The sequence below is a fragment of the Danio rerio genome, chromosome 8 (assembly GCF_049306965.1).
Source record: "Danio rerio strain Tuebingen ecotype United States chromosome 8, GRCz12tu, whole genome shotgun sequence".
Classification (NCBI taxonomy): domain Eukaryota; kingdom Metazoa; phylum Chordata; class Actinopteri; order Cypriniformes; family Danionidae; genus Danio; species Danio rerio.
The window spans coordinates 49,703,783-49,847,961 of NC_133183.1; the positions used below are offsets into that span (position 1 = coordinate 49,703,783).

General features: G+C 35.8%; 3 protein-coding genes and 1 long non-coding RNA gene across 7 annotated transcripts; 1 reads left to right on the plus strand and 3 right to left on the minus strand.

Moving 5' to 3' along the window:
• Nucleotides 1-768: 768 nt before the first annotated feature.
• On the minus strand, nucleotides 769-14,151 carry rnf10 (ring finger protein 10). Of its 2 annotated transcripts, none has more exons than NM_001123255.1 (17): nucleotides 13,604-14,151; nucleotides 10,815-11,005; nucleotides 9,899-10,104; nucleotides 8,989-9,079; nucleotides 8,717-8,901; nucleotides 8,230-8,366; nucleotides 7,789-7,946; nucleotides 6,816-6,953; nucleotides 5,818-6,016; nucleotides 5,543-5,676; nucleotides 5,250-5,367; nucleotides 5,067-5,168; nucleotides 4,797-4,934; nucleotides 4,633-4,724; nucleotides 3,568-3,625; nucleotides 3,304-3,471; nucleotides 769-1,776 (listed from the first exon to the last, which is right to left on the minus strand). In NM_001123255.1, the coding sequence occupies exons 1-17, from the start codon at nucleotides 13,749-13,751 to the stop codon at nucleotides 1,703-1,705; spliced, it is 2,337 nt and encodes a 778-aa protein (NP_001116727.1). In that variant the 5' UTR covers nucleotides 13,752-14,151; the 3' UTR covers nucleotides 769-1,702. The 2 variants fall into 2 exon arrangements, with proteins under 2 accessions (NP_001116727.1, XP_005169141.1); XM_005169084.2 differs by having other exon boundaries at nucleotides 3,304-3,468; nucleotides 13,604-14,113.
• Nucleotides 14,152-14,560: 409 nt separating this feature from the next.
• pop5 (POP5 homolog, ribonuclease P/MRP subunit) lies at nucleotides 14,561-19,693 on the minus strand. 3 transcript variants are annotated; one of them, XM_073909392.1, is made up of 6 exons: nucleotides 19,641-19,689; nucleotides 19,377-19,525; nucleotides 19,103-19,252; nucleotides 17,100-17,183; nucleotides 14,859-15,011; nucleotides 14,561-14,647 (listed from the first exon to the last, which is right to left on the minus strand). In XM_073909392.1, exons 1-5 carry the CDS (start codon nucleotides 19,658-19,660, stop codon nucleotides 14,905-14,907), a joined length of 510 nt encoding a protein of 169 aa, XP_073765493.1. In that variant the 5' UTR covers nucleotides 19,661-19,689; the 3' UTR covers nucleotides 14,561-14,647; nucleotides 14,859-14,904. The 3 variants fall into 3 exon arrangements, with proteins under 3 accessions (XP_073765493.1, XP_073765492.1, NP_001013566.1); XM_073909391.1 differs by having other exon boundaries at nucleotides 14,561-14,698; NM_001013548.1 differs by having other exon boundaries at nucleotides 14,561-15,011; nucleotides 19,641-19,693.
• A 2,506-nt stretch (nucleotides 19,694-22,199) lies between these two features.
• olfml2a (olfactomedin-like 2A) lies at nucleotides 22,200-83,364 on the plus strand. The gene is made up of 8 exons (NM_001126472.1): nucleotides 22,200-22,438; nucleotides 62,543-62,806; nucleotides 65,366-65,473; nucleotides 65,838-66,017; nucleotides 69,251-69,518; nucleotides 78,394-78,642; nucleotides 80,105-80,290; nucleotides 82,760-83,364. Exons 1-8 carry the CDS (start codon nucleotides 22,361-22,363, stop codon nucleotides 83,362-83,364), a joined length of 1,938 nt encoding a protein of 645 aa, NP_001119944.1. The 5' UTR covers nucleotides 22,200-22,360.
• A 27,924-nt stretch (nucleotides 83,365-111,288) lies between these two features.
• LOC137496379 (uncharacterized) lies at nucleotides 111,289-114,840 on the minus strand. Its single transcript, XR_011016683.2, has 5 exons — nucleotides 114,699-114,840; nucleotides 113,958-114,148; nucleotides 113,579-113,736; nucleotides 112,971-113,066; nucleotides 111,289-112,236 (listed from the first exon to the last, which is right to left on the minus strand). It is a non-coding gene; the product is annotated as an uncharacterized lncRNA (long non-coding RNA).
• Nucleotides 114,841-144,179: the final 29,339 nt, after the last annotated feature.

Below are 144,179 nucleotides of genomic sequence, written 5' to 3' on the forward strand. Positions count from 1 at the left end.
TAAAAATTCTTATTTCCAAACTTCTGTATTTCCCCAAAAATTGTATTCTTTGGTTACTCTCTGAGTGAAGTTCCTTCTCATTGTAAATTTATTATTGATTTATTGCTTTTTTTTTTTTTTTAACAAAATTTTACATCCATAAATGTAAATTTTCAAAGAAACACCCTTACTTTTTTATTTTCAGAAAAGACTTTGGAAATTTATGTGAACTCTTTAAAAGACTAACAATTACACTGCATTTAAAACACTTTCTTGGTGTAAATCATTTAAACTGGTTTAATTTGCTGGAATTCTATTTATGTAACCCTCTTTGTGTCTTTGTTCATATTATATGTTTGTGATGTTCTTTCTTGCATTAAAAAAAAAATGAAAAAGTAGATGAGAAGATTCCCCCTATGTGTAAAGCGCTTTGAGTGCCAAGAAAAGTGCTATAGAAATGCAAGGAATTATTATTGTTATTATAAAGCACTGTTCATCATGATGTAGCCACTCTCATAATTCAATTGCTATGTCATACATTTAAAAATATTTAATTGTGTGTTCTGAAGGTTGGAACGACGGGGGTGTTAATAATTAATGACAGTAAGAATTTTCAGTTTGAGTGAACAATACTTTATAAAAACTGGGGGGGCACAAAATCTTTCTGAGGGGGCAATGCCCCCTTTATAAAATTACTTCAATACTAAATAAAAGCAAACATATTCCTATGTACATTTTCACAAAATATAAACATTTTAAACAATGGCGTTTTTAATGAAGACAAGCAAATTGCCAGTGCATAATAATCCTTTATTCATTCCAACTTACTCTAAATGCAAGAACTTTTTACCACATGAGGGAAAATAATGAAATATAGAGAAAGAAAAGAAAATCAAACCCTCTAGAACATTTCATAAAGCCTCTCTGTGCCTTTACATATCATCCTCACTCAACACAGAAGCTCTTCTCTGAACACTATTGAACATGAGCAGCTCTCAATCTGTCTAACAGTTGAATAAATGAATCAATAAAGGTTCCAATAGTCAAGTGCTTAAGACCCACTATGCTATTCCAGCAGAAATATGACTTCTTGTTTGTGAATTATGAACATCTCTGATTGTGAAAGGCAGTTCTCAGGCTGGCCAGATGATGACAGCTGAACACAGACTGACTGAAGTTCACAATAATCAGAAAATAAAAGGAAGAAAAAGAAGAAGTGTTGGTGTGTGCGTGTACAAGCAAGCAGAAATGTGTTCAAATCAGCATAGTTTTAAGTGTCTGTGCATCACAGGAAGAACTCAAATGCATACAATCCTCATCACGTTCTTCCTCTTTTGCAATTTTCAATGTTTTGTTTTAATTCATTTTTGTTTGATTTGAGTTCAGAATGAAGCATCACGGTTGAAGTAAAATGTTGTCTGATAAATGGGGACGGGACGTGTCTGCAGCTGGCTGACCGAGACCTCAAGACTCCCAAAATCTATCAGTGCAACCCTTAACCAGCAACCATGATATTTAACTTGAGCAATTTAGAATCTGCACAGAACTACAGTGAAAAGTCATATGAATCTGATCTAAAGAGAGTAATCCAGAACCCTATGAACTTCCTGTGGAGAAAAATCTCATTGAACAGGGAAATGAAGGAGGAGAGGGAAGGGAGATGATGAAAGCCAAGCGAAAGGGAGGAATAAGGCAGGAGGAGTGACAGGGTGAACTTCAGTGTTTACTTGGTGTGAACCATAGAGGTGCTGAACAGAAGCTTCTGCTTTTTCTTTTTCTTCTTCCCGCCTTTATCATCTACAGAGAGAGAGAGAGTAAGAGAGAGAGAGAGAGTAAGAGAGAGAGAGAGAGAAACACTTAAAATAAAAGAGTAAAACTTTTGTTCATCCCACAATGAATTTTGGGTCAAACTGACTCTTTTTGACATTAAAACAGAACTGCCTATATTTACCAAACACATGCAGAGAAGAACAGCGCTGAAAAGGCATGGACAATGCTATTTTTGCACGGTGCTTATTGAATACACATTCATAGGAATTTCATAGTCAGATGCAAATTATAGAAAGTATTTCATTGAATCATGAAATGTGATTTACTAACATTTGTGCCCCTCAAATTACAGGTATTTGTGCCATTATTTAACTCCTTAAAAGCATGTCTTTAAAGTTGTGCTTGAAATGGCTGCAGTTGTTCATTTAATATGTGCACCTTAGCTGCTTTCAATAAATACATACATTTATGAAGCCAACTTGGATGTCATGAATATGGTTTATGAACCACTTACTCTAAACAGAAATAGCCGCCTGGGTTCATCAATTTTAGGGGTCCCCAGATGGATTCCGTTGTGGTCTGAACTATTTGCAGCATGTTTTTGTTTATTTGCATGTGTGGTGAGAATGTTCATGTGCACGTCTTGTCAAATTGATGAAGATGTTTCCTCAGTTTGTAAGTGTTTTTTATATGCATGCGCTTTCTTAACTAGCAGCACATTTGAGCTCTTTTGGTCACAGTACTATCCCCATATGGAACACACTTACAGGTAGGTTTTCCAAATTGTATTGCACAGGACAGTGGTTACATAAGAATGCAACTATGTATGAATGCTGTGCACTATTAATATATTAGCATGTTAAGAATATTCATAGCAGTTTGGATGGTTTAATCATATAATGTGATGGTTATGTCTATACATATATTAGGATGTAGTGTTTGTGCATTTACTACAAACATGTGCTTCAGATGATAACACAATCAATGTTAGGGGAATGCTTTAGAATAATGGTCCATTTGTTAATGTGTTTACTAACATTGCAAGATTATTTAGAGTTAAACAATTTAATCAGTTCAACGTTTATTAATGCATTATTAAATTCTAAACCTGAGCTTAATTGAGTTAACATAAACAAACATGAACTAATGTTATTTAACTTTAAGAACATTAACCAACATTACTAAAGGTTAATAAACCATTAATAACTGTTTGTTTATGTTAGTAAATACATTAAGTAATGGACCGATATTCTAACGCGTTACCAATGTTACAGACGCAAATCACATTGTTAAAATTGCAATATCTTGAAAATGATGCACCAGTACATCCCTAACTTTTACCTAAAAAAAGTTTAAATACCAAATGCACAAATAAAAATGACTTCTGAAGGTTCATCTGACACTGAAATCCATAATGGCTGCTAAAAATGTAGCTTTATGTGTAAATGTATTGTCTTTTTTTTTTTTTGAAGTACCAATTATGCATAATTGGCTTAATTTCAAAACATTCAACCCAGACATTTGAACTTCAGTTTATTGCAGTCTATTTCTCACCAGAAATGGGTAAAGCTGGGGCTGGGGTTTGATTTCCATTGTCCAGCTTTGATAGAGCCTGTCCCAGAGCCTGACTAAAGGAGTTCTGGAAACTGGGTACAGGGACCCGATCAGAGTTATCACTCTCTCCATCACTGTCTGCTGCAGGAGGAGCCAGAAACATGTCTGCTGTGGAAGAAAACACACAAATCGCCACTAAATAACATACAGTACATAAACCGTGAACCAACAAGAGACAAAATGTAACAAAGTCAAGCAATTCACCTTTCTTTGGGGTAGTTTTAGGCCCCGTATCCACACGTGCTTTGCCACCTTTCAGCATCTACAGAATAATCAGCACACATATTCACACTCAAGTCTTAAAATTCCATAGCTGTCTCTGCTATATACAAATTTAGTTTCGCTTCCTACTCAGCAATTATTTTTACACTAATAGTCTCATTCATAAAACATTTGTAAATACAGAAAGAACTTCTCAAAAACTCTTCCTCAGTTCTACAAAACATTTCACAATCATCAGATTGGATTGTTAAAACATTTGTATGATAATCAATTCCAAGCTTTCATAAATAGAGCGTGAGCAATCTCATTTTCGGGTTCAAGAATGCAGTGGATTGTTCTGGGTTGCATTCAAAGGATTGATTCCAGCATATAAAAAAAAATGTCCAGCTGGTAGGGCTTGAAAACTTTAGAGGGACACTGTTTTTCCAGCTGTGATGCTATGGTTGTTATTTATTTAGAATCCTAGCAAGTAACATACTACTAATAAATCACTTAGAAGAATACTACTAAATGTAAAAATGTAGGAACAAGTAATAATTTTTTTGTAGTTCAGTCTTTGTAAAAGTACAGTAGGGAGATTAGTTGATGTATCTGTCCCACCCCTCTTTCACTGATTGGTCAGCTAAATAAAATAAAAAAACACTGTTTACCTATAGCCAAACTGTAAAAGGGATAGTTCACCCAAAAACATAAACTTACTATTTACGCCGCCTCAACTGTTTTCAAACCTTTATTAGTTTCCCCCTTCTATTGAACAAGACATTTTGAAGAAAGCTGAAAACTTGCAACCCCTGACATCCATACTAGCAAAAACAAATAGTATGGAGTTACAGATTTGCAACATTTTTTACATTATCTTCGTGTTCAACAGAAAGACAAATCACTAATTAATTTGAAATTTTACATCAGATCATATTTTAACAATTTACAAACAATTAGATCTGCTAGTTTGATGAATGAGGCTCATTGTGAAGAAACTGCAATGGTTCTGAAACCGGCCCTAGTTTTCATAAACTAATAAATAAGTTATTTAAAAATAAGTCAAACCTGAGCGAATGACATGCAGTGAGAGTCTTCTTCCACACCGACAACACTCAGAGAAGGACTGTGCTCACTGAGATTAGGGAACATCACTCCATCTGAAATAAAGACAGGACTTTAGCACAGAACACAAGGCACTGAAGGCCCAGGAACAAAAGAGTGAGTGTCACCTGAAGACGGGCTGCTGCTCAGTGGAGAAGGGGGTCCCAGCAGAACCTCTGGAAGATGCAGCTGTGGACCGTTCTGAGGAGGAGAACCAAAAGCTGGAAAATGATGGAGGTTTTCCAGCCCAATGTGCACCTCTGGGTCTGAAAAACAGAGACGCATTCAATAATCCAACATTATCAGTCGAGGACCAATGTTATGTGTTCACTCATCTAATTTCATATAGAAGAGGGCATTGTTTTCATTGTAATAAGCAACATGGAATCAAATCTCACATTTGCCCTGTTTCCTATTTTCCTCCATCTCAATCCTCTTCTCCCTTCTCTTCTCATCCCTCACTTTCTTCTGCCTTAAGCGCTTCCTTTTCTCAATATCATCTGCCAAAAAGACAAGAATGTTACAAATGTGTCATGTATCTTATGGTGCATAATACAGCAGATGCTTTTACACTGATGTACCTGCAAAACTGTCCAATGTTTCTTTCGAGAGAATGGGTGGCTGAAGATCAAGCTCACAGAGGCTGAACTCACAGGTGAGGGGCAGGTGAGATAGGTAACGGTGCCGACGACGAATATCCTAAATATGAGCGGATGTTAATTACTTATTCAGGAAGGATATAACTTAACACATAATATTTAAAAAGTGGTTTAATTTTGCTAATTTTTACACACAAAGAGCTGCTAAATAGGTTTTTTAAGCCATGTAAAACAGTATTGTTTAAAACTCAAACTTTCTTTGAGGATGAGAATACCTCAGTGACCGTTTGTCCATCAATCTCCACAACATTAGCAGTGATGGTCTGAGGGCTGTTCTCCAAGCTCCCGTACTGCCTCTGAAGACAGCGCACGTTCACTGGGTGAAGAAACATCTGCTGACCGTCCTCAGCTACACAGGTGAAAAAAATATATAAATAAAGTTGTAGTTATACTTATATTCCTCCTCCTCCTCCTCCTCCTCTTCCTCTATTGTTTCCTCGGAGATGCAATGAACAAAACATTTCATCATTACAAAGAAAGCAACACTCACCCTGATAGAAGTAGTAATATGGGCCATGATGAGCGGTCTGACTGGATTGAGGAGTCTCTTCTACAGGAAGGTCCTCCACGTCTCCATCAGGTATCTCTTCAGGCGCTTCATGAACACTGGGATTGGTCATTTCCTCCAGCACCTCTTCTTGAGCATCCTGTACCTCATCGTCAAATGCTGAAGCATACTGCAGAATGGGCTAAGATAGTAAACACTACATTAAAGCAGGGTAGGTGACCTCGTTCAAAAAACAAAACAAAAAACATTTGTTTTGCTGTTTGAAAGACTCTTCAGATCTATAAAGGATTTAAGTTGTAAGTGATCTAAACGCACGCATTTATATTGTTGGTGGAATGCATAGGGATGCCCAAAAAACAGATATATTTATTTATATTATTACTTTACTACTGCAATATGATTTGTACTGTAATGTTTTCTCACTGATGTATGAGACGGAGGCTTTCAAATCTAGCTGGCAATTGTTAAGATTGTCTAAATTTTTCTACATTTCCTTTAAGATCAATAAAAATATTAAGCAGCCGACACAATTACAACATGTTAAAAACATTTACAGATAAGTCAAGAAACTTTATTAATAAGAAGACATTAAAATAAAGCACCTGAGGGACTGTGGACTTTAAATATCTTTCCAAAACAAAAACGTGAAGTAAATGATTTACTGACTCACTCAAATTTGTGAAAACAAGAAAGTGACTGTGTTAATAAATAGATCACTGAATCACTAGCTTACTTTACCTTCCTGAATGAAACTTTTGAATGATTAAAGTTGTACTGATGCACTGAGACACAAATGTTCCTCTTTTGCTTTTTTAGAATCACTTTTCATTTGCAAAACAAAAGAAAAACAATACCTTATCTAAAATGTAAAAAAAATAAAAATATAAAAAAAGATGATCTGAACAATGACAACTGATTGAATTATGGTTATCATCAACTGAAGTTTAGAGCATGCTGAAAGGTAACCAGTCTCCACTGACCTTCGAGTTTGTGAGGTTATTGACCACAGTCACCTCTGGAGAGGATTGTTCAGACAGAGAGAGTTTCCTCATGTCCACCCCATCAACAGAACCTGCAGTCTTACGACGACGACGTTTCAAAAGACTTTCCTCACGCTCCTGGTTAATCCCAGAGAAAATAGGAGGATTAATTATGTGAATGCAAATACTTATAAAAATCTGGGTGGCAGTATTAGAACAAAAATAAACAAAAATGTAAAATTGACTGACTTCTTAAAGAGATTTACCCAAAAAAAAAATAAAAAAATCATCTTAATTTACTCTTCCTTGATGAGTTAATTCCCTCTGTTGACCACAAAAGGATATTTTGAAGAAAACTGGACACCTGTAACTATTAATCTCCATAGTATTTGTTTTGCATACAGCTTTCTTTAAAACATCTTTTGTGTTCAATAGAACTCATAAATGTTTATATCCACTTGAGCACGTGTAAATGGTAATTTTTCATTTTGTGTGAACTATCACATAAATCTAAAAGATATTAATAAAATAGTAGCTTAAAATACATTTGTGCATTTAGCAGACACTTCTTTAAAGCAAACCTACATCATTTAGCTCTCCCAGTTAATTTAGCTATTTTAAAACAGTCACTTATATTCTGAAACGGTTTAAGGCCGATGTTTATTTACTATATGATATTTCAATTTACATGTACGAAATGAAGTTTGATAGGGTCAGCCTAAATAGTATAATAAATTACTCAAATTACCCAAAATACAAGATACAATCAAAACTATTAAGTAACCATAACCAAGTTTTTTGTCCATTTAAACAGCTTTAAAAGTCAAGATTTAAACATTTTTTCGGTGTAACAAACATGCCCTTTTTTCAAAACAGAAGTATTACTTGTTAAACTAGTTTGATGACTGTGCCTTAAAGTGACAGACAACTTGCCCAACCCAACATTCATCTCGAAGCATGAAAGCATGTGTACCTGCAGCTGCAGTAAAGCGCTCTGTATGAAACAGGCCTGTGGGTCATCTTTCTCCTGGCTGAGCTGGGTTTGGAGAGCCATCCTCTCTTCAGCCAGCAGACCCAAAACCTGCTGCCGAGATGCCAGCAGCAGCTTGGAGTATGAACAAAATTGCACATCTGCAAAAAATAAGGGAAAGGACGGCAATTTAGAATTTTTTTTAAAAAGCGCACACAAGCACGCACATAAATGTTAAATGTGTACTCAGTCAAACAACTAGTACAAAAATATACATAAAGACAACACCAAAACTCCAAAAATATAAACGTATTAAGTTAAAATTGCTATCAAAAGCGAGTGACATTTCGAGAGCACCGGCTTCTCATCAGATGAAATTGTGAAATTTAAGACATGCTCAATAGAACACCACAAACGTCACAGGCAAACAGCAGAATATCTGACCTCCAAACTGAATGGGCTCCTCCACTTTAACCCACTGAGAGCTGGGAAGAGCAACCAGAGATCCTTTCTCTCTTCGCATCAGACACATCGTGATGGAGTTACCAGACACATACTGACGGGTCTCCATTGCAACCACACTAGAAATATAAAAAGATAAGTCAGGGTTAAAAGCAAAAGTGTCTTTTCAAAAATACATGCCGCATGTTCATTTTAATCAAAATTAAACCTTTTTTATTTGTCTTTTACGACTTTCCCATTAGGGATGTGTGGGTTTAGACCGAGTTAACATGTTAATTTACATGAACAAAAGAAAAAGTACATTGTTGTTTTTAGATGATATTTCCCACATTATTAATATTTTAAAGGTGTTAATAATGCTTTTTATTTATAAACTTTCCTATGGCTTTTGACTTTATGTTGGCTAACGCTATATGAAGATGGCAATTTCTGTCAGGTTATTGAATGATACAGAAGTAATTGAGCAAACCTCTTGAGATCAGCGCTGTGCACGGCCTCATAGCAAATGGGGCACTTAGACCAACTCTTCTCGCTCAGAGAGAGGTAGTGCAGCATGCATGGCCAGCAGTAGATGTGGCCGCAGCGCGTCATGTGGGCCGCCACTGGGGGATACAGGCAGATCGGACAAGACGGCACCTCATGACTGTAGATACGCTGTGTGGAATGAGGAAAAGAGCAAAGACCGGTTAAAACATTTGACAGGCAACCAACAGGATAAAAAGTATGAAGTCTGAAACTAACCACTTGCTGCACGCAGTCCCAGTCCACCAAAGTGTCTGGATCAGTGAAATGGGCTTGATAGTCCTGATCATCACTTACCACAAACTGGCAGCTGGTGAAGATAAGGAGGGTGTAATGATTAGCGATTCAATTTTTATTCTGCGTACATTGGATGGAGACATATGTATGGCAAAGTAAATCAGGCAAGCACACTGATAAGTTAATTTGTTTGTTTGTTTATTTATTTATTGCCACATCAGCAACTTATGGCTTATTCAAGGCAAGCTCAATGGCAAGAGGATACCTTTTTAAAAGCATCCAATGCGTTTTCATTATTTAAAAAAATCTTGTCTAATTGTAATTAAAACGTTCACATTATAATTAGGTTTATTTAGATCTAGGTTTTATGGTGAGAGCAGCTTGACAGTAATTACATGTTTGGTGATGCACAATAATTCAATAAATACAAATGAGTCAACCAACAGTGAGCAATTCGTCATCTGAAATAAACAGTCTGTTCAATCCTGGTCGCAAAAGCAAAATCTGAAAATTGTCTTTCATGTGTATTGATAAAGGTTTTACCTGGCACCAAAAGCTTTACCAGCAATATTATCGTTAACTAAACCATTAATGTTAATTAACCATTAGCATTCATAATAATAATTTAATAATTTAAATGTTAAATAAATATAGCACAAACTAAATAAACATTAAGTTTTCAGATAATTTCAATTAAGTTATATAAAAAAATATTGTTTGATTTAGTTTGCAACATTTGTTCACAATTGAAGTACTAAAATGAAAAAAAAAATTAATTAAAGAAGATATTAAACAAATAAAAAACTGCACTATTGCACAATGCAGCATTGTTACGTGTGATGTAATACCAAATTATTATATACACATGCACAACATATACTGCTTTACTTACTTAGCCTGTAGGAAAAGCTCCTTGTTGAAGGGCTTGTGTTTGTGACCCCACTTGTTGCGGCGACCCCAGCAGGAATGGCCATCTCCTCCGGAGCCAAAATGGCCTCCTCTTGGCTCAAATGTAAAGTTGAGCAGGTGGTTCAGACTTATCTTTTTGGGTCCAGCAAACTGAGCCGGGCTAAACTCTGCCCGGCGGTTTTCTGCTACCTAATTAAAAAATAAAAATCCAACATTTTAAAAAATGGGTTTAACAAAGAAATTAAGAGAGAGAGAGAGAGAGAGAGAGAGAGAGAGAGAGAGAGAGAGAGAGAGAGAGAGAGAGAGAGAGAGAGAGAGAGAGAGAGAGAGAGAGAGAGAGAGAGAGAGAGAGAGAGAGAGAGAGAGAGAGAGAGAGAGAGAGAGAGAGAGAGAGAGAGAGAGAGAGAGAGAGATACCTATTGCAAAGAATAATCTCTTGAAACAGAACTCGAAAAAATAAAGCAATTTGTTAAACTATGTTGAACTCAATAAACTGACATTTACATGCATAAGTTCAAGATTAGAATTCAATGAACTTGAATTTTGATTACTACATTTCAATCATTAAAATAAAAAAACAACTAATTTAAAAGTTTAGCAAAATTAAAAACGAGAGAAAAGAGAAAAACATTCCAAAATAAGGGGAAATAGTAAAAACTGAAATTTGCCAAATAAATAAAATAATAATAACAACAATGTAATTGATTCAAACAGAATTATTCTGACATAATAGAAAATCATAGGGTCTAACTACATATCTGTTAGTTTACCTTGCATTATAGCCTACTTCATTGCAGTTCATTAACCAGCATGATTACTGCAATTTTCACATTAACATGCAATAAGGAAGTGTAACTAACAACAGTTTTACAAGCAAGCGCAAATGAATCCTAACTCACCTCTTCTCTTCTCCCACCACCAGCGAGTCCATACTGTCGCACCCCTGCGCCACCTCTCTGAGGGGGTCTCTTGTCAAAATTCTTATTTTTTTGTGGCTGTGAGCGGCGTGGGCCTGGAAAGCTCTCAGCCTTGGCAAAAGTGGGCTCCCGCTTACGGCTGTAGCGCTTAGAGCCCCCATTATTTTTACCATCTAAAAAAAAAAAAAAACAGGAGGGGGGGGAATAAATATAATATTCCAACTTGAAAAGGTCAGCGTCTGCAACAACTTTGGGATTTTTGTTTGTTTGTTTTATTGCTTGTAGCATTGACAACTGGATGTTGCCATTCTACTGCAAACTTAAATGTTGACGACTTAAAATAAAAGGCCAGTGCATTTTCATTCTTCGGACCACATTCACACAGGCCCCAGCTAATCAATCCAGTCACATGTTGTGCTCAAGTGCTTCAGAAAGTGCCACATGATAAGAGCTGGAGGTTGTAAACACACAGCTTATCATTGGGCAGCAGAGACGGCCGTCCCGTACGCTTCACAAGCAAACATCAAAACATTATCAAAACTAAAACACTGACAATACTGTAAAGCCATTATTAGCTACAGTGATTTGATTCTGATATGCTGGAGGGAGTGATGTAATGTGACAGTTACAGTACACATGTAATGTAATGATGTAATGTGACAGTTATTTTTTAAAAGCATCTATATTTTTACTTGAGTTTTATTGTTCTGGCAACTTTCACCCTTACTATGTTTTCAATAAATTCTACTTTTACTCCGGTACATTTCTCTAAAGAACATGCATTACTTACTACAAAATGAAACCAACGGAACCAAGATGAAAGTCAGTTTGAGAAACTGGTGGTCTGCCGCATTCCCCAAATTGACATTTCCATTTACTATTATTATTCCTAATACTATTATTATTGATTTACCTGAACATTTAGCCTTTAAAAAGAAACAAAATCTATGAAACGGAGTTAAAACTGATCCCAATCATGCTGCTCAAACAGTGTACAGAGCAAATTTTGTTATATATTGGCTGTTGACATTTATTTATAGCATTTACTTTTACTTGACAACATAAGCACATTATTGAATAATAAACAAATAACACTTTTCATACTTAAGTACAATAAATGTCAGCTACTTTAAAACTTTACTCAAGCAAAATTCTACACAAAGTTTTTCTATTTTAACTTTTACCAAAGTCATTTTCTAGTAAGGTATCTGTACTTTCTCAAGTATGGCTTTCAAGCACTTTATACACCACTGGCTGGAGGATAGCATCCGAAAACTAGAGGGCAGTAGCTTTTGGCACAGATTTGCTTTTGGTCACATGGTGGACTACTGACAAGAATAGACCCTGGCCATGATCCCCATTCATCTGATCTGCTGCTAAGAGGAGCAGCAGACAAAATAACCCTGAATATTAATTTCCCCACGGGAATCGGTCAGTTTTTAAGAAAACATTAGGTTAGTTGAGGAGAAATCCATTTATCTATTTGAGAGCGTGACACACAGACACCACCCATGTAGTGTTATCTGAATATCAGTTTATTGCAAGTGGACATGAATATAAATTATACAAACATGTCTGATCAAGTTGGTAAAATATGTAATTTATTTAACTGGCATAATAAGTACTGTTGAATAGTATTTTATAAACAGAATCTCAAAATATATTCTCATTGAGGGTTAAGAAGGGCATAAAATTATGTTTAATAATAACATTAACTTAAAATCAAATAAATGGAGTCTCGTTGATGTTAACTCTAACAGGATCTATGCACCTTCTGGATGCTCTTTGTATTAATTATTTACTGAGTGAACAATTTACATTGATTAAACCTTTTACAGCTTTCAGCCATATTATGCAAATTATTAATTTATGTCAGTAAATTACAAGCACCTGGAATTTTACTATTTTTGTTATTTTTATTATTAATTATGAATTTATTTTATACTTATTTGTTTAAATACACTTTCCCAAATTATTTACAAAAAAATAAACAAAAACATCTTAAAGGCCGTTTATAATATTTGAAGAAAATTGCGAGCTAATTTCTACCTTATACTGAATATAGTTACATTTGTGACAATATATAATACATTTAGTAATTACTTTCGACAGATCAACCAAAGTTAAATTTATTTAAAAAACAACAGACATCAGCTCCTTTTTTTAAGAAATACTATTTTGGTACCGTCCCAACACCCAGTAAAACTAGTATTAGTTACTGAATGAAGTATAACGTCTATCTAATAAGCACATTGTTGTGTTTTCTATTAATAACGACAATATACTCAACACGAGTTGTGTAAAAAAATACCTCAGTTCACTGACAAACTTTACATAGATACATGTAAATAAGATACAAAATTAAGTTAGCCCTCACACTGTCGTTATTATTTATTTATTTGTTTAAATAATTTACCTCGCTTTAACTTTAAACAGATCTATTAAAAGTAAATAGACAACTTACATAAGAACCGTCTTTCTTAACATGCTTTACAATTATTTATTCTCTCATTTTAGGTATATGTTTTCAAGCATAGATCGATTAATATAACATTAGTGCTTATTAAGGACACTACATTAACGTTAGCTTCCTTTCTTCTATGTAATTTATGCACATTTATTAAACAAAGCTGCGGGACGATCGCTAGCCGCGGCTACGTCATCTCGACAGACAAACAAAAACATGTCGTTGCAAAACCGCAAACAAGCAATAAAACCCGTTTTGATCATGACAGTCGTGTGTTTATCTGTACAAGGCCCTGATTCTGTACCTGTTTTGGCTTTAGAGTCTGTCGGGTTGAGGCCTGTAGAGCTGGAACGGGGCGGGATCTTCGTGCTGCTGCTGTTGTTGTTGGCGTTTGGATTTTTCTCCATGTTGAGGCCGAACTCCGGGGTGAGAGCCTCCGAGCTCTCTAGCATTAAACGGGGTAAACGAGTTGTTGCGGCTGCGGGTCAGGCAACGAAGGCCCTTATTCATTTCTGACAAACACGGAGACCCCATTACGGCGACATCTTGACCACAAACAAACCAAGAGAAAAACAGAGACACAATCCAAATGTCTCAGTTAAAAAAGCCTGTGTGCTAACACAAAAAACAAGTGCCCAAAAAGCGGGGCCTCGCCCCTTGAAAAGCGCAGTTTCTCCTCGGCGTGGGAAGTGTTACGCCCCACAAGGCGTTAGCCGTTTTCCAAAAGAGGAAAACGGTTAAATAAATGGGTTTTAACCCAAATCTTACTCCAGCTAAGGAAATACAGACATATGGCGACGGGTCGCCAATCGGGAACCGTAAACACCCGGATGAGGGTTATAAGCCTCGGAGAGGTCAGAAAGTGCGCACGCGCAGGTTCGCCGATTCTGATTGGCGCATTTGACTACACGACATGGTTCTCGCATGCTTTGGTTGTTACCTAATACATTTCTCATGTAAAATTATTGGAAATTCATAAAAGATTGAAAACCTGATATATATATATATATATATATATATATATATATATATATATATATATATATATATATATATATATATAGTCTGTTTAATAGACTTTAAAGAGAAAGTTTACCAAAAAAAAAAAAAAAAAATGAAAATGTACTATTTATTTGCTATGTTAAACACAAAGGAAAGAAAATCATAAATGTTTAAAAGCAAGTCATAAATGTTTAAAACAGGTAAACACTGAGAAAATGACCTAGAATAGCTGATTTGATGTCAAAGCAATGAGTATTGATTGAGTTATTCATATTTACTTTATTTGAAACAAATGCTTACAAATCTATAGTGAACAGCAAGAAGCACCAGAAGTTGTTTCAGCTTTCTGAGGTGAAAAAAAAATCACTGCACATGGCATTCATACAACTAAACAGTCCTGTAAACATAAACCACATTCATAATTGATGTATAAAATAAAAAAGCATCAAATCAATTATTATTACAGTTCGGGAACCACATAACAATTCACTATTCAACTGCATTATGTATAAACAACATCACCATGTCATCCAAACCACTGCATGGTTGCATCTTGCCTTAATGAAGTACACATCCCGTATGTGCTTTTTTATATGGGGAATTTTAGGTGTCTTCTTCATCACCATCATCATCACTTCCATCAGTTTCCTCTCCTTTGATCAGATTCAGAGAACAGCTCAGGATGGCTTTCCTGACATCTTGTTTTTCAGCTGTGTTGTGGAGAAAAAGAGTGATGGTATGATGAGTGAATCTTTGAGTGGTTCTCAAACAAATAATTTTAACGTTTTAAATAAATTGTGAATTATAAAAAGAACGCTGCACTTAAAATAAATAAATATATATAAATAAATAAATGAAATAAATAAATACTGCATTTTAATGTATTTTTGGAATGTCATCAGCAACCACTCTTAAAAAACTAAATAATAAATACATACAGTAAACTGATTTAGTGCTTAAAATTATAAAAATCCTTAATTAGAGGCTATTCACTGTATATTTCTTGCAATATTAAAATGATGTTAATTGTTTTATGTTATGTTGTAGTATGTTATGTTATGTTATGTTATGCTATTATGTGTATAATTTTTATGTTTAGACTTATTTGTTGTGTTAAGATAGTAACATAATATACAATTTTTCAGGATCTCAACTTATGTTCCTTGTGATCTTAACCTAAGTTGAAACAGGTTGTGATGCATTTGTTTGTCAAGTTGTCATAACAAACAATGTCATCTTTGCATTTAAAATGACATAACTGAGAAAATTAAACTTAGTGACAGTTGTCATAAGCATGTTTAAAGTCTCATTTACATTCTTGACATGAGCCTTTTCATGATTATAAAGGCTTAATGACAGTCTTATGACCACCCATTCAAGTAAAGTGTTCCCATATAGGGTAATAAATAACACTGAATCAGTAAAGAACGGCACTTTTAATTAATTCTATTTTTTCGAGATACAAGCATTATTAATATTAACTGACATCGAGACATACTCGTAAGTCTTATTTGTCATGTAGGATAGGCGCTGACCATTAAAGATCTAGCAATTTGATGACATTAGCAACCATCTAACTTCATAATGTTCTTGTAGATTTACTTTTAATGTATATAATGGAGCTGCACAATAATGAAAAACATCTAACACAGCAATATTTTGTTATTCTGCAATCTATATTGCGATGTGAATACAATTTCACTAGGTGACAATAAAATCTCTATTTGTAAAGTATTAATCATTTTAGATTGATTTGGATGATTCAATAGTGGCAGTGCATCTGCAAAAGAATAGATATACTGTAACTGAAATAAACAGTGTTTTATATATATATATATATATATATATATATATATATATATATATATATATATATATATATATATATATATATATATATATAACTAATAGTCTAATAGTGTTCGGGCACAGTAATGGGCTTTATGCACAGCTAGTGTTTTTCAGCCAATGATCAACTTCCGGTGAGAGCCTTGTGTGACTATTTTCAATTTCATAAGGTTCCTTTTACAGCATTAAAATTTTAATGTAATCAAAATACATTTAGTTAAAAAGACTTAAGCATTTGGTGGTTAAATCGTAAACAGAGGCAAAAGACTGTTTAAAGGGAGGCACCGTTGTTAGCCACAGGCCAGCGCAGAAATTCCATTGTAAATGCTGGGGTAAAATTAATTTCCATATTTTAAAAATATGGATGGAAAAATATAATTTAATGCAGTGCTTCTTGTTCAGTCTGAGATCCACTTTATATTGTATCTTAGCCAGGCAGTGAAGATTGCTGTTTTTAAAGAAATCAGATATTAAACGCAGTAATTTTCTATGGGATGGCAATTAACGGAAGCCCTGGGGCTGGCTGGCTGAAAATAAAAGTTGGTATGCATATACCCCATGGAACAATAAAAATAATTCAATAAAATGAATCATTATTAAAGTTACAAATGGTAATTTTTTTTATTCCTGAATGCTTTTAAAACCATTATACATTCACAGTCCACAAAAACACATGCAAATGCTTAATTATAATATTAACTCAACACTGCAGATCCTGCGATGTGACTGCAAATGATCACATTGCAATATGGATAGTAAAATGATATAATGTGCAGCCCTAGTAAATAATCTAGAAGGAAACAACAAGCTACGTACAGAAAACATTTAGTGCTGCTCAAATATAAATGTTAATGCTTAGATCGTGAGAAAACAAGCAAGTAAAACTACTGCTAATAATTTATGGACTCTTTAGCGTTCATACATTATATAAATGTAACAACAGAACTTACCATCTGTCTTGCAATCTAGGAGCATTCGTTGGAGCTGTTGTCTGTTGTACTTAATAAGAAACTTCTGACTCGTTCTAATGGTTCCTGTGGAAAAGATCAGAGAGGAACTGATGTAAAATTGTGTGCTTATTGTTGTCAACCATGTAAAGCTCTGACAGAAAAATGTTCACTATGCAATAATATACTGCAGCCTGCACGTGCACAGGGGTAAACATTTCTTCTGAACATCTTCTGTGCATGACATTTAATCAACATGAAGTCATCAAGGTTTCACATATCCTTTTTCGGGTAGAGGGTGAGTAAACTGTGACTTTCTTTTTAGGTTAATCCCGGTTAAATGAGTAATCAAAAGAGTAAGCATCAAATGAGGAACTGGCAAGAAAACATGTTACAATTGCGACTAAAAAAAGGAGCAATGATATCCAGTAATCTTGAGTTTATACGCAATCTCAAAGTTCAAAATGTATTCCTTTTAATTCTCATATTTCTGAGGATGCACTGTACTCACTGTAAGAATACTGTACAACAAATGAAAAAGTTGCCCTTTTTATGTTTATAATTTTATGTTTAAAATAGCATCGCTTGTGTTAAGAGATTAAATTAATGAACACTTTCACAGGATCTTAACTTCAGTTACTTTTGATTTTGATAGAAGATGTTTTCTCATTATCATGACAAAATGTTTTTTTTAATTATCTCAACACATAGTTCTATACAGTGGAAGTCAGAATTACTAGCCCCCCTGTTTATTGTTCCCCCAATTTTTGTTTAATTGAGAGAAGAATTTTTCAACACATTTCTAAGCTTAATAATTAATTTCTAATTACTGATTTATTTTATCTTTGCCATGATTACAGTACATAATATTTTTCAAGGCACTTCTATACAACAGTGACATTTAAATGCTTAACTAGGTTAATTAGGTTAACTAGGCAGGTTAGGGTAATTAGGCTAACTATTGTATAACGATGGTTTGTTCTATCTAGACTATCTAAACAAAATATAGCTTAAAGGGGCTAATAATTTTGACTTCAAAATGTTTCTTCAAAAAATGAAAACTGCTTTTGTTCTAACTGAAATAAAACAAATAAGACTTTCTCCAGAAGAAAAAAATATTATCAGACATACTGTGAAAATTGCTCTGCTAAACATCAGTTGGGAAATATTTAAAAAAAGAAAAATTAATAATAATTCTGACCTTAATTCAGTTTCATTAAAGTTGTAACATAACTATTAATGTTTAGATTATAAGAAAAACAAGAAAGCAAAAATACTACTACTGCTATTTTATTTATTAGATTATTTATTTAAAAAAAAACTAATAAAATAAAATAAACACTGTACAACAGTCCGCATTATCAGGTTCTCAGAATAATGATCTACTAGTGCAAATAAGTTGTCTAAATGAATAAGGTTTCTATTTTAATTGAAACTTATGTGTAAACATTCTGTCTTGCTTTGATTCAGAACTGAGTTTGTATCTTAATCATTGCAAGAAATGAAATTAGAATAGTGTGTTGTCAGCTTGAAACAAGAACAGTCAGACCCAAAGTCTGACACCAAAAAAAAAAAAGTCACTGCAACTTTTATTTCACATTTAAAGGGTTTTCACTGCATACTCTTGAGTTTGTATCTCATAATATTCTTCCCTTCTATTGACTCACAATTGTGAATAAATATAACAAAATTCTGGCCAAAAATATTTAAACTGTCAGGTATAAAACTTTTTCAATTTATCAAATGCAAACTTTGGATTAACATTGCATAAATAATCTACAATCTGGATAAACGAAAAACAGTGCCATACAAACTGACTTTTTTCCTTACAAATTAAAATATACACCTTTTAAGATTTTCATTTTATATCTGTTTAATGTAGAACTGCAGGTACGAAAAGAAAAGGAGGTAAGATTTGTCAAAAACAAAGTATCACAATTTTAAAACAAGTGTGACTAGCAATAACCTTTATTAAATTTTAATTCTAGCTTCCGATTAATACTTGCCTCCGACATGAATGCAGTTGAAGAAGCACCGCACTTTCTGTCCTCTGTTCTCCAGGAAAGTAATGAAGGGAAGAGAGGACCACACAAGCCGATAATGCGCTTTCCTGCAGCGGATCAGCACCACCCCAGTGTGGGCATTCAGATATTTCACTGCACAACATTAAGGAAGATATTAAATAAACTGAGCTAAACAAATTAAGTATCAACATCACAAAAAGTGATTACTATTTCTAATAGGTTATGTTAAAAATCTTAACAACATCTCATTGTTTACCTAATACGCCTAACGTTATATTAAAAATCGCCGCTCCGTAGTCGCCGTGAGCTCGGTTCACAGCCCCTCTGAGTGCCTGATACACGACTTTATCCTCGAAAAGATGAAGACTGCTGGGTTCAGAGACACACAGCTCGCACAGCAAATACCTGGTAAAACAGTAACATGTTTAAACTGTTAAGCATCTAAAGGTTACGTTTAAATTTAGCTATTTTATGCATTTAAAACCGGGACCCGGAAAAATAAGTTATTTTTCTTCATTACCTTGACTTGAATCTGACCATATTCTCAACATGTGGTTAAATATCTTTGTAAACACTTTACTTCCGGGTTTCATTTGACCAATGGTGCTAGAGGAGGCGGGGTTATTATATGGTAACGTAAATGTTCTTTTAGACACACAAAAAATGCAAAATGCAAAAAAAATTAGATCATAAATGGGATTAAAATATTATTTAGAAAATATTACGTTTCACAAAGTTGCATTATTATTATTTCCAAATGTGTATGTTATAAATAGCATTTTGGGTCTAATTTGGATATATTTGTTTCAAACAATTTAATAGAAAGTATCATTGAACTAAAATGTTTATGATTTTCAGGAACTTCCAGTGTTTTAAACACACATAAAATTTTTCTGAAAAAAAAAATCTATCCTAAATGAGAGTAAAATATGATTTGAAATATAGTATTAAGCTTCTTTTAAGTTACATTATTATTATTTTCAGCATGTATGAAATAAATATGTTTGGACTAATTTGTAATTGTTTGTTTAAAACAATAAATAAAAATATTAAATGAAAATGTTTACGATTTTCAGGAATTTTATTGTTTTAGACAAAAAATACAAAAGGAAAAACAAAATTAATATCATAAATGAACGAAAATATTATTTGGAAATTTTTAAATTTCTTTCAAGTTACCTTATTAATATTTTCAACATATGTATGTAATAACTATACTTACTCCTTTGGGTCTAATTTATATTTATTTGTTTTAAATAATTTAATAAAAAAATAGTATTAAATTAAATGTTTACGATTTTAGGGATTTTGCAGTGTTTTAAACAAAAAATGCAAAATGAAAAAAAATATCATAAATGGGTTTAAAATATTTTTGGGAAAATATTAAGCTTCTTTTAAGGTACATTATTATTATTATTTGCAGAATGTATGTAAATATACCTAATCTTTAGGGTGTAATTTGTAGGCTATTTATTTGTTTTAAACGACTTAATAAAAAGAGTATTAAAATAAAATGTTTGCGATTTTTAGGAATTTTCAGACATTTGTTTTACAAAAACAAAAATGTAAAATAAATAATATCATAAATTGGACAAAAATAATATTCGTAAAATATATAAATAAAAAATAGTTCATTCATTTAATTTCTTTTCGGCTTAGTCCCTTTATTAAATAGCGGTCGCCACAGCGAAATAAACCCCCAACTTATCCAGCATATGTTTTACGCACCGGATGCCCTTCCAGCTGCAACCCATCACTGGGAAACACTCAGACACTCTCATTCACACGCACACTAAAGACAATTTATCTTACCCAATTCAGCGCATGTCTTTGGACTGTGGGGAAGTCCGGAGGAAACCCACGCGAACACGGGGAGAACGTGACAGAAATACTGACTCAGCACAGGGTCGAACCCATTTAATATCAAAAATGCGGCAAAAAATATTATTTGAAAATTTTTAAGCTTAAGCTGCATTATTATTATTATTGTTATTATTATTTGTGTTATAGACACAAACAATGATAAATGAAAAAAGTATATATCACAAATGGTACTGAAGTATTATTTGGAAAATATTTAGTTTCTTTTAAGTTACATTATTATTGTTGTTATTTTCAGCATATGTATGTAATAAATATACTTACTTCTTTGTGTCTAATGGATATTTATTTGTTTTAAACGATTCAATGAAAAACTTTAATAAATTAAAATGGTTATGATATTATTTGAGAAAATTATCAAATTAATATATAATTATCATATATAAAAAAGAATATATTATATATGTCATATTTATTTTTATCTAATTTTGGATAATTTATTTTAATCAAATTAATTCAATCTTTTGTATACTTTTAATGCTAATAATTTACTTTTAATTATAATAATTTAATAAAATAATAATTTTCGTAAGCTTATTTAATTTTAATTTGTTTGTTTACCATAATAAAATGTTCAGTAACTTTATTTATTTCTATATAAATAAAAAATAAATATTTCAATGTTTTATTTCTTATTATAATGATGGCCTTTAAAAACAAAAGAAAAAAGGAAAAGAAAAGAAAAGGAATTTACATTTAAGATTTTACTCATTCTGTGGACGATTTTATAACCATTAACCGAGAGAGGGCGCTAGATAACAGCTAAAAACCTAACCTAAAGTTCTTTGCTTTAAGGTCTCCTGAAAACATGAAGCGCATATCCACAAATTCAAGCATTAACAACATCGACAGGCTACATTGTTATCACTGACAATACCATAGAAGACTACATCAAATAGAATCATCTGCCTTTAATTTGTGTCTACAGCATTACCTCCAAATGTACTTCTCATAATAACTATTTTTTATTATAGAAATATAATTACAGTGGTCGTCGGTCACTTATAAATGTCCCTGGAAAGAAAAGCTACACATCAGCACAACACATAAATGTCTCAGTGGTACAGAAGTGGTGCCAGTGTTCCTCCGCCTTGCACATAGTGTGAGAGAGGATGATGGTGATGGTGATGGTGGGCGTTCATCATCTCACATCTAAGCGGAGTTGAAGCTGAAGCTGCTGCGCGTCACAACCCACACACACACACATACACTCATAACTCTGCGTGACCTGTAATCATGGAGCCCTAAACCTGTGTTCTGGAGGATCTAGACTCATAATACCAGACTGAGCTTACAGGTGCCTTCAGAGACGCCAAATTATACCATCAGGTGGAAGCTGTGCAGGACTTCGATTAGTTGATGAAAAAAATGTGGATCTACGCAAGTGTTTTAACTTATCTGCTTCTTTTGACCAGAGATGCAAGATCTTTGAGTAAGGTAAAGAGATTTTCATGTTTACATCGTATTTCGTACAATTGCATTTACGCACAGCGTGTGTGTTTGTATTTGTGTGTTGCCAAATACGGTTTTGCAATTACCTGTTAGTTAAATTATTTCATCAGTTGCGTTTTTTTCTTTTTTTTTCCGCCCATTTATCTGTGATTATTGCAATTTGTCTTATGGCATTCGTTCGTTGCACATGATGTTTTTGGCAGATTTGAAGACAAATCCTGCCAATTTAAGCACAGACAACATTTTCTTGGTTTTGTAATAGTTCTGGATGGATGAGAGAGTTATTGGTGTTTGTAGGATTCGTGAGATTTTGAAACGAAGTTCATCAGGGGATTTTGAAATGACGTGTTCGGTAATCAGTGTTAATGAAACATGAAATTCCACGAGGTCAAATGTATAATGTTAATCTGTCTTAATAAAGGATGAGGGAAACGTGAAATCTAAATCATTTTTGCACTGTAAAAATTGGATCTAAAATAATCTAATAAAATAAAAATAAATAAATAAATAAATAAGTAAATAAATAAATAAATAAAGTGTGTTGTTTACAGTTAAATTCAGAATTATTAAACCCCCTTTGAATTTTAAAAAAAAATATTTTCTAAATGATGTTTAAGAGAGCAAGGACATTTTCACAGTATATCTGATCATATTTTTTCTTCTGGAGAAAGTCTTATTTGTTTTATTTTGGCTAGAATAAAAGCAGTTTTAATAATAAAAAAAACATTTTAAAGTGCAAATTATTAGCCCCTTTAAACCTTTTCTTTTTTTCCATTTGTTTACAGAACAAGCCATCTTCATACAATAACTTGCCTATGATTGCTCTAACCTGCCCAGTTAACTTAATTAACCAGTTAAGCCTTTAAATGTCACTTTAAGCTGTATAGAAGTATCATAAAAATATCTAGTAAAACATTATTTACTGTCATCATGGCAAAGATAAAATAAATCAGTTATTAGAAATAAGTTATTAAAACTATTATGATTAGAAATGTTTTGAAAAAAATATCTCAGTTAAACAGAAATTGGGGAAAAATAAACAGGGGTGCTAATAATTCAGGGGGGCTAATAATTCTGACTTCAATTGTATATTATATGCAATTATTAAAACTGAAATGCTGCCTTTTTCCACACTTTAGAATGTGTACTTATTATTACAATAACAGGCAATTACAGTGAAAATACAGACGATTAAGTAACACAAACAATGCAAATATTACTTTTTGCACAAAAAGAGAATGACTCATTTTGTCATTTGTTTCAGTATTACAATGTTATGGCAATGAGAAAGAAAAAGATAATAAAATAATAAAATTAAAATAAATAAATAAAAAAGGAGTGAGGGGGGCACATGAAATAACACAAATGAATGCAGAAATAAATATGGCTTAAATTGCCTTAACTTAATGAGTTTTACAGTACTCAGTTGGTTTGAGTTCTCTTCATTTATCAGGTTTTACTGTGCTCAAATTGCTTCATTTACTCAAATAGATTAAGTTCACAGTAGTCATTAAGATTAGTTTTTGAACTTAAATGGTTTGTTGCAATTGGTTTCCTCAAACAGTTTGAGTTACCTTAACTTTTTGGGTTTTACAGTGTGGGTTAATACAAAAACCTGAATTAAGGAATTGATTTTCTTTCATGTAAAACCCCAAAATAATATGTTTATAGCTTAAAAAAAAATCACCTCAAACCTTTTGGACAATTATAAGTATTCTCATCAGACAATAAAGATTTAACAAAGGGACATTCCTAAAATATGTGAGCAACAGACTTAGAAGAAGTCTGATAGAAAGAAAATTTGTATAATATATAACAATATATATATTGTTTTGCATCAATTATTAAATTGATCATTTGATTCTTCATTTTATTTGTCAAATAATACCCAATCAATATTATATTTAGAGCAAGAATCATTTAGTGATATATTAAAAGACCCAAAATATTAAAGAAATATGTTTTTAAATCTTTATACATTTCATTCTCACAAATGTTGTTTGAATCATTACTTGTATTCAATACAATGAAAGAAATGGTGTCTACAAATAAATAAATAAAGTGTGTTGCTTATGTTTGTAATATAGGCAACTAAAAGTACTGCCTTTTTCACACTTTAGAATGTGTACTTATTACTGCAATAACATGCAATTACAATGAAAATACATAACATTAAGTTTAATACGAACAATGCAAATATTACTATTAATAATCATCACAAGCTTTTTTTCAACATTGATAATAAGATGAATTGTTTCTCGAGACTGCAAAAATGGCAACTTTTCTTTATAGGGTTAATATATATATTTTCAAATATAGTCAATTCATAAAAAAATATTAGTTAAGTAATTAGTGTTTTACTGTATTGTTTGATAAAACAAATGCTGCCTTGCTGATCGTAAATCATAAATAATATTACCCAAAATACCCAAATTGATTATATTATATTATTTTATATTATATTATATTATATTATATTATATTATATTATATTATATTATATTATATTATATTATATTATATTATATTATATTATATTATATTATATTCAGAAGACATTATTTCCGCTCGAGGAAATGTCTACAGTGATGTTTACATCCTCGCAACAACACACCATTAACGCTAGACACTATGCATGTAAATTATCAATTTTACCAAAGATAAATACTTACAGGTTGTGGCTCACAATCCACAGCTTGAAGTATTTTTTAGCCAAAACCAGCACTGAACTAGGAGATGTCCTTTGTCAAGTGCTAGCTATATATTTTTTATAATTGGCTGGAACATAGCTGAAATTAAATTGTAAGCACTTCTCTTTTTGTGTCGTGTCCTTTGGAAGTGACAAAATATGAAAACAGAAGAAGCTATGTGGAAATAGCAGTGTTTTGGACACCATTTTAGCTTTCTCTGCTAACATTACAGCACCACTGGCCACACCCTGTTGCTGCCTACGTTGTATCCGCGTGGTGAATGTGTGTAACCGGAAGTGTATTTGATCTCACTAACCCGGATGTATTTTTTTGTAGTCCCCAAACTTTGTTCGCTGTAGGCTTTGCTAAGCTAACGCTGTGAAAGCCAATGTATCTTTTTGCGTTGAACTTTGTGCATATTACATTCAGAGATGTGTTTATGTTCACACAGCTACATTACACATCAACTAAAGTTTAATATATGCTATCGTAGTGGACCACCCCAATAAACATATTTTAAATTATTCTGTTTGCTAAGATGCACTGCATAACAGTCCATTTCCAGTCCTTAGATTTGATTGTCCAATCAGAGAGCTCATATTCAGTTCACCAGACCAGGAATGTTTACTTGCATCACTCATGTCTGTTTCCAGATCTGTGTATTTAAGTAGTGCAACAGGACTGTAAAGCCCAAATGGGGAAAAGGGAAGTTTTCACAGCCTGTTTCACAGACAGATCACACAGAATAAGTCAAACAACACTTAACAAATGAGCTTTCTCACACAATCTCCCCTCCCAGTGTGGTAGGCAGCATATTTTGGCACATATGCCCTGGCCTAAATTACTCCTGGCACTGCCAGAGCATTCCAATCTTTAATCCTTGAGATGGCATAGTAATATAATTTAATTGCCATTTTAGACCTCTGACCTTACTCTAAATCCACTCCAGTGTTTTTGGACTAACACTGTGAGAAATTACCACAGTATTAAGATGCCTGTTTTAATAGTTTACATGTACTATAAAACACATATTGAATCATTAAAGATAGTTCACCCAAAAATGAAAATCCACTTATAAACCTTTATGAGTTTTTTTCTTTAGTTGGACACAAAAGTAGATATTTTGAAGTAAAGCTGAAAATGTGCAACCATTGACTTCCATAGTAGGTCAAACAAATACTATGGAAGTAAGTGGTTACAGTTTTTCAGCTTTCTTCAAAATGTCTTCTTTTTTGTTCAACAGAAGAAAATCATGAAGGTTTGAAACAAATAAAGGATGAGTAGATTAATTTTTGTTTTGGTGAACTATCCCTTCAAAATCATACACAATTACATTAAAGCCAAATAAAGCCCATCACCAACACTCAGTAGTTAGTACTGTCACCTCACAGCAAGAAGGTCACTGGTTCAAGTCCCTGTTAAATCATTTGGCATTTCTGTGTGGAGTTTGCCAGTTCTCCACATATTAGCGTGGGTTTCTTCTACGGTTTCCCCCACAGTCCAAAGGCATGCAGTAAATCTAAATTGGCAGTAGGGAATGTTAGTGTATGGATGTTTCCCAGTGGGAAGGGCATCTGCTGTGTAAAGCACATACTGGATAAGTTAGCAGTTCATTCCACTGTGTCGACCCTTGATGAATAATGGGACTAAGCTGAAGGAAAATGAATGAATAAAGACTAACACAATTAAATCTCCTTACATTTCCCATGAAAACAAAATTCTTTTTTTTTATAGTATCAATAAGTTTAGTCTAATATTAATAAAATATTATGTTAAGAATATAATATTAGAAATATAATATTAAATATAATATTAAATTGTAGTATTAAAAACGCAGTTTTTACTTGCAGTTTACCACTTCCTCTGATGGAAATCAACGATTTTCATGACATCACTATGCTCTTCAGCTTCTAATCAGATATTCTGACCAATCAAATGCACTCTAGTATTTGAAGCGTCTAGACAATCAACAGTTGTAATGTGAGGTGATGCTAAACAAGGGAGTGCAGATCCAAAACGCAGATTTATTAAACAGAATGATCAGGCAAGTAACAGTCAACACAGGAGCAAACAGATGCATACGGGCAAGTCAAGAGTCATCGTCATATAACAGGCGGATGGTCAAAAACACAGCAAGACAAGGAAAGAAGAGGAAATCATGTTGTAATGTCACACACATTTTAACAAGACTCAGCAACTTCTGTGTATTTGTGTGCTGACTTTATAGTCTATGTAATCAGTTCATGAGCAGCTTCAGCAGTGAGTGTTTGCAATCAGACAGGACCTAGGCCAGGTGTGTGAGTGGTGCGTGATTGGATCTTGTAGTTCTTTTGCTGCAGATTTGTAGTTCTCCAGCGATCTGCATGGACTAGATCGCTGGTGAATGTGACAACAGTGACACCTAAATTCAAAATTAAATCACATGTAATTATATTATCCTGTATGTTATATGGCACATGCACTGTCAAAAATATCTGTTAATTAACAGTTTTTATACTGTGTTCCATAAGTGTTTATGGTTATGTACAGTTGTGAATTGTACCTCAATCTTTGCTCTGTCAACTTTGATATTGAAAGTCCAACTCTACAGTTTAACAGTCACCTTTATTGGCTTTTAAGTAGTTTGAAACAATATAACATATAAGAAATAATATAAATAAATATGTAGTCACCTTGGAATTATAAGGTTCTATCTGTATTCTGAATGATTTAAAGATATTTAGCTTGATGTTTTTGCATTCCATAGCAAACAGTATGTGGGTAACATTTGTTTTTGTTTAAATAAAAAGTCTTTTTAAAATAAAATAAAAAACTTTTAAAAATAATGTAAATAAGTAGTCATTTAATAAGAATATGTCAATAACTCAATTTTTATTAAAATGTCAGATAGAACCTTATAATTATATGGTGACGAAGTGTGTAAAATAACAGAAAATGATGTGTTGGCAGTTCATTACAAGGATTTTGTAAGGCATTACAAGGGTTTTGAATATATAACACCAACCTATATATGATGTGAACCAATATATGATGTGAAACTAATAAAAATGTTAATAAAAGCCACTTTTTTTACTTTTAAGTAAAAAAGGTTAAAGTTTTTAAGGTTAAAGGTTGTTGGAAGAAAGACCAAGGTCCAACAAAGCAATTCAAATGCATAAATAACTGGGGAAAAATAAAAAATAAATAAAAAAATGCAGAAAACTGCTAATTTATGGATTTTTTTTTTTTACAATATAGTGGAGAAATGATTCAAACAGTGTAAATAGGATTTCCACTGGGTAAATGAAGTCACATATTTGTTTTAAAACAGATACAGATTTTGTTGTGTTTACTACTGTCATCCTCATTACCCAGTCATCCTCAGTTTGGAAACACTAGATCTGCTTCAGTATAGATGGACTGAAATGCAAACTTCTGAAAATGGAGGCATGGCTATCCACAATTACTCTCTGATTGGTCTAGGACCTCCTGGTTGGTCTGATTGGAATATTGTGTTCCCTGATTTATCAATCCCCACTCATATGACCATTAGAAAACCGTAAGACTGCAGATGTCAATTCCAGCAAAATATGTGAATGCCCTGTGAGGGTGAATGATCATATATCATGCAAATTAGGCTGCATGCTTGGGACAAAGACCATTTGTTTGAAATACAGTAAAAACACCAGTGTGGACAAGGAGCATTTTCATTATAAAATGCTGTTTTAAACTGAAAGTTCACTAGTGTTAGAAGATGAATGAAACAAGTAATAAAATAAATTAATCCAAAACTCAGATGCTTCAAAACGAATGAAGTAATCTGTCTTTTGATGAGACAGGATTGTTTTGTTTTATGAACAAATTAAATTTAGATTTTTTTCACATATAAAATTTTTTCCAGTGACCATAAATGTAATGCAAAACATGCAAAAATAAACCTATAGACTGATTTCACGCAGAGGCCATTTTTAAAAGTGAAATCGAGGCTGCGGTGGGAAGAAACCCAGAAGTATCGTTGGGAGTTACATAGGAACGTTGTGTACCTGGCTGTATATCTTACCAGCGAAGAGAAAGTGACAGAAATTTATCATTTCACCATCTTCCGAGTGACCCGAAGGTTCGTTCTGAATGATTGGTGAAAATAAAAAGGGATATCAGAGCTCAATTTTAGCTAAGTTAAGGAAAATGGCACTAGTTAGCTAACATTTTCTTTCCCAAACACACGTTTCAGATGCCATTTATCAAACTGGAGTTAATGAACTGATTCTTTTACTATATTAGACTTTTCACGATATTGAATTAAAAGGAAAACCGTCAATTTCCCGCTAAAATTTAAGGCACTGTTGATGGCTTTCTTAAAACAGCGCTGATTTGCCATTGTGTTCACGTGCTCAACAGAAATGACTGCGATTGGCCGAGAAGGTCATCAGTTCACCCTCCACTGTTTATCGAGTACAAACACAGACGAGCGATCTGCTTGATGACTCGACTGATCTTTACAGCTGCTTCGTGCTCCAGTATCTGTGTATCTGTGTTTGCAATGGGTGAAGAGCGGTAAACTGATGAGCACTGGTAAATACTATGGTAAATCAGTGCTGTTTATGAACGCGCTCAGCGGCGCTTGAATGTTAGCGGGAAATGGACGTTTTTAAAACTTCAGTACCGGGACAACACTATTAGAGACAACACGAGGGTGTGCTACAGAGAACTGCAGTGTTTTATCACTCACCGGGTTACTAAGGCTAAAGCAGGAAAGCGTCCCCAAGGTGTTTAACTAGTGCTATGAACTGAAGCCTAGGAGGACACTTGAGCATATTACTCTTAAAGAGATAAAGTAAACTTACTAAATGATATAAAAGTGATGTTTACACCATTTCTGCATTTTGAAATCTCAGCAACAGCCGGAGGCTTATAGTCCACAGCATGTTACTGCAATGTTTACAGTGCTGGTCCTATACTTTCGGGTTTCTTCCCTCCATTGGTTCTTTAAAATGGCGACTGCGTGAAATAAGCGTATTGGTTCTTGCAGAAGCTCAAATGTGTCATGTGACACACTAGAATGAATCTCAATTCTGCAGGTGGGCTGTGAAATGAACTCTCAATATTATAGTATAATTTTTGGATTTCATTGTTAATATGCTGTATTAAAATTATCAAAATAATGGTCTTTCTCCTGCTCTCTGATTGATTACTTCAAACTTAGTGCAAAAACAGCCTCATGATCCCATCTGCAGCTAGTTCACATAAGGCTATTCATTCACAAACTATGCGTGAAGTGAAAGTGAAAGTCTTTCTTTGTGTATTTTTGTGTGAACTATTTAATATAAAAGCATAGTTGTCCAAATTACTGTCCTGTGAGTGTTTTATAATGGTCGTGCAACCATACAGGAGGCTTAGTGGTGTTTCTGCCATCGAATGTAAAATAAACTTACATATAAGCTTCAGAAGCGCTCCAGCGGAGCTATTCACTTTTCCTGTCAGTGATCTCCTAATAATACCCAGCTACAAACTCAACCGCCATCGACGAGTTTCAAGAGATTTAGGGTGTTTTGCTGTATTTTACATTTGTCTATATATTTTGAATAGTAGATGTTTAATAGCAGATATTCAGTCAGTCCAATTTAAAGCTAAAGCTGGTATTTTGCAATCTCCCTGTTGACCTGTGGTTCTCTTTAAAGGCTGATTTATACTTCTGAGTCAAACACCGGCGTATGCTACGGCGCTGATGCATAGCCCCTCACTGTGGCCGTCGGCGTCACTGACGTGCACCTCTCAAAAAATGTAACTACACGTCGCAACAACACGTAGCGCAAGCTCTGTGATTGGTCGGCTTGGAAGCGCTGACGAGTCGGGGCGGGACCGAGAGCTGTGCGAATGGCGCGAACCCAATGTAGCGATTGTTTACAAGTGTGGAGTCCCGTGAAGGAGCTCCGGATGGAAAGTTTTGTTTTGTGATTACCACATAGTTAAAGTTGCTGCACGTCCGCCGGTTCCAGCCTCAAAATGAGCGAGTTTGAGCCACTTGTACATCTCGGAAGTGTTCAGGAAAAGAAAAAAGCAGCGAAGAAACTCGACACAGAGGAACATTTACACCTCACTGCCAACTAGCGTTTCGGAAGTGTTAATGCAGACCAACAGAGACAGCCCGCAGAAGTAAAAATGCACAGCCACGCGCGTTGCCTGCGCCGTGGGTTACGCCGGTCACTTGACGCAGAAGTATAAACCAGGCTTAAATCTGTGAATGATTTTTTTTTTATTATATATACTTTTTTTAATATATTTTTTTATTGAAGTTTGAGAACCCCTGCTGTTAACAGTGTTCAATTAACCATGTTTTTTTCCCCCAATGTGAGCCAAAATGAAGTCTGGTAATTATGTAAAGCAATAATATCTCTTCAGAAGACCTCAATTAGAGCCTTTGATTCACATGGATTGTGGGACAGGACATACAGTTGAAGCAAGAATTATTAGCCCACCTGTTTATTTTTTTTCCAATTTCTGTTTATTGAAAAGAAGAGTTTTTTCAACACATTTGTAAATTTGTAGTTTTATTAACTCATATAACTGATTTATTTTATCTTTGCCATGCTGACAGTAAATAATATTTTACTAGATTTTTTTCAAGACACTTCTATACAGCTTAAAGTGAAATTAAAAGACTTAACTGGGTTAATTAGGTTAACTAGGCAGGTGAGAGCAATTAGGCAAATCATTGTATAATGATGGTTTGTTCTGTAGACTATCGAAAAAATATAGCTGAAAGGGGCTAATAATTTTGACCTTAAAATGGATTTTAAAAAATTAAAAACTGCTTTTATTCTAGCCGAAATAAACAAATAAGACTATCTCCAGAAGAAAAAATATTATCAGACATACTGTGGAAATTTCCTTGCTCTGTTAAACATAATTTGGGAAATATTTAAAAAAGAAAAAAAAAAATCAAAGAGGGGCTGATAATTTTGACTTCAACTGAATGGGTTAGGAACAGGAATCTCAGATTTTACTAAAATATCTTTATTTGTGTGCAAAATATGAATTCAAGTTTTATGGGTTCAGAATGACTTGAGAATAAATAAATTATTTTTTATTCATTTCTAGATAAGCTAAGCTTTGTTTTTTGGCTTTTTTTTGCATCTGCTTTACACTTTAATTATTTATTAAAGCTCAGCTGTGTTGTTATTGCATCTGATTCTGCTATTACAAGCAGAGACAGATGTCCCTCAATAAAGTTTTTGGATAGACATCACGGCCGTCATTTCCTTAGAAGAAAAAAAAAAGCATGACATTTGTTTCAAAACTCACCCTGGTTGGGTGTGTGAGTGTGTTTTGGGCTCAGTGCCGAGTATGGTAATTGGAGTCGAGTTCTGCTGGGGTTAAAAACAATATATGTCTGCTTACACAGCTGTAGTACTTAAGAGGAACCTGGGCGATCCCACAGAAACATGCACAAGTCTCTTACGGCTGTGTGTGTGTGTGTATGTGTGTGTATGTGTGTGTGTGTGTGTGTGTGTGTGTGTGTGTGTGTGTGTGTGTGTGTGTGTGTGTGTGTGTGTGTGTGTGTGTGTGTGTGTGTGACAGCTCTTGACTCATTGTAAATGATAGCCACCAGCTTGGTAACCCTAACTAATTGTGTTATGTTGTGATTTTTTTAAATCGTCTTTGTTGTTGGTTGAATGTGTCAAAAGGTGAAGAGGTTAAAACAGCATAGGCAAGGCTGTGAAAATAAAAACCTGTTACTATTTGGGATAATTAGCTGAAAATATTGTGCAGGCTGAAGGAAAGAAAAAATATATAATTTCATGACACCTTTGAATGCTTGCGTCAAGATACCAAATTTACGTACCTAATCTCAAAATGTAAAAATACATTTCTGTAATTGAAATAAAGATGGTAAGAAGAACTAAATAAATCAGTAACAGCACCCTAACTACTAAAATTGAAAGAAACTTGAACTATACACTCATAAAAATGTCTTTGCAGCGTGTACAAACTACTACTGAACCTACTACTGAGTTTTTCTTATTTTTAATGACAATTAATTGTTTTATGTTCAGTCCATTTGGAAAAAAAAATAAGTTACCTTAATCGATTAGTGTTGGGACAACATAAAGGAATTGTGTGGGACCTAGCGTTTTTTTTACATTGTAGCTTGTAGAATTATTAAGTGAGGGAGAGAGAGAGAGAGTTTAAGTCAGAATTATTAGCCCCTCTGAATTATTCGCCCCCCTGTTTATTTTTTCCCCCAATTCAGATTTTCCCAAATCTGTTTAACTGAGGGAAGATTTTTTTCAACACATTTCTAAACATAATAGTTTTATGATGTTTAACTCATCTCTAATAACTGATTTATTTTATCTTTGCCATGATGCCAGTAAATAATATGTTACTAGATATTTTTAAGGCACTTCTATACAGCTTAAAGTGACATTTTAAGGCTTAACTAGGTTAATTAGGTCAACTAGGCAGATTAGGGTAATTAGGCAAGTTATTGTATAATGATGGTTTGTTGGACAATCGCAAAAGAAAATAGCTTAAAGGGGCTAATAATTTTGTCCTTAAAATGATGTTTAAAAAATTAAAAACTGCTTTTATTCTTGCCGAAAAAAATAAATAAGACTTTATCTAGAAGAAAAAACATTATCAGACGTACTGTGAAAATTTCTTTGCCCTGTTAAACATCATTTGAGAAATATTTAAAAAAGAAAGAAAATCAAAGGGGGGGCTAATAATTCTGACTTCAACTGTATGTGTATGTATATATATATATATATATATATATATATATATATATATATATATATATATATATATATATATATATAAACAATACACCAAAAAGTGAACTAAACTATGTACTAATGGTAACGAGTGCAAATAGTTCTTAAGAGTAACAACAAGGTATGTGGACTTTTTGCACTATTATTAGCACAGCATGCCAGGAATGAGGATTCGCTGTGATGCCAGGCAGGAAAATTTAATACAGAAGGGATGCATAAACAATCCCATAGTTAGCCATGAACGATCATAGGCAGAACAGAGAGAGAGAAAGATGGAGGGATGAAGAATTATAGGGTTGATGTTAAAGGAGAACAAAGTCAGCCGCTGTTTTGTTAATATCAGCCTCTATTGGTTGTAGTTTCTTGGGACATTACCTCACACAGTGCCAATCAAAGACTCAAGTGGTTCCTGTTTATGAAACCGTCGTAACACTTCTGCCGCAAGATTTAAACTAGGACTAACCGGGAACATCTGCGTCCCATTTAATGTTTCACATCTTTTACCGAGCCGTCACGGTAATGATGGCCATCATAGCTGAAGACCTGTCATATTTTTATCCAGACCAGACACCAAGCCTCAAAATGCGGCAACAATGCCAATGTTCTTTTATAGAGAGCTTTACATAAGAGCTGATCCTTGACCTCGGTGTGTTTAGTGAAGGAACAGGAAATACATTGGTTGGTGTGGTGAGTGAAATCTGGACCTTTGGTGGCCTTACTGTTGGCAGCTACTGACCGTCCAGCACTATTATAACTCATGGTCAGCCGCTGCAGATGATGTTTGGTTAATGTTTATTCGCCAGCGTGAACCTAGGCTATTTGCAGCAGCTTTGCATGAAACATTTGGGTTTCTCGGCATTCGTTTTCAAGTGCTTTCTGCACCCTCTGTTAAATCAACAAATCATCGTTTTTTGATGTATGTTTTCAACAGATGTTTTTAAGGCTATAAAATGGATAGTTGTGATTCTAAATTGTGAGAGAATAAGCTATGTTCAAAGGCATTACACAATCTTTATTTTTGAGAGCTGTTGAATGTTTTATTCTGATTGGTACAAGACGTGTAGTTTACAGCTTTAAATGGAAAAAGAACTACAGCCATATAAAGTATTGTAAATGTCATCAAATTTCTAATAATTTAATTAAAAACAACTGAGAGATGTAAATGTATTAAGTTAATCCAGTGTGTGTGTGTGTGCGTGTGTGTGTGTACACTACCCAGGGCTGGATTAACCAATGGGCATTATGGGCACAGGTCTAGGGGCCAATGCTCACTTGGGGCCCCTGCGAGGGGGGGGGAAATACCGATTTTGTAGTGTCTATTTAGGCTAAGTGCAAATAGCGCATAAGCAGTGTTGGGCAGTTCCGTCGCTACAAATAGTGACGCTACTAGCTTAACTACATTTCTTAGTAGCTTAGCAGTAACGTCGTTACTTTCTAAATCAAATAGCTTTTCGGTAGCAAAGCTATTTTATTAGTCAAGTAGCGCAGTAGCGACCACGCAAGCTACATTTACAGATCGCGGATGACGCCAATGACATTCACAAAGCTGTGAGGCCGGTGTCTAGCTGATGAAAGTAAATCCATATGATGGCGGGAATTACGATTTCTTCGTCTTCTTCTTTTGGTTTTACGGTGTTCGACAACAAAGTTTTTGGTGCGTTACTGCCACCTCTGGTGAAACTTGCATGATGGAAAGATGACTGAGGGAAAGGAGTTATTTCTGAAGCAGGATTCCTTGTGGCCATACCTCAAGAAGTACATGTTACAATGCAATAACTTAATTTCTCATGTTGTGCTAAAAAAAAAAAAAAATAGTATATATATGTAATGTTTATATAATGTTTTAGCTGTTATATACTATAATGTGTTTCTGTTTAGTACTGCATATTACTTACTGTAAATAACTGAACTGAACTATAATGCCTCATATGTTTCATTGACCGTTTTATTGATCACTAAGATATGATTGACTTGGATTTAAGTTGCATCGAATTAAAAAAGAAAATTGTAAAAATACCTTAGATGTAGCTAAGCTACCTTTGACAAGTAGCTTTTAGCTTAGCTTGCTACATTTTCCAGGGGGTAGCTTTTAGCGTAGTTAAGCTACATTTTAAGCAGAGTAGCTAATAGATTAGCTCACTACATTTTTAAGTAGCTTGCCCAACACTCAACCAGTTAGTTGAGCTTAATTGACAGAGACAACATAACTCAAGAGTGCTACAGATAGTAGTGTGAGTGGCGTAGCTTGTAAAGCACATGGCAACATGTTTTGATGTGATCAATCATGAAGCCGGTTCGAATCCAGCGTCTGATATACACGTTCTTCTTTTTTTCCCCACTACATTACAGATTTTGCCTACTCTTTATCATGAGAAAGACAGGTAGGAATCATTAATAAGTGTGTGTCTTATGGAGGACTCAGATTTTCATTTACAATTGCATTTAGTCATTTAGCAGACGCTTTTATCCAAAGCGACTTACAAATGAGGACAAGGAAGCAATTTACACAACTATAAGAGCAACAATGATTAAGTGCTGAAGAACTTATTCATAGAACTGGATATTCAAATAATATGGATTATAAGTTTGTAGAAGTTATACATTAAAAATACCCTTAAATATAAATTTTAGCACTGCTTTAGTGAACTTGAACAAGTATATTACAGTTTTTTACAATTGCTATGAAACTTTTATCAATACATTTAACAGGTTTCCTAAACTCTTAACACAGTTAGCACAACATCCGTCTTCGTGGGCTATACAATTAACACATTTCTTGTTGTTTTGACACAAAATGCATCCAGTTAACACAAGTTTAAAATGCTTTAACTTCTTTTACACACAAGCACAACCAAGAACAAAACAATGTAATTTTACAGTCAAATTTACAAATGCTTTAACACAGTATGTCAGAACAGATAACACCATGTTCTAAACAGAAATTATATAGGATAAAGTCAAAGTGAACAGCTGTTCTAATTGTGAATTGAAACACAAATATATTCCCTGTATTTTATTCAATTGCCAATGAGAAACAGCATATTGCGGTTATATAAATAAATAAATGAATTTATATATATATATATATATATATATATATATATATATATATATATATATATATATATATATATATATATAACCGCAATATGCTGTTTCTCATTGGCAACTGAAAAAATAAATAAATATAAATATATATATATATATATATATATATATATATATATATATATATATATATATAACTGCAATATGAGTCTCTCATATATATATATATATATATATATATATATATGACAGCTGATTCCCATCTAGAAAGCACACTCATGTCTTGTTTTGGTTTTTCCAATCACATGATCATATGTTCTAATAGAGGACTCTTGAGGTTTTTGAAAGGAACAGTGAGCGCATCAAAGAACTCTGTCACCAATACGTCCATGTAAGATTATGCAATACAGTCATTACTGTACTATACACAGTGTGTTTTGCAGTAAACTATTCTTTAAACCTGGAGTTCATTAGTATATACAGTAGATATACAGTACAGCATTTGCATACACTGTGTCTAATTACTTTCAGAGAGTCATGAAGTTAGAGGCCAATCAAGTACCACATGAAATTTTCAATGTTGACAAAGCTGGGGATGTCGCCGTAGGAAAAACATAATAGGCCAAAGGGCCACAGTTACCGTGCCGGGCCACAGAAGATATCAAGTATAATGTGGATGAGAACATGTGGCAAAAGACCGGGCAGAATAGAAGATTACTTTGTTATTTTATTATAATTGTGGTGCTTTTTCTGTTTGCAGTGATGTCCTTCTTCAAAAAAAAGTCTGTACTGCAGCAATTCTGTGTCTGTATTTTTTTTTACATAAACTGTAAATTTTATTAAGCAATTTTTTTTCTTCGTTTTATATAGAATTTTTGCAGTAAAAGAAAGAAAATGCATGCAATTACTTAACCCAACGAAACAAAACTGTAACGAGACTTCAAATATAAGGGCAGAGCTGACACATAAACTAATAGAGTTTCTGTAATGTCAGCTGATGATAGTGTTTTTATTGTCAGTGTGTTCTGATTGACTGAATGTTTATGTTGGAAGAGAACATGTGTTTGTGTTTTGAACAATAATTTCATTTTGAAACATGTTTGCAGTGTTTTGTTAGACATGGTGTAGTGTGTTTGTTTATTATTGTATTTTGAAAAGTAGTTTAGAGGTTTAGTTTATAATGTGTGATTTTGAGCATGAAATTAACTGTTTTGCCAATTGTGTATTTTAGGTGTGTTGCTGCGTTAAGAGTTTAGCAAACTTGTTAAATGTATTGAAAAAAGTGTCATAGTCATTGTAAAAAACTGTAAAATCCATTAATCAGTTGTATTAGTATTTTTTGTATGCTTTATATGCTTTAAAAATAAGTTAAAACTTTGTAGACTAGAAATAAATGTTCTGTATATAATTTATTTAAAAATGTGGGCAATACATTATAAATTAATTTAATTTTAAAAATATTATATTAATCTTATTTTTTAATTCAACTACAAGGGTGCGGCCAGGTAGGGGGGTTACAAGACATTGTGCCCAGGGGCCTCTGAATTCTTAATCCGGGCCTGACACTACCAGACAAAAGTCTTGCCGCTTTTCTAAGTTTTAGAAACAGCAAATAAAAACTTGACTTCTATCGAATCATCAATAGTCGATCAGTCAATCATTTGGTATATGAAAGGCAAAGGCCTCCAGATTATGCTTATTTTACTAAAATAAAATGTGATCATGTCTTTTAAAATTAGGACAGTAAAGTCTGACTTTCCTCAGACAAAAGTTTTGTCACTTAACACAAATAATGTACAGTAAAGTATATAAAGTCATGGTGCAGTAGAAAAAGAATTAATATTGTGCATGACTTCCATGAGCTTGGAGGACTGCATCCATACATCTCCAGACTCAAATACCTTATTAATAAAGTCATCTGAAATGGCATAGAAATTGTTCTTGCAGGGCTCCCAGAGTTCATCAAGATTTTTTGGATTAATCTTCAGTGCCTCCTCCTTTATCTTACCCCAAACATGCTTAATAATGTTCATGTTTTGTGACTGGACTGGCCAATCCTGAAGCACCTTGAATTTCTTTGCTTTTAGGAACTTTGATGTGACCCTCTTAGTATTGGAAAAACAAAAGTTGGATCCAAGATGGCCAACATGGTCACCACCCATCCTGAAAAGTTTGCCCCCTCATAAACACTAATGTGCTACAAACAGGATGTTAAAATCACCAACCATTCCCATTTTATTAAGGTGTATCCATATAAATGGCCCACCCTGTATTATAAGCACATTTTTAAGCTGTATGCATTTTTAAGCCGTACACGTTGATTCAGAGAGCATAAAGTTTATATCTACAGTAAGAAAGGCTATTATACTGCTGTGTTGAAATATTGACAAGAATTTGCTAAAGTATCACATACGATCTGTTATTACCCTCAGAGCTCACAACAGGTTTGTATCAGTAATTATTGTTAATATCTGAGAGACTCTTTTTTTTTTTTGTAAGTTGCTTTGGATAAAACTGTCTGCTAAATGACTAAATAAATAAATGGTTAGCACTGTCACCTCATAGCAAGAAGGTTGTTGATTTGAGTCCCGGCTGGGCCAGTTGGCATTTCAGTGTGGAGTTTGCATGTTCTCCCGAGGTTCGCGTGGGTTTCCTCTGGGTGCTCCTGTTTCCTCCACAGTCCAAAGGCATGTTGTATAGGTGAATTGGATAAACAAAAAATGATCGTAGTGTATGAGTGACAATGTGAGAGTGTATGGATGATTCCTGGGTTGGGTTGCAGCTGGAAGGGCATCCACTGCGTAAAACATATGCCAGAATGGTTGGCGGTTCACTGGTAAATAAGGGACTTAACCAAAAGAAAATGATTCAACGAATAAACACTGAACCTGGCAACCATAAATGGCTAGATTTATGAACTATGGGTGTGTCACAGTCAGCTCCCTAGTTAGTCAGTGCACTATCCAGGGAGTCAAACAATTCTTTCAAGATCATTCCAGTTCGCTGAATCATTCGGTACATAATTCTTATAATGCACTAGAAAATCAAGTGATGATCGCACTTCCATGCAGGATAAACAAAACAAGTCACACAATTCAAATCAAAACAAATCATGTGTCCTGCAATGCTACACAGCTTCGTTGATTATAAATAATAGTCATCTTTTAATTCACAAACATGCAATCCTTTTGGAAAATGAGTCATCATGGTCCCGTTGTGGATAAAACATTTCCTGTTGTCTGAGTTCATGTTCAGAAAGTGAAGTAGAAAAAGAAATAATAAAGATTACTTGCAAACAGCTGCTTATGATTACTTATAGGTTTATAGATTTTAATAAGTAATGGTCAGAAAAGGCATGTTGTTTCATTAGTTGGTTATGCTTAACAGTTATGGTGCATTATTTCACACATATTTTGACTATTTATTTTTACAAAAGGTATTGAAATGGCAACTAAACACTTTACCTATGCCTTCCTTTAAACAACTTTTGTATTTTTTTTATAATAAGAAGACATGCTTGCAGATAATCAGAGACAAGTAACCTGTGTAGTCATAGTCTTACAGAGTAGAAACTAAAAAACAATGGAAGTAAATGGCTACCCATTTCCAACATTTTTCAAAACATCTTTTTTTGTGTTCATCATAAGAAAAAAAAACTCAAATAGGTTTGGAATAAATGAGGGGTGTGTAAATGATGAACTATCCCTTTAAGTAGTTAAAAAAACAATCTTTTTTGTTCAACTAATTATATTTAATATAAATTCAAAACAATTTTACTTAAAGGGATAGTCCAGATTGTATTTTTAAGGCTTGGTTGTGTTTATAAGATGCAAAGCAAAGTGTGCTCATGCTTATATACAGCTACTCTACTAACATGAAAACGACTGTCATAGTTCCTAGTTTCTCTAGGATTGATGATTGGTCAGCTAAAGTAATGTGCTGTGATTCGCGAATCAGCTTCACATCACCAGGAAGTGTCTCTTTTATAACATTAAAGCGCCTTTGGCCACGCCCCTTCGCTGCACGGGGGGTATGTGCGTAACCTGAAGGGTTTATAACATCATTAACCTAGATGTATTTTTTGTAGTCGCCAAACTTTGTTCGCTGTAGTCTTTGATATGCTAACTCTGTCTTCTTTTGCATTGTGTGTATTACATTCAGGATGTCATTTATGTTCACACAGCTACAATACACATCAACTAAAGTTTAAAATATGATATCGTAGTAGTTCATTTATTCATTTTCTTGTCAGCTTAGTCCCTTTATTAATCCAGGGTCGCCACAGTGGAATGAACTGCCAACTTTTCCAGCATGCTTTTATGCAGCGGATGCCCTTCCAGCCGCAACCCATCTCTGGGAAACATCTACACATACTCATTCACACAGACACTCATACACTACGGACAATTTAGCCTACCCAATTCACCTGTACCACATGTCTTTGTACTGTGGTGGAAACCGGAGAACCCGGAGAAAACCCATGCGAAATCAGGGAAAACATGCAAACTCCACACAGAAACGCCAACCAAGCCGAGGCTCGAACCATCGAAGTAGGGACCTTCTTGCTGTGAGGCGACAGCACTACCTACTGCGCCACTGCGTTGCCTATATCGTAGTAGTAGTAAATTGAAATCACACACACTATTTTGCAGTATTACTTCAAAAAGAAGTAATTTTAAGCTAACATGCAATAATTTACTTATAAATAAAACCATAAAGAAGAAAAGCTTGTGTTATAATCAAACAACATTTAATAAAAATCACTCTATCCGAGACAGATTCTGTCAGTGGTGAACCATCTGTTGTTCTTCCTCAGCCAGAATGTCTCTTATCTCTTGGCTGCTGAAAGCTTGAAGTGTTTGAGCTTCAGAGGCAGTCGTCACACATAAACAGGCTCAGCTGGAATGTAACTGTGTGTCCCCAAAATCCACAAGTGCTCACTAAGCGAGTTTGAGGCTAATTGACACGTCTGTCCTAATGGTGTGTGTCTGTGTGTGTCTGCTGGAATAGACTGGTGGAGTGTCTTCACATCCATTGTTTCTGCAGTGGCTGTGGTAACCGCAGTTATTTCAGTTAATATCGCATGAAGATTTGTTTTGTTAGGATAAAAATGTTGATTGATTTTTTGTTGTCAGTCTTTTCTGACCGCAGGAATGACACCCAGATGTTTAATCAACCCAAAGAGCTCACTAATATAAACTGCAAGATTGTCTTGGTAGATTTGCGTTGACTCTTTTGCTATTTTCTGAATTCATAACATTACAGAAAGTTGTCTTTGAATGGTTATTGACTTACATTTTTAAGTAATGAAAGTAGACTATTAAAAAAGTTACCAGGAAGAACCAAAAATGTGTTTTTTTTGTTTTCCAAAATGAATTTTGAGTGAAAAAAAAAAACATTTTTTTCCCATAGATTTTAATAATTTAAAGAACACTTTTCTGCAAATGTTCTTTATTTCCAAGTGTAGCTTTAAAAATCATTTAAACATATATTATATTCCAATGAAATTGAAAAGAGCAGAAAACACAAATACAGATTATATAAGGTGACCTTTAAAATGAAATTATCCACGGTATTGAAGAAAATATTGTGGACATATAGACAGCTAAATAGGTAGTTGGTTAGAAATTATTGATATGGTTGGTTAGACATGGATAGATAATGGATGGGTGGAAGGTTGGTTGGTCGGTTGGTTGGATGCATGGATAGATAGATGGAAAGTTGGTTGGATAAATGGTTAGTTGGTTGGTTGGATGCATGGCTGGATGGATGGATGGTTGGATGGATGGATAGATAGATAGATGGAAAGTTGGATGGATGGATGGTTGGATGGATGGATGGATGGATGGATGCATTGTTGGTTAGTTGGATGCATGGATAGATGGATAGATAGTTGGAAAGTTGGATGGATGGATGGATGGATGGATGAATGGTTGGTTGGTTGGATGCACTGATCAAAAATGTATCAATACAAATAGTTTATGCTCAAAGCACCACAACTGTTTGCATTATTTTTCTTAGTGTAATAATAAAAGATTGCATAAAATGAGCGTCTTAAAAAGATAATAAAGATCAGAAATTGGAAATTCCCTTAAAATAATAAATTATTTTCTTAAATGGTAGAAATATTACTGTTTTACCACAATGGATGGATGGTCGGACGGACGGAAGAACAGACAAACAGAAAGATTGATAGATACCCAACAGAAACACAACGTAATGTGATAAAACATTAGCATTAGTTTAGATTTAGGTTATGAAATAAGGTGACCAAAATACAATGTCTAGGCAGAGTCTAAGAACAACGCTAATTTGATGTCTAATAATGACATGAAATGACATTGATATTTTGTTCTTAAAGCAACATCTTAAAACAACGTTACATTGACATCAAATACTGACATTTATTCTTCAGGTATGGCAACAAAAACCCAACGTCTGATAGAAATCATATTGGTAACGTCCACACAATATAAAGCTGTAATTTCATTAGATTTTATATTTTGTTGTTTTGGTTACATTGGAAAGTTACCAAAATGCAATGTTTGTCCAAGGTTGGACATTGACGTTGGGTTCTGACATCAACCCGATTTTCATTTTTAATCGAATTGCAACAGCTAACTACGATGCGGTACAACATCAATGTTGACGTCTTGTGCCTGCAGGGTAGACAGACAGACAGACATACAGACAGACAGACAGACAGACAGACAGAGAGATAGATAGATAGATAGATAGATAGATAGATAGATAGATAGATAGATAGATAGATAGATAGATAGATAGATGGATGGATGGATGGATGGATGGATGGATGGATGGATGGATGGATGGATGGATGGATGGATGGATGGATGGATGGATGGATGGATGGATGGATGGATAGATAGATAGATAGATAGATAGATAGATAGATAGATAGATAGATAGATAGATAGACATGACAAGCAGACAGACAGACAGACAGACAGACAGAGAGAGAGAGAGAGAGAGAGAGATAGATAGATAGATAGATAGATAGATAGATAGATAGATAGATAGATAGATAGATAGATAGATAGATAGATAGATAGATAGATAGATAGATAGATAGATAGATAGATAGACATGACAAGCAGACAGACAGACAGAAATAGATAGATAGATAGATAGATAGATAGATAGATAGATAGATAGATAGATAGATAGATAGATAGATAGATAGATAGATAGATAGATAGATAGATAGATAGATAGATAGATAGATAGATAGATAGATAGATAGATAGAAGGATGGATGGATGGATGGATGGATGGATGGATGGATGGATGGATGGATGGATGGATGGATGGATGGATGGATGGATGGAATTTAGAAGAAGATGGATAGACACTTGTAAAAACGGATGGGTGAATGGATGTATGAATAGATTATGTAGAGATGGATGGATTATGTAGAGATGGATGGATAGATAGATAGATAGATAGATAGATAGATAGATAGATAGATAGATAGATAGATAGATAGATAGATAGATAGATAGATAGATAGATAGATAGATAGATAGATAGATAGATTATTTCTCTATCAGAATAATGAATGCACACTTGATATGAACAGTGACTCTGGTCTTTTCAAAGAGTTGTATCTTTGAAACTTCAGATGCTCTAGACAGTTTGGTGTTCATTTTAATGCGGGATCATCTTGAATTCTATCCATAAACTAGCTTTAGTGTTGTTTCAAAGCTCAAGATTAAAGGGAGAAGATGAGCCGCCATTGACAACACCTCATTGAAAAAGAGATCAGACTCAAAGCCTGAACTCCTTCTCCAGGCATGAGGTCATTGGGTTAAGAGGCTTTTTCAGGAAAAGCAGCCAATGTTGACAACTGCTCCTGCCAAGTATTTTTGGAGAAACAACTATCTTATCTCAGGATAGCAGCACATTCCCTGTTTGGTCAGTTGCAAGGTATGGCTCAGTTCAGCCAGACCAAATGTCAGTGTAGCAGGTTCAGATAACAAATGTGTTTGTTTACATGACCTGCAACTGTTGGAATGCAGTTTATATCACTGATTAGAGCTAAATGTATGATAAAGACACGCACTGGACTGTTAACTTTGTGGTTGATTTTGAATACTCTACCTCAGTCAATGGTGCTGATAGACAAAATGATTAGCACTCCTGTGAAATATAAATTATATATATATATATATATATATATATATATATATATATATATATATATATATATATATATATATATATATATATATATATATATATATGAAAGGGCTGTTTAATGGAGATAAGATTTTTCCCCAACACATTTTAAAGCATAATAGTTTTAATTAATAACGTTAATAACTAATATAAATATGCATATGATAAATAAAACTACTACTTATAATATTATACTAATGCAAATTGGCATAAATTAACCTTAGACAAGATTTTAGTTGGTCAATTGCGCAGTCTATTTCAGTTCTGCAAAATAGCAATGTGCCAAAAATGCACCTTAACACACTTCCTTCTTCTGACCAGCACACCCATGAGTCTACAAAATGGTGCAAATAGATTTGTTCTTTAAACAACCAGGCGCAAAATGTGAAAATTACTGTTGCACTGGTCTGATAATAGCAGCAAATCGTGTCACACGTGTCTTGCACCTCATTGTGCAGAGTGTTTGATAGGGCCCAAGGTGTATACAAGGACCTTTGAGAGTGTCCATCCTTAAAGAAACCATTTTAAACAATGTAAGAAAAGGGGCAATGGATGGATGGATGGTGGATGGATGGATAAATAGATTGATAGATGGATGGATGAATGTATAGATAGATGGTTGGATGGTTGGATGGACGGATGGATGGATGGATGGATGGATAGATGGATGGATGTATGGATGAATGGATGGATGGATGGATGGATGGATGGCGGGCTGGTTGGATGCATGGATAGATTTATAGATAGATGGAAAGATGGATGGATGAATGGATGATTGTTTGGTTGAATGCATGGATGGATGGATGGATGGATGGTTGGTTGGATGCATGGATGGATTTATAGATAGATGGAAAGATGGAAGGATGGATGGATGAATGGATGATTGGTTGGTTAAATGCATGGATGGATGGATGGATGGATGGATGGTTGGTTGGTTGGATGCATGGCTAGATGGATAGATAGATGGAAAGTTGGATGGAACAAATAGCAATGCACCAACAATGCACCTTAACACACCTCCTTTTTCTGACCAGCACATCCGTGAGTCTACAAAATGGTGCAAATAGATTTGCTATTTAAACAACCTGATGCAAAACGTGAAAATTACTGTTGCACTGGTCTGACAATAGCAGCAAATTGTGTCAAACCTGTCTTGCACCCTATTGAGCCCAGAGTTTGATAGGGCCCAAGGTGTATAAAGGGTCTTTGAGAGTGTGCATCCTTGAAGAAACCATTTTTGACACTGTAAGAAAAGAGTCAATGCTGCATCATATATTAGGAGAAAATTAAAGTGTTTATTGACCTTAAATCAGTCCAAATCTATTGTAGGAGGGCAGAGAACCAAAAAGTTTAAACGTGGCATTTTTAAAAAGTGAGATGCTATTTAGAGCAAACAAAGAACTGTGTATTGCTTGATGCCTGATGCACACACACACCCAAAAAAAGCTATAACACATTCTTTCATTGCAGTCAACAAGGGCTTTTATTGTGTAAGCCCACTAGGCCTTAGATTCTCTCTCTCACTTCTCTCTCTCTCTCTCTCTCTCTCTCTCTCTCTCTCTCTCTCTCTCTCTCTCTCTCTCTCTCTCTCTTTCTCTGTGTGTTTGAGTACATCTGTGAGTGTTACAAGACTTTTCACCTAATTAACTCATTTAAACAATGGAAGCCATTCTGTATAATTTCAACAGATGAATGTGCTTTTAAGGAGTTGGGCAAATCACTGTCTGGCTGAATCTTTTTTAAATTTTCTCTGTCAGTCTGAGCTTCACACAAAAGAACAGCAAAGCTTTATTAAATCCGTCCACTTCAAGCTGACAGTAGATGAGTTTTGGGGCGGCACTCGGTGGGCATTATAAAATAGTTGTCATGGAACTACATGATTAAGTTTCCAGAAAAAAAGAAACATAACCTTTTTTTTCTTTTAAATGTCTGATGGTAAATCATACTAAATGTTTACTATTTTAGGTCCATTAGGATTACCTAAATGATTTACATTTGCTAAATGCCAAAATATTGAAAGATTTTTTTCGTTTATTAATTTCTAGACAGTCAAAAGTTTACATACATTTGCAGTTGGGATGGTGTTAGTAGGCTTGTAAGCTTTCCCCTTTGTCCTCCAAATATAATACTGGTCATTATGGCCAAACAGTTCAATCTTAGCTCCATCAGACCACAGGACATGTCTCCAAAAATTATTATTTTTCCCAGTGTAATTTTGCAAATTGTAATCTGGCTTTTTATTTTTTGATTCTGACTTGTTGATTTTTCCATGTTGTCACACAAGGAAGCAGTGTGTTTGAGGTTTTCCTTGAATACTCTTCTACAATTGTGCCTCCAATTAACTCAAATGTTGTCAATTAGCTAATCAGAAACTTCCAAAACCTTGACACCATCATCTGAGCTTTTTCGGAGGCATAATAATCTTATTGTATGTAAATTTGACTTTATAACAATTTCTCAAAAAATCTCTCTCTCATTATTCTGCTATTAAGAATAACAGAAACAAATTTGATAATCCTAAATTAGCTAAAAGGGAAAAAGTTTAGTCACATTAACATCTGACTTTTTAAAATGGTTATGTGCCTTTTTATACAGTGTATGTAAACTTCTGGTTTCAACTGTATTTGATAATTATAATAAAATATTGAATTGCATTTAACAACTTTACTACTACTACTACTAATAATAATAATAATAATAATAACAATAATAATAATTTTAAATGTTATTTATAAAGCACTTAACAACCATCAAAAAGCAGACTAAAGTGTTTACAAAACACAAGACTTATAAAACATACTTAAAACACTCATGTAATATATATATATAAACACTATTTAAAGCAAATATGAAATCAAGTATGAAATAATAATAATAATAATAAAACAAACAAACAAATAAAAATAATACCAAAAAGCTAAATAAACAAGCTTTTGTGTCTTCATTTTGTCATACATAATTTTTTATTTGTTTTTGTGTGTTGCAAGTTTCACACTCCTATTTATTCATTTGTTTGTTTGTTTGATTTTGTTTGCTTGTTTGTTTTTGAAACGATGAAAAGTCTAGACATTCCACACAATGACCTCTTGGTTCAGGACAGCGGCACATAATAACAAACAGGTGTTTAGGAAAGTGCTGTGGTATTTAGTCCTCTGAAGAAGGAGAAAAGCCTAAAGGTCCTTTTACCCTGCAGAGCCTTTAGCCTCGCTGTACTCGACTGTGTGGCAGACGAATGGATGTCTCGAAGATGGAACAGCTCATATGATGAAAAATTTCTGAAATGCTGAAATATTTCACTGGCTGTAAGCAGTTCCACATGTGCAGTGGCTGGGCATGTATAGAGACCTCTAAATCTCAGTACAGAAAATGACAAGCCTGAGCTCTTTGGGCAGACAGATAGATGAGGGGGAGCTATACATGTCAATCAAACACAGCAGGTCAGAGTGCTTTAACTTTTATTCTGAGCCATACTATCTTTGTTTATTAAAGAGATAATTAGCAAAATAAGTCAATTTTGTCATCAATTGCTCATCTTTTCCCTTGTTCCAAACTTGTTTTAGTTTGTGTTTTTTATGGTTGAACAGAATTAAAAGAATATTTAAAAAAATTCGGGGAACTTTTAATTTAAAATTTAACAATGTTGTAAATGGCTATTGGTTTCATCTTCTTTTTGGCAGAAAAAGTGTTTAGCAGAAAAAAGAAATATACAAATATTTACAGCAATCTGAGGGTGAGTTTTATTTTTTGCATGAACTATCCCTTTAATGCCAGTCAAAAGGAAAAACTGATGCACTAAAGCAGGGGTGTCCAATCTCGGTCCTGGAGGGCCGGTGTCCTGCAGAGTTTGGGCTCTATTTTGACGGTCCATGCGCAAAGCCCAAAACGCAGGGCGCAAAGGCTTTCAGGGCGTGTCAGGACGCGTTTTTGCTAATTTAAGGACGGGAAATCTGCCTTGCACTTCGGCGCATGGTCTAAAAGGGTTTAGTTTATTTTCTTAATGAGTTATATGTGTGTTTTAAGAATAAACCAATTAGAGTCTCATCTCCCATTCCCTTTAAGAGTCAGCTGCGTCGCGCCAAGAGCGCATTCGCTATTTACAGGACGCAAAGTAAGTCTAAGTGGAAAAAATGAGCATATCACAAGCAAACAGTTAACAGTTAACAGTTTTTTAACAGAAAACTGTTAAACAGAGCATCTACTGCGTGAGAATGAGAGATAATGGATCACTTTCACTTTCGCTCTTGGATAGGGAAACCTTTACGCACAGACATCAATTAGTCTATAAATAAATATTTTTGTTTGTTAAGCGCAAATATTCGTTTCAAAACTATTTGGAAATTCAGTTCTAATTTCCAGCAAACGAATAAATGAATAATAATAGCAAAATGTGCTCAAAAACCTGAGTTATATCCTAAAACACATGCTTTGCCCCATATGGTCTAAAACCTGACAGGTGGGCAAATCTAAGCTTGTTTTAAATAAAACAAATATACATATGCATATAATAAATAATACTGCTAATAATAATAACATTATACAAAATCAAATTGTTATGAATGAACTGAAAAGGCCTCCCGAGATGAAGAAGACATAAAAGCAGTGGTTTTTCATATTTATATAGGCTAGAAAATAATATGTTTTGTAATATTTTAATCCTTTATATTTATATTCTATATCTATTCTTATTATATCCTATATATATCCTTAATATTTACATTTTTTCATATGTAAAGATATTTGCCTATTGCTCTCTTGTGCGTATTAAGCACTGCGTAAGCGAGGCGCAACTCTGCGCCGGAGTTTAGACCGGGTTAGTTTTGGTCTAATGAAAAATCTATTATAGTTTCTCAAAATAGCAACGCGCCAGTGGTCCGCCTCAGAACGCCTTCCTTTTTAGACCAGAACGCCTATGGGCGCACAAAAGAGCGCTAATGCATTTGCTATTTAAACAGCGTAGCGCAACGCCTCAAAACGACTCTTGCGCCAAGCTTAAACTACCAAAAGACTACTGCGTCATGCCTTGCGCCATACTGCGCCGGGTGTATGATAGGGCCCTTTAGCTCCAACTTGCTTTAACACACCTGTTTAATTAGGGTTGGAGCTGAACTCTCCAGGACACCGGCCCTCCAGGTCCGAGTTTGATTTGTAAGATAATCATGTAATGAATAATTAACCTTTAAATAATTCAGCCATAATAACTAGCACATAATAATAACATAATAATTCAAGCCATAAAGGCTTGTCGTCAAGTATTCAGCACATGGTAACTACACCTAAATACAATGTTTATGGACCATTTCCAATTCCATTTCCAGTGGTAAGGTATGGTACGGTTCGGTTTGGTATGCTTTTATGGCCGTTTTCACTGTCAAAAGGTACCTAAAAATAGAACCGTACCGTACCAGTTTTTGGTTAACCTAGCAGGGCTAAAGGGTACCAAAAGGCGAAGCTGATTGCTATTGGTTTACAGAGAAGTGTCACTCGCTCGTGGAGCTAGCCAGAATGAAAACAAAGGAACCGCCATGTTTTAAATACACAGCCAAGACATTACATCGTAATACTGACCCAAGCTTAAACAAACCTTATCGTTATCTTGATGTACAGACACAAAGCCAAGAAGAACAAAATCTGCCGTGCTCTGTTTTTGTTTTACAAGGCGAGCGGTTTCGGCTTCTCCAGGGAGCTCGTGATCACTTGTGTGCGGGTCTATATTTGAAATAACTAACTTTTTAAGCTGATGACAATAACATGTGCATGATTATTGAAGCGCTTCTGACATCCCATTCTTTAAAAAAAAGGAGAAGCGCAAGAGTGAAGCATGAAAAAACAAAGGAGAAGCTGAAAAAAAAAGAAATAGGAAATTGTTCCAGCAACCTGAATCATGAACAAACTCCCATGTTTATTATCGCCTTTTGGACTATTATGAACTCGGAATGATGGAATTACTCTCTAACAGAGTTTACATGTGCTGGTCAAGATTAAAGATACAGATGAGAGGTTTGCACTGACTGCGGGCTACATGTTGTTTACACGTGGTGTTTTTGAACCCAAATAAGGACTAAATGCATGTTGTGTGTAGTTTTTCTGTATGTGGTAACATATCAGAGACTGTAAGGTTCTGTATGTGTTCATATTTGTTGCATTTATCTATTTATTTTTTATTATTGCAGATGTTACAGTAGGCTATTTCGAACTGTCATTGATCTGCAGTTATAATCAAATCATGTTGATAGAAAGGTTAGTAAAGAACATTTATACACAAGTATTTGTGTATAAAGCATCTTGTTTTGTGAGAAGTGCTTCTCATTTGATATGTGAACAGCTTTACAGTACAGCTTTACTGTAGACATTTTCTGGAAATACCCTTGGTACCCTTTAGGCAGTGGAAACACAAGCCTGATTAAGGTGACCCGTACCGACCAGTACCCTACCATACTGTACTAGTCAGTGGAACCATTAGATGCTGTATTTTAAGACAATAGCCAGTTTTTCTGAAACTTTTCAAACTGTTAAACTCACCATCATGTTGTGTCTGCCTCAGGTGTGTGTTTTTTCTAACAATACAATGGCCTGTCATCGATTATTTTGCTTATACTATTATTATCACACCTAAAGACCCTGTTCAGATGTCGTTTTTTAGATATTTGCCAGAAACATTTTAGATTTTTAGATTATTATCACCTCAGGTGTATATTTTCTTATAATACAATGGCCTATCATTAATTATTTTGCTTATACTACAGTTACCACACCTAAAGACCCTGTTTATGATGTCTTATTTTAAATATTTGTCAGGTTTTGTCTGAAATATTTCAGGTTATTAAACTCCGCTTTCTGTTGTGGCTGCACCAGTACCGGTGTGTGTTATTTCTTATAGTATAATGGCCTGTCATCAATTATTTTGCTTATACTACAGTTACCACATCTAAAGACGCTGTTTATGATGTCATATTTTAGATATTTGTCAGGTTTTGTCTAAAACATTTCAAGTTATTAAACTCCGCTTTCTGTTGTGGCCCCACCACCATCTCAGGTGTGTGTTATTTACTTAAAATACAATGACCTGTCATTGATTATTTTGCTTATACTACAGTTACCATACCTAAAGACATTGTTTATGATGCCATATTTTTAGATATTTGTCTGAAACATTTCAGGTTTTTGAATTCTGCTTCATATTGTGTCCACAACACCACCCTGTGCCTTATTTTCTAATAATTCAATGGCCTGCCATCCATTGTTTTCCTTATACTATATTTACCACAGGGTAGTGCGGTGGCACAAGGGTAGCGCTGTCACCTCAGTGGTTAGCACTGTTGCCTCACAGCAAAAAGGTCGCTATTTTGAGCCGCGGCTGGGTCAGTTGGCATTTCTGTTTGGATGTTCTCCCATGTTGGCGTGAGTTTGCTAAAAAGGTGAATTGGGTAAGCTAAAATTGTCCGTAGTGTATGAGTGTGAATGAGAATGTATGGGTGTTTTCCAGGGATGGTTGCAGCTGGAAGGGCATCCACTGCTTAAAACAAATGCTGGATAAGTTGGCGGTTCATTCTGCTGTGGCGACCCCTAATAAATAAAGGGACCAAGCTGAAAAGAAAATGAATAAATTAATGAATGAATGTTTATTACACCTGCAGACATTGTCCAGATGTTATATTTCAGTACATTTGTCTGTTTTTTTTTTTCTTTTGCTTGCAACTTTTCAGTTTTTTTTAAACTCTGCTTTATGTTGTGGCCACATCACCACCTTTGGGTGTGCATTATTTTCTAATATTTGTATAGTCTGTCAGGAATTATTATGCATAAACTACTGTCTGGTGACTACATGTGCAGACATTGTTTCAAAACGTTTGTCAGGTTTTGTCCTCAAACTCCTCTTGTGTGTAGGACTTTTTAGGATTGTTACACATATTATTGAAAGTCTGCTTTGATTTGGTTTTTGAGAGTTGTCGTCTGTAAAATAACGGAAATTATTGTGTGTAGCGATATGGAACTATAATGCAGTCAAAACCTGAATCTATTCATTTTCCTGACTATAATTCCACACATTTAGAATGATCATCAAAATCAATCATTCAACATCTACATAGTGTAGGTGAATTTAATGGTTGATTTGATGTATTTAATGAAAAAAATCTACTTTGATTTAATATCTTTAATAAGATGTACTAAAGCACATAGTTATAGGATACATTATACATATGCTTTTATAAAAAGAAATGACTTTAATCTAGATTTAAACTGAGAGACTGTCTCCGGGCCTCATCTTTCATTATCACTAAGGCTGTTCCAAAGTTTAAGAGCCAGACGTAAAAACACTCTACTAGCGGACTTTGCTGTTATGGGTTCAAACAGAAGCCCTAGGTTTTGCAATCTTAAAGAGTGGGATGGATTGAAGGGATATAAAAGATTGGGGCAATCTAGAGGTCATGAAAGCTTGAACTAACATTTCTGCATCTGAGAGAGATAACATGTTTCTTAGCTTAGCAAAATTTCCAAGATGAAAGAAGGCAAATTTTTGTTATGTTCAGTGGATGTTTAATATAAGACCTTGGACTATAGAACCAATGCTAGCATTGCATCTCTCCCAGCAGACATTATTGTGTTTAACAAATGTCTAATACACATCTAAACATAGACAGCTTGGCTAAAACAAGACTAAACTTGGGCCGTCAGTGAAAATCTAATAGACATCTAAGAATAGCCCAAAACTAGACTAGTCATCAAATAGATTGATTTGACTGACTTTATACGTGTAGTCATTCATTTCTGTTTATTTGATGACTTGTCTAGTTTTGGCCTATTCTTAGACGTCTATTAGATTTTCACTGACAGCCCAAATTTAGCCTTATTTTAGCCAAGACGACTATGTTTAGACGCCTTTTAGAGATCTTTTAAAAACATGCTTACTAAAATGCTTGCTAGGTCTCTTCTAACTTGCATCTGCAAGTTGAATTACAGGTTTTGTAAGCTATAAATAAATATACTTCTGTCTTGTCTGAATTAATAGAAAAAATAGTTGGTCGTCTTGTAATTTACATGTTTGTAACACACTAAGCTATCATAGTTTAGATATTTCATTAGGTTACCGTATAGCTGTTTGTGATCAGCTTAGCAATAAAAGCTAATCTAGCAGCATGTATATTGTGAATAGCAAGCAGCCTAAAGCCCTAATCGGACGGGACTAGTTTTCATCAGTCAACATCTGTCATTTTATGTACAGATTCATCTGGGAACATCTTCTTGTCTGTGTTTTACTGTATGTGATGGCTTTGCAGAAGATCAAATATTATGAAGCTGTAAACTATATTAAAGCACATTTCAGGTATAGAATTTAATAACTGCCTTTGAACGCAATTATGAAATGTGATCAAATGTATTGAAATAAAAAGTAATCTTTCCTGACATGATATTACAGTAGCCAGTTTTAACAGTTTATGTGATTAGGCTCACCCCTGTACATCAATTAATGGTACACAGAAAGCAGAAACTTGAGAGTTCTCGCTAATGAGAGATTGTATGGTAGTTTATGCTGATCAAAGCACACACACAAACACAAACACACACACACACACACGCACGCAAGCACGCATGCACGCACGTAAGCACGCACGCACGCACGCACGCACGTACACACACACACACACACACACACACACACACACACACACACACACACACACACACACAAAAACTATTAAGGGGAAAACGGCAATGAGAGACATTCACATTAAGACAGTATAACATTTTTCAGAAGACCACAGATTTTGCCAAAAACAGTAGGTAATTTGCCCCGGAAGATGGCAGATTCAGATGGGATTGAAATCTCAAAGTACAAAGTTAAAAAATGAGTCCTGTCCGAATAGGCTTTAAAGACTGATTTGGACAGTAATTGTTTCTCAAGGGCATATCTGTAAAAGAAACATCCATACAGCTCCTCAGTGATCAAACATGCTTTTGAATGAAAATATATTTTAAGTGGACGTCTGATATTGTCACACTACAAACCTGAAATTATGTCTCACATGATCAGTTACACGCTTAGTCAGCATTATTAATACTGTATGTAGGATCCTCAAATGTGGCCCATGGGATCCACTTTGGCACAAAGTGTAGCTCTTACCCTGATTAAACTCAGTGCTTGGTTATCATCACTGATTGTGCAATCATCAGTCACAAGAAATTACATTGGACAGAACAACACAAAGGGTTTTCACCTTTATTGGATGGGACGATGCGGAAGTGTGCTCGTTTTCGCGATTGTTTTAGAACTTCCGATTCAGTTGCCTATGGGAGAAATGACTAGGTATAATAAATGAAAACAGAAAACGGTCAAACTACTAGCTCTACAAACAAGTGTTTGCATGACTATATAGACCAAGTAGAATAATATAATAAACTTATCAGTTATAATAAAAAAAATATCAGTTTGCAACATCAAGAATCAGAACAAGCTCTTTTTATTGTCTATAAATGAATGGAAGTGTATGAGACCGGAAGTCTCAAGACAAAAAGATTCAAATGGCTGCACCTGCTCGTACGTGAAGGATAAGGTAAATAGAGTATTGGCAGGAAAGCATGGCGAGCAGAAAGAGGGGAAGGATCGGTGGGAATCAAGGTGGGAATCGAACTCAGGATGCCAACAACAGCGGAGTGCATGTGCCAGTGCACTAAGCACTACGCCATTGGCGCTAACAGTAGGTGGCTTTTGATAACTAGTGAAATGATTAACAGTCTAAACATGGACACAAAATTTCTAGCATTTCATTAATGTAATTTTCAATGCACGAGATGCTGCTCTTCAGATGCAAATAACTGCAAAACGCAACTGTATGGTGCATCCGAGAGGCCAAAAAGAATTCGTACAGAAAATAAGTCATCACACAACCTTAGTGTTGTCAATAAACAGTAGGTTACTTAGTCTGGGATTTTTACACAGGCGTATCTGGATTTGGATGTGAATAAAATGATAAAATGAAACTATTATCATCTAAATAGGGCTTAAGACTGGTCCTTGAGGCACTCCATACTTCACAGGCATTACATTTGACAGATGTTCATTTACATCTTCAAAAGGGTACAATCAGATAGGTGATTTAAACTACCTTAAAACCTGTCTTTGGACAGCTCAGGGGCCTGTTTCAGTAAGGAGGTTCAAACAACTCGGAGTTTAAACTTGAACTCTGAGTTGATTTACCGAGAGATTAAAAACTCTGAGTTTTCGGTTTCAGAACAGCTGATCTGAGTTGGGTCAATCAACTTTGAGTAGACCAACTCAGAGTTAAGCGCGCGCACCGTGACTATAAAAAGGCATTATCAATGGAGCGCAGACATTACGAGTGACTATGGCAACATCTTAAAAAAAGAGATCAGCATTTCTTTCTCCAGCTGAACTTGATGTGCTCATGCAAAGTTATAGCAAATATGAGTGTATATATTTAAAATGAAGCAACCATCAGTGAAACAGAGACAGCGTGGGAAAACAGCTGCCCAAGTTAATGCGTAATTTTTAATTTTAAGTATTTAAACATTTTAAGTATAATAAAATAAGTAATGTAATGTGTGACGTTTATACTTTTTTTCTAAACTTTTATAAACTTTTATCAGTTTTAATAGATTTAACAGTGCACTTGTTATGTGTCTGCCTTTTTATTGATCAAGCGATATAGGTTGATATAACATTAAGAAGGTAAGCAGTAATAAAATAAATTTTAGACAGAATAATAATTCCATTAATCTAGTAACAGTGCATGTCGAAAGTTAAGCTTACTATTTATGAAAAAAAAAAGGACAAGCCTCGTACGTGACTTTGTTCTGTGTGTGACAAAAATGTAGGCAATAGCTGTGTTTCCATCAAAATACAGGCTATTACATAAATTTGTGCAAAACTGGAATAACGCCTAAAAATAAAGCAGCGTTTTTATCCAAAGAGTCGAAGAGAACACAATCGTCACTTCCTGATTAACTTGCGCCAAATATCAACAGTAAAAACAGAATTTACTGCGGTAGAAGAAGCTGCATCAATGATTTTTTATTTAATTAATGTACCTGAGCCTCAGAAGACAATTGACAAACAATGAACACGTGGGCGTTTGAAGCCAGACGTGGAGATCTTGACACGCTCCAGACGCTCGGAGGTAATTAATAATATACACTAATACTGAAACAGTTAAAGCATTTTAGAATGACTAAAACAACATTTAAGATGTTCTGCGTGCTGTCTGCTGGTTTGTCCTTTCACACACATTTTCATCATCATCTCTAACAAACCATTTTTTAATGTACATACTGTAATTTGTTAAATGCACTTCGTAGTTTATGTGCATCTTATCAAATAAAAGTTTAACCTTCTTAGTTATGCACATGTTATATTATGCGTATTTTAGTTATGTGAATCATGACGTTTCCATCAATCTTTTTTATGCGCATCTCCAAAATGAGCTCTAAAATAGGTGTGTGGAAATGTAAGACTAATGCGAGAAATACCGCTTCATCTTTAAAAAAGGGGAGGAGACCGACAGAAACTCAGAGTTTAGAGAATAAAACCTGCTCCAGACCAGGTTAGATTCACAGAGTAAGTTACCACGGTAACTGACTCTGAGTTAAAGTTAACTCTCTTTTAGAAACAGGCTTGACTTACCCTGCTTTCTCCAGTTTAACAAACCTGCCATTTTGAAACGGAAAACCCAGAGTTTCTCTCATTTCAGGGTTAAACTACTCTGAGTTTTAACTTAACCTGCTTTCTGAAACAGGCCCCAGGTCATCCAACCAGTAACTATTAAACAATCCTCTTGCTAAATTAAAGTCTCGAGGCAACTAAACCCTTGCTGTTCCTGCTCTGAAACTCTTGAACAACCTTCTGATTTCACAAAATCCTTACTTTTTTTACTGGCTTGCATTTAATTTGTTGTTAATTCTGCTATTTCAGATAATTTATGTTGCTCATGGCGTTATTGTTGTCAATATTTGCTTGATTGTACAGCACCTTGCACAACAATCGTTTTCATTGGTACTATATAAATCAAATCGAGTTGAGCTGGGTTGTGTTATGCCTTAAAATTCATATTCATAAGCCAATCATACTATGTATTGAAGCTTTTCAGATCATTTCTCCAGCCCTGTCTTCAGTACACCCTCAACAGCAGCAAGTTATTTTGGCAGAGAGAGAGAAAAAAAAGCTGAACATCTGTGCATCATTTACTACTTCTTCCTTAATCGTATATGCCGTCATTCTGCATTTGTCCAGTCTGTGGGTTCAACCCCTGTGGCTCCACATATTCTCTTCGCTTTTACTGCTACTGTTCATGAAGCTCGATTTATTAGTGCTGTCAGCGTCAAGTAGGCATTACGAAGGCTTTTTGAAGCACATGTGGCGACATCCCCATATACGGACTGTCTCCATATTCAACAGCACCTGGCTTTTATGAAGCTTCGTATCAGTCCAATTATTGCTTTATGGCGCAAATACATACCCTGTAAATGATATTCACATGTATCTCCCTGGATGTCATGCAAGGCTGTTATTGAGAAATAAGAGATGTACTGTCAAACTGCGAGGTGCTGCAGGATGTGGCTTGAAAACAAGTTGTTTATGGGAGAAGGTGCAAATCCACTCAGGATTCATCACTGGGCTGAATTTATGGGAATCTCGAGCCCCGGGCTGTCTTCAAAGCCAGTGCCATGGTAAAAAAGCTAGCAGTAACTGACAACAGATGTGTGCGTGAGAGAAAGAAAGAGTTGTTTTCTGTATCTTCTCCAAAGGTAGTGATCTTGATTCATAAAATGTAGATAGATTTTTGTGTATTGGAATTGTAGATAAGGTTTTAAATGGATGTGAAATGCCACAGATCTGTCAAGAAAAAGTTTAGTTTGGTAGAGTTTATGTATATCTTATCAAAAGGTAATGGTCTTGAGTTCTAAAATGTAGACACAGATAGATATTTGTAGGGTTTGTGTATCTCGAAATTGAAGATAAGGCTTTAAATGGATGTGAAATGCCATAGATTTGTAAAGTAGAAGTAATGAAGGATTGGTAGAAAGTTCAAATTGTGGACACATGTTATAGGGAACGGTAAAGTTTCACTGCAGCGGTTGAAAGTGCAACGGTTGATCACTTCCAGAGCATCAGGGTTCAAATCTGTTTTAGTGTTCAAGGTAAATTAGCAGCTTTCATATCCTGAAGCGCAGAGTGGCTTAAATCTGATGATTGAAGAGAGACATGAAAGGGTTAAGTTTCCAGTAGTATTTCATGTCACTCCCATGGCAGTTTGAAGGATTTAGTTTGATCTTCATGTCAAGAGTTATTTGAAATATTATACTTTACATAATTCAATACGTGTAAATGCTAAATTGTATGTGACTGTCGTTTAAAACCAAGCTGTTTAAATGGTTGCGAACATTTGTTCAGCAAGGCCACATTACTGTCAATTGTTTAAAAGATTTATAATGTTACATGTGTTTTGTTTGTTGGTTTTAAAAAATCATCTGTTTTAATAAAAACCATTGGTGCAAGAGGAGATCTTGGAAAATGCTAATGCTAGCCTGATAGCACCGAAAGCCATATTTCAATTCATTCTTTATTTCTATAGCACTTTTACAATATATATTCAAAGCAGCTTAACATAAAAGAAGTTCTATTAAATTTAAACTGCTTCAGTCTAGTTTCAGAGTTGAAATCCAGAATTGTATGAATTTGCTCACAAGACAACAATGTTGTATTGTATTGATGTTGCTCACGAGACAGCATTTGTTTTTTTCCCTCTGGAAGTTTTTGAGAATCCTCCATACTGAAGTTATTGAACATCTAATTTTCCTCTTCGGAGCTGTTTTTGTTGAAGAACCTTTTTCCCCTCTGAGTTTGCTATTTTGCTTATATTTGAATAAACTGTGAAGGACTGTCTTCTGTTTGCCTTGATCAGATCCCTGACAGCATTATTGTATTGATGTTGATCACTAGACAAAGATGTTGTATTGTATTGATATTGCTCACTAGACAATGATGTTGTATTGAAATGTTGCACACTAGACAACAATATTGAATTTAGGGATGTCCCGATCCGTTTTTTTTTTGTTTGTTTTTTTGCCCTTGTGTCTGAGTTGGAGTCACTTGATTTTGATTATCCACCGATACCAAATCCTGATCCAATACTTCTATAATACATAAAAAAAAAAAAAAAAAGAAGAGCGAAGAAACAGATCCAGGATGGAGTCAATCCATTGTGGGTTAAGGCTTAGTAGAGACATGGGAGCTGCAGACCAATTCCCTGTGTCTGTGGTGAACGAAACATAGAACATCTTATAACAAGTAGTTTGTTAGAAATCTTTTTATAAAGGGCTGGCAGACCGTTCTCTGTGAAATAGTGGCGAGAAGGCATTTCAAAGCGAGGTTTTACATCTGTTTTTGAGGTGTCCTATCAGGTTTGTTGTGTTAAATGTAGCCTTTTCCTTTCCACCTCTTGCAATTTCAAGTTTACATATCTCAATGTTGGCAAAAGCAATGTTGGCAAAGGCAATGAACGTTATAATACCTCCAAACCGCAGACATACTCACGCCTTCCGCTTCAGGCTGCTTCCGTGTTATACTTTGCTGGCATTTAACCAATAGCGTCTCTGCAACAAAGTGATGTCATGCAGTGCACGTTGCTGTTATTGTGTGAAGTCAAGAAAGATGTCTAACTCTGTGCCACCGGATAACTACTGTATATATGTGTTAAAAATAATAAAATATATGCTGTTGTTTTGTATTGATTTTGCGCACTAGACAATGAAGTTATAGTGTTTTGATGTTGCGCACTAGACAATGTTGTTGTATTGTATTGATGTTGTTCACTAGATAATACTGTTGTATTGTATTGATATTGATAACTAGACAATCATGTTGTGTTGTCTTGATGTTGCGCAATAGACAAGGATGCTGTATTGTATTGTTGCGCACTAGACAATGATGTTGTATTGTATTGATGTTGCGCACTACACAACGATATTGTGTTGTATTAATATTGCTCATTAGAAAATGCTGTTACATTGTATAGTTGTTGCACACTAGACAACAATGTTGTATTGTATTGATGTTACGCACTAAACAAGAATGTTTTATTGTATTGTTGCGCACTAGACAATGCTGTTGTATTGTATTGATATTGCGCACTAGACAACCATGTTGTATTGTCTTGATGTTGCGCAATAGACAAGGACGTTATATTGTATTGTTGCGCACTAAACAATGATGTTGTATTGTATTGATGTTGCGCAATTGACAAGGATGATGTATTGTATTGTTGCGCACTAGACAATGATGTTGTATTGTATTGATGTTACGCAATAGACAAGGATGATGTATTGTATTGTTGCGCACTAGACAATGATGTTGTATTGTATTGATGTTGCGCACTTCACAGCGATATTGTATTGTATTGATATTGCTCATTAGACAATGGTGTTGTATTGTATAGTTGTTGCGTACTAGACAACAATGTTGTATTGTATTGATGTTGCGCAATTGACAAGGATGTTGTATTGTATTGTTGCGTACTAGACAACGTTGTTGTATTGTTTTGATGCTATGCACTACACAGTGATGTTGTATTGAATTAATATTGAGCACTAGACAATGCTGTTGGTTTGTATTGATGTTGCGCACTTGACAACAATGTTGTATTGTATTGATGTTGTGCACTAGATATCGATGTTGTATAGTTGTTGCGCACTAGACAACGATGTTATATTGTATTGATGTTGCGCACTAGACAATAACGTTGTATAATACAACGTTATTGTCTAGTGCGCAACATCAACATAATAAAACTTATATTGATGTTGCGTGCTAGACAACAATGTTGTATTGTATTGATTTCGTGCACTGGACAACATCAATACAATACACCATGTAAAATTCTCCAGAGAGAAAACGTTTTAGTACAGTTAGTTATTACAATAGCAAACCCTAAAAAAGAAGGTAGGTTGTTGATGTTTGTCTGCCATATTCTGTTTGAGCCGCATATGTGAACATGCCTTTCTTTGCAAACAAGGTATGCAGAGATGTGCAATTACATATTTTGACATGGGGATACAATCTTTTCTTGATCCTACACCGTCCACAGATAATTAAAACACAATTAAATACAATTACAGCCAGAATAACAAAAATTGTTTTTGAAGTCAATCACCTGTTGCACCTTTAAGCACTGAATCAGGAAGTTTGTTCATCTTGTGACAATAAAGTAAAAAAAGACGTTTTGCCAGCACATGAATAAATTACAAAAAAAAAAAAAAAAATTCAGCATAATTAGCAAAAAACATCATATGATTAGGTTACAAATAAATACAAAATAATTTGATGTAACCCAAAACTTTCAAGCAATGGAAGCTCTTCTATATTCTTTTGTCTCTCTCGTGTTCAGATCTTTGGTGAGCCGGAGCCAGTAAAGATGATATCTGAGGGCTCCGACTGCCGCTGCAAGTGTGTGATGAGACCATTGAGTATCGAGGCCTGCTCTAGACTCCGTGACGGAAGCTTGCGGGTGGATGATTTCTACACAGTGGAGACGGTGAGCTCTGGTTCTGATTGCAAGTGTTCCTGCACGGCTCCTCCGTCCTCACTCAACCCCTGTGAGAATGAGTGGAGAACGGAAAAGCTCAGGAAACAAGCCCCTGAACTACTCAAGGTAAAAAAAAAAACTGCTATTTTTAAATTATATTGTGTGTTCTAATGCTCATATGAAATAAGATTTATAATTAGGAATGTTCTCTGCCTGCACTGACGCAATCAAATATAAGTCATTAAAATCAGTGCAATGTCTGTCTGCATTGATTATGCTCCATTGTATAATATCTAATGTAGTCCACATGCTTGCGCTGCTTCTGACATTATTAGTAATGAATCCGGAATGCTCAGTTTGACTTGATGTGGCACAGTGGGACATTATTTAACTCAATGTAGACATGATGTAAGATGTTCACAAGCTATAATTTGGCAAGAGGTTCAGACCTTTTTAAGGTTTTCAGGCTTTACTTTTACCTTTTTTAGATGTTGAGTTTAGTACTTTGATATTTTTATAGTGTTTAGGCACAATTTGGCATTTTTAAAGGGATAGTTCACCCAGAAATAAAAATGTACTCACTATCTACTCACATCAAATGGTTCCAAACCTTTTCCAACCTTTTTCTTTTTTTTAAACACAAACGAAGATATTTAAGGTGAAAACCGGAAACCATTGGCTTCTATAGTAGGAAAGACAAATACTACGGAAGTCAATGGTTATCAGTTTATTGGTTTATTCACAATATCTTCTTTTGTATTCAACAGAAGATAAAAAGTGTGAGTAAATAATGACTTTTGTGGGATGAACTGTCCCTCTAAGGCTTCTATGTCTTTTTTAGAATGTTTTTTTAGATGCTCGGGCTTTAATTTACTGAATAATTTGTCATTTGTAAGATGTTGACCCTTTGCTTGTACTTCCTTTAGAAGTTTAGGACTCTGATGTTTTTTTTTTTTTTTTTTTTTGTGAAAATATTTAGATCTTAATTTGGCTTTTTTTTATAAGACGTTCAGGTCTTAGCTTTATTTGAAAAAGATAATGTCTATGATGGATATAATGTATCAATTTACACAATTTCCATGCATTTATTTGGTATTCTATAAGATATTCAGGCCTTGTTTTTACATTGCTTAGATTATCAGACTTTTTATCAGAGTGTTTATAAGACGTTTAGGTCTATGTTTTACATTTTTGCAATGTTAAGAGCTGTAATTTACCATATTTTTAGACCTTCTTGCCTTACTATTACATTTTGTAGCTTTGTTTTGCAGTGTGCATTACAATTAGTTTTTTGACTTCATTTTGGGATTTTGTAAATAATTCAGGAGTTACTTTGCTTTCTTAAACCTTCATTCATTTTACATATTTTCACATATAAATAGGTTCATGGTGTAATTTGGCATTTTTTAAAGGTATAATATTTTAAGATATAACACCATTGACTATGTATACTACTTATCACTTTACTTTTATTCATTGACTATATAGGGTTTAACTTGGTATTTGATGGAATGTTCAGCAATTATTTGTAAATGTCTAAAATATTCCTTCCTAAAGTATATTTTTACATTTTAGAATGGTATTTTATGATAAAATTCCAATTATATAAAATGTATTTTATAAGGTGTTCATGTCTTAATTTGCAATCTTCTAATATACTCCAGCCATAAAAGATTATCAGGCCTTACTTTAACTATTTTTATAATACTCCAACCTTAACGTGATGTCTTGTAAGCTGTTTAGCTATGAATTTCCTTTTTTAAAGTAGTTGAGGCGTGACAGAAGACAATCACTCTACCGGGAGTCAAAATGATTTTCTGTTGTAATAGAAAGCATGCCGCATATGCTGTCGATTACAACACAAATCCATTTTGGCTTTTTTGTTTGCTTTTCCAAACTGAAAAAAAAAAAGTTAATTTCTGTGCTAATCAGCAGCAGCACACAGCTGAAACTGTCCAGAGATACACGTCCCTAGTAGCAAAGAATTCTGGCCCAGTTTTGGCATAAAGCTGGCACAGCCGGCATTCATCCGGCACTGGCATACAGCATGTGGGCCAAACATGGCCCGGGTTTGGCAGAGGTGGCACCGTCTTTAAGGCGGCACACAAGATTTGGGCCAGATGAAAAACGTAGTATTTGGCCCAGATTTAAAAATTTGATAAGTGGGCCATGTGAGTTTGTCCAGTCTTGACCCACATTTAAAATACACTAAAATCATTTTTGAGTAAAGAAAAAAAAATTCTACCAATCAGGTCACTTTGAGAAAAAGCGTGCCCATAGTGTGCCTAAAGCGCATCACTCCATGGGTTTATCAATTTCATTGCAATCCTGACACACCAACCTATCTGGCCCAGTTCAGGCCCAGTTATGAGTTATTATCTTGGCTGAAACTTGGCCCAGATATGGTCCGTGTTTGGCCCTTGTCTGGAAGCCAGATTTGGTCCAGTCATGTACCGTAATTCACTGCGGCATGTGGGCCAAGCAAAACCTAATTTTGTGGGCCAGAGCTGGGCCAAAGAAATTTTGTGGGACTGTGAGAAAGAAAAATAACTGTCCATTTTCCCAAAACTAAATTCAGGTGCCATATACAGTGTAAAAGCCAAAATGTATGCAGCATAAGATCTATAAGTATGTATGTATGTGTGGATTCAAATAAAATATATTTTGTTTTATTATTCTGTGTAGCTCCATTCCATGGTGGATTTGCTGGAAGGAACATTATACAGTATGGATCTGATGAAGGTTCATGCCTACATGAACAAAGTTGTGTCTCAGATGAACACATTAGAAGAGGTAATCAGCTGATTGATCAGACTTCAAGGGACAGTTCACACAAAAATTAAAATTCTGTCATCATTTACTCAACTTGTTCCAGACCAGTTTGATTTCTTTTTGCTGTTGAAGACAAAAGAAGATATATCGAAGAAGTTTTGAAAGCTGTGATCATTGACTTCCTAATATAGTTTTTTCATATGGACATCAATGGTTACAGATTTTCTGCATTCTTCAAAACAGCAAAAACTGCTTTGAAACAGGTAAAGAGTGAGTAAATGAGGCATATTTTTCATTTTAGGATGAACTACCTTTAAATGAGAAACATCCATTTAAAAAAAAAAATTGCTAGAAGTTTGACACTGTCTTGATATTCTCTTCCTAGACCATAAAAACAAATCTCACCAGGGAAAATGAGTTTGTGAGAGACAGCGTAGTAAACCTGTCCAATCAGCTGAAGCGATATGAGAACTATTCTGACATCATGGTGAGCATCAAGAAAGAGATCTCCAGCCTGGGACTACAGCTGTTGCAGAAAGACGCCGCCTCAGACAGTAAAGCACAGGTAACACACTTTCTTAAACACAACAATGGGTAGAGTTGCCAAAAGTTTCAATCAAGTACAAGCAATAGCAGGATAGCACTACTTGTCATAGTTCAGCCTCCACATCAAAGTTCCTGAAAGCAAAGAAGGTCAAGGTATTTCAGGATTGGCCAGCCCAGTTGATAGAATGAACATTATTTAGCATGTTTGGGATAAGATGAATGAGTCATTGAAGATGCACCAAAGAATCTTGATAAACTCTGGGAGTCCGGCAATAACGCTTTCATTACCATTTCAGATGACTTTATTAATACGTTATTTGATTCATTGCAGAAATGTATGGATGCAGTCCTCCAAGCTCATGGGTGTCATTCTGTTTTCTTGTTAAGTGACAAGACTTTTGTCTAAGCCAAGTCAGACCTCACTGTCCTAATTAAATAATTAAAAATCAAGACATGATCATATTTTATTTTGGTAAAATACGTGCAATCTAGAGGCCTTTGTCTTCCATATAAGCCACTTCTGAAACCAAATGATCAACTAAAAGTCAAGTTATTATTTGTTGTTCCTAAAACTTGGATCGGCGACAAGACATTTGTCAGGTAGTGCATAGTAATTTCTAGTATTTTTTTTGTTTTTTTTTAACCATACTATAGTAAAGTAAAATGTCCAGAGGTGGGAAGTAACAAAGTACAAATACTTTGTTACTAAACTTAAGTAGATTTTTCTGGTATCAGTACTTTACTCCACTACTTGTTTTTTTTTTTACTTTTTACTTTGACTCCTTACACTTTTACACAAATATCTGTACTTTCTACACGGTTTATTCCTTTGATTTCTGAAGTTCACATTTCCTAATACGTAATTTATGCAGTTTTTATTGATTTTTCAAGTTGCCTATTGATTTTAAATAGGCCTATACTGTTGTCCTTAATTCATATGTTTTTAAGAAATATTTTTCAACAACAAATGTAAGTATACTGGGTGATTTATGAATAAAAATATAATTATTCCAGCATATGTTTTACACAGCGGATACCCTTCCATCTGAAACCCAGTGCTAGGAAACACCTATATACACTCACATTCACACTTATACACTGCCAGTTTAGTTGTATTATTATTCACCTATACCGCTTTGGGACTGTGGTTGAAACGGGTACTTTTTTACTTTTGTCAAGTTTTGAGGCAGTACTTCTTTACTTTTACTTAATTACAAAAGTGTAGTCAGTACTTCAACTTTTACCAGAGTCGTTTTTAACATGTCCAAATCCAGTACACACCAAATCCAGTACACACACACACACACACACACACACACACACACACACACACACACACACACACACACACACAACTGCATACTGCTGAGTTCAGACTGACACGTTTTTGAGAAATCGCTGACAAATGTCTGAAAACACAGGCAAATCAGTGCTCGTTCACGTAAGTGACAATCACACAGTGTGAACTATCAATGACTCATGAGAGAACATGAGAGAATCGCCGATGAGTTGCTGACGCCCATCAGATATTCAAATCATGTCATGTGAAATGTATTCTGATTGAAAATAACATCCGCGAACCCCTACAGCCAATTAGAGGGCAGCATTCACTAGTACAGGTACCTGCAGGCCAGCGGGAGGCTGGGGAAGAAGTTAAAAGTGCTCATTTTCAGTTTATTTGGACCCAAGATATGGCGGAAAAACTAGTGTAAATTTGGCAGGAGCACTGTGTCTGTTTGACATGTCATTCAATCAATATCACAATCAGGTCGAAAAGTAAAAAAAGTTGTGGAGAAATTGCTAATTTTCTTCAAAAGCCAGGTGAGCAACACAATTTTCTAAAGCTAAAGCCTTCTTTTTCCATTATGTTGTTAATAACGAAAGATACATTATGTGACCTCGCGTTGTTTCCATGTCACTTCAGGGCCCGGTTTTTCAAAAGGTTTATTCCGAATCAAATGGATCTGTATTTAGTAATCCTTTTTTTGCGATTCGTGATCACCTTATCCAGCTTACTTTTTGAGCCAGTTTTTCAAAACAACATCGGATTGGATCAATCTGATCCACATAGGAACTTTTCAGGATCACTAAATCTGGATAACCAGTGCTCAAACAGGATAGGAAATCACAATGTAGAACTATAGATATGTGAAGAGCAACAAGAATAATAGCCAGTGTGGGGGTCAATATAACTTCATTTTATATTTGAAATGAAAACTCACACATGAAAAAGAAAAAAAAAATCTAAAAACAAGAAAAACCCCACCCCATCCTATTTCAGTTGTTCGCTCATCAGAGATCTACAACACAAACACTGTACATTGAGGATATTTAAAACACGTTTCAAATATAGATGTATTGAATTTAAAATAACAAGACTTTTTCAAAAACTTCACAATAGTTTCAGAATTCCTCATCTGATGTGGAAAGACCAGCTTGTCTGAGCGTAGCCTTTAGGATCTCAAGTCTGGCCTTGGTTTGCTGCAGTTTGGTTGGAGTCAGTTGTTTCTCTGCCAGATGAAGCTGTGCTTCTGCACTTTCAGTCTCTTTTTGCAATTGTTGAAAGTGATTTGAAAAATCAGGTATTGCCATTATTTGCATTTATTGATTATTTTGTAATTATTGCATGCATCACTAGTATATATTCTAAAATGAAAATTATTTTCCATTATGATGAATATATATCAATAAAAATTAATTGTTTTGATCAGTTTTGACAGCTGTTTGGGGGATTATTTTATGAGGCCAAACTCTTTCTACTTTGCTGTAGGCCTATACTAAAATGCTGAATACGTTAAAGCCTACCTAATCACTGCAGCCTGACAGATGAACAAATACAATTAAAACCTCATGAATAAATAGGATAACTTGTAAGTCACCTTGTAAGATACTGCATATTAATTTATACATTTGTAAAATTTTCATAACATTTTGGGCATGAAATCCACGCTAAATCCACCTTTCCGTTATCCAAAATCCTAGTGGATTACTTTTGAGAAACCGGGCTCAGGCGTTTGTTTGATTGTGAGACGTAGTTCGGACAAAGTTGTCTGTAATTCTTCTTATTTTAAAGTCATGCAGTGTGAACTCTCATGTCACCAATAATCCTACTGTGTAAACACAGCACCGACAGAACGCTAACCCCAGATAATCATGCAGTGTGAAAACATCCGTGACACAACTACTTTGAAAATCATGCAGTCTGAACTCGGCATAAGACAAGAGCTGTAAATCAAACCTCTATAATTCCAGGGCACTGAGAGTAAAAAGTCCAAGGAGGCCATAAAACCACCCAACAAGAAACCCCCAGCTGTTAAACCTCCACCCAAACAGCCTAAAGAAAAACCTGTCAAGCCCAAGAAAGAGGCTCCCGCCAAAGCAGCAAAACCTGCGAAGCCAGACCCCACCACCAAAACCAAGACCTCAGTGCACCAAACGGGGGTCATCAGGGGGATCACATACTACAAAGCGTCTAAGAGCGAGGACTCAGAGTCACATTCAACGGGGAGAGCAGAAAGAGGTATGAAGATCATGCACATCACATCTGTGTTTAATTGATGTTTTCTGAAAAACACCTCACTGTAGTTTCAGCAGAGCCCAAAGCCATTGGCTTTACGGTGGATGAGAAAATGGTAAAACTCTTCTATATTTGAGCAAACACCTTTTTGTTCTTTGTTTATGGGTAAAAATACTTGAAAAACCAGCAGCAGTTTATTATATATATTGTGTCATGATTTATACTGTAAAGTCCTATTGTATATGTATATATCACTTAATACAGTAGATTGCTTTAAAGAAAACAGACTTACAGTAGTAAAATATGAAAAATACGTGTCTTCTTTGTATTCGATTAGATTAAAAATAAGAATCCCTTGAAATTTCTTCTATAAATCAGTCCTATGTTGATGTTTTCAGTGTCACATTGTTTGTTAGATAACTGTAGTTCATACAGGTTGCATGATTATCAAATTGTCATTAGTAACATAATATTGGTGGCCAAGAGAGCTTAACATGCTGAAATTAAACCCTCAGAAACAAATGTTTTAAGGGGTGATGTTTTACTATTGTTCAGTTGTAGGTCAGGGGTTCTCAATCTCGGTCCTGGAGGTCTGGTGTCCTACAGATTTTACCTTTAAAGCACTGCTCACACTGTGAGATTTTAGCCAGGATTTTGTCTTCTAAGACACATTTGGGAAATCCTAAAAGATTCCTGAAATCCTAGGCTAAAATCTGGATTCTTTGATCGTTGGTTTGACATGTTCACAGACAGCCGCTTAATGCCCGTTGTGATTAGATTTTTCCTCCGATAAAGTTCTGGCAATGCCAGAAGATTTCATAAACTTTCTTGCAGTGTGACAACAGCAGCCATGAGCGTCAATCCAAGAACTAATTGACCTTTTTCTTGGCTGCATGGAAGGCACTATAGTGACCAGAGTCTTCCCGTAGAATGTTTAGAACTTTCATTTACAGCGTTTACAACTAGTAATTTGTGCTCCGAAAATGAGTTTCAATAGTGTTTTGAGTGGATTACAGAGTGTTTTTGTGACACAACGTTGAAAGATGCGTGTTAAAGCCGTTATAATCTGTCAGATGTGGTCCAAGCGCGAGAGAAAAACGTCCTAGTTCACGTGTCTGCCGGTAAGAAATACAGTGTGTGTGTGTGTGTGTGTGTGTGTGTGTGTGTGTGTGTGTGTGTGTTCCCAGCCTGTCAGCTGTTAGCTCAACGGCTCTTCAATATACACACACATACACACACACACACACACACACACACACACACACACACACACACACACACACACACACACTGCAACATAGAGCAAACCAGATTACTGGCATGAAACCTAACAGGTATGTAAGTCTTGCAATTTACAAAAATGACCAATAAAAGTGTGTTATTGATACTCTGCGGGGCTGATTTGCTGTTGATTCTAATCACGAGCCATTTATGTTTCATTTAGTGTGTTGTATTTACCAGGGTTTGTGTTTTTCTGTCATTTCAAAACGTCACCTTATTTTCAATTTGTGACAATTATTCAATGTGTTAGTGGGACAGTACAGGAGGCTACATGTGTGTGTCAAACATTTTGGTGAATTACATTTGTTTAGGTTGGTTATATATTTGAAATAAAATTTAGCGATGACGAGGCTTCATTTAAACAGCAGAAGATGTCCTCTGTCAACGAGGGAAAAATGCCTCACAGCAGTTGTTTTCCATCCTTTTTTTTTTAATGATCAGTCCAGGAGGTGGTGCTGATCGACAACAGGATTAGTTTGAAGATGATAAAAGCAGGTAAAACAGATTAAAACTTTTCTTTCTTTTCAAAGCTCCCAAATGTGTTTGTTGTCTGTTTATACGCATTAGATGCCGACCGGAAGTTCTTAGCATTCTCCTTGCGCATACACGCAAAGCATAATGGGTAATTTTGCGTTCTAAAAAAAAGGTTTATAGGAGTTTCGATTTTGATGACGCAATTCATGCGCCAATTCAAATAACCATGAGGAATTGTTAAAATGTCAGTTTTTTTTCATTCTGGGTTTATTATTGAGACACTGTGCAGAATTGCTGCTACAGATTGTTCACATTTGGTGTAAGGAATCATTTCAGAACACGGGATAGTGAATGTGTCACGCTTGGATGACGTCAAACTCCAGGGGCATTTTCTATTGTGTTTGGCGCGTCTTCTTTGTCGTTCAGTCTGACTTTATGACAGCTGAGATCTTAGAGTGTGACATGAGAGCCATGTTCATGCAGTCTGACATGCTACAATTGTTCACGATTATAAAAAATCTCACAGTGTGCAATGGCCTTAACTTGCCTCAACACACCTGCAAGGATGTTTCTAGAAAACCTAGAGAGAGCTTGATTGGCTAGTCCAGGTATGTCTTATTGGGGTTGGAGCTAAAATCTGCAGGACTCCGAACATTCAGGACCCCTGTAGGTGATCTTTGAAAGGTGAGTTTTTTAAAACCTTGATCACATGATTCCCTTTTCTTTTGTATATTATTAGCTTAAATAACCAAACCTAAATAGTCAGGTCCGTCACAGTTTAAAGTCCTCTTGAAACATTTACATTGGGTTTTGTGTTATTTAAGTTTCGTGTTACTTGCAGAAAATAAAAGTTTTTACTTTTTTTTTTTTACATTTTTTTTAATGAGGATTTGCAACACGTATGCTGTCAAACGATGAGAATCTTTTCTTAATTTGCTGGTGTTTTTTTGTAATTTCATGTGTTTTCTTAAATTACAGCATGTTAAGCTTTCTCGGCCAATGTACACATTTTAAGTAATGAAGTCTGTCTACATTTCTGATTACTTTTAGAGTACATTTGACCTAATTGTTTGTCTCCTTGATTTCATCATACTGATATAAAAATACAAAGAGGAAGAAAATACAATTCTTCCTTTTTTTCTTCCACCCCTCACTAAAGACATAATTAACTGTGGACAAAAATACTTTTTACACAATGAGGATATTGATGTAACTATTTGATTATATGATAATTCGAGCAAGATATGTAGATAATTCAAGAGGAATATGTATTGTAGCTTCGCTGAAGCAAATAGCTGTATTTAACATACCATAGTACATAGTATTTGAGAGTTCATGGAATGTTTTTTGTGATTTTCATTCACTGTAAAAAAAAAAAAAAGTTGCCAGGTTCCACACCATTCCTTTATGTTCGTACACAACTCGATTAAGTTAACTTCATTGTTTTTACAAATTTAAGTGGACTGAACATAAAACATTTAAGTTGTCCCCCTAAAAAAAAACTAAGAATTGCATTGTCTCAACTCATTTTAAATAATTAGTTTGAACAAGCACCAAAAGTCATTTTTTGAGTGTACACAGGCCCGGATTGGCTAATCGGGAGGACCGGGAGAATTACCGGTGGACCGGTCTGTTTTTTGGCCGCGAGGGCCAGTGTCCCTAGCTCCAGAATCTGTTGCTTTCAGCAGTCACTCTTTTTAAATTAATTTATTTATTTACTTGACCACAGTCTTCTTATTCATTATTTTACCGCAGCTCTGCTCTTTTTATATATAACCGGCCTGCAGATTACTGATGATATAACTTAGATGGGTCACAATGCAATATACAACTGTTGTGGTCCAGTGGTTAGCACACTAGTATATGACACCGCTGACCTGGGTTTGATCCTTGTCTTAGTATGTAAATTTTTTATTTTTATTGTTAAGACATATAATACTGTTAGGGTTGTTGAACATTTAAAGTTCTAAAGCAGCTGTTTTCTCAAAAAAAGACGTGATAGTGTAATTAGAAACTGAATTGTAAATGACCTTATTTTAATATAGTCAGTCGTGAACTGAGGTGGGCCGGTCTGAGGCTTAAAACTCCAGGGCTGAAAAAGAGTCCCACTCTGGCCCTGAGTGTACAGGTTGTTGACACCTGTGCTTTTTATGATCCAAGAACCCAGTGGTGCGCTCAGGCACATACAGTGAAACAATACAGGAGGTATAAGAGCAGAAACTTAAGGGAAACATTTTATTGTTTATATTTCACAAGTCTCTCGTAAATGAGTCTGGATCTCCCTCTTATCCTCTGTAAAATCCCGGCATAATCCCTTTCCTCTTATATTTTATTTCTTGTTAAAATACTTTCATAATTGTGAACACCAGAATAGCCCATGGTTAGGAAAAGACCCTTGCTTCTTACAGATCTGGACCTGAAATTTACAGTCCAGAGTGACTTTTTCAGGAAGTATTTTGCAGATTAAGTTTTCCCCATAGTGATTAAAAAAGTATTTTCTTGTTAAAGCATTATAAACCATAAAATCAGCCAAATTAACCAGCTTTGAAGTGAATTTCAACATTACAAACTTTGATTTGATGCAAAGAATTGTGAGCAAATTGGTCTAAAAGACAAAGTTGTGATTACAAACTACAAAACTACAATCATTAGGGTTGGGTAACTTATCAGTGCTATATTGATGCTTTTAAAATGGTACCGGTGCCAAAACGGTGCTTGAACCGATACTTTTTAGCCACAAAACTATTTGACAAAAAAAAATATATAATTTTAATCATTATAATTGAACAATATAAATATATATTTGTGACTTGTGACTACTTTTACTTGGACATCAGCGATCTACTGATTTGCTTTAATCTGAATAAGACAATAATATGATTTACATGAGCTGCTTTTTAATTGTTACATTCAAGATTCCCAGTTACATGTTATGGCACAAAGATCCATTAACGTCATTGTACCAGCCTATAAATGTTTCCTCTGCAGTTTGTGTCTGTGGTCCTTTAAGATAACCAAAAATCACCGTTTACGTGGTAGACTCTTGATCAGACTACTGTCTTAATCTTATTAAAATTAGAGTATTGGTGACCATGTAAACATACTCACTGAAAATGCCAGGAGATGTCACAAGCTGTCAAAGAGCAAAAGTGCATTCTTCACCTTTAAGTTGATTCCATGAGCCCTCATGTTTCGTAAGTTTGACATGCTTCCCCCTTACACGCAACTTTTGTAAAGCATCTGCTGCATGTTGATGTGTCAGAATCCTTGCTTGTAAAATATAGCCCTACGGTAGAATGTTTTGTTTAAGCAAATTAGATGAATGCGATCATGCGTGTCGATAGAGTTGCTAACTGCATGCGCCGTACTGCGCGCTTTGCCTTCTATAAGCAACTAGAACAAACGCCTGATATCGCTGACATCCATATCCCTAAAGCTGTTTAGAATGAAATATTTATAAATGGTGTGACACAACGCGTGCTTATGTGTGCCTTTGATGCACCACTTCATGCTTTTTAAGGGCGTCACACACCGGATGCACCGCTCAGAGCCGCAGCACGGCGCGCACTTGACAGTTGAAAGTATCACACACCAGATGCTTACATTCGGATGTTATTTAAAATGAAACTATTCAGATGGTGCTCTGTGGGGTGGCAGAAATATGAACAGTGTCCTGAGTTGGTCACCGCAGACAGCCGACATCTTGCACATTCTAAAATGCATGGCCCTGCATTGCGCGATGCTGCGCATTGCTAAGTGGTGCTTCTGGTGTGTGACCTGCTTTACGTTCTTGTCGTAGCACCAGTGGCACCGGAATTAGGCACTGAAATTCTTATGCTGATATGGTACTCATAATGGCACCGGGTTTTGGTACCCAACCCGACATTGCATATAACAAAATTAAAACATTGGATCAAGACAGCAACTGACGTCAGTCACAGCCTTAGATGAAATTAGCTGAAATAAAACATTAAGTCAGAATTCCAATTCTACCCCTTAATCCTTGTTATTACCCCAATCCTCATTTTTCAGACTTTTCAGGGCCACGGTACAAACTTAAGGGTATGAGAGTTGTCTCTGAAAACACCAGCTACAACAGGAACATGGCTGCAGAACCGAGGAAGGTGTTTATAAACTGTTTAACGAAAGTAAATGTTAATGTAAAACAAAGGTTAAAAAAAGTCATTAGTAAGGATTTTGCTGGCAATGTGTTGCGGTCAAGATTTGCAAAGAAATGTTTTGCTAGCTAGCAGCTGGCTCTCAGCAACTCTCGCATGGTCGCCTGCTAAAGCTAAGCAGGGCTGCCCCCGGTCAGTACCTGGATGGAAGACCACATGGGAAAGTTAGGTTACTGCCGGAAGTGGTGTTAGTGAGGCCAGCAGGGGGCACCCAACCTGCAGTCTGTGTGGGTCCTAATGCCCCAGTTGGTGAGGAGGACTCTATGCTCAAAGAGCGCCGTCTTTCGGATGAGATGTTAAACCAAGGTCCTGACTCTCTGTGGTCGTTAAAAATCCCAGGATGTACTTTAATGAAGAGTAGGGGTTTCATCCCAGAATCCTAGCCAAATTTGCCCACTGGCCTCTATCCATCATGGCCTCCTAACCCTTTCCATATCATACCTAATCCTCCTCTCCACCAATCAGTTGGTATGTGGCGTGCGGTCTGGTGCAAAATGGCTGCCGTTGCGTCATCCAGGTGGATGCTGCACACTGGTGGTGGATGAGAAGATTCCCCCCTATGTGTGAAGTGCTTTGAGTGCCAAGATTAGCTCTATATAAAATGTAAGGTATTATTATAATTATTATAAAAAATGCATACATTTATGGCTACAATAGTCCTTTATTAACTGTAAAATATTACACAAATTCTGTTACCTGATGACTTGACAAAATAGGCCACTCTGTCAGAATAGTTTATTTATAATTTGTACAGCACAACTGGTAAAAGGTTAATTTTTTGTGGTTACATCAATTGGTCAAGTTTTAGAAACAAATAAAAATGTCTGAATCTCTCAAAATAAGCAGATGTCAAGAATCCGCATATAAATCTCAACATCTCATCTCATTTTCATCCACTTATCTGGGGCCAGGTCGTGGGGGCTCCAGTCTTAGTAGAGAACTTCAGACTTCCCTCTCCCTAAACACTTCCTCCAGCTCCTTCAGGGGAACTCAAGGCGTTCCCATGCCAGCCGAGAGACATAGTTCCTCCAGTGTGTCTTGGATCTTCCCCGAGGCCTCCTCCCAGTGGGACATGCCTGGAACAACTTCATAAGTAGGTGTCTAGTAGGCATTCGAAACAGATGCCCAGGTCATCTCAGCTGACTTCTCTCGATGTGGAGGAGCAGCGGCTTTACTCCGAGCTCCTCCCAGGTGTCAGAGCTCCTCACCCTATCTATAAGGGTGCAATCTGCCACCCTGCAAAGGAAACTTAATTCAAACCAAACTCCAACTCTGTTTATACAGGGACGAGATAGCTAGAGCACCTCTGACCCCATACTTCCAGAGCACCCTCCACAGAATGCCATGAAGGACACGGTCAGTGCTTTCTCCAAGCCCACAAAACACATGTGGACTGATTGGGCCTACTCCTATGAACTCTCGAGCACCTCAGTGAAGATATAGAGCTAGTCCAGTGTACCACAGTCTGGACGAAAACTGCATTGTTCCTCCTGGATCCAAGGTTCAGTCATCGGCCAGATCCTTCTCTCCAGTACCCTGGCATAGACTTTCCCAGGGAAGCTGAGGAGTGTGATCCCCCTATAGTTGGAGCACACCCTCGGCCCCCCTTCTTATAAATGGAAATCACCACCCCAGTTGCCCATTCCAGAGGTACTGTCCCCAACCTCCATGCAATGTTGTAGAGACGTGTCAGCCAAGGCCCCACAATATCCAGATAAACAGTATGAATCTCATCCACCCCCGCTGCTTACCCACTGTGGAGCTTGCAAATTACCCCAGTGACCTCAGCTTGGGTGATGGGTGAGTCCACCCCTGTATCCCCAGTCTCTGCTTTCTCTATGAAAAAAATATTGTAGGGGTTAATGAGATTCAGGAGTATTGCTTTCACCGTCTGAAAACATCCCCAGTCGAGGTCAACAGCTACCCATTTCTGTTGTAAACAGAGTGGAGCTGTTATCCCCTCCTGAGTTTGCCAGAACCTCTTTGGGGCCAACCAGTCTTCCTCCATGGTCTTCCCAAACCCTTTCTAGGCCCGAGTGTTTGCTTGCCGGTACCCATCACCTGCATCAGGAGTCTTGCAAGACAATCAAGCCCTGTAGGACTTCATCTTTAGCCTCACTGCATCCCTTACTTCTAGTGTCCACCACCAAGTTTGTGGATTACCACCTCGACAGGCAACACAGACATTATGGACACAGCTGAATCTCAGCAATGGTGACAAATATCTTGCAACAGTGAATGTTGGGAGAATCATATAATCTATGACTCCCAGCATGCACCGTGGCATGAAATTTGTCTGACCAATGCACTGCTGGCTCTCAATAGACAGAACCACATGATTTCTGTTATCAGTCCAGCACAACATTATCATTTTTACTTTGAAATCTGCTGTGAAGCTGTTGCTCTGCATTCAAAAATGTATCTCTTGAGAAAACAATATTATTTTAGTGAAACTTTGTTCTGTATTTCTTCATTTCATCAGCAAAACACTCCTCAGGGATGAAACCATTTCCATTTCAGTCCAGAATCAAATATGAAACAGTGACACGCGGGGCAAATGTTTGCTGAGGCGTCCAAAACGATTACAGTAACAGTCCCTGTGTCCTCGAATGACAGATTAATATCTGATGTACTTATGTCTCTCGCCCACATGTTTAATGTTCCAGACGCTCCCACAGAGCAGGAAGAAAAGGCTCAGATTAGGGTCTCTCCACTGACATTGTCTTACGGAGATCTGTTGTACATGGCATGAGATGAAATGGGCTCAAGCGTAGGAATTTTGAATCCAAGCATTGCAGGCAGAGACTGGGTTACAATGCAGGAAGTTTCTCCGAGCGCAACATCCCATTAATAATTCTTTGATGTGAGGAATCTCGAATGCTTGGGGTGAAGCTTTAGGCCAAGAGTCGTGATCTGCCTTTCAAACCCTCTTTCTCTGTTTTCAGAAAACCAAGCCAAGACCCACACTGGCCACCAGGCTGAGGACAAAAAGGGCTCCGAGCTAGTTTTGGAAACCTCTGAAATATCGTCGACTGTGCTGCCAATAACAACCACCACTACGCTTGTGGCTGTCACAACAACAAGCACAACACTAGCAACCACCAGCGAAGTGCCCGTCATGAACTCAACACAGTCAACTCCAGGACCAGTGAAACCAATAGGCACTGGAGGAAAAACACACTTGCACAAAGCAGGTTTGAATTATTCTGTCTACGTTTTAATTATATATTCATTTCTATAATATTAATATTCAATAATAATACATTTTCAATAATAAAATAATATGTATGTAAATAGGGAAACCTTTTTATCATAAGGTTGTGTTAGTTAATGTTAGTTCATGTATTTATTTACTAAAATAAAGAATGAATATTAGATTACAGTATTTTCATTGTTGCTAACAATAACTATTGTAAATAAAGCTGTTCATTGTTCATTTGTTAGCTCACAATTTTAATAATGTATTAGTAAATGTTTAGCTATGATTAATAAATGTTGTAAAAATACTGTTCATTATTAGTTTATGTTTATGCACATATTTTTATTACATATACATTTCTATAGTATTCATATTCAATAATAATACATTATTAATAATAAAAATATGTATGCAAATAGGGTAAAACCTTAAATTATGTCGTATTAGTTACTCTTAGTTAATGTTACTGACAGAAATAATGAATTTTAGATTTGTTACAGTATTTATTGATCCTTGCTAACATTAATTCATGAAAATAAAGCTGTTCATTGTTCGTTTTTTTAACTCATTTACTTAAGTATGAGTTTTATTTTCATAATAATTAGTAAATGTTTAGCTATGAATAATAAATGTTATACAAATACTGTTCATTATTAGTTCATGTTAGTAAATATATTAAATAACATCTATTAACTAACTAATAAAACCTATTGTGAATTGTATAATATTAATATTTAGGGTTTAATGTGAAAATAGAACTAATGCAGAATGGTCAACACAACCCTAAAAAATTTATAAATTAAAATAATTTTTAAGAATTGTTTAAAAAAAAAAATTAAATACTGTAATTTTAAACTTCCTTTTAATCAAACAATCTTGAAGATAAATATTAAGCAGCACAGTTTTTACGGTAATTATAAAAACAATAATGTTTGTTGAGAAGCATATTTAGAGTGACAAAATATTACTGAATGCTGGAGTAATAAAGCTGATAATTCTGCCTTGATAAAAAAATAAATAAATAACATTACCAATAATATTTGAATAATATTTATATTAACTTTTTTAAGGTTTAATAAAGATATTTTTAATTGTACCAAAATATTTCAGATTTTAGATGCCAACTATTTCTCATTAGATTATAAGTAGACTGTTAGTTTGGGGTTAGGTAAATTGATATGTACTTACAAAGTTTCTTATAGTCAGTTAAATGTCTGTTGAAGGAGCAGTATCACCAGATATTAAGCAGACAGTCTACTAATACTCAAATAGACCATCAAAATACTGTGTTCAATCAATCAATCAATCAGTCAGTCAGTCAGTCAGTCAATCAATCAATCAATCAATCAATCAAATACTAGCATTATGTAAAAAAAAATTAAACTGGAAAAAAACATTTTTTACATAGGTTTGTACATTTAATATGTAAAGTAATATATATTTTTTTTTTTCTGTAGGTAAATCTCCAGACTGTGAGGGGACACTGGCTTCAGTAGAGATGCCAGAGAAGCATCACAGTTACGGGCGCAATGAAGGAGCCTGGATGAAAGACCCAATGGCCAAAGACAACAAGATCTATGTCACAAACTACTACTATGGCAATAACCTAGTAGAGTTTCGCAACCTGGAGAATTTCAAACAAGGTAAATAAAAAATCAAGTCATTTTATCATTGCATGGTAGTTCAGCACTTATTTTCCCTCATTGTGCAAACCAGTTTAGGACACACTGAAACACCAAAATTTCACTGCACAATTAGCCTTCAAATGGCTTAAATTTGTCAATCAAATCATAAAGAAACCATGAGGAAAACTATTAAAAACAGATATCTATACATATATCAAGACCTACATCATTCAAGGGTACATTTAAAATCCAAGAAAAACAAGTTGTTCAGTCTATTATTTTTGTATATTGATGTATTGATTGACTTCCAATTGCAATAGAATACTGAGTATGGGGCCATGGCTTTCGATTTGCACATCAATCCCTCATAGCAAACTAACATTAAGAAGGGTGTGGTTAAGAATATTGTGTCTGAAGCCATCGAATTAATGTCATCAGAGAAGGATGCACTCCTAACTGATTGACAAAACATGAAGACTACCAAATCACTTTTTTTTTTTCAGTGGAATAACTTGGATGGATTAAATTTCACAGTATAATATCACAAATCGTCAACTTAGAATGATAAGGTTCTATCTGACATTTTTGTCAAAAGTGAGTTATTGAAATATACTTATTAATTGACAACTTATTTACATTATTGCATTTTTTTAAATAAGTTGTTTACATTTTAAGACTTTTTATTTAAAAAACAAATGTTGCACACATACTGTTTGCTATGGAATGCAAAAACTTTAAAGCTCATTATCTCAAAATCATTCAGAACGCAGATAGAACCTTATAATTAAAAGGTGAAGAAATGTAACATCACAGTCCAGTAGTCAGTGATCACTTTGTAAAGAAGAACTGTACACCAGAATATTTATGGTCCTGTAATCCACCATTGTAGTTTTGGTTGTCAAAAACATGTGTATGACATGGGTATAAACATGTATACATTCATATTTTCTCTAAGACAAGAGCCATATTGATTTACGATTAGCTAAATAATCTTATTTCAAAGCAAAAACAAGATTATTTTGCTTGTTTTATGGAAAACAACTGACTTAAAGGGGACCTATTATGCAAAAATCACTTTTATAAGAGGTTTAAACACAACATTGTGTGAATATAACCAGCCTCTAATGGTAAAAATGTATTAATTATATTTTTTATAATCACACTTGATAAAAACAGTCTAATGAAACACTTTAACATTCTCCATTTGTGCGTGTCATTAGAGAAGGAAAGCAACGAGTTAGTTAGTTATGACCCATTAGTTATGATCTTGTAGTGATTATTTACAGTTTTAACCCAAAGAATAACCAGGCTGTCAGATGAAAAAGAGCCGGAGTCAGAGGTTCAAATAAATAAATAAATAAATAAAGTTTACTGAAGAGGCGAGGCAGTGGCGCAGTAGGAAGTGCTGTCGCCTCACAGCAAGAAGGTTGCTGGTTCGAACCTCGGCTCAGTTGGCGTTTCTCTGTGAGGAGTTTGCATGTTCTCCCTGGTGTGCGTACAATTCTGAACAATATCTTAAGCATATTAATGTCAGACATCCAATAGACTGTTTAAAGCTGACCCCCAGACCTGTGAAACGGGTCAACAATCAAATAGAACACACACACACTTAAAGTACTATCTGTTTCTTACCCAAGCCTGAGTGTATTCTCTGCCATCTTTATCAAAACTGGTTAAAAACCGGTATGATCTACATTCAGGCAGTTATAATATCTCCGTGACCTCTGACCTAGTTTGGTGGCTCTTGAATATAGTTACAAAGAGACAGGCAAATGCACTGAACACTTTTACATAAAGCATGTTAACTTATTCATTAGTTAAAATCATTTCAAAGTTAAATACTCATTTAAATAATCAAATAATCATATTTAATAAAAGTTATGGGAAACAGGATGATGAGAAACGGATAAAAGTTGATCCATGCTGGAAGGTAGGAAGGTAGAAATCCTTCAATCTCTCCATAATTAGCATAATAACATAATAGCCCTGAGTGAGAAGCATCCGCCATTAGAGTTTACACCTGCTGAAGTTAATGTCGGCAAATAAGACGCATTATAAATGTGGAGTTTTAGGATCCACAAATGAACACTGTAATCTCCATACAATGCTTTTTTCTGAGGCACTTCTTTTCACAGTTTACAGAGTTTGTAGCTCCACCCTCTTTAAAAAATAAAAACAGAATCTCATTTGAATTTAAAGCATCAGTTGCCAAAATGCCACAATTTGGATCAAAGCCAGTTTTCAAACATTATTTGTGGGGTATTTTGAGCGGAAACTTCACATACACACTCTAGGGACATCTGAGACTTACATATTATAAAAAGGGGGCATAGTAGGTCTTCTTAAATGAATGTTGTTTTTTTAGATATTTCAACTGGAAACCAGATGAAAACTGCATTTTTTGTACAGCTCAGTAGAAATGAGTGGCATAATAAAGCATATCAAATTGAATCATAAACTATAATCAGAATATCTCATCAATAACAGGTCGCTGGAGTAACCTCTACAAACTTCCCTACAACTGGATCGGAACCGGCCACGTGGTCTACAATGGAGCCTTCTACTACAACAGAGCCTTCACCAAAAACATCATCAAATATGACCTGCGCATGCGCTACGTGGCAGCTTGGACCCAGCTTCACGATGCCGTCTACGAGGATACGACGCCTTGGAAATGGCGAGGTCACTCAGACATCGATTTTGCTGTGGACGAGAGCGGACTCTGGGTGATTTACCCAGCGCTGGATTACGACTACTCTCAACACGAAGTCATCGTCATCAGCAAGCTGGACCCGAGTGACCTTTCCATAAAGAAGGAGACAACATGGAGGACTGGACTGAAGCGCAACTCCTACGGAAACTGCTTCATCGTGTGCGGCGTCCTGTATGCCATTGACGTCTACAATCAGAAAGAAGGCGAGGTTTTGTACGCCTACGATACGCACACGAACACCGAGGCCACACCGCGTTTGCCTTTCACAAATGAGTATGCATTTGTGACCCAAGTGGACTACAATCCCAAAGATAAAGTGCTGTATGCGTGGGACAATGGCCATCAGCTGACTTACAATATTCACTTTGTTGGCCAGTGAACATGTAGGTTTGCATATTCTTTTTTTTTTTTTTTTAATTGCGTCTGGAGAATAACAAAGTGCACCATTTTTTTTTTATTATTAATATTTTTTTTGTCCTTTGATTTATATGAGGTGTAAAACTAAGTCAAGGATTCACTGTAAAAAATACTGGGTTCCAGACAATTCCTTCATGCTGTTCCAACACAAATTGATTAAGTTAACTTAATCGTTTTTGGGTCATTCCTGGCATTCGGTAATATTTCAGTCCCCCGTATTTTTTTAAGTTGTTGTTGACTAAAATTACATTTTAAAAGCATTTTTCATTGATTTACTTTGTACATTGTAATGAATAAAAAAAAACTAACAAAGAAAAACATTGGTTTTAAGAGACCACAGAATACTTAAATCACATATAAATCTAAAACGTATCAAAAATGTTATATTTTAGGCACTAAACTGATTTGAGGGACATATAAGCAATAGGTAAATGTGGGTTTTATAGCAAAAGCTTTGTTAAATACTATTATTAACAACTCAGTTTTGTCTGTTACGGGGTTGAGAATAATAGGTGTCCAAATAAGAATAAAACAGAAAATAATACAAAGGCTTTAACGCCTGAGGTAGAAAAATATAATTATTTGAAAGTTTAAATTGTGCCTAATTATGTAGGCTATTTAAAGATATATAATCAATACACTTTTAAAAATGAGTTTGCTCAAGCTGAAATATTAAGGAATGCCAGGAATGACCCTTTTACAAATTTAAGTGGATTAAACATAAAATAGTTAATCTGTACCCTTAAAAATATTGAGAATTGTGTTGTTTAAACTCATTTTAAATAATTAGTTTCAACAAGCAACAAAACATCTTTTTTTTTTTTTTTTTTGAGTGCTGGACATATTTTTTTACCTTTAAAAAGGAATTGGAGGACTTGCATGTCTTATGTTTATGCTTATAGTTCCCAAAGCATCACTTATGTAAACAAGGGTACAGTTAAAGATCTTAAAAGAACATAAAGCCTACCCTTAATGAGTCTACACAGCTTTATGAAGAATGTTTTTATTCTTACATTTAAGAATTGCAAATAAGAAAATGTATTAATATCATTCAACAGTATTCCCACTGTTTTTGGGAGAATGGGATTTTTAAATGTTATGTAAAGTTAAAATCAGAATGATTAGCCCCCTGAATTATTAGCCCCCTGTTTATTTTTTTCCCTATTTTCTGTTTAACTGAGGTAATATTTTTTCAACACATTTCTAAACATAATAGTTTTAATAACTCATCTCTAATAACTGATTTATTTTATCTTTGCTATGATGACAGTAAATAATATTTTACTTGTTAATTTTCAACACACTTCTATACAGCTTAAGGTGACATTTAAAGGCTTAACTGGGTTAATTAGGTTAAATAGGTAGGTTAGGGTAATTGGAGTTGTTGTATAGCAATGGTTTGTTCTGTAGACTATCATAAAAACATATAGCTTAAAGGGCAAATAATTTTGACCTTAAAATGGGTTTTTAAAAAAATTAAAAACTGGTTTTATTCTAGCCGAAATAAAACAAATAAGACTTTCTTCAGAAGAAAAAATATTATCAGATATACTGTGAAAAGTTCCTTGCTCTGTTAAACATCATTTAGGAATATATATATATATTTTTTTAAATAAATAAAAAATAAAAGGGGGGCTAATCATTCTGACTTAAACTGTACATTTCCTTATTTCAGCTATTCATTTTTGTAAAACAAAAACAAAAAAATCATTTTGTAAATAATTTCGAGAATAAGTACAATAATCCTTTTATAAACCTCAAATTTGCAACCCCCAGATATTTAATAATATAGTCATTTAGCATAAGTGGATACTCCTGGATGAGTTACAGAGTTTTGTATGTTGCATTTATGTCAAATTTTGTGTAAAAAAAGTGCAAATAAATGTACTCTAAAACCACTAGCTGTGCTTGTTTTCTAATGCACAACAAAACGTTGTGCTGTATGGTATTTCTGTTAGCAATGTACATTACTATACAGTTTGCAACCATAAATTGCACAGATACAGTAAATCACTTTCACCTGACACACAACTCCCCATCTTCAGATGTCTCACATTTTTTTAAAAGTTGCAATATATGATTGAAGACATGTTTTACATAGTGGCAAAAAAACTCCAAAGTCAGACTATACAGTGAATTTAGATTTATTGCCACTTTTAGTCTAAAAAAAAAAAAAGCATTTTATGAAGCACAACTTTTTTTCTGTTTATGCTTGTGAATAATGGCATATTAGGATCTTGATCTTTACTTCTGCTACTTTTTAATTTAGGAACAGTCTATTGATTGAGAGAGTGACTTTTTTGGTAGTTTGAATATCGATTTTTTTGTCTGGATTGAGTTATTGAGCTAGAAAACAGTTTTTCTGTTATTACAATTTAAATGCATCAATGTATGGGAAAACACTTGTGAATCATGATCTCAGTTAACAGATATTGTTTTACACTCTAGCATAGGGGTTCCCAACCTTTTTTATTCCGGGACGGACCTAGGCAAGTAGTTCAATTTCAAGACCCACCGTAATATTTGAATATGGAAAAATGGGTAAAAAATGTATTTAAAGCAAAATATCACTTCCAGTCATTCGTTCCTTACGTTCTTCACAAAATAAAAAATCCTCAACTATGCCAGTGGAGTCAATATACCTGACATAAGCCAGCAACTGTTCACTTTTAGCAACATCTTTGCTTTCGTCAAGTTGTAAAGCAAATGCAGCACTACTGCAAATTTTTTCACTTGTTTGTTCGCGTATATCTTAAGACATTTGTACAGTACGCCGTTGTACTGTATCATCAGAAAGTGAAACTTTAGCTATCTTTACTGTAGCATCTTTACCCAGCATTTCCTTACAGATGTCTTTGCAGGCCAGCAGTAGAAGCTCACCTTCTATGGAGAATTTTGCGATTTGATATGCAAAAAAAAAAAAAAAAAAGAGGCTCAAAGTGTTTTTTATGGGATATGTTTTTTTTATGATAACTATCAAATCTCTTCAGCTGCTTCAGAATACACCAGCACGAGTGGTCTTGAATGAACCTAAAAGAGCACATGTCACTCCGCTACTCGTTCGTTTGCACTGGCTGCCAGTTGCTGCTTGTATCAAATTCAAAGCTCTAATGTTTGCTTACAAAGCAACTTCTGGCTTTGCTCCTTCTTATCTGCTCTCACTTTTGCAGATTTATGTGCCCTCCAGAAGCTTGCGTTCTGTGAATGAACGTCGCCTCGTGGTTCCATCCCAAAGAGGGAAGAAAACACTTTCCCGAACGCTCACGCTCAATCTGCCCGGTTGGTGGAATGAACTCCCTAGCTGCATAAGAACGGCAGAGTCACTCGCTGTCTTCAAAAAGACACTAAAAACTACTAAAAACCTTACTAATATGCAATTCCCTCTCTGACTCCTCCACTAACTTAAAAAAAAAAAAAATACTAATGTTTTGCTTCTTACACTGTCTTTACATACCTGAATCTTGCCTACAGCACTTACTCATTGTTGCTCTTATAGTTGTGTAAATTGCTTCCCTGTCCTCATTTGTAAGTCGATTTGGATAAAAGCGTCTGCTAAATGTGAATGTAAATGGATACTGGCTGTAACTGTGACCATTTTTTGTTGACGAAGATACTCTACTGTTTTAGAAGAGAATATGATCGACCTTTGTTGACATATGCAGATTGTTTTGTTGTGTCAGGTACTGTTTAGGTTTTGAGGGTTTCTTGCTAGCACTTGCAAGCTTTCTAAGCATAAAAGACACTGCGGGACTTCCTCACCCTCTGGACCTCCGCCAGCAATCAAATCAAGATCAGGTAGGACTGGTCATATTTTTTCTGTGGCTCCTTTTTAGATTTGGTTTGATCTGAAGACATATTTTAGAAGTCTGCGACAGCTTTAGTTTTTGCAAAACTTTAACATTTTACCAAATGCTTCGTGGCTGCGGTCATGAATGCTGTATGTTACTGATGTAGACACGTACAGTAAATTAATCATACTCAGTATTCAATGAATGTCAATTCAGACTGTTTCAGCTCATGTGTTTTAACTTAAATGATTCTTTTGAAAAACAGAATTGTCTCTAGAGAGTCGTTCGCTCATTATCGAACTGGTTTTGATTCACCATAACGTAAATATAGCTGCAGCTAAGTGATGTTCATGACCCACCTTTCCTCACTGTCACGATCCACAGTTTTAAAAAACCCATACTATTTTCAATGTAAAAAATAAATCCGTAAAATTTACGGTAAGAAAATGGCAGCTGTGGTTGCCAGTACTTTACTGTTAAAAACACGGTACAAACCGTAAAAGTAATTTTTCATTTTTATGGTAAATTACCATATTTTATTAATTTATAGAGGTAATATGTCTGTATTTTGAATAATCAACATCTACACATCTTTCGTTACACAGTTAGACACGTTAGCACACCCACATGCAGGTGGTGATGAGGAAGTTACAAGATGAGCCAAAGTTTATCACAATCAACTATTCCCACAAGCAGAAAAGAGTATCAGTGTATAGAAGGTACTCAGTGTCATTCACACAGCTACTAAACACCAGTATGGTAACACGCATAAAATTAAAGTCATAAAATAAACATTGTTTATCAACATTAGATGTAACATTAATCTCTAATATACATAACTGATGGGGAAATAACTAAAAAGATCCATATTAATGTCAACCAAATTCATAAAAAGTGATGTGCCATACAGGGAATTCTGGGAAAGTCAATTTACGGTTATTCGCCATATATATTAAGGAAACATACCGTTAAAGTACAGATTTGTACTGTAGCATTTTTACAGTTTTTACCGTTTTTTGCAATTTTTTACAGTGAAAAATGTATTCGAATTTTTTTGGTTTTATGTTAAATTGTTAGTTCACTCATTTATTGACCCTCATGTTGATCCAAAAAGACTTTATTTGGAACACAAATGAAGATATTTATAGTCACATCTGAAAGACTATCCACTGAAAAACTATTCACCCACAACTCTCAAAGTTTTGACATTTTTTTTTTACAATTTTATAACAAAACAACTATATGATTAACATATTAAATGTAGACTTTTATTCACAATTTATGCATCAGTGTACAATGTTTAAAACATTCAAATTTGCTTTTGGAATCAATCATACTTGCTTGACCTCCGAAAGCTGTCACATGGCACATTTGGGCTTCTGCAAGAACTTTTTTCTTGCTTTGGCTTATGATCACTCATCAGCGTGTATATAATCTTGAATTAAACTAATTGTCTTTTTAGTATACTTGAAATAAATAGCTTCATTTATATGGATTGGATTTTGTACTGAAGCATCAGACATTTGAGTGAGTAGACTTAAGATGTAGGGACAGAAATATTTTAGTGTAGTTTCTGAATAAACAACAAGCAAACAGCTTACACTTAACAGGTATTTTCGTAAGTGAAATCATTAAAGAATTAGTTTACCCGAAAATTCTATTATTAAATTACTTAAATCCCCGAGACCTCATGTTCTGAACACAAATAACGATATTTTAGATGAAAATATTAATAAAAAAAAACTTAATGATTCACACTCAAGTAATTGCTTCGTACTGTTTTTCTTTTTTCTTTTTACATTCTTCGGGTGATTTAAAAACACAAATGTTTTCGGCACAATGCCTTTCTCAGTGTGAAAATATTGCGAAATAATTTGTTTTGACGATAAACTCAAATGTGGAAAACATAGGCACAAAAGTCATTTTTACTTGAGATTTTTGCTTGCAAAATTGTTCTTGGAGGTTCATATTCTGGACTTTAAATGTCTCTGGACCATGTAAAATGAGAGAGCTCTCAAATTTAATCTAAAACATTGTTTCTGAAGATAAACATCTCAGGGGATTGAAATGACGTTAGGATGAGTGATCAATTGAAATTTTTGGGTGAACTAACCTTTTAAACTTGAGTCATTCTTAATCTCTGGCTGAACAGAATCCTGGTTTATCTTGGTTAAGTTTGACACTGTTTATAATTTACCAATGATTAATGTGTATTCATATGCTGACTTCATATGCTAAATCGTAAACTATGGCTTAACTGTAGTTTGCAGTGTCAGTAGCCATGTTTCCATTTATGCGCATTTTGAAATATTGCATAACAATGCTTAATGGAAACCCAAGATGTAGATAAGTTTAAAGAAATACATTTACTGATTAAAATTCAGCAAGTGCATCAAAAAAGTAATGTGATTTTTTTTTTACAGATCATGTGATAACAAAAATTGGGACGAGGCAATATTAATGAAGAAACCAGCTGACCAACCACCCTTCACAACATCTAAAATGTTATTTTAGTCATTCTAAAATCTCTTAGACAAAGTTCATCATGAAAGTGATGCAAGTAATTTAATAAATAAGGAAAAGCCCACATTTTAAAGCAGTAAATTCAATTTTCTTTTTAATATTTGGTGCCTGTTTATCAGGAAGTGACCATTTTGTTCTCTTTGACTCATTGGATGGAAACAGTGCTTAATTCACAAATGTTTTATGTGATTTCCAGTTTTGTGCATATGTTTAATTAACAGCTTTGGATGGAGACATAGCTAATGTCATTGATTAGATGAAGGCAGCATGTGATCTGTTAACATAACCCTCTACCGCATAGTGTTGCCATTTGGCAACATGATATTTATGCGTAATTCTTCAACTACGAGCACTTTTATGTCCTTTGATCATACAAACAAAAAAATATATAATTTTGTTGAAATTCCTCTTTCTTTGTCCAACTAACAATAAAATCTATTTAACAAATGTAATATCTTTTTATTATATATTTTTCATATCATTCAACCTCCTTTTAGGTGTCAAGGTAAAATCACTGTTTTCACCTTTAAAATTCATCAATGAAAATAACACTTTAAAATATTATTTATCTGGCATCTATTAATGTATGTTAATTGAGCACTAGTGAAATAATTTAAATATTTTATAGTTAATAATGTGAGACTATTATCAATATTAGTTTTTTATAGCTTTCGCACAGTATCAGTGTCATTTCCACCACAACACTGTAATGTCGCTTTAAAAAGTTTGTGTGAAAGATTATTCAGGTGGTTTTAATGAAAATGAATAATGCCATCTGAGAACATGTTCAAGATGGAGGGAATTTAATTTTTATCAACAACACTTGAAGAAAAATCAAGGAAAATATTGCTTGATAAGGAAATACATTTATTTTACGTCATTTCCAAACATGTTGTACCTTCAAAGATGCTTTTAAAAGCAAACAAAATTAAGGTAAATAAGAGTGTTTTGTATACATGAAAAGCTAGTATTAATTCAAAGCTAATCAGCGAAGCTATTTTTCATTTTTTCACAATAAACTGTTGAAATGTCATTTCCACAACTGTAGTTTCCTTCACCACACACATTTTTAAAAAATATTAAAAAAGTTCTCATCACACATTGAAAGTGTATTCACAATGTTTAAGTTCATGCTCTATTTAATATACAAACTCAGTTTATTTATTTTCTAATAAGCTCTTAACCAAATTAATATTACATTTTTATAGTGTGACAGGTGTACAATTCAGCATACAACTCATTTATTTCAATGATAAATGTATAATTATTATATACATTGTGCAAAGATTGGTTAAACTAGATACAAAAATGATCTTAGATAATGTTTGACCGCCATCATTTCTTTTATTTTAAAATAAAAGCTGTATTTTAAAATGTGGTGGAATTGACATTTGTTCAGTTCACGATGGAAAAAATGTTCTCTTCTTATTTAGGTTACAGATAAGATCTTACAGATCTTAAAACTAGACAAATGGTTTAAACTTATGAGGCTATGTTACGTTTTCAACAGTTTGTTAAATAAATTTTAACAAGTTTTGTTTACACAACTTCACAAGGCTAAAAGTGCCTGTAGTTGAAGAATGGCCCTTATGTTAATTTCCCTGCCACTGTTTCTTTAAGACCAACGTTCAAAAAGTTTATATATATATATATATATATATATATATATATATATATATATATATATATATATATATATATATATATATATTTTTTTTTTTTTTTTATAAAGAGAGGACCTTAGTTTAGCCAATAATGGACTTTGGTTAAATCACATGACATGCAGTGTTTTTCTGATTTCTGATGTTTATTGTGAGTAGTTGCTGAATGCAAATGAAAACGTCAATTAACTAATTTTAGTTCCACAAAAAATCTGAGACATCACCTCCAGTAAGTCATGTAATATGTAATATGCAACTCAAAATGTATGTGTTGCTAATTAAAACACTTTGCAGTAGTGCAATGGGTTAGCTAGCTAGCAAGGTCAGCAGTGGTCTTTGAAGTTGTAACAATAACAACATTAATGCTAGCAATATAATGTTGATTAGTCAAATGTTAATGTCATTTGCATTATGGATAAGATCATATTTAAATGGCTATACTTTTGATTAGAAATAAATACAGAAAAAATCTTTATTATAAGGGCCACCATGTTCTACGGTAAGACAAAGAAAAAAAGGACAGAACTGGCTCTTCCTGCAGATGAAAGTGAGGGTGAGATAGATTTTAGTGATCATGAGAATGATGAAGATAGGGTATATGCCGAAGTATGCTAATAGGACTTTTAATTTGCTGGTAACCTGGGCTAAGCGCTTCCGGTGAACTGTGTGCCGTTGCAAAAATCGCTGTGTTTAATTATGTTTTTCTTTAAAAAATCAGCGTTCTCCACTGGCTGAGTGATATCTGATATAAAGTGGGTCTCAGATTGTACAAGAAGCACTGCAATTAAATTACATTTTCCCCATCATGTGTTTATAATATGAACATTTATTTTACCCCAGTATATTCAATCGAGCTTCTGCGCTAGCCTGCCGATTCTGTGAGGCCAGTTCCAAAGTCTATTTAACTGATTGTATTTTATTTACATTACAACATCAATTCTGTAAAAAGAAAATCATATAAATTGGGAAAAAAAACTCACAATAACAGGTCACCGAAAGTTTATCAGTATGGGAACAACACTAGTTCGGCATATACTCTGTTAGACGTTTGATTAGAGCAATGATGGAGACAGTTCAGTTAGGTTAGCTCAGAAGCAGATAAGACAGGCATAGTATAGTGTATAGTGTAAAACATAAATATTGTTAGCTAAGAGCTACATTATGCCTGATTGAAATGGGGCTTCAGCATCAATGCTTGACAGAGGGCGTGTCTGAAGTTGGAGCTGACGCAATCTTCACAGCAGTGACAGCCAATTAAATACGTTTGGCTACTGTCTGAGCTGGTGTATTTGCATACAGCGATCTGATTGGCTGAAGCTTCCGTTGTCGCTTGAAAGGTTGAGAAAGTCCCAATTTCTGTAGCGAGCAATGCCACTGAAGTGGCGCCGACAGATCCACAATGCAGTTTGGCAATGCTGATGCCCCGTGTGAATGAGGTGTTATTCTGATGCATCTGGATGTATCAGACTTGTTATTAAGAAAAGGCTTTTATTTTAATTCACAAAAAGTCTCCAAATGGACACCAAATGAGGAAATGCCACAAATGTTGATCTGAAATATATTTTTCTTGTGTGGTTTTGTAGGCAGAACAGTTCTAAATAGATTTGCATGTAGGCATTATGTAATTTGGACTCATTTGGTTAACAGGTGTCCATTTGGATTGGCTTTTTAGAAAGGACGCCTAGATTTTTTTTTAAAAAGAAAGCTTACAGAAGCTTCATTTTTGGAAGAACCATTATGAATTTTGTATAAAATCATAGTCAGACATTCAGCTTTATTATTCTGATGTTTCCATGCCATTTACCTGATAGTCACAACCATTGTTTCTCTAATAAATTCCATCAAAACTGATCGCAATTCACTTTTACCTATATTTTACCATGTTTTACTTTGTTTCTTTACTACTTTGATTTTTTTTACCCTTGGGTACCAAACTAGCCAATGTCTAGTTTCAAACAAAACCAGACTTGAGAACAGATCACAGGATTCAAGAGCTACAGGCATTTATATTTGGGTAAGTCGTTTTCCGGAAAGTGCTTAAAAAATGGGGCGCAGGTTAAAAGGTTAATTTGTTATAACATTTACTGGAGGAAATATGTATACCTACTGTATTTTGTATACATGATAATACAATATTATGTTTGTTTTTTAAAAATCAGCAAAAAGAATGGAATAAATGAAAGCTGTTGGAATATCAGTTTTTGGAAAGTATGTGGTGTCATTTATAAGATATGTGTTAAAGCTTATAATACCGCAACACTAATTAAATAATTTCAAACAACACAATTATTATTATTATGAAAATTCTAAATGTGAAATTTCTAAGTTAGATCCACTATTGGACATTGTTGCCATATGGCAACAAATCATAAAGTCGGCCTACTTTAAAAAAAAACAAAAAAACACCCAAATTGTTTTTTTAACACTTCAAGTTAAGCCATTCTAAGAAAAGAAAATCAGTCACAATTTTTTTTAATAAATCTATCATAATGCATGCACAATAACATTTTAGAAAATTTTAGATTACATTTATAAGAATGAAACATTTCCCCTCAAACACTAAAACACATTGACTGTTTCTCAATACCAATGACATTGGTAGTTCAAACTTGATTCCTTAGAAGTTCCGATTTGTCAAATTCAGACTTGGAAGAACGAACTCCCGAGGAAGCAAGGACACAAGTCAGGTACTTCTTCATACGGAACGGCAGTGTACTTTATAATGTCACTTAACTCGCCATGGATTCATCGGTTTCACTGTACATTAGTGATGTGCGGATGCGGGTAATATCTGCGGGCGCTGTGGATAATCCGCGGGTCGGGTAAAAAAAAATACATTATGATTAATTGCGGGTCGGTTGCGGGTTAATGTAGCAGGACATGGCAGTGGACCGGCAAAAAAGCAGAGAGTGGGCTTTGCAAAATAGAAAGATGAGACGCCCAAAATAACGGATGAAGTGCAGGAGTAGCCTACACTGTTCAAACTTTCAGTTAGAGTCATCAGAGGTAAATCTGCTATCATTCTGGGAGAAACAAGATTGCTTATTTCTGTGACTGCAGCCTTGCGAGGAGAAGCTTGGTTATTCTTACAACAAGCGGTGTGAGCGAACGCTCATTCAGTGCAGCTGGTTGCGTTTTGGAGGCGAGGCGGAATTGCCCGAATGCAGGCACATTATTTTTACTTTCTTTATCTATTTGAAAATGAAGAAAACGTTATCCAAAGACAAACTTTTGTTTTTATAAATAAATATTAATTTAAAAACGTTTAAGATTACCATATTATTTTACTATCAGAGATGCACAGATTATTGCCCACTGAATTAGAATTATTAAAGTGACGATCGGGTGTGGATACATATATCATATAAAAGTATACATTCGGGCGGGTGGATGATTAGTATAAAGCTGCGGATTCAGGTGTCATAATGTACATTAAAAATAAAATGATTTAATTATGTAAAGCACGGCCTTATAATTAGTATCATATTAATATTATGAATCTATATTTTTGATTTAAGAAAATGAAAACATAAATCACTATAAATGTGAAGTGAAATGGGTTATTATACACAGACTCATTTCTTTTATTATCAGATTTAATAAACTACAATGAACATTATACAAGTACAAAACGCACACAATAAGAAATAAATATAATGTTAAGCACTTTGGTAAACAAAGATAAACCTCGTACAACACGGTAACATAATTAAAAACAATTATAAAAAGTTAACAAAATAACACTGACAAAATAATATACCTGATTACAAATAATATATTTATAAGGCCAAAAACTGTCCGTTAGATATGTACAAAATGTATTAAATATCATGTTTTAACTACAGTAGACAGATGCAATCCAGCGATACATCCATGATGGACTGGCCGCTGTAAAGCTGCTCTTGGTAGGGGAGGTGATGATGGAGCTCCCGCTGACAGGCTGAGTGTCAAGTCCGCATAAGCTAGGGGCACATCACCAAAGAAGTGCTCTCTTTATAAATAAACTGCCAATTCAAGTTTAAAACAACTACATTCTCGCCAGAATAACTCCTAAAACTTTAATTTGTAAAACTACAGAGGAGTATTTTTAAAACAGTGCGGGTTTTCTCCTCCGCCATTAGCTTTCACTGGTTACGCTGCAATGCATTCTAGGATACCTCTCGAAGCATCCTTGACAAATGGGGCGAAGCAAGTACACATGCGGGAACTTTATCTGTACTTGGCAAAATGTGAACTTTGAATTTGAACAGTACTTCAGTGACGGTTGATGACGTTTCACAAGGACACAAGAACGCAAGTACAGACAAGAACGCATATTGAGAAACAGCCATTGTTTAGCTAAAACATGCACTGTTTACATGGTTGTCTAAAGCAGGGGTTCTCAACTGGTTTGGCCATGGGACCCACATTTTTACATGGTCTTCAAGCAGCGACCCAAATTTTTAAGAACTATAATACAATTTTAGGAATTATACTTAATTTGTATTTATTTGTTAACATAAACAAGTATTGACAGATAAATCATAAGAAAATCACCAAGACTTACAAATAAACAATATTTTATTGTTGCCATTTAACAAAATGGATCAAATTATAGAAATATTAGAAAGTAAAAATGACAAATACTATTAATAATAAACTGTTAATAAACCGTGTTTTCTGGTTTCTAAATGTTGTTTTAATTTAGAGGGTTTCATTCTCTCATGAGAGCGCCTCACTACATATGACACTGAGAATTTAAGTGTTTTTTGTTGTCAATAAATATATCCATACTTTACATATTTGGGGTCGTACTTACGCTTGACATATTTGTTGCAATAATTAAATAAAATTTCACATGTCAAACAGTTGGGTTGCCGTGCACGCATTTCAAAATAAAAGTCCGATATAAGCAAAAATAAGTAAAAAATTTAACTTTTTTTTTTTTTTTTTTTTAACACACTCCGCGATCCACTGAAAATGTTCCCGCGACCCACTTTTGGATCACGACCCACCAGTTGAGAAACACTGGTCTAAAGAACATGAATATGAGACACAAGACTGACTGTCGGTTGCTATGCGTTTAGCTGTAACCTTCTAACACTGCATTGTTTCACTCTGCACTGGACTCCATTGGCTCTCTTTCTATGTACAGTTGAAACAAGCTCAAGACCATTAATAACACTCCTTTCCAGTAATAAAATCATCAGTGTTTATGTGCAAATGGCATGCAGATTTCTCCTCTTCCAGGTCTGAGGTCACATTCATTCAGTCTGAGCAGGAAAGAGGAAACCCAGATAAAGTACTTTCATGAGGTCATTGTTGTATTTGGGAGGTCTGGGTGTGGTGATGATTGACTGACACGACAGGGTGTGTGTGTATGCTTAGATGAACTCTGGAGAGGTATGGTATTGTTGGAGGAACAGGGCGGAGGTATGGCTTTAATGTACCAAGGGTACGCATTTAAATTAACCCACAAGACACTAACACATGAGCCAAAGTCTTGCGCAGCAGAATCCCAAGCCAACATCAGTACTCTATCAATGATGCACAAATAAACCACATTTATCCGACAGCTCAAATGCACAGCAGGATAAGAATGCGAGAGCCACGCCGTGGGACTCGCAGTTCTTTGTTAATACGGGCATTAGGATATAAAGACTGCACTCGTGACCCTAATAAAAGCTACAGGTTGTCATATTTGGTGCAGGATGTCATTAATCTGATTAAACCAAGAAGACAAATGAGCCGTAGCGGGTCAGTGTTGTGCAGCTCTAGTGTCCCAGACCCCCTTAAGGTTCCTCTTGGCTTGCATACAAGTGTATCCCAATGTAGAGCTGTTCGCCCTTTCTAACACACACCCTAATCTAAATCACTGGGATCTTGAGTCATCTATTCCATTATAAACCTCAAATAAGCTGATTTTTAAAGCCACTGAGCACTTACTAGAGGTATATAGCAGATAAATGTACAGTAGACATGATCGATTAGTTCTACCAGAAAGACCACGGAGATAAATATGATATTGAATTACATTTATTTTAAGTGGGTATCGTTTGACAAAAATATGATTTAACAAGACATAGCATTTATTTGGTGGAGAGACTACATCCGTAGCTTGAATCTAAAGTTTGTAGATCCAGCTATGGCTACTGAGGATGAAGGCAGGGGTAGAGTGTATCCCCCTGGACAGGACCAACCTGGTTGTGGTGAACATTCGCATTAGTATCTGCAATCAATTGAATTAAATTAATGGACAGCCTATATATTCCTTGTGTCTTGTGGCTATTGGTTGAAACTGATTGTGATAAATGACATGACATTAAGTATTTCTTGTGTATCGTGGCTATTGGTTGGAACTGATTGTGATGATTGACGTGACATTATGGCCACGTTTACACTGTCAGGTCTTGATGCCCAATTTCGATTTGTTACCTATATTAGATTTTTTTGGTCCCACTTTATATTAAGTGGCCTTAACTAATATGTACTTACATAGGATATAATAGTTTGTTACAATGTACTTATTGTGTAAATACATGTATTTACTGTGTACTTATGCTTGATTAAATACATGTATGTAGTTACATCTGTAATTCACTTTTGTAATTACATTTGTAAATACACTGTTGACCATCCCTTACACATTAACCTACCCTTAAACCTACCCATGCAACCAAACCTGTCCATAACCCAACCTCTATCCCAACTCAAAAGCACCACAAGTGTTCTCAAATACATTATAAACACAGTAAGTACATTGTATTTTTTTTTTTTTTAAGTAAGTACGTAGTAGTTAGGGACACTTATAAACATTATAAAGTGCAACCAATTTTTTTTTTTTTTTTGCCTATCCGTTCACATGTTCTTTTAATTGTGACCCATATCCAATTAATGTGTTGACACTTGCCATACAATTTACAACACTGGCATGGGTAAATGTGGGTTCTAGCATCTGTCACACAATCCACATTTGAAGAAAATATGCAAAGATTGCCCAACTTTAAAATGATTTTGAGCACACAGAACAAAATTGTTGGCATCCAAAGACTGTTAGGCCTTTAACTTCTCTCTTGTAAAAAGACTTGGAGTTTCAATGAGACATGCCATTTTGTCTTATCCAATATGCATTGGGATGGTGCTATGGTAAATGGACCTGTCAGTCGAACGCCACTCACTTTAACGTTAATTTTGCCGAATAATTGTGCTTATCAATGGATAATACTATATAATACTGGTAAATACTATATATATAACATGTAATCAATATAACCTATCGCAATATAATATCTCTCATACAACAACAAACTCCGTGCCGCATTGGATGCCATTTTCTTGCTATAAATGCAAGTGCTCCCAGTGTTTTTTGCAACTTCGATGCACGCACATCCTGAATGTTTACAAACCGGTAATTCGCCTATATGGTGTACGTAACACCATAGTTAAGTTATCAGTTGAAACAGTCAGTAATATGTTTTTTTGTAATTATTATTATTACTGTTATCTATGAAGGGTAGAATAAATAGTATACATTAGAAAAAGCTGCAAACAAATTAGCAAACAGTTTTAACAATAACATTTATAATAGCTTTTATAAAGAAATAGAATCAATTTATTAAATCTCATTCATCTTTTCTTCAATGTATAACTTGAACATTCTGATTAAAGAGCAACAAATGAATCTCTTAGTTCGATTTTTCGTTTAAACACAATAAATAACAGAGATGTCACTTAAAAAAATGCACACATCTAACGTTATAATAAAAGCATTGATTGCTTTCCTAACTTTTTATGGTCATTTAAGACAAAATTAGTTGTGTTTGAAAGAAAACCCACCGAAATCGACATATTTAGACATTATTATTATTAATTATGTGTATATGTCGGTTTAAACCGTTTAAACACACACCCAAAACCCAGACTTTCGCTCCGCTTCAAATCGTGTGTAGAGAATCTAATTGGAAACCAGCATCTATTTATCACTATGGAGCGCGTCTGACCACCACTCCATGACTTGATTGCATAGGAGGGGCAATGGTGTCTGTAATAGGCAGGAAGGGAATCCCTCCGTTTTTATATTATTTTAAAGTGTAAAATAAAGAGCAGATTCACATTTAAGAGCATTGGGCGCACTGGTGGTTTGGCGGTATGGGTTGTGTATAGGGAGGATCGGCTCTTTAATGCCACCCTTCATAGAAAGATTGAAAAAATATATATAAAATAACTTTATAGGATGATAGAACTGTAAATGCGGGAGAATCACGGCAAAAACGAGAGGGTTGACAGTTATGAGTGCTAAAAGCTACATATCTTCATTTCTGTCGTCAAAAAGGGGATTTCCATTCTTCCTGTGAAGGCTTTGACATTCACTACAGGCGTAACTAGATTTTGTTGACTTCAATGGAGCTCAGTGAGGTTGTTTTTCACAGCAGTCCTTACTTCAATGCTGTTAAAATGTACAAAACAAAATCTGAGTGCTGGCCACAAGGGGAATGAAACTCATTATGACAGTAAAACTGCAAGAAGCCCCCAGAAAGTCCTGCACTTATGCAAGACCTTGAGCAAAGACGTCTCAATTTGGCAATTGCGTTTGCAAATGTCTGGCTTTGAGTCAAATCATATTTTATGGGTTACAATATCGAGGGCTTGTTTAAGACGGGGCGACTCAATTACTCTATGGAAACCCATCAAAACAAAACAAGAAAGAAGTGTGAAGCTTGCGACAGGCTGAGTTGGTTAATTAAAAACAGTCTTGGGAGCAATTAACTACATTTCTCAGTAGCGTGAGAGGAGCTCAGTAGTGTGTTTCAATGTTAATGTGTTTACTGAATTGATTCAGCCAAAATGATTCTTTCTGTCTGATAAATGATTCGAAAATCTGAATCATTCTAGGTTGATTATAGTCCAAACAATTCTTGCTTTCAGAACACTGGAAAATCACAATCACTCCTGTGAATGGTTTGCCTCAAATAGTCCACTCTTTTATATGCTCTAATCGTTTATTTTAATGAAACATTTCATCTAAACAATTCCTTCTTTCATGTGTAGTGGTGGAAAATAGAAACCATTCTAGTGAACTTATTTACCCTAAACACATTTTTCTCTCAAGTTGCTTTACAAAATCTGATTAATTGTTGCTAATCGATTGATCTTGAATCACATTCAGTCCTAGGAATTCATCCTAATTGATTGTTTTGTGTAGCGCTGTAAAAGAGGAATGATTATTGCTGAGCTAACCTAAACTATTCCTTCTCTCAGAGCTCTTGAAAAATCTTTCATGTCAATCAGTTCGAATGGCATGAATTTCTTTCACACATAGATTTGATTCATTATTGTGAATCTTTTTGATCAGGAGATTTATGTAAATGAGATGTTCATGAAATTAAGTGAAGTTTGATAAACTCGTTTCAAGAGGAGTGCATGATTTGATTGTTTTCTCATCTGCAATCATCAATAAACCAATCAGATTAATACAAACCTACAATAAATATCCATTTCACGCCACATCTTATATCTTCGTCTTGGAAGAATCCCCCCATCCACCTCTTTTCTTTCTCGTCTGGGGAGCTCTCAAGAACTACCTGATCTTAGACCCCCTTACATGATAATTGACCAAGCGGGAGCCCTGGGCTCAATTATCTCCAAGCTCAGGGTTCTCTCCCGGCACAGCATGCCAAACCTGCTGACAGTATCAAGCAATATCTAAAGGCCCATGCACACCGAGACGTTTTTTTCTCACGTTTTCTGACATTTGATGCCTCGTGACTAAATAAAGGGCGTCAATGTGATCGTGTACACCAACGTGCGTAAAAGCGCAATTTAAAAAAAAATGGGCGTAAAAGCGCAATTAAAAAAAAAAAAAAAAAACTCATGTTCATTTTTTTTGTTGTTTTTTTTGTTTTGATACGCCATGTTTTTTAAATAAATAAAAAAACAGCTCAGAGCATGAAGGTATTCAAACAAAGCAAATGGGTGCCTGCCAATAAACAGAAACTTGTGATATTTGTCCTTCTTCTGGGATCTTCTGACTGGCCTACTGCTTTGGAAGTGACATTGACTTAAGTTTGGTTTAAAAGTTAAACAGTATATTTGGAATTTTGTCATCTTGGTACTATTTTCATCTAAGATTTTCTTTCTTTGAAAGTCCCGAGCCGAATTAAACACCGTTTACACCAAGGCCATGTGGAGATTTAACTGCTGTCTGATTCCTCATCTCTAACATATTTGAAGACAAGCAACTAAGCAAGAGCATGAATGATCATGTGAGACACGTAGTTCTGAGGTGCTATGGAGATTAGTCTTTTACAGACGTCACAATGAGAAACAACTGCTGTCGGAATAGGGCTTTTGTGTATACTTTCTTGTCTTGCCAATGCTAGTTCCTATTTCATTTCCTTCCAATTCTAGATTCTTTTATTGGGTCGCTTAATAGTATATTGATTGAGTTCACCTGTTTCTTATTTAGTAACTCATCCCCTTGTTTATATCCCCTTAATTCCTTCGCGTCACTGTCTATTATTGTCTATGCACATGTAAAGTCTCTTTGTATTTGTTTTAACAAACTAAACGACTGCGAATAGATCTTTGTGGGTAACACTTTATTTTGATGGTCCATTTGAGTATTCCTAAACTGCCTATCTGCTTAATATCTATTGCATACTGCTGCTAAACAGACATTTAATTTACTATGAGAAACTTTGCAAGTACATGTCAGCTTACACTGACTCTAACCCCAACCTAATAGTCTACTTATAACCTAATGAGAATTAGTTGGCATGTACAGTAGATGCAATGTAGCTTACTGTAAATTTAACGAACGGACCATCAAAATAAAGGGTGACCTCTTTGGGTCCACATCTTTGGCTGTCTTAACAAACCACCAAAAGTATTTCATCAAAAATATTAACCAATTCAATTTGGGCAATGTTTAAGCTAAATGTTCAGCTGAAATCTAAACTAGGAAGTCAATAGCTGCAGGATTGATTCCTAGTGTCAGCAAAGTTTAGAAGGTGGAAATGAATAAACATGGCTTTCTTCCAACCTAAATAACCAAAAGTGTACTTCCTTTTCAACAAATAGCTGCAGTAAACTGAAGTAAAACTGTAGTACAATTGCAATATATAGAAGTATAACCGCAGTAAAATTAAGTACAATTGCAAAATTGCAATACAATGAAGTATAAACACAGTTCAAATGCAGTACAATAAAGTTCAACAGCAGTATAAGTTGCAGTAAACTGGAGTAAAAACAAGTAAACTCCATCTTTACTGTAATTGTGCTGCTGTAGTCTAATATGCCTATAGTGTGGTAAGAATTGTTCTGCACTTGTGTTCCAAGAAGTTTGTCCTTCAACATCTTCTAAGAATATTTTGTACTTTTTTCAGGGAGTTTTTTTTTAATTCAAGTAACTTTCTAATTAGAATGTTAATAGTTTATTTGCAAAAACGAATAATAAAAAATAACTACAGTGAACTGAACAGTACAGTAGCAGTACAGCAGCAGAAGCCTACATACAAGAATAACTGGCAAAATTCAATGCAACTGCAATTGCAGTATAATGATGTATAAAAACAGTTCAACTACAATGCAATAAAGTTCAACAGCAGTAAAATCTGCAGCACAACTGAAGTAAAATTAAAAAAACCGAGAGGGGCAAAATAGTGATGTTAAATCATTTATTGCACTTAGGTACATAAGTATTAAAATCACACTTTAGTTTTATTATGTATTGCAGTATTGTAGATGCATTTCTGTAGTTAGTAATACTTCCGAAAAATGCAATACAATATATTGTGGTAGTACTTTAGTAATACAACTGAAGCACTGAAATGTCATTTGGAAACCATGTCCACCGAGCAGGAAAAGTAGTAGTTGTACTGCAGTTGTATTGTAGAAGTACTTGAGTCATATTGCAATAGCGGTATAGCAGTTGTACTGTAGTAGTTTTTCAGTCGTATTGCAGTATCAGTACTGCATTATAGTAGTATCACTTCAGTACTATTGTAGTAGTTGTACTGCAGTTGGTTGTATTGTAATACTTCAGTTGTATTTCAGTAATACTGCAATATATTTAAATAATATAAAAAATTTATGACTAAAAAACTGCACTTTTCAGAAGTTAACTAAAACTGCAGTCTTTCTTTTAAAAAGCTGCAGTATTCTTTGAAAAAAACTGCAGTAATTTTTTTGTAAGGGTTAAGAGAGGAACTTAACCCCTAGCCAACTATTCTGGGTGTGTTAAGTGCTGTGTGTATAATTAGTTGGGCAAAATGCAGAGCAAATATTACAACCCAGGACACACAAAGCCAATGTAGGAAATCTAGCAGAGTTGAAAACCTGTCAAAAGTTGAATAGAATGATGTTGTTACCTTGCATCTGCAAGGTTTGGTCCTGTCTGGACTAAATAGCTGCACATGAACACACAAAAAGGACTATGTTCTGCAGCTGCGTTAAAGGATGTATCTCTTCATACCAGTTGGTGACAGTAGTCTGTATTGTCTTAAGACAAATGGAAACCTGAACTGCACACATACAACCTATTAACGTAGCAGCGAATACTTCTCGCTCACCACAGACGGATTCACTCATGAAAATATGTCATTATTGTTTGCAGTTACTTTTTACTTGCGTCATTTGCTTAGATTCATCACATGCTCGAATTTGTGGCCAATCAGAAAGCCCTTTTTCACTGAGGCTATCGCCAATTCTACTTGCTTAATGGAGAGGTGATGTTTGGAACACACCAAATAAGCTAGCCTGACAGACTATTTTGTATGTCAAAAGCAACATTATCAAAACTGAAACCCCAACACTCATTATGCTCAGAAAAAGTTAGTGAAGTCAGTAAAAATTATAGGTTTTAGCATTTAGTTCGTCTTGTCGTATGATTAGAGCTAACGGTATAATCAGAAAAGATATGACCCTTGTGACAGAAATACACACATAAAAGGGCACTGTAGGAACCCGTTGTTAAAAAGACAAAGAAATCTTTAGTATTGTGGTGAAGTCAAAAGTGCAGAATTATAAGAATTCAGAGGTCCCACTCATGACAAATGAGAGGTTGGTGTTCTGATGTTTTGATAAGGATATGAAAGGATTCTGTGTAATACAAGTTTATGATGCGTTCTGTATGATACAAGATACATTTACACTACTCTTGAAAGTGTCTCTATGTTGTAACAATGATTACATTGTATGTATTATTGTGACTGAATAGTTTCTAAACAGATTTTGTTTCAATGCAGATTTTAAACTGCTTGAAATTTGTTAATGATGTTTAACTAATACGGTAAAATAAATTGAGTTGAATTTCTGATATGATTACATGTTTTCCTGCTAAGCATTTTTGTGCTTAAAAGACATGTAATATACACTACCTGACAAAAGTCTTGTCATTGATCCCAGTTATAAGAGCAACAAATAATAACTTGACTTCTAGCTGATCATTTGAAAAAGTGGCAGAATGATTATTTTTCTGATGAATGATCTGTTGAACTGCATCCCAATCATCAAAAATACTGCAGAAGACCTATTGGAACCTGCAAGGACCCAAGATTCTCTCAGAAACCAGCAAACTTGGTGAACCAAAAATCATGGTTTGACATTACATTCAGTATAAGGGTGTGCGGGAGATCTGCAGAATGGATGGCAACATCAACAGCCTGAGGTATCAAGAGATTTGTGCTGCCCATTACATTACAAACCACAGGAGAGGCCAAATTATTTCGAAGGATAGCGCTCCTTCTCATATTTCAGCCTCTACATCAAAGTTCCTATAAGCAAAGAAGGTCAAGGTTCTCCAGGGTTGGTCAGCCCAGTCACCAGGCATGAACATTATTGAGAATTTCTGGGGTAAGATGAAGGAGGAGGCATTGATAAATCCAAAGAATCTTGATGAACTCTGGGAGTCGTGGAAGTTTCTAAAACTAGGTGACAAGACTTTTGTCAGGTATTGTATGTTCAAACATAAAGGTCTTGGCTAAAGCAAAACTAAATTTGGGCTTTCAGGCAACATCTAATAGATGTCTAACAATCTAAAATCCAAAAACCCTGTCTATTTAATGAGTGTAAACTGGGTCAGATCTGTAGATCTGATCACAGAAAAGTTGACTCTTGGAAAGAGAAAATCAGAATTCTTAATAAAAACATGACAGATTGTGAGAACATGTTGGACATTGGAACAATTTAAAGTAGGAGACCTCCAAACCAAAATTAGCAACCTTTAAAATAGTATCAAATGGGCAATTTAACAGATCACTGCCTGAAATAAAAAGCATGCCAGACAATGGAAATATCAATAACACAGCCCCTTATTCTGACCCTTGACAAGATGTATGACCAACCCTAGTCATTATAGTTTCATGATGACAGAAAATGCCAGGGAATTGAATTGGAGCTTGACTGTTCACATAGAAAGGGTTTTTATATTTGAGTGGAGCTTGGTGTAACACTTATCAGCCAGAGTGCTGAGTATAAGCTGCAACAGGAAGCCGAATTCATGCAGTTTGTCTTCATTCAGAGTAAACGTCATCCATGGCGAGAGAATCCAGAGAGAGAATAATGACCCGTGTTGTGACAGAAAAAGCACAGCATATTTAGACTGTGATGTAAAGTCACAAGGGCTGACCTGTTGCATTCATACTCTCAAACTGAGAGGAAACAGAAACGACAAGAAAGGTTTGTATACAGGAAGCTTGGGGCATATATCTTATTATGCTGAACCACTAGAGGCACATTTGCCACAAAGTAGCATTACACCACTTAATAAATCAGTGTTCACAGCGGTATGAAGCACTTCCCATATAGTATGTGGCAAAATGTTTATACAGAGGTCAGACAAGTCCCACGTATTAATTTATTGATTTATTGGGGGAGAAAGTTTGGTAACGCTTTCTTTTACAACCCGCAAAGTACCGCGTAAGTACGGTGAAATTACAGTGTACTTTTCTGTACGTACTGTGTAAGTATAATGAACGTATGTGTAGGTATAAGGGAACAAACCGTAATGCTTGGGTAAAAAGGGGGTAACAACCAGATGTTCATCACGAAAATTACCGCGTAAGTACAGTGAAATAACGGTGTACTTTTCTGTACGTATAGTGTAAGTATAAATAACGTTTACGTAGGTATAAGGGAACAAACTGTAATGCTTGGGTAATAAGGGGGTAACAACCAGATATTCAGCATGAAAAGTACCGCGTAAGTACAGTGAAATAACGTTGTACTTATCTTTAAATTGCAAAAGAACAAACCATAATGTTTGCGTAATAGGGGAGTAACAGTAAGATATTCATCATGCAAAGAAGTATATTAAGTTTACGATGCACTTTTCTTCAAGTATTGTATACATATAAAGAATTATGCAAGGATGGTGACAACCTATTGCTATCTGCAAATGTACTGTACATGCAACTGCATGAGTACATTAGTACTCTTATTCAGTGCTTGAGTTTTATATGGGGTGTTTAATGAATAAAAGGTTTACAGCCTGTGAAATTATGAACCCTTATTGTATACTGTATATATTTTAAATCTGCAATTCAATATAAAATATATTTCCATACACTACTTACCTTATGTTTACTCGTCGATCTCACCAAAGCCATCAATGTCTCCATAACTCACTATCAACAAATAACTTTGCATGACATAGGCCTACCGTCAGGGTTCAATGCAGATTAAAACTGGGGGCTAACTGTTGCATTTCAGTAAATGTATAGCTGATGCTTTATAGAAAAATGTAGTATTTTGGTCTTCAATCAATAAAAACTGCTGCTGTAGTTTACTCTGTTCTTAGTGTTCAAGTATACACTAGTGTGTTAAAGTTCAGCTTCTTCCCTCTTTGTTCCCTGTAGTTAAAGGGTAAATACAGTATTTGTTCCCTCCTTGTTTCCTGTACTTACAGCGTAAATACCACATTTGAGGGTTGTAAATTAAAGTAAAGCATTGTTCCTCTCTTGTTACCTGTACTTACAGGGTAAATACCACATTTGAGGGTTGTAAATTAAAGTGAAGCATTGCTCCTCCCTTGTTACCTGTACTTACAGAGTAAATACCACATTTGAGGCTTGTAAATTAAAGTGAAGCATTGTTCCTCCCTTGTTACCTGTACTTACAGGGTAAATACCACATTTGAGGGTTGTAAATTAAAGTGAAGCATTGTTCCTCCCTTGTTACCTGTACTTACAGGGTAAATACCACATTTGAGGGTTGTAAATTAAAGTGAAGCATTGTTCCTCCCTTGTTACCTGTACTTACAGAGTAAATACCACATTTGAGGCTTGTAAATTAAAGTGAAGCATTGTTCCTCCCTTGTTACCTGTACTTACAGGGTAAATACCACATTTGAGGGTTGTAAATTAAAGTGAAGCATTGTTCCTCCCTTGTTACCTGTACTTACAGGGTAAATACCACATTTGAGGGTTGTAAATTAAAGTGAAGCATTGTTCCTCCCTTGTTACCTGTTGTTAAAGGGTAAATACCACATTTGTTCCCCCCTTGTTCCCTTTAGTTTACAATGTAAAATTTTAAAGGCAGTAAAATAAATATACAAACACACAATATATTTCTTCTTTACTTTGTAACCTTTATTTTAATAAATAAGCATTTTAAAACACTCCATATTAATCAAACATTGTCTTGTCTATCATTGCCTATACTAATTCATTTTCTCTTCAGCTTTGTCGTTTTGTTAATCTGGGGTCGCCACAGTGGAATGAACCTCCAATTTATCCAGCATATGTTTTACGCAGTGGATGCCCTTCCAGCTGCAACCCATCTCTGGGAAACATCCATACACACCCATTCACACGCATTCACTCCGGACAATTTAGTCTACCCAATTCACCTGTACCGCATGTCTTTGGGACTGTGAGGGAAACCGGAGCACCTGGAGGAAACCCACGCGAATGCAGGGAGAACTCCACGCAGAAACGCCAACTGACCCAGCCGAGGCTCGAACCAGCAACCTTCTTGATGTGAGGAAACAGCACTACCTACTGTGCCACTGTGTTGCCACCCAGCTGCAATCCATCACTGGGAAACATTCATAAACACTCATTCACACACATACACTACGGACAATTTTAGTTTACCCAATGTCACCACATATTTTTGGACTTGTGGGAGCACCCGGAGGAAACCCAAGCTAACATGGGGAGAACATGCAAACTCCACACAGAAATGCCAACTAACCCAGCCGAGGCTCGAACCAGCAACCTTCTTGCTGTGAGGCGATTGTGCTACCCACTGCGCCTGCCTATACTCAAACAGCAAAATAACACATTATTTCCTTCCCCCTTTTTTTTCTGGCATCTCTTGCTTTGCTTCCTCTTCTGCTCTTCTCAGCTTCCACTGAGGACTCTGATGGTGTGTGGCTGATGAAATCCCATGGATCTTGCTGCTCTGCATTTATATAAAATATATGAACAGACATAAAGGCTTTTAGTAAGCTATAGACATGTTTATTTTCCTGTTTAATGTGTGTGTAGTGGTTGTCCAACAATTTCACACACTAAACATTTACAGATACCATACAGACATACATACGCTGTAGTTTCACTGTACTTACGCGGTACTTTGCGGGTTGTAAAAGAAAGCGTTACCGAAAGTTTTAATGTATTACTTGTTTAATGTGAGGTAAGGGTTGTGATCATGACATTAGGATTCTCCCAAATTCTTTAAACATGTTAGCCTTCAGAGCTGCTTTAAAGATGCCACAGCGTTCATTGACTCAATAAGTTATATTCAGAGTTGTGTTTTGGCTTAAATACAGATTCAAGAGTTCACACTTAGCTGATGATTGGTAATAAGCTAGTTTGGCATGCTCCCTCCCGTTGCATGGCGAGAGGAGAGTTTGAGCTCGGGTAGATCTCGAGAACCCCCCCAACACCAACCGCTGCGTGAGGGTTGCTAAGGTGATGCGTTGCTGACAGAATTTAATTGAATTTTGTGCTAATTTGGTTTAGTCAATTTACTTAAGTTCATGTTTTTGGGAGTGTGGGAGGAAACCGGAGGACCCGGGGAAAACCCACGCAAGCATGGGGAGAACATGAACTCCACACGAAAATGCTGTCCGTGTGGGTAGATGCCCGAACCGGAGGCATTTTTGCTGTGAGGCCGCATTGCTAGCCACTGGGCCACCGTGCTGCCCTGTAGAAAAGAGGAGGAGATGGGGTGGAAGGGGGGATTTTTCAAGACAAAGATGACTAAAGGTAAGGTGTTTTATACTTGGTTAGGAATAGTCTGATTGGCGGTTCGTACATTAGCTTGACTCGGGGCCAGCCGTGTCAATCATGAACACGTGCTCCTCTCGAAATTAGTTTATGAATAAACTTTACTAAATTTAAGTTACAGTCGACAAAAGGAACCAACAAAGATGTATCTAGAGTTGTATTTTGGAGCTTTAACATACAGGTGTTGGAGAATAAAACTGAAATGCCTGGTTTTAGACCACAAATATGTTGTAGGGCCTCCTTTTGCGGCCAATACAGCATCGCTTTGTCTTGGGAGTGACACAAGTCCTGCTTAGTGGACAAAGGGATTTTGAGCCTTTCTTTTTGCAGAATAGTGGCCAGGTCACTGTGTGATGCTGGTGGAGAAAAACAAGGCCTGACTTGCTCCAAAACATCCCAAAGTGGCTCAATAACATTTAGATTTGATGACTGTGCAGGCCATGGGAGATGTTCAGCTTCACTTTCATGTTTATCAAACCCCTCTGTCACCAGTCTTGCTGTGTGTATTGGTGTATTATCATCATGTTCAGGAAACAGTGTTTGAACCATTAGGTTCACATCGACCTCCAGAATTGTTTGGTCACAAGCTCAAATATTGTGTTTAGGGAATGCCTTGATATTGCAGCCCAAACCATCACTGATCCATGCTTCACTTTGGGCATAAACAGTCTGGGTGATACACATCTTTTGGGTTTCTCCACACCGTAACTCTCCCAGATTTGGAAAAGACAGTGGAGGTGGACTCATCAGAGAACACTACATGTTTCATATTTTGTCTGCAGACCAACATTTTCACTCCTGGCACCATTGAAACCAACGTTTGGCAAGGTTTGTTCAAGGTTTGTCATTGTCCAACCCCTGTGCATGAACACACAGGCAGGAATTAATAACAATCTTTGCATAAACAGATGAGTTTACTGGCATTCGTTCACTCAAGAAATATATATATATATACACTATAAAAAAAAAAGTTGAGTAAACTTAAAATAATTAGGCAACCTATCACACATAGCTTTTTGAGTTAACTCAACAAACAGGGTTTGAAGACCAGTGAACTCAAAATATTTTGTTGAATTCTTTAGTTCTCTGAACAAAAAGTATCATGTTCACCCAACAAGATATTTTTGTTTGCTGAACAAAAAATATCATGTTCAACCAACAGGATATTTTTGTTTGCTGAACAAAAAATATCATGTTTATTCAACAAGACATTTTTGTTTGCTGAACAAAAAATATCATGTTAACCCAACAAGACATTTTTGTTTGCTGAACAAAAAATATCATGTTCAACCAACAGGATATTTTTGTTTGCTGAACAAAAAATATCATGTTCAACCAACAGGATATTTTTGTTTGCTGAACAAAAAATATCATGTTCAACCAACAGGATATTTTTGTTTGCTGAACAAAAAATATCATGTTCAACCAACAGGATATTTTTGTTTGCTGAACAAAAAATGTCATGTTCACCCAACAAGATATTTTTGTTTGCTGAACAAATATTATCATGTTTACTCAACAAGATCTTTTGTTTGCTGAACAAAAATTTTCACGTTTATTCAACAAGATCTTTTGTTTACTGAACAAAAATGATTATGTTTACCCAACAAGATTTTTTTAGTTTACTGAACAAAATAAAACAAACTGATTCATTATGCATTTACTATTAATTTTTAGGATTCAAATTAAATACACAAGAATAGTCAATTCACTTTTTTTTATTTTTAACTGTGTTCAAATCACAATCCAAAACATTTGCATACAAAATCAGCATTTGACATTAGCCGTGTTCAGCATTGGGCTAGTTTGTACACAACTAGTACTGAATGTTTCCAGATTTGAAAAGATTGTACACTGCCTCAACATAAAATAACTGGCAACCTTACTAAAACCAAGCTATTAGTGTGTCTAAACACTCAAACCAGGTGAATATACAATCATCAAATCAGAGTAAACCCTAAAAGCCACTCCATTCATACAGTCTTTAAAGTGTACTGCACTTTTGTCAACAAAGTACATAAAGTCCAAAAACAGACCTCAAAACATTGAAACAGTGGCACATTAGGAAGTGGTCACGGGTCAGTTGCCGTTACTGTGTGGAGTTTGAATGTTCTCCCTGCGTTCACGTGGGTTTCCTTTGGGTTCTCCGGTTTCCCCCACAGTCCAAAGACGTGTGGCACAGGTGAATTGGGTAGGCTAAAATTGTCCGTAGTGTATGTGTGAATGAGTGTGTATGGATGTTTTCCAGAGATGGGTTGCAGCTGGAAGGGCATACGCTGCGTAAAACAAGTTCATTGCGCTGTGGCGACCCCAGATTAATAAAGGGACTAAGCCGAAAAGAAAATAAATGAATGAATGAACTGAACTCTCGCAGATCATGTGCCACCAACCTCCATAAAACATGCTGAATCACTTAAAAAGTATATTTGAGTTCTTTTGGGTGTTCCATATTCAGTCTATACAAGAGGCTGAACAAGTAAGCGAAGGCTGCAGGCAGATGTGTGATATCCTGAAGTACTATGGCCTCCTCCAAGATTTTAGCGAGGTTCATCACATATTGCAGGGATGCAGAAGTGCCATTATCATCTTCCACCACAGTGAAGATTCCAATCCTTTAATCTCTGGTGCTGTGGTCTTCAGGGTCCGTGTCCTTATAGGAGATTAAGTAATGGGAAAATTAATTGATGTGTAATATTAATTACTACTTATTAATGTTATTACTATTATGCAAAGAAAATAAAAACATGTAATACTTTCGTACATACAAACAGTAACACTTTGAATAGTCTATAATATATAATAATTGAACAATATATTGACAACTTTTTAATATTTAGCAATTTTTTAAACTTTTATTTTACATAAAATTGCAAAGATTTACTTTTATTTGATACAGTTTCAATTGTGAAAGTTGTTTATTGTCCTGTTTAGAATATAACTGAGCCTTTAATTGTCATTCATAAGGGATTTATAAAGCATAAATAGTCCTCACTTTAGATTAGGTCACAACTGGATGAAGTTAAGCTCATAAACCATATACTAACATACAAAGTAACTATTATTACATACCTTAATATTAGGATATTTAAATGTTAATTTGAATAGTTTATTAATCGTGTACTTAAGCATTCTGAATGATCTTAAAAACACCAACTGACCAAATAACTGGTTTGTAAATAATGCAATACTTAAATTAGTAATACAAATGAATCATTAAAGTTAAAAGAAATACAATCATTGAGCACTTCATGTAGAGTTATGCTTAACAGAAAATAAATTAACTATTCGCTAATACTAAATAAATTATTTATAGCGTGCAGCTATTAAAAGTGTTACCAAGCAGACTAATAAATGTAGAATAGGGTATGAAAATGGGTAACTTACCAGACATATCTTGAGAAAGCGAGCAGAATTTTTACGAAGAAAAATTGGCAATCCCTCAAGAGCTGCTCTTTTTCGATCGGTGACAATATCAGTGACCTAAAGGAAAGTCATTTACAAAGGGTGTTTTACAATCTTATTGTTTTGTAAGTAAAAATGTACTTAGTACATTTAAATGAGCATAGTATTTTATTCATGCTGTTGAAAAAACACATGGCTTTATTTTTAAAAAAGAATTTTGTGGTTTCCATACAATGGAATTTGATAATGGTTGTGTTGGCAAATTTAGAAAAATGTTTAGTTTCATGTGACAATTACTTTGAGTTAAAAACTACAGCTATTATTTTCTATTTTCCTCTTTGAATGTATTCATTTGAAATGGTCACTCAAAACAAGTGAAACATCTGTTATTTATCTTACTTCCATCTCACAATCAAAACACAACTTGACACAATTAAAATTAATGCAAAAGGGCTGGACAATTAAATTGTTGCAATTACGTTTTATTAGACTGTATTACCTGAGCATGAAATTCTTGACAGGACAAAATATGTTGCACATGTTAAAAACATCAGACGGGTGTATAAGAAAAAAAAAATCTTAATGAGTACCTGCTCATCCATCTTGTTTAAAGTTGTATCCATCTCTGGACCCATTGAATCCCTTCTTTTCTGTAGAGTTTCAGGAGAGGTGCTGTATATTTATCAAGTCACTCGATTAACTGTCTCAGGAGATCTACATTACAGATCTGAGAAAACTCTGTGCAGATCTACAATATACAAAAAAAACATACATATTAATTTTTACACATAATATATATATATATATATATATATATATATATATATATGTAAATGTAAATATTTAAATGTTCAAATGCTGAATACAGATGTATTTTGAATTACCTATAATAATAATGTTGTTTGTTATTTTTAGCATTATCATTACTACCTTGAATGAAACCAAAGCAATTGCAATATAGTGACTTACCTCTTCCTTAAAGTCCAGGTTATCTCTCTCTCTAATTTCTTCCTGGCTAAATCTCAACAACTTCTTTTGGGCAAAGAGAAAAGGTTTCTTGCATCTGCTGGTGAATGACCGTCAAATTTCACTGATGATAACAAGTCTCACCTCCTCAAGGAAATCTTGCATTGAATTATGTCATTGTCAATATTTCAGTCCTTTTGAGCAAAAAGAAAGAAAAATATATATTTAGCCCTTTATATTTTTTATGTAAATAAAAGCTAGCTGACTGTTAAAGCAAGTTGGTCTGAATATGATAGACATTTAGTCGAGCTAACAAATCAAGCAATGAATTACATGAAAATCACACGATTTCCACACAAATTACACAGTTAAACACGTCACCGTTTGTTCCACTGGCTCTGGTTCGAAGGGAAAAAAGGTTATGATGTGCGCAATGCTGACAGCAATCTAGATAAACAGGACATAATGTTATATTTGACTTGGATACCTGATCTGGTATGTTATATGATACTCATTGTATTAATCGTGAGTTATTAAAGCAAATGACTCGATTGAAATCGCTATTTGTTTCAAATACATTCACTCTAAACTTTTATTGATGTAAATAGCCAAAACCAAGTGCACGAAACAAGTAACTCACGGCTAAATTATAACAAATAGTTCCGTATTAGGATACACGCGCACATCAAAGCCAACATATCAAATAATATAACGTTAGATGACAACAAAAAAAGACATACATACCTATGATTTAGCAGAAACGTCGTTGGCCTGCTCTTAACTAGGGATGGCTGACGTGAAACTGATGTTTTGACACAGTGTCGAGATCCCGAAGCGCAAGTGTTTCGAATCACTGCACCGAAGCATGATCCGAAGCACCCAAGTCACGTGACTAAAGTGTTTCGAAACACCTAGTCACGTGACTAAAGCGATTCAAAGCATCGATCAGCTTAGAAACGTTTCGAGACCTGGTGAATCCTAATTTGACTGCCAAGGTCTCCAAATTGTCTCTGTCTCAAATGGCTTAGAGCACTGTGGGTTTGCTTATTGATTCTTTGCTTAGCATGATGTTTTGGGTTCGAATCCCGACTTCGAAATCATGGTTTTATGTATTTTAATCATGTTTCTGTTTTGTGTAGCCTAAATAGGATACAGCTACAGTTACGCCAGCAATTTAGCATCATTTTTGTAACACTGTAAAACAATAATAAATATTTTTACAGTATGGTTGGGTTTAGGGTTTGGGTAGACATTAATAAAATACAATAAATGGGAAATTTAATGAATAATATAAATAATTATTGATAACTTCAGGCCACCGTTTTTGATCTAGCAACAACCCTGTTTTAAGACAAAAACAAGACATATTTATTCACAAATTGTTTATTCGAATATCAGACCAATGTTGAAACAAAACGATACAAGAGCAAAGCATTACCAACTGGTATTAAAGCATTTTAAAACAACTGCTACTGACTGGCTTTGAAACCTACTACTCCTGCATGGATGTCTGACACCTTAACCACTGTACTATGTTACTTGAAGGATTCCGCTCTCACAAAGTGGGGTTTAATCCCTTAATTTGATCAATCGTTCTTTGCTGAAGCTGTTTCAGTGCAATATATATAAAAAATGACCACTAAATGTCACTTTAGAGTGAGGTTTCGAAACGTTTCGAAGCTTCGACACATTTGCTTCGACTGTTTCAGTGTTTCACGAAGCCTCGCTTTGCCCACCACTACTCTTAACCGCTCTATCACGGTCTCTCACATCATTAATACACTGGTAAAATAGATCGGGCAGTCAGATGGGTAGCACATCGCACAAAAACATGTATACAATTATATACAATCGATTATGAAAACGATTGACACGTAGCTCCGCAGAAAGAAAGATGGTTCGTTTTGTCGCGCGCACGTGACAGGTACCCCCTGCAGTGAGCTATGGAAGTAAATTGCGCATGCGCCAGAAGCTTATAAGGCGCATGCGCCAACAAGAAGGGCACGCATCAACGCAAAACTAAGAATTTTGTATTAGTTCAACGAAATATTTTAAGTTTTTCACATTGAAGCACCATATTTGTTGAACAAACTAACTATTATTTGTCAGCATTTCAAATGAAAATATTTAAATTCAGTTAACTTATTAATCTTTGTTCAGAGGACTTTTTGAAAGTTGGCGTTTTTACAGTGTATATATATATATATATATATATATATATATATATATATATATATATATATATATATATATATATAAAAGAGTAGAATAATGTTACATGATGCATAAATGTGCATTCAAGAGTTTGCCCTTAGCTGATGATTGATTATGAAGCTAGTTTGGCATGCTGTCTCGGGAGAGAGCCCTGAACTCATGAGATCCTCGAGCCCAGGGCTCCCTCCAGTTGCAGGGCGAGAGGGGAGTCTGAGTTCAGGTAGGTCTCGAGAACTCCCCTGCTTGATAATGTTGGAAGTAGATTGATGCTGTAAAGTGTCTATGCTGTGAATTTAAATTTGTCAATTTGCTCATGTTACATGTTTTTGGTCTGTGGGAGGAAATCGGAGAGCCTGGTGAAAACCCACGCAAACACGAGGAGATAATGCAAACTCCGCACAGAAATGCCGACCTGACCAGGAAGTGTCCGAGCCGGTGACATTCTTGCTGTGCGGCTGTGGTGCTAACCACTAGGCCTCCGTGCTGCCCTGACTAGGAAATGGAAGGAGTAGGGGTGGAAGGGGGGATTCTTCAAGACGAAGATGGCTGAAGTAAGATAAACTCTGGTTAAATAACTCTGGTTATTTATAGTGGTTAAGAAGTCGTCTGATTGGTAAATCAGTGTTAGCTAATGTGGACCAGGTGCTATCAATCATAAGCATGTGCTCCTCTCGAAATTAGTTTATAAATAAACCTCACTTAAATAGCATTTTGCATGTGTTTGTTGCCTCAATACAAACATGCACTGAAGATTTTACAATATGCATAGTATACTAACACAAGATACATTTGAATATGATACAGCTGAATAAATTTGTAATCGGTATATCTCGCTTTTTGGTTTTGGATAAGTTATGGGTGCATGGGTGCTTGCCTGCTTCACAAAACTGCTCCTTTTAGTCTACCTGTCTCTTACATTTCAAAATAAGAATCCCACTTACATGGTTTGTTGAATTCAAGCTTAGAAAAATGTAAAAATAAGAAGAGAATATAATGTTGTAATCTCACTCGGAAATGTGACCAATCAAACACAGTCTGGAGCATGCATATTAATAATGCTGTGTAGATCTTAAGAGTTGGTAGAGGTGGCTCCCTTTAGCATGTTTTTTTCACCAGTGGTTTTCACTCAAATTATTTACATGAGAACGAGGAAACAAATGGGGAACTTGTTTTCAGCTATGCCTGGGTATATCCAGATTTTCATTCCATGGCACTTTAAGGTTAAGTAAGGTCAAGCTTTATTGTCATTCGGCTACATGTGTGGACATACAGAAGAACTAAATGTTGTCTCTTGCACTACAATGGGGCTACATAATTAATCATAAATACAAACACAACACTTAAGAAGAAAACTAAACATAACTAGCATATACTATAAGGTACTTATCTATACACAAGTAACATAAGGCTATATGAGTACTTTTGCACGAGACTGAACAATGTTGTGCAGGATATTGTGCAAAAGAGGTATTAAAAGTTGAATATTGTGCAAAAGAGTCGTTTAAGGTTGAATTTTTGTGCAAAAGGGTTATTTAAGGTTGAAGCAAGTGTGCCACAAGCCTGCTTTTGAGTGAAGGTCTCGGCCATTCGATCGCCCCCCGGGGGCTGGCTGCTAACGGATGAGACTTGAGCCCAAATAAAAAAAAATTATTACACTTGCAATAAAATGTCCCAAAAGATGGTTCTGCTCAATTAAGGCACTGGTTATCACGCTGAAATAGGTGTAGATCTTCATTTTTGTAAGCAGTTTGTTTTTAGCAGTAATTTAATGCTGGGCGTGCCATCGAGATTGACAGCTGTGATTGACAGTTTCTCAAAGCAGACCGTCTGAGCTTCGGCAGGAGACTGAAGTGTTATTATTCGTTTTCTGTGTTAGTTTACCATGATATAATGAGTTCAGCAGTAAACTGTACATTTTGACATACAGGATCTGGTGGAATACAGTTTATTCGGTAAGGTCAGGGCTTTTTTCGGGCTTTATTAGTTTGCTGATACACGCCTAGCCACCCAGATAGCAAAATACACTTGGGCCAGTTCCGGTTGGATTCTCGCCTTCTGGAGACTTACCCCACGGCCCGGCTCCGTCAGCTGGACCTACTCAGGCCGGATTCCTATAGACACACTGCCCGATTCCGCCCCGAGTCAATCGGGCCAAATGCGGTGGCCGTTAACCGAAACTGCCAACGCATCCGAGCCGCAGTCGGCCCGTGAGTATGTGCGCTGCGGCCGGGGAGCTGGCGCGATTGAATCTTCATTATATAAAACCTCACCTTTGTTAACGTTATTGCAACCATTTGTGTTGATATAACAGCAAACACAGGCTACTATGTAAACGCAAAGTGTAAGCACTGAGTTTACCCTTTGAATAAAACGCAAACATAGCCAAAAAATTATAAACAATACAAGCAATGTTGCAGCAGCTGACATAAGTTATGCATTAATACTGCCAAGTTTTTTTTGTACAAATTGATGAATTGCAGGGTTGTGATGTGCAAATATCCTGTTGATATTTAGAAATCTTGCTGTATTTATCTTCTAAACGCATGATTTTCCCGCATGGCAATGGTTATCTATGGTGTGTATATATTTGGGGTCCTGTTGATTGCTAATTAAAAATAAAAATCTTTCTAAAAATGTATGTGTTGTTTATATGTTATAAATTATGTTATATGTTATGCAATTTATAATTTACAAGTGTTATTTCTACCCCCCTATGAAGATAACAAATACCAACAACCCTGTCATAAGAGAATATATTATTTGTGCTTATATTAGTCTAACTCAGGCTAGAGTGTATAAAAGATAGTTTATTTCTGCAGTCCAGCATGTATTGCTTTTATTAAAATATAACAGCTTACATCACACCGTTTTTAAATCGTATATTATTGCGTGTTTTTAAGTGCAAGTGCTTATATTTACACCAGCGAGCCTTTGTTATAGTGCAGATACCGGAGGTTAAGTGAGAAGTTTGGGGGGCATGGTTGATTTTACATCAAGCATTTGGTTGGAACTGACTCGGAAGCTCGATTTCGCGGCTCCTCCTCTGGCTCCATCAGACAGACCTTCTGCGCATACCCAGGCTCCAATTTCAGCAGTCTTTTGCGACAGTTTGTGCCCGTCAAGCAGGCGTTTTGCCCTCAAATCGTTCAATGGAAAATGAGGCTGTCCTCATGAGACGCTCAATGAGGCGTCGTCCATATTTTTTACAGTCATTGGGTTGAAGCAAGCAGCGCAACATGATTGTGGTACATTTATAGTAAACATTGTTTTCTTTATTGAGTCCTTGTAAAATGGAGTTTAAATAAAGTGTCTGATGCATAAGAGAGAAGGTGGTCTACAGGTGGTTTTGTCAAGCCCACTCACCTGCGTGAAGCACAATTTGAAATGCACAATGTTTCCAAGAGACATTGAGTGATTAAGAGAGTGTCTATAGTGCAAATGTGCAACCTGGTGCAAGAGTCAGAGAGAGGAGAGGGTGTCTTTTCTACAGGTGTTTTTTTAAACCCACGCACCTTAAGGAATATACAGGGAAGGTTAAATGAGATTTCAGAGGGGGGTACATTGACTGGAGTTATGGGTGCTAAAATGCTTAGAAAATGTAAAAGCAGAAACTGAGACTTATCAGACAAGGCAATGTTTGTGTTATTTGACTTAATTTGTGTTATTTGACTCACTATGACCTCTGGCATCACAGATCTTTTTTAACCGCCGCTGACAGTTTCTGGAAGTCTGAATACCATATTCAGCTATTGAAATCATTATCTTTCCCGATTTTGATGCTCAACTTGAACTTTTGTTTGTCTCGATTTCATCTACAGGCACAAGGCTATGTCTACACTGACCTGGATACATTTGATAACAGTGTTATTGCCTAAAAACACTTTATCAATATATTTTTTAGGCATTTCTTAAAAGATGCTAATCCACACTAAATGACTTCAACCTGCGTCTTTTCCATCAGAAGTTTTTTTTTAATCTTTCTGTCTCTTTGTAAAGCTGTGGCAATGTCAAGAATAGCCCTTTTAAATGGATGAACAATGAGCTGAAATTGATGCTACGGGTGACATAAGAGTATAAAGTTGCAAAAGCAAGTGAAATATACACTGGGAAACATGTCAAAACAAATATGGTGAAATATTGGACCTCTTCAAAGAACATGACACAGCTTAACCTCACAGAAAGGACAATCTCACAAAACTCATTATCACAACAAAACAGAAAGTACAGACATCAAGTCTTCTCAGTGTGGATGAAAGACCAAAGCAAAGAGGACAAAAAAAATTGCTAAAAAATGCTTTAGTGTGGACAAGCCGTTTCCCAGAGATAGTTTGTGGCTGGAAGGGCATCCGCTACGTTAAAACTTGCTGGATAAAATGGCAGTTCATTCCGCTGTGGCGACCCTGGAATAATAAAGGGACTAAGCTGACAAGAAAATGAATAAATGAATGGACAAGCCGTAAATCCTTTGAGCTGCTGATCGGTTAATTAGATGTCTGTGTTAATGAGAAGCTCACCAGGATTATCTAATAAAGTGACCAATATTTACGCAGTGGTTTTGAGTTGACTTAAGGTTTTTGCACACTGAATTAAAAATTTGTCAGTAATTTTCGTACGTAATAAAATAGATTCGACCACTCATTGTGCCCACTCTGAAACGTTTATCCATCATAAAAATTGTTTAAATCTGGCTAGATTTTTTCTATTTTTTTGCATCCGCAAAGGTGTTTCAAGAGTTCACACTTATAACGCTTGACAATGTTAGCAGGTTTGGCATGCTGTCCAGGGAGAGAACCCTGAGCTCAAAGATATATGAGCCCAAGGCTCCCGTCTGGTCAATAAACATTAAGAGTGATACGAGATCAGGCAATTCTCAAGAGCTCTCCCCGATTCGTTTGGCCTACACCTTGATTAATAAGATTGCACTACAGGAATAGACCACCAACCATGCCACTGCGTACACATTAAGTGCTTCATTCATTCATTTATTTTATTTCGGCTTACTCCCTTTATTAATCTGGAGTTGCCACAGTGGAATGAACCGCCAACTTATCCTGCATATGTTTTACACAGCGGAAGCCCTTCCAGCCACAAGCCATCACTGGGAAACATCCATACACACTCATTCACAAACACATTACGGTCAGTTTTGGCATACCCAATTCCCCTTTAACACATGTCTTTGGACTTGTGGGGGAGCACCCGAAGGAAACCCATGCAAACATGTGTGAACATGCAAACTCCACACAGAAATGCCAACTGACCCAGCTGAGGCTTGAACCAGCGACCTTCTTTCTGTGATTTGAATGTGATACCCACTGCTTCACCGCGACAGCTGCATTAAATGCTTGTGACTATTATTTAATTCACTTGTCATATGTCTTTAGGCTGTGGGAGGAAACCGAAGTACCCAGTGAAAACCCTCACGAACACAGGGAGAACATGCAAACTAGGCACAGAAAATGCAAACTGGCTCAGCTTGAACTTGAACCAGCGACCTTCTTGCTGTTAGGCAGCAGCTCTAGCCACTGAGCTGCCGTGTTGCCCGATCCTAGAATTGAGAAGGAGGGGGAAGGGATGGTTGGGGCGAGGGTCTTTAAAAAAAAAAAAAAACGAGGATAGGGAATAAAGTTAGGCTGGTTATTTATATTAAATTTGGAAAAAATTTGATTTTCCAGCTAATGATTAGCAATAGAGACCATCTGCAGTCAATCATATCATGTGCTCCTCTCGAAATTAGTTTGCAAAACTTCACTTTGAGATATCAAAAATAGCGTCAGAGAAACTAATCCACTTGGTGTTGCAACACAAAGCTCTTTATGATAAGCAAAGTATGAAATATAAAGACATGGCATACAAAGACCTAGGCTGTGTCCGAAACAGCCTACTACTCATGCATTTGAATTTAAAAGTACTATTCAGCCATTAGAAAAGTATGGTCTATACATCCACCCTTTTGTCATAATCACATGACCTACCCACGTCAGTTGCATTGCTAAACTTCCATTAATGAATTATCCTGCGGAGTATCATGGGATAGTGTAGTGTGCATCGGATGCGAACTTAAGAATCTCGCCAGAAGTAGTGGGTCATCTACATACTTCTCACATACTGTTTTTCGATTTTCTATGAATTCTGACATACTACTCGGCTCGCATAGTGTTTTTAGCGTACTATATAGTATGGGAGTATACTAAGAATGGACCCAATAAAAACTAAAAAATTTGAACCTGATTTAAAAAGAAAAAAAATTATGATGGACAAAAGTTTCAGAGGCAGTGTTTCTATACAACTGACACAACGTAAGATTGAGTTTAGTTTGTAACTTGTGAAATTTACAGACTAAAATTATTACAATTTTATCTTTACAGTTGTTTTTATTGAAGAGAAGCTTATTATATACTTAAAAATAACAAGGTGATTCATTTAATAATTTTCTTTCGCTTTTCTGAGGCCAGGTCATGGGGTCAGTAGTCTCAGGAGAGAACCCCAAAGTTCTCTCACCCTAGACACCTCCTCCAGCTCCTCCGGGGGGATCCAGAGGCGTTCCCAGGCCAGCTGAGAAACTCACACTACGCTATCTGAACCGTGCTCAGGCACCATTCCCAGTTCGTTAGACAAGCCTGGGTGCACAGAATTGCGCCCAGGCGTGGTTCTGACCCAGGCCCGGTTGTAAGAAATGTGCCAAAGCGCGGTTTGGTTGGTATGCTTGTATTGTGAGAGCAAAGCACACCTGAGCATGAAACTAAAGATGGGGTGTCACTTTTAAGGGACTGTTTCTTAGGGATTTATTAATCATTCTCACCTTTTAATGAAAGTAAACTGTCATAGTTTGTTAAAGACGTAAACCCCTCACTTCACTTGTGACCTTTAGCAAACCTCCAAATACGATAAGTTATATAAGTATCCTAATAAGACTTTCACTTTTTCATTTTTGAGCAGTAAAAGCAGTGGTGTAAAGTATCAAATTACAAATACTCAAATTACTGTAATTGAGTAGTTTTTCTCAGAAATTGTAATTTACCAAGTAGTTTTAAAAATGTGTAATTTTACTTCATTATATGTACTTTTACTCCAGTACTTTATTATTTCTTGTCTATGCGGATTAGAAAAATCAGTCCAATAATTCCTTTCCAATCAAATCACACATAGAAGGTAAATTGCATAATAATGAACTACCTTAAGACATGTGCGATTTTTAATTGCAGAAAACTGTTTGGAAGCATCAAAGGTGTCCAAGAAGATGTTCAAAATCTTTTCAAGCATTGACCCAGACACTGTTCAGATGCATGTCACTGATAAGAAAATGAAGGATGTTTAATGTATGATGACCAGATTGGCCTTAAACATCCAGCAGGCACAAGACGTCAACATGGCGTCAGATTGATGTTGTACACCATCGTGGGTACATTGCATTTTGTTTGGAAATGAAAATGGGGTTGACATTAGAACCCAACATCAGGCTGACGTCAATGTCCAACGTCCAAACTAAAAATAACCAAATATCAACATCTAATGATGTTACAGCTTCACTTTTGTGCACCTCTATGACGTCTATCAGACACTGGATTTTAGTTGCTATAACTTATGAATAAATGTCAGTATTTGACGTCAATATAACGTTGGTTTAAGATGTTGGCTAGACGTTGTATTTTGCTCACTTTCTAATACAATCTTAATCCTTAGACGCTGGCTAAACATTGAATTTTAGTTACCTGACATCACAACCTTAATCTAACCTAATATTAACATCTTATGATGTTGTGTGCCTGCTGGGCAACAACTATATGCCCTACAGAATGTTACGTTTACACACATCCACAAATTATATGTAAACGCATTAGCTTTTTACATCATAATACTCACTGCTCACTACTCTTGAGTACTTTTGAAAGGTCTACTTTTTACTCATACATTGAGTAATATTTACAACAGGTACTTTACTTGCACTACTTTTTTAGGCAAGTAATGGTACTTTTACTTGAGTATGATTCTTCAGTACTCTTTCCACAACTGATCGAAAGTTGTGGATCTGTTTGGCAAAATATTTACTGCGTGACACTGCATCCCAAATAACTAAAACGATACACTGTAACTAAAGTAATCTCCACTGTGCTGAGCGAGTGCGCTTCTCTTCAATTAATCTGAACAGTCATATCATCGGTGACGTAAGCGTGCTCAGGTTCGGAAGGCAAAATGCAGTGTGAGTGCAGGCCGTCAGGGGAGAGGGGAAAAGGAGAGTACGCCCTTTGTCCTTCCTGTGAGTTCTGGTTCTTCCCCGAGGCTTCCTTCTGGTGGGACCTGCCTAGAACCCCTCCTTGGTAGGCATCCAAGAGGCATCCAAAATGGGAAATGTCTCTAAAAAAAACATTTATTTGGCGCAATGAGTAGCACTGTTGCCTCACAGCAAGAAGGTCACTTGTTCGAGCCTCGGCTGGGTCAGTTGCCATTTCTCTGTGGAGTTTGCATGTTCTCCGTGTTCATGTGGGTTTCCTCCAGGTGCTCTGGTTTCCCCCACAAGTCCAAAGACATGCGTTATAGGTAAATTGTAAGCTAAATTGTCCGTAGTGTGTGAGTGTGAATAAGAACGTATGGGTGCTTCCCAGTGATGGGTTGCAGCTGGAAGGGCATCTGCTGCGTAAAACATATACTGGATAAGTTGGCAGTTCCGCTATGGTGACCCTTGATTAATAAAGGGACTAAGCTGAAAATGAATGAATGAATTACAAAGTAAAGTACACCTTTTAAAAGTGGATTTAAGTGTGTACTCCATTTTTTTTTAAGTACACTTAAGTTTTATAAGAATATCCATTTCAGATTTGAAGTACAAGAGCACCTTCAACACAATTAAGCACAACTCTTTTCTCACGGGAAGTTGTCACAAATAAAACTAATTGGCACTTCCAATGAAAAATTCCACATTTGCCATGTACTGTAAAGAGTAACAAATCCACAAACAAAATCAGAAAAGATTACTTCCAGACTCATCAAGAGATGACAAACTAGAGGAGAAACACAAAAGACAAAACACATAAAAATTAATGGTGCAAAAACAGTTTTTATTGATTCAGCAGTGTGGGCAATGGCGCTTGAAACACCAAAACTGTGTAACGAAATGCAGTGACGGGGTTACCCAGCTGCTCTGTTAAACACAAAGGTGAGGCAAACGGCCAAGAAAAATACACACTCTGCACATACAAACACACACTCAACCACCCATCCATCCACACAAACACTTGCACACACGAAGCGTGCTGTCAAATGCCAGAATAATCAACTCTCGCATGCTGTCCAGACTAAGTTCAGCACCATTGAAGACAGCGTAATGCTGTAAATAAAGCTTGTGATTCGAGTCACTCAGCTGTGAAAGTATCTCTTTCAGCATGCAGAGAGTGACTGGGTCAAACAAGCACAATAAACACAAGGTAAAGGGGTAATGTATTACTGTTTCAGAGTTGGCTGATACATCGAGCAATATTGATGAAATGGAAGTTAAAGGTAAAGTGTGTAACTAATTTGTCATAAGTGTCACCGAATTGAGTTTAACGTAATCGTGATTAGGGTTGAGCATGCACATTTCCAAGGTGTTTGGAATGAAGAATCATTTTAAAAAGTTGTTTTCGATTCCTTCAAAGAGAATTTGTTACAATGAGGTCATTGCATAGTTATGTCTAACAACTCTGTGCCATGGTATGCCCAGTGATGTAAAGTCAAATTACTGTAAGTAAGTAGTTTTTTCTTTCAGTAATTGTACTTTACTAAGTGTACAATGTGTACTTTTACTTGAGTACATTTGTAGTACTGCGTCGGTTTCAAACATGTTCATTTTTTCATATATACAGTGATTGGCTTAGAAGAATTATCAGTCCTGTAATTCTCATCCAGTCAAATCTCACACAGAAAAATTCACTTTCGGTAGCAACTGCTGGACAATTGTACAGTAGTTTGTTAGTCAGGGTTCAAAGTGCATAACCTTAGCTAGATTTGTTTACCCTTAGGTTACACCAGTGGTTCTAAATTCCGGTCCTCGGGCCCCCTTTGCACTGCATATTTTGTATGTCTTCCTTATCATCAGCTTGTTAACATAGAGACCCATAAACTGAAGGAACCGATTATCCAGAGGACCGGTATTGATAACCACTGGGTTACACAGATTTCGCTCCACATGTAAACCCATCAACCTGTTTTTGACTTGTTATACTGTAGGTGTAAAGCATTGATTTGAGTTCTCACATTACATAACTATCACAATTTTAATTTATAGTCCATTAAAGGCAAATAATTTAATTTACTCTTAGAAACATTCTTAAAATAAAAGAGATGTAACTGATGTAAGCCCCGACTGGTCCAGTTGGCATTTATGTGTGGAGTTTGTATGTTCTCCACCGGGTTCCCAGGTTTCCCCCACAGTCCAAAGACATGTGGAACAGGTGAATTGAATAAACTAAATTGGCTGTTGCGTATGAGTGTGTCAGAGTTTGTATAGGTGTTTCCCAGTATTGGGTTGCAACTGCAATTTAAAAAAAATTTAGTAAGTGTAGTAGTTAAACACGAGTAAAACAATATCTGAGGCAAAGAGGAATATGAAACAAGAATTGTGCTCAAAATTATTACAGCTAAATAAGACTTCGTAATAATATTGTCAGTGCATACCATATTGTATATATATATTAGAAAGCAATAACGGCTGCCATATTGAAGGATTTCATCAACGGAAGGGCTCATCCCAATGCCCTAATTCACAAGTGTCAATTCCAGTTTCTGGAGCGCCGCAGCTCTACACAGTTTAGTTTTAACCCTAATACAAGAGTTCACACTTAGCTGATGATTGATTATAAAGTGTGTTTGGCATGCTGTCCTGGGAGAGAGCCCTGAGCTCATGAGCTCCTCGAGCCTGCACTCAGAAATGTCGGCTGGCTTGGTGAGAACTAGAACCAGTTACGTTCTTGCTGTGAGACAACGGTGCTAACCACTGGGCCACCGTGCCACGGATTAAGGAAAGGAGGAGGATAAGAGGTGGAAGGGGGGATTCTTCTAAACAAAGATGGCTGTGATATGGAACTTTGGGTATTTATATATGACTTAGGATTCTTCTGATTGGTGAATCATGAATTGGCTAATGCATGACCAGCTGTGTTCAATCATAAGCATGTGATCCTTTCGAAATTAAGCTGCAATCACACTAGAGTTTATGAGTGCGAAATTCTGTTTCTGTTTCTGTGAAACAAGATTATTAGACATTAAAAAAGCGAGCGATTGCTCCATGTTTGAAATTTCTGTCCAGGAAGGTCATGTTTTGATCCTGGATTGGTCTCACGCAGTCATGTGATGATTTCACAGGTCAGAGTTCACCAAGCTTGAACTTTGCACTGCAGCAACCTGTGAAACTTGACGAATGACCCTGTTTCCGGTCTGACGCATTCGCGTGCCTATGAGTGGAAGTCTATGGGGAGAAAAGCCCAGTGTGATCGCAGCTTTGGTTTAGAAATAAACTTCACTTAAACAAACGTGATCAAACTAATTGAGTCCGTTAGGCTTGTTTAAATCCTACAGGTTAAGCAGTGGTCACTCTGCACTTTTCTCCTCATAGATTTCCATTCATATGCACGCGAATGCTTTAGACCGGAAATGCAAGCTAGTGCGTCAAGATTCGCAGATCTCTGCATTGGAAAGTTCAAGGTTGGTGAACTCTGACCTGCGAAATCGCATAACTTGACTGGGTGAGACCAATCGATGCTCAAAACATGACAAAAATTTAAAATATGGAGCAATTGTTGCTTTTTTAATGCTTAATTATCTTGTTTAATCCTGCCCTTTTTCACAGACCCATACGACAGAAATTCGCAAGGTCAAACTCCAGTGTAACCGCAGCTTAAGTGTGTTGAAGCAGGTTGGAACTTAGGGCGTACTCAAACTATGTACAGTTGCCTTGAACCAAGCCAAAACACGCTTGTCCCCCCTCCCGTCTCCCCTGACAGCCCGCACTCACATTACATTCGGGCCAGGGCACGCTTACGTCATCGATGATGCACTGTTCAGAAGAAAAGCGCTCTCGCTCAGCACAGTGGAGATTTCTCTAGTTATATAGTTTTAGTCGTCTGGGATGCGGTGAAACACAGTCAAATATTTCGCCGAACAGATCCACTACTTTTGACACTCATAAACAATCATATAGGTCTAATGCTGCAGGAATTAGGAGGTTTGCTGAAGGCGCAGCTGTGGTGCAGTGAGTTTGCGTCTTTAATAAACTATGACACTTTGCATTTATTGAACAGTAAGAATGATTAATAAATCCATATGAACCAGTCCCTTAAAAGTCACGTCTTGCTTTCAGTTTCGGGCTTAGGCGCGTTTTGCACTCATGCACAAGCCCAAATGAACTGCACTCAGGCACACCTCTTCCAACCGGGCCAGGGCCAGCCAAGTGAACCGTGCCTGAGCTCGATTCAGCGCGCACACACTTCTCAAACTATACAGGAAACGGGCCTGGGCATGGTTCGGATAGCATAGTGTGAGTAGGCCATAAGTCTGATTTATACTCCTGCGTCAAACACCGGCGTATGCTACTGCGCTGAATCATAGCCCTTCGCCGTGGCCGTCGCCGTCACTGACGTGCACCTCTCAAAAAATGTAACTGCACGTCGCAACAATGCGTAGCGCAAGTTCTGTGATTAGTCGGCTTGGTAGCGCTGACGAGTCGGGGCGGGACCGAGAGCCGCGCGAATGGCGCGAGCCCGATGTAGCGATTGTTTACAAGTGTGGAGTCCCGTGAAGGAGCTCCGGATGGAAAGTTTTGTTTTGTGTTTACCTCATAGTTAAATTTGTTGCACGTCCGCCGGTTTCTGCCTCAAAATGAGCGAGTTTGAGTCACTTGTACAACCAGGAAGTGTTCAGGAAACACAAAACAGAAGCGGAGAAACTCGACACAGAGGAACATTTACACCTCACTGCCAACTAGCATTTCGGAAGTGTTAACGCAGACCAACAGAGACAGCCCGCAGAAGTATAAATGCACAGCTGCGCGCATTCCCTGCGCCGTGAGTTGCGCCAGTCACTTGACGCAGAAGTATAAACCGGGCTATAAGCTGTGCAGAGCTGTGGCCCTCCAGGAACTGGAATTGACACCTTTGCCCTAATCCCTTTAAAGCTGTCACTCCAGAAGTTATGGCATATCGATGAGCTCCTGTGGCATATTATTTTGCCTGTATGTATTTTTTTGTCATTCTAAACTCTGTAAGTGTTTGACTTACATTTAATGAATCACCAATGACTGCAATTTCAGGAAATCCTCCTTGTTCAACTAAAGAAATTAAGCCTCTTTACGAAAATTAACAATATATTATTTTTTTTTCGGTTAACTACACATTTAATTCTTTTGAGCAATCAAAAAACCCTTTGAAAACTGGTTGAAATATTACAGAAAGAAGCACATAAGAGCTTAATATTGATACAGCTTTGGACTGTTATTTTTAATATTACAGGCAAGAAAAACAGAGAGTGTTGCTATCAGCAGTCCTGCTGTGTGTTATTCCTCTGCAGATATATACTTTCATTTGTTTGGAAAGCAGTTGACTTAAGGTCAAGTGTTGAGAGATTTCAACTCTGTTTCTTGCTTTTGTCTGGACAAAGTAGATTCCAGTTGCCTAGAAGGCATGAGTAATTGGGAATCATATCAAAATATATCTTTACTCCAACCATTGGGAATTGACTTCAAATTAAAATGCTGTTGTCAACAACATTCATCCCAAAGGACATGTGCTCTGCCATAAAACTAAATTCATTTGCTGGAATCATTCTTTTATTCTCTTGTGCATAAAACATTTCTAATAAAAAAAACTTATTTCACTCTCGCTGCAAATGAGTGTGTGTTTCTGGACATCCTTTTAAAAAGAAAAACAGCACTGAATGCCTTGCAATAAATATCACGCAGTGGACTTTTATTGCACCCAATACTGCTAAACTATTATTGCATCTATTTGAGCTTTTTCACACATAAAACTTCACACATCATATCACAAAACACTAATTTCCCATACAAGGTCAGAGTGCGTGTACAATATTTGACAAAAACACTAATCATTTGTTTCCTGTTCTGGCCCCGTTCCTGTCCAGACCCAACATGAGGAAACAACCCAGTAACCTGAACCCATAACATGCACTTACTCTTATTATTTTAACTAATGCCTTTAAAAGTCAGTCAGAAAAGACCGCAGATTACATCACCCAGTGCCCCGGGTGATGCTGATACAAGCCATATAAGGCGGGGGCCATATTACATAAATGAAACCTTCATATGGAGTTCGGTGTTTGTCAAATGACACACATGAGCAGCTATTTTTTTACCTCAGAGTTTATTTATTTTTATTTGCATGATGCATCGCTCATTTGAGCTGAGGCTTGAATTTTGTGGGTGGGCATTATTATTTTTATACAAGGGAGACCGTGGCTATTTGTCAAGCTTGGCTGCAATGGATATTTTTTTAGTATGGTTTATTTGGAAAGTTAATTTCGCATACGTTTAAATGTTAAATATTTGCACTATTATTTCCCAGGAAAACAAAGAAACAGTTACTACTCACATCAAATTGAGCATGAAACAATACAATAAAGCATAAAAATGTGTACAAATCAAAGCATCAAAGTGAAGAAGAATAATGATTAAATAGATTTTGAAGATTCAGTAAAGGGGTCCTATTATGCTTCTATTAATTTTTTTATAGTAGCCAGTGTGTAGTTTTTATGTTTGGGCATTCAAGTCATATCAGACAAATCAAATTTAAGAGTTAAATGCACATGAACATCACCACAAAGTAATTGTTACAAATAGGAAACACAAAATTTCCTTTAAGCTCTGAGTTTTTCAAGTTGTGGGCATGTCAGTGAGAAACATGGCGAAATTGCTGATCTATAATAGACAATTATATACCATTAGATTCATTCATTTTCTTTTCTGCTTAGTTCCTTTATTAATCCAGGGTTGCCACATCGGAATGAACCGCCAACTTATCCAGCACATTTTATGCAGCGAATGCCCTTCCAGCGGCAACCCATCTCTGGAAAACATTCACACACAATCATTCACACTCATACACTAAAGACAATTTAGCCTACCCAATTCACATGTATTTGGACTATGGGGGAAACCGGAGCACCCATAGCACAGGTGTCAAACTCAGTTTCAAAAGGGCCGCAGCTCTGCACAGTTTAGTTCCAACCCTAATTAAACACACCTGATCAAACTAATTGAGTTCTTCAGGCTTGTTTGAAACCTACAGGTAAGTGTGTTGGAGCAGGGTTGGAACTAAACTGTGCAGGGCTTCGGCCCTCCAGGAATTGAGTTTGACACCCCTGACCCAGAGGAAAACCCACACGAACGCAGGGAGAATATGCAAACTCCACACAGAAACGCCAACTGACCCAGCCAAGACTCAAACCAGTGACCTTCTTGCTGTGAAGTGACAGCACTACCTACTGCGCCGCTGCGTCGACATACCATTAAATATATACCATTATTATAGCGGTTTGCAGTATATAGATCATTTACTGGAATTCAGGATTCTGAAGGCGACTCTTCTGACTGGTCAGTGACAACAAAATTAAAGCAAATGTTTTGCTCTGCATTTTTTAAAAGCAGATTTAACAAACCCCGCTGTATCTTCTTGTAGTTTATCAAAAGTAGGTACAACAGCATATTGTTTGACAAAATTACTTGAATGCGCCTGATTTTGTTATTACGCAGCATTAGCCTTCATGGAGCAGATGGAATTTGCTACCTGGGCAAGGCATGTGGCAGTACTGAAACAACATCTACAAGTTGTTCGACAAAAAACAAAGCACTGGCACAGCTAACCAATCAAAACACATTTAATTTTTCATAAGTTGGGCCTTCATCAAACCTGGAATTAATTACACTCATTGTGCTAGACTAGGGGGAAAAGGTATTGTGTAGTAATGCAAGTTATGTTGAAAAAATAAGGCCCATTAAAAATAACCACTTGTTAGCAAAGTCTATTTTACAATGTAGATTGTGTCAAAGCATCTTCAGTGCAGTTTTTAGAGTTGAAGTTCAGTTTAAGTTAGTTCAGTGTGGTTTACATTTCACTGCTGAAAGTTCAAACACTAAAGAGCAAATCTATCAATGAGCAGCTCCACAAGTCCCGAACCAACCAAGCCAGTGAAACCAAACTTCACCAATTGACAAAAGTGAAGGAAAAAAAATGTGAGAGGAACCAGGCTTAGTCGGGCATGACCATTTCTCCTCCGGCCAAACTTTTTGTGCAGAGCTGCAGTCTAGGTGCTTGAGGCTGGATAACATTGAATCGTGATGAAGCTGTAGGTGTGAATAGTTCACTGGCGGATGTTCAGGCTGGCCCACGGAACAATGTGAAGCCTCGTCTGTCACTGGGGTCTTTCATGAATCATGCTCTCCACTCCTCCATGACCATCACAGCCTGACCGGGTGTGGCAGTACTGATACAACATCTACTGTAAGTTGTTCGCCAATGCACTGGCACAGCTAACCAATCACAACATTTTTCATAAGTTCTATTCAGCCAGACTGAGGAGACTTTTGTAGTGATGTAAATTATGTGAAAAAAAGGACCCCTCAAAATAACCACTTGTTTCAACCAAAGTCTGAAAAATAGATTTCTGAAGACATTTAAACCTGAAGCAGATGTGCTACAGCAACAGAAAAAGTCGATGTGATGCTTCTACCAGCTAAGAACAGAAAACTAGGTGACAACAGAAGATTGGAAATAGGTTGGTCTGATAAGTCTACGGTTGACATAACAACGATGTAGCTAAAATAGTAATAAAAAAGGTTACAAATTTACATTTTAATGTTTTCAAAATTATCCGCATTCATACACCTGGGAAAATGTCAAAAAAGTATTATCAGGTATGTCAGGTCAGTATTGTGCACTGTTGCTTTTTGGAAACTGTAACTATAAGGAAGTTACGGAATGGCGTTAGCGCCTCTGTGTTGGTGTGTATGTAGAATTGACCATGTGAGTATGATGCGTCTCTGCTGTTGGTTGAAATGTGAAGTAAATCTAAGTACATACTCTGTCATTGTTGTGCATCACATCATTGTTTTCAAAGAGTCTTGTTTTTATGTTTACACAGACATGACATCAGAGTCGTTTTCTAAAACTTCCACTTTGAAACTGATTTTCAGTCAAAAAAAAGCTGTTGTCTTGTAAATGAGCACGCAAAATGCCTAATAAAGTTTCCTGTTTTTGGCTGAAGACGTGTAAATGGCTTCTCAATGTGCTGCTAATAGTCTTTTAGATCTGTTACATTAAACACAGTCAAAAGCTGCTTCAACCTTAGAATCTAGTCTGTGTTTTTATTGTGTATACATACTAGAAATTGTGTGAGCATATTTTACTGATAAAGTTTTGATTCACAGGATCAAGGCTCTGATAAACCCAAATACAGATTTAATTAATATTAACCAACCCACCCTCCATAAACTGGGTCAAAGACAGGGTGTAATATTTCATTTTTCTCTATGACATGCTGAAATGAGTGATATGCCAGGATTTACTGCTTTATGGGGTTGAGAGCAGATTCAGTCAGGCATCTCAAAAATCCTGTTTAATGTGAGAATGATAAATTGGCCACAGATGTTTGAGAGGGATATGCTGGGATGAGCGTATACTCGCCTCTGGAGAACAGGTGATGCCATATGTTGTGAAATGTGATCGCCCTGCATCTCTTACGGCTGTGGGTCTTATCATAACTGATTATTATGCCTCGTTCTGCGAGTGACTTTGAAGCCAATGATATTCAGATGCTGTGCCAATGCAAACAAGAGCGAAAAGGAAGGTTTGGTAAAGTAAACTGTACTATCACCCGGAACTCAATCTGAGAAGTTTGATGTTTGCGAGTGTGGGTGTTTGGAGAGAGTGGATAAGTAAAGTATAACAAACTATCAAGTCAAAAATCAGGTTAAAAGGATAGTTCCCTCATAAATTAATGTAATTTATTCATCCTCGTGGGAAAAATCTGTATGACTTTGGGACTTTAAGTTTCAATTCAGTGGTTCATATCATTTGAGTACTCAGGTCTTTGTGCATTCAAGGGGTTGTTTCAAACAAAAACACTAAAATAAGTTATGTAATGGATAATTGACAGAAAAAAAAAATATTTTTTTAGAAAATAATGCCTCTACTGGGGGGTAAAGACAAATAAGTACACTTGTAGATCACTCTTTCTGTAATGTTGACCATTCTCTCTCTCCTTTTCACTGGTAACACTCTCAGTTGCACATTTCTTGAGGGGTACTAATGTTGTGTTTCAGTGGTGTATTTAAAAATAGCCGCTTTATGTTGTCATTTCCTGTCTTGTTGCACATGCTGGTGACAATTCACTGTAAACCATTAGTGTTTAGCAGAAAGTCTCGTTCTACTCTTTTGGCACCATACCATACCTGCCTTCAACATTCACATTTTTCCTGGGAGTCTCCTGCATCTCCCACCACTCTTTCATTTTATTATTACTCCTGGAATTTTCTTCCCCCGACAACCACTTACCCCCTGCCCACCACCCCCCATGGCACTCAGCTTTTTGGTACAGTCTGTAATACCCCTGAGTCGCCAACTTTGGCATACTATCCGATCGCTGAGGTTGCCCAAAACCCGGTCCATAGTACAGTTACTAACACTGTGAACATTACCAGCTTGCACCAGCCTCCCTGGTTCTCAATTGTGTTACTCAGAAAAACATCTAATTTTTTTTTTTTTTTTTTTTTTTGCGATTTACTCTCACGTTTGTCTGTTTCTGAAAGTATGTCAGAAGCTATTCAATAATCATGTGCCCGTAATTATCATCAGCTCATGAAGTTCGTTATTTCAAATATAGATGCGCACAGGAACCATCTCTTGAAAGTGAAACCACTCGCTCTTTAGACGGCCTTGTAAACAACAACGGGGCACAGGGTAGATTCTGCTCGTCTTCTTGGCTTTCTTGCTGTTCATCAAGATAACGACAAGGTTTGTTTAAGCTCAGGTTGACCATGGCTTGTTATAATATGTATATATTATTACAGTGTAATATCTCGGCTGTGTTTTCAAAAATGGCACTTCCTTTGTTTTCATTCTCCTGGCTTGTGCATGAGTTAGTGATGTATCTGTAAACTAGTAGCGTTCAGCTGTGCGTCAGGCTGCACCTTTTGGTACCCTTTTGTTGTGTTAGGTACCCTTTGGAATAGGTACCCAAAAAGTGATATAATACGGTTCGATTTTTGGTATCTTTTACAGTGCAAATGAAAAGAAAACCGAACCATACTAAGTATGCCAATAATGGTATGGTATGATTAATTATTATGGCACCTTTGACAGTGGAAATCAACATAAATGCATACCGAAGGATGCTGTACTGAACCAATCCATACCGCAGTGAAAATGGGCCATAAGAGTGAGTGGATATACAGTAATAGAATGCAGGTCTCATACTGTAGAAGGAACAGCTGGATTCTGATGATGAACACTTCAAACATACATGATTGTGCATTTTTGTCAATGCGGTTTTTAAAAGTCAGCTGGACACTGCCTCAAGATTCCTTACTGAACTTGATAGATCAGAATTGATGGTATCACAAGGAAGACAAAGAGCTCAATCTTTGCAATATTGAGATGCATCATGGCAGATAGCAGCAGTTTTTGGCAAAAAACAGCAATACTTCTTGCCCTCATCTCCATGCTCACTCCTCATGCTTGCTGGCAATACAAATTGCCTACATTGGCAAGAGCTCTCCAAAAGAGTGTCCATTCTTCCTCCTTGTTTTGGCACCAATGAATGATGGAAGAACCAAAACTGATGGTAGAAGAAAATTGGAACAGGCATAAAATTGACTTTAATTATACAACAAACAAACAATCAAAGAAAGGTATCAGTTCTTTCAACATAATTGCCACACAAACATCAACAAAAAGTGTCCCTTCTTATTATCACTTCTGCCAATGTTAAGTCTTTAGCTCTAAACTGACTTTCAAGTGGGATTTGATTCAGTGATTACACCAATGAAGGCCGTAGTCTCTGGTGTCTGTTGCTTGTGAGCTTCAGGGAACTAGCCGACCTCCATTACACTTAGGGCGTACTCACACTATGTACAGTTGCCTTGAACCGGGACGAAGTACACTTGACCCCCCTCCCGTCTCCCCGACGGCCCGCTTTCACATCTCATTCGGGCCTAAGCACACTTACGTCATAAATGCTGTTCAGTAAGAAGCGCTCTTGCTCAGCACAGTGGAGATTTCTTTAGTTATATCATCTTAGTCGTTTGGGATGCAGTGACACACAGTCAAATATTTCGCTGAAAAGATCAGCCACAGCTGACGCTCATAAACAATCATAAAAGTCCTCGTGCTGCAGGAATTATTAGGTTTGCTGAAGGTGCAGCTGTCGTGCAGTGAGGGGTTTGCATCTTTAATAATCTATGATATTGTGCGTTCATTGAACAATAAGAATGATTAATAAATCCATATGAAACAGTCCCTTTAAAGTCACGTCTTGTCTTCAGTTTCGGGCTCAGCTGTGCTTTGCACTCACACTGCAAGCGTACCACACCAAAGCCCAAGTGAACCGCAGTCTAGCACACCTCTTCCAACCGGGCCAGGGCCGGTCAAGTGAACCATGCCTGAGCCCAAATCAGAGCACTCATGCTTCTCAAACAGTTCCCAGAAACGGGCCTGGGCTCAGTTCGGCTAGCATAGTGTGAGTACACCTTTATCCTTTCAAATGAGGAACTGCTAAGTGTAGTTTTATTGGAATGTTTGATACCGCACCGCTAATGGGAAAAAAAAACGCCACATTTCTCGGTAACTTGGATGCACTCGGTAGGTAGCGTCAGAAAGCTGTGTGTGTATAGACTATCCTGTCACAACATGCAGCGAAAATCCTACACGATGATAATAGTTTTATTAAGGTCTTTACATGTTTACACTCAAAGAGACGCATTTCAGCGGATCTTTCAGTACATAATATTGTAGTGATGTTAACATACTGTAAACTTAGAACCTTTGAAATTATTTTGACTAAGGTATGTCTTTAAAAACTGAAAGAATACTGCTGACGATACGAACTAGCTTTGCCATCTAAATAAACAAACAAACACCACTTATGACTTACCAAATCTGTAGTGACAGGACAAACAACACCAACTGGAACCGTGTCTTTTTTAAAAGGAGACGAGCAGCAAATCGGAATTTTACCATTTCCAGATGCGAAAAGCTCTCGGGTAAAAAAAAAAAGTTCAGTACAAACATATTTCTGTCGCATAAACTAGTCCACACATGAGTCCAGCTGCGCTCTCATAGCGGGAAATGAAAACAAAACGTTCGTTGCAGCACATTTATAAACGTCACCAAACAATTCTTCTTCTCCCATTTGTTTTGGCAACACAACGTAACAGGTAAATACAGTCTTCAAAGCTATCATGCATATTAACGAAGTTGCACCTCATTCACAATATTGCACTCTGATTGGTTTAAACCAAGTCTTTCTCATGAATTAAGGCTGCACACTCAGAGACGTCACGATGCACTCCCAGGTACAGACATCCAGTCTACACGCTGGAATACACGCAAGGATCTAATCACCGTGACGCAGCTTCAAAAATTTGTTTCAAACCGGAAGAACGAATTTGCTCGAAATAACACAAAAAACAATTTTCACTTTCTAGTGAAATACATTTCCTAAAAGTGTTTTTTTTAGCAGCGTGGGACACATATATGACTGTCAACAGCTCAAAAAATGTGTTTTGGTTTTTTTGACCCTTTAAAATTCTGTTACTCCCATCCAGGTCAGAGCACCTATGTAACCAGTTTAGTTGTATACTGACCTGCTTTGCATATAATTCTGCAAGGAATCATCTTAAGAGGACCTGTAAGGCTACAGCCTGTAGTGTCTGTTGATAGTGCACCTCGCTTGAGGTCAGAGGAGGAAGCTTTATTTGCACAACTCTTACTTACTGGACTCCAAACCACTGACCTCAGTCCACTTCTATGGCTCTCAGCCACTCTTTATGCATCACAGAAATATAATACAGTCAAGACCTGTCTGTGGCATCTTTAGATTTGCATTTCCCTAACAATGGGAATCAGGTCTTCAACAGTTCTGTAGCTTAACTGATGATAATATTTCCCTTATGGGATCTGTCAAAGAATAATATTTCTTTAATAAGTGCTTTTCCTCAACAGACGCCATTAGACGACATGATGATTGTATAATACATTTTAAGAAGGGGTGAATTCTTCCTTTAATGGTCAAATAAAAGGCCAAAATGACATTTAAAACAATGGAATTGATACGGCTTGTACGCCTCATTCACAAACACATAAAGTTCAGAAAATCTATTAACTCTCTTACACTCACATATCTTCTCTACCGGTTGAGGTACTGCAGTCTCCACATGTGCTGGGTGGAAAGAAAAAGAGCGAATATAAAAGGATTTAATGGTGTCTTCCACTGAGCAGATGTTGGCAGGGCAAGAGTCCATTTTACTTGTAAAAATCAAGCTGGAAGACGAGGAACTGGGGAGAATTCCTAGACGCTCATTCCTTAGAATTGCCTGTTGGGTTTGAAGGAAATAGCAGCATCTGTGAGTCCAGGAGAGCCGGAGAGCTATTCACAGAATGAATACATTATAGTGGGTACATGAGCATTCAGTTTACTAATATGTTTCCATTGTTTTTCTTAATGGGAGGTGGGTAAAGCCATGAAACAGCTGTAGTGAGGTTATTCTTTGAATATGTCTGTTTTTTATCACTTACGGCCTGCCAATTGTACCAAATGGGAATTTTTTTTTTTTAAGGAGCCACTGCCCTGTTACTGCTGAGATGATGAATGTGGACAAGCATAAACTTAAAACAATGTGACAACTTGAAATATGTGCTGTTACTGTACGGTTTATTAAATGTGTTCCACTTAGCCAAAGACAGCCACTTCATTTTCAACACTACTCAAAATCCAGCTTTTGAAATGTTAAAATGCATCTCTCATAATAAACCTCACATGTTTGAAAGCTGGATCGCTATCTAATGATCTAAAGGATGTTAAATATACAGAAATGGGGTTCTGTTTGTAAGAGAAACATGTATAACTGTGTTAACAGAATGTGTGATAACAGGAATGTCTGTAGAATTAAAAGCTCACATTTGTTATTTAACATTGATGTTCATCAAAGATTTCAAAGTTTTATTCATGCATTAATTTTCCTTTTAGCTTAGCTCCTGATTTATCAGAGGTTGCCACAGCAGAATGAGTCATCAATTACTCTGGTTTGTTTGCATATGTTTTACACAGCAGATGCGCTTCCAGCCAACTATCACACACACTCATACACTACGATCAATTTAGTTAATCCAGTTCACTTAAAGCGCATGTCTTTGTACTGTGGGGGAAACCAGAGCACCCGGAGGAAACCCAAGAAGAACATGCAAACTCCAAACAGAAATTCCAACTGACCCAGCCGGGACTCGAACCAGCAACCTACTTTCTATGAGGCGAAAGTGCTATTTTAAAGTATTAGACTTTCAAAATGTGATGTTTTTGCACGAAAAATATTGGCCCTGAAAAACAACAACTTTATAGTAAGTATGTATTAATACACAGCAATATCCTCAAAATAACACTTCTTATAGTATAACGGAGGCCAGTTAGTAAGTGCAGTGCAGGTAAACCTCACTCCTTTGACCTCTAAACGAGCTCTTGCGACAGACACTAGAGGCCATGGTCTTTAGCCTCCTTGTTAGAGCAATCGACTCCCATGCGGAAGGTTGCCTGTTCGATCCTAGCTTGGAGCGGGTTGGGTGGTGTAGGACTGGCGGGGTTACAAGAGCATATAGGCCTACTCTATAGAGCAGGGATCACCAAACTTGTTCCTGGAGGTCTGGTGTCCTGCAGGTTTGTTTGATAAGGGTTGCAACTGAAATCTGCAGGAAGGTAGATCTCCAGGAACAGGGTTGGCCACCCCTGTACTAGGTATCCTTGAAACAATCAGTTAGGTGTGTTGGAGGCAAGTTGGAGGTAAACCCTGCTGGGACACCGGCCTTCCAGGACTGAGACTGTTGACCCCTGCTATAGAGTGTTAAAGAAACACTAAGGGAGTGTTAAACTAACAAGATAATAAAGTGTCTAATGAAGTGTTCAATCACTGAAGAATCAAATCTACAACAAAAACAAATCTACAGCTGACATCAATCACAACCTTAGATGAAATCAACTGAAATAAAAAAAAAAACTTTAAATCTGTCAAAATCTCATTAGAGGATCATTAAACAAGTCAAACAGTATCAGCAGCTGCACATATTACTAACCTGTTTGACTTTATTTTTGCTATACAGTCTAATGGAAAATCAAAAACACTTAGAAGATATTGTTTGGACAATTTGGTTGTCAGTGAATGCTTTAGTTGGGCTCTTGGCCCCTGTTAGATAAATTAGTTTTATTCACTTCCATATATTCTATTTACATATTTATACTTTTAAAGAAATGTAAAATTTATGTTATAAATGAATGTGCTTGATATAACCACATCGTCAGTTGTAGTTTTCAATCAGTCAAATGGTTTAAATGTGCCAGTAACAAGAATACTGTGCTGACAATGAGTCAAGTATTATAATAATAATAATAATAATAATAATAATAATTTATTTATAAAATAATACATTTTATTTTTATTTTTAAATGGCGCCTTTTTAGACACCCAAGGTCACCTTACAATAAGCATCAACAGCCATGCTAAAACAAATTAAAACAAATAATAAAACATTACTAAACAAGCATTGACCAAACAGGTGTAAACACACATCACAAATATAAAATAACATGATAAAAAACATGATAAAAATTGTTAAAGGTAAGCCTGCATAAAAGATGGGTATTTAGATGAAATTTAAATGTGTCAAGACTATCACTGCTCCTTACATACAGGGGAAGCGAGTGCCATAGCCGAGGAGCCATAGAGCTAAAAGATCTGTCTCCCATTGTGCTTAATCGAGTGCAAGGTGGTACCAGGGAGAAGGATTATCAATAGGATTCTACCACACAAACTGTTTAGACCAATGGTTAAAGACAATACTTCATCATCTGTTAACATGCCTGTATAATAACTAGCCTCAAAGGACTGCCCTTTGAGCAACCTTTTGTGTTTCTTCTGTATTGTTTCCTTGCTGCAAGAACATTACAATCTCAGAAAATGAATCTTGCTGAGTTTTGGAATCATTTTTGATCCTGACAACCATTAACTTCATTTCTTTTTCTGGCTATTGTAATTGTGCTTATTAATCACATTTTTTATAGTTCATAAACTAGGAAAAATATAATTAAGTCATACTTACTAATTATTAATAATGTATCAGCATATGAATCTCAATAATGGTGACAACAAATAAAATGCTTCATGCTCATCCATGGCTCCCAGCATGTTTTGGAACATATAAATAAATTATGCATCTGATTTGTCTGTCTTTTTTTCGTTCATTCTTATTGTTTGTTTTAATGTGTTGCCATTTTTGTTGTCTTTTTGTAGCTTGTTTAATGTTGAAATATCTGGTTATTGTCCCCATTTTTTAAATTAATTTGTTGATTCTAGAATAACGTGTCTTCTGCAGACAGCCTATAACCTGTTTTGATCAAATAATACATTTCAGACTCCCCTAAACTGAAAGAAAAGTGAAATGTTCTCAGAACACCTACATAAGTGGACTGAGTATGATTCATTTTGTTTTTGATAAGTGAAAGCAATGATATCTTGGTTTGCTTTTCACTTCGCACTTGTTTAATGCAGCTATCATTTTTATAAAAACAAAAAAACTTCACATCAAGACAGGTTGCAGGATTTTGTGGTCTCAAAAGAAGAGCGCACTTATTGAAATCTGGAAAGAAGGGTACATCAAACAACAGCTATTCAGAGCTTGCAAAATTTCTAAATTCCTGTTTGCCCTCAGGCAAGCCCTTTTCAGTCTTGGGTTGCCCGGATATAAAGTAGCCCAAAATAAAATACATTATTTATTAAACAAAATAATACATTTACTAAATAAAAAAATATATAATGACATTTTTAATAGGCTATATATTTATTTTTTAATTAACCAAAATTGTATTTAACTTTTTAAAGTTTTTATTTATTATTATTTTTTTAAATAACCAAAAAAAAAAAAAAAAAGATTCTGTAGATAGATATTTCACCCAAACTGGAAAACTGCTATTATTTACTCACTTTGTGAGAGAACTTACTGTAAAGGCAGTGAAATATATTTTTCCTACTTAACTAGCACACAGGCATGTAGATCGAATTTAGTAGCCTGACTGTAAAAACAAAAGCCCCGGGAGGTCAGGCTACCAGATTTAAGGACTGAACCACTGAAATAAAGTAAAATTAAAATAACTTGTAAAATATTATTTACTGTTATTATGCCATTCTTCAACTACGGGCACTTTTAGCCTTGTGAAGTTGAGTAAAAAAAAACTAGTTCAAAATAAACGTAACAGCCTCATAAGTTTAAACAATTTGTCTAGTTTTAAAATCTGTAAGTGGACAAATTTAGATAAGAGGGAAAACATTTTTTCATCGTGAACTGAACAAATGTCAATTCCACATCTCAATATACAGCTTTTATGTCACAATGACATACATTATGGCAGTCAGACATTGTCTAAGATCATTTTTATATCTAGTTTAACCAATCTTTCCTCAATATATATTATAATTATACATTTGTCAATTAAATAAATGAGTTGTATGCTGAATTGTACACCTGTCACACTCTAGAATTTAATATTAATTTGGTTAAGAGCTTATTAGAAAATAAACTGATTTTGTATATTAAATAGAGCATGAACTCATACATTGTTAATCCACTTTTAATGTGTGATGAGAACTTTTTAATTTTATTTTTTTAAAATGTGTGTGGTGAAGGAAACCACAGTGGTGGAAATGACATTTCAACAGTTTATTGTGAAAAAATGAAAAATAGCTTCACTGATTAACTTTGAATTGAAACCAGCCTTTCATCTATACAAAACACTCTTATTTACCTTAATTGTGTTTGGTTTTTAGAAACATCTTTAAAGGTACAACATGTTTGGAAATGATGTAGAATAAATGTATTTCCTTATTAAGCAATATTTACCTTGATTTTTCTTTAAGTGATTTAAATTCCCTCCATCTTGAACATGTTCTCAGATGGCACTATTTATTTCATAGAAACCACCTAAATAATCTTTCATACACAAACTTTTTAAAGCGACATTACAGTGTTGTGGTGGAAATGACACTGATACTGTGCGACAGCTATATTTTGTATAAATAATAATATTGATAATAGTCTCACATTATTAACTATAAAATATTTAAATTACTTCACTAGTGCTCAATTAAGATAGATACCAGATAAATAATATTTTAAAATGTTATTTTCATTGTTGAAGTTTAAAACTCTGGGTGTTCAACAAGGTGAAAACAACGATTTTAACACCTAAAAGGAGGTTGAATAATATGAACAAATATATAATAGAAAGGTGGTAATTTTTTTAAGTAGATTTTATTGTAAGTTTGACAAAGAAAGGGAATTTGAACAAAATTATATATTTTTTTGGTTATCTGATCAAAGAACATACAAGTGCCCGTAGTTGAAGAATTACCCTATTATGACAAAGACAAAATAAAGTACTTATTAGACATTAGTCATTAAAACTATTGTTTAAAATGTGTTGAGAAAAATCTTCTCTCAGTTAAACAGTATTTGGGACATATTTGTAAAAGAATGATATTTTCACAACGGAGCTTATCATTTTGACTTTCTTAAGATTTTTTTAGATATTATATATATATATATATATATATATATATATATATATATATATATATATATTAGTGCTGTCAAAATTAACGCATGCGATTAATTTGAAATAATTAATGCGTTAAAAAAAATTTGCTCAATTAACGCAGTTTTTTTTTTTTTCCGGTTGTGGCCAGGGGCAGACGCCGGGCAGTTTCCCGCTGTT

What these genes read in the sequence shown, in the direction of transcription:
- pop5 (NM_001013548.1), bottom strand. Translation starts at nt 19,660, where the DNA reads ATGGTCAGATTCAAGTCAAG. An exon ending in ATGGTCAGATTCAAGTCAAG is followed by an intron (nt 19,526 to 19,640) that starts GTAATGAAGAAA and finishes CTGTTTTACCAG; the next exon opens with GTATTTGCTGTGCGAGCTGT. An exon ending in CAACTGCATTCATGTCGGAG is followed by an intron (nt 17,184 to 19,102) that starts GCAAGTATTAAT and finishes TCTTTTCCACAG; the next exon opens with GAACCATTAGAACGAGTCAG.
- rnf10 (NM_001123255.1), bottom strand. Translation starts at nt 13,751, where the DNA reads ATGCTAGAGAGCTCGGAGGCTCTCACCCCGGAGTTCGGCCTCAACATG. An exon ending in AAATAGGAAACAGGGCAAAT is followed by an intron (nt 4,935 to 5,066) that starts GTGAGATTTGAT and finishes TCTGTTTTTCAG; the next exon opens with ACCCAGAGGTGCACATTGGG. An exon ending in CCCAGCTTTACCCATTTCTG is followed by an intron (nt 1,777 to 3,303) that starts GTGAGAAATAGA and finishes CTCTCTCTGTAG; the next exon opens with ATGATAAAGGCGGGAAGAAG.
- olfml2a (NM_001126472.1), top strand. Translation starts at nt 22,361, where the DNA reads ATGAAAAAAATGTGGATCTACGCAAGTGTTTTAACTTATCTGCTTCTT. An exon ending in ATGCAAGATCTTTGAGTAAG is followed by an intron (nt 22,439 to 62,542) that starts GTAAAGAGATTT and finishes TCTCGTGTTCAG; the next exon opens with ATCTTTGGTGAGCCGGAGCC. An exon ending in AACGGGGAGAGCAGAAAGAG is followed by an intron (nt 69,519 to 78,393) that starts GTATGAAGATCA and finishes CTCTGTTTTCAG; the next exon opens with AAAACCAAGCCAAGACCCAC.